Source organism: Dendrobates tinctorius, unplaced genomic scaffold, assembly GCF_039654945.1.
Source record: "Dendrobates tinctorius isolate UK_male_01 unplaced genomic scaffold, ASM3965494v1 ptg000322l, whole genome shotgun sequence".
NCBI lineage: Eukaryota > Metazoa > Chordata > Amphibia > Anura > Dendrobatidae > Dendrobates > Dendrobates tinctorius.
In genome coordinates, this window is record NW_027361989.1 from 861,392 (window position 1) to 981,123 (window position 119,732).

Here is a 119,732-nt window from a genome sequence, read left to right on the forward strand (position 1 = left end):
ACTCTGGGTCGTTTGACTCCAGCTACCTTTGTTATTCCGAATGACCAGTTGAATACTCAGAGCATACCTAAACACACGTTGTACAAAAGAGCTGCTGACAATACACCTCGCCTCTCTGGGAGACCACATATAGTGCAGATGAGTGTGGCCAATAAAATTGTCAGCTCTATTTTTATTTATCCTATGATTACTTAAATGTGGGATAAATTAGTTAGAGCTACAGATTACTTAGATGACCAAATATGGGATATATTGGATATATTGAACACCACCGTTGCTGTCCAAAATCAGCTCATCATAGCCACTAATCAGCATACCATAGTATTAGATTATTTAACTGCAGCGCAAGGAGGTATGTGTCAAGTCATCGGACCCGCTTGCTGTCATTATATAGATCCCAACAGCATTATAAAGTTAAAATTGAAAATAGAGGATGTTCAAAAACTTAGAGATCAGTACAATAAAGACAATGATCGTACTAAGGATAGTTGGTGGTCAGATACATTCTCCTTTCTTAATCCAGCTAATTGGTTTAAGGGTATTGGAGGCTGGATAGCTGGGATTATACTAAGTCTATTACGTATTGTTGTTTGTATCTTCGTAATATATGTGCTATTGAAACTTGTTTTTTGGTGTATCTCTGTATGCAAGAAAAGATGTAGAAATAGATAAGGAAGTTTGACTGTAAACAACAAGAATTTAATTATTATTCCTTTGAGTCCTAGATTGACATCTCATTTCTGGCATGAAGGAGCGTACTCTTGCAGTGATGGACGTGGCTTCAGTATCTGGGGGATGGAGAAGGTAGAAGACCTGTCTCCCTTGGGCAACCCGTCGGCCTGGGATAGTACCTGGTGAACGAGCCACTATCCGCTGTTGTTGCAGGATCCAGTGTTCCAGACTGTGGAAAATGAAGATGTCAAAGGGGGGAATGATAGGAACTGAAGGAGTTAAATTGAGTTCTGTCTATGTTGCATTCTCTTGTTTAAAACCTTATCTGTTCTTCGAGGAGATGTCTCAGACATCTCCCTTGTGAACCAAGGTCAAATACCTCTGCTTTTTCGCCTAAGTGACTTTCTTTGTAGAAAACAAGTTGTGAAATCATTTGTACTGCGCATGTCTTTAAATGTTTAAATTCTTTACTATAAAAGACGGAAGCCTAACTGATAAGCCAGAGGCGTCTTGGCAGGCATCCCGAGTGGTATTATACAGCCCGTGTCTGTGTTATCCTTCTCGACGGAGCAATTGATTAGAGACATATGGTGCTTCACACCTAAGAACATCGGTCCTTCAGATGAAAGAGTAATCTGAGGGATCCCGACAACACATATCTCCAGCAAGTAAGGCCTAGTCTACACATATCTCCAGCAAGTCATGCCTAGTCTACACATATCTCCAGCAAGTCAGGCCTAGTCTATACATATCTCCAGCAAGTCATGCCTAGTCTACACATATCTCCAGCAAGTCAGGCCTAGTCTATACATATCTCCAGCAAGTCATGCCTAGTCTACACATATCACCAGCAAGTCAGGCCTAGTCTACACATATCTCCAGCAAGTCATGCCTGGTCTACACATATCTCCAGCAAGTCATGCCTAGTCTACACATATCACCAGCAAGTCATGCCTAGTCTACACATATCACCAGCAAGTCAGGCCTAGTCTACACATATCTCCAGCGAGTCATGCCTAGTCTAAACATATCTCCAGCAAGTCAGGCCTAGTCTACACATATCTCCAGCAAGTCATGCCTAGTCTACACATATCTCCAGCAAGTCATGCCTAGTCTATACATATCTCCACCAAGTCAGGCCTAGTCTACACATATCTCCAGCAAGTCAGGCCTAGCCTACACATATCTCCAGCAAGTCAGGCCTAGCCTACACATATCTCCAGCAAGTCAGGCCTAGTCTACACATATCTCCAGCAAGTCAGGCCTAGCCTACACATATCTCCAGCAAGTCAGGCCTAGTCTATACATATCTCCAGGAAGTCATGCCTAGTCTACACATATCTCCAGCAAGTCATGCCTAGTCTACACATATCTCCAGCAAGTCATGCCTAGTCTATACATATCTCCACCAAGTCAGGCCTAGTCTACACATATCTCCAGCAAGTCAGGCCTAGCCTACACATATCTCCAGCAAGTCAGGCCTAGCCTACACATATCTCCAGCAAGTCAGGCCTAGTCTACACATATCTCCAGCAAGTCATGCCTAGTCTATACATATCTCCACCAAGTCAGGCCTAGTCTACACATATCTCCAGCAAGTCATGCCTAGTCTACACATATCTCCAGCAAGTCATGCCTAGTCTATACATATCTCCACCAAGTCAGGCCTAGTCTACACATATCTCCAGCAAGTCAGGCCTAGTCTACACATATCTCCAGCAAGTCAGGCCTAGTCTACACATATCTCCAGCAAGTCAGGTCTAGTCTATACATATCTCCAGCAAGTCATGCCTAGTCTACACATGTCTCCAGCAAGTCAGGCCTAGTCTACACATATCTCCAGGGAGTCATGCCTAGTCTACACATATCTCCAGCGAGTCATGCCAAGTCTACACATATCTCCAGCAAGTCAGGCCTAGTCTACACATATCTCCAGCAAGTCAGGCCTGGTCTACACATATCTCCAGCAAGTCAGGCCTAGTCTACACATATCTCCAGCAAGTCAGGCCTAGTCTACACATATCTCCTGGGAGTCATGCCTAGTCTACACATATCTCCAGCGAGTCATGCCTAGTCTACACATATCTCCAGCGAGTCAGGCCTAGTCTACACATATCTCCAGCGAGTCATGCCTAGTCTACACATATCTCCAGCGAGTCATGCCTAGTCTACACATATCTCCAGCAAGTCAGGCCTAGTCTATACATATTTCCAGCAAGTCAGGCCTAGTCTACACATATCTCCAGCAAGTCAGGCCTAGTCTACACATATCTCCAGCGAGTCAGGCCTAGTCTGTACATATCTCCAGCGAGTCATGCCTAGTCTACACATATCTCCAGCGAGTCATGCCTAGTCTACACATCTCCAGCGAGTCATGCCTAGTTTACACATATCTCCAGCAAGTCAGGCCTAGTCTATACATATCTCCAGCGAGTCAGGCCTAGTCTATACATATCTCCAGCGAGTCATGCCTAGTCTACACATCTCCAGCAAGTCATGCCTAGTCTACACATATCTCCAGCAAGTCATGCCTAGTCTACACATATCTCCAGCGAGTCAGGCCTAGCCTATACATATCTCCAGCAAGTCATGCCTAGTCTACACATATCTCCAGCAAGTCAGGCCTAGTCTATACATATCTCCAGCGAGTCATGCCTAGTCTATACATATCTCCAGCAAGTCAGGCCTAGTCTATACATATCTCCAGCGAGTCATGCCTAGTCTACACATATCTCCAGCAAGTCAGGCCTAGTCTATACATATCTCCAGCGAGTCATGCCTAGTCTATACATATCTCCAGCGAGTCAGGCCTAGTCTACACATATCTCCAGCGAGTCAGGCCTAGTCTACACATATCTCCAGCGAGTCAGGCCTAGTCTACACATATCTCCAGCGAGTCATGCCTAGTCTATACATATCTCCAGCAAGTCAGGCCTAGTCTATACATATCTACAGCGAGTCAGGCCTGGTCTATACATATCTCCAGCGAGTCATGCCTGGTCTATACATATCTCCAGGAAATCAGGCCTAGTCTACACATATCTCCAGGAAGTCAGGCCTAGTCTTATTTACCCACCAAGTCCTGTGAATAGCAGACACATTCGTCTACCCAGAGGAGGTGAAGTCATGCCTCAGCCCCGTGACAGACATCCACATAGGAGACGTGACGTGTGCAGCTTAGCTGCCGAGGATCAGAAGAAAAAGAAAAGCGCTCGGTGGGTGAAACCGGCGCAGGATGATTTACTCTCAGTACAAGTAAGAACCCGGACTTGTGATCTTACAGGAACGGCTCAGCTGCCGGAAACATCAAGGCTGACGTGGTGGTGGATTAGAGAAGAAGTGGATGGTGAACGCCACCAGCGTCTATATGTCCTGAAGCCACGTTCTGGAGCCACACACAACCTTCAGGGCATCCTCACAGTGAGCCGTCACAGCTCCACCGCTCTGCCCAGGAAATCTTATTTGTAAAATTCTAGAACTCCTAGAAAATAACAATAAACTGACAACTGGGCGTTACCAGCAAAGGGCGAGGCCCTACACTGGACAATATCATTCAGGAGCGACGATGGCTGCTCTGTGCGCACAGGACCTGTGATGAGGTCACAGGAGGGGAGGAGTCAGGGGTCACATAATCAGGGGCCTCAGTGTGTGCAGGACTCTGCTGTGCTGGTTGTCATGGTGCTGGATGACGGGAAGTTTCTGTGTGGGGTCAGGAGGGGTTTACAGGGTGGATGTAGCAGAGGCGTGTGTGTACGAGGTGTACGGAGGGGAGCCGTGTGTGTACAAGGTGTACGGAGCGGAGCCGTGTGTGTACGAGGTGTACGGAGCGGAGCCGTGTGTGTACGAGGTGTACGGAGCGGAGCCCTGTGTGTACGAGGTGTACGGAGCGGAGCCGTGTGTGTACGAGGTGTACGGAGCGGAGCCATGTGTGTACGAGGTGTACGGAGCGGAGCCATGTGTGTACGAGGTGTACGGAGCGGAGCCGTGTGTGTACGAGGTGTACGGAGCGGAGCCATGTGTGTACGAGGTGTACGGAGCGGAGCCGTGTGTGTACGAGGTGTACGGAGCGGAGCCATGTGTGTACGAGGTGTACGGAGCGGAGCCATGTGTGTACAAGGTGTACGGAGCGGAGCCGTGTGTGTACAAGGTGTACGGAGCGGAGCCGTGTGTGTACGAGGTGTACGGAGCGGAGCCGTGTGTGTACGAGGTGTACGGAGCGGAGCCGTGTGTGTACGAGGTGTACGGAGCGGAGCCGTGTGTGTACGAGGTGTACGGAGCGGAGCCGTGTGTGTACGAGGTGTACGGAGAGGAGCCATGTGTGTACAAGGTGTACGGAGCGGAGCCGTGTGTGTACAAGGTGTACGGAGCCGAGCCGTGTGTGTACGAGGTGTACGGAGCGGAGCCCTGTGTGTACGAGGTGTACGGAGCGGAGCCGTGTGTGTACGAGGTGTACGGAGCGGAGCCATGTGTGTACGAGGTGTACGGAGCGGAGCCGTGTGTGTACGAGGTGTGCGGAGCGGAGCCGTGTGTGTACGAGGTGTACGGAGCGGAGCCTTGTGTGTACGAGGTGTACGGAGCGGAGCCGTGTATACGAGGTGTGCGGAGCGGAGCCGTGTGTGTACGAGGTGTACGGAGCGGAGCCATGTGTGTACGAGGTGTACGGAGCGGAGCCGTGTGTACGAGGTGTACGGAGCGGAGCCGTGTGTGTATGAGGTGTACGGAGCGGAGCCATGTGTGTACGAGGTGTACGGAGCGGAGCCATGTGTGTACGAGGTGTACGGAGCGGAGCCGTGTGTGTACGAGGTGTACGGAGCGGAGCCGTGTGTGTACGAGGTGTACGGAGCGGAGCCGTGTGTGTACGAGGTGTACGGAGCGGAGCCGCGTGTGTACGAGATGTACAGAGCGGAGCCGTGTGTACGAGGTGTACAGAGCAGAGCCGTGTGTGTACGAGGTGTACGGAGCGGAGCCGCGTGTGTATGAGGTGTACGGAGCGGAGCCGTGTGTGTACGAGGTGTACGGAGCGGAGCAGTGTGTGTACGAGGTGTACGGAGCGGAGCCGTGTGTGTACGAGATGTACGGAGCGGAGCCGTGTGTGTGCGAGGTGTACAGAGCAGAGCCGTGTGTGTACGAGGTGTACGGAGCGGAGCCCTGTGTGTACGAGGTGTACGGAGCAGAGCCGTGTGTGTACGAGGTGTACGGAGCGGAGCCGCGTGTGTACGAGATGTACAGAGCGGAGCCGTGTGTACGAGGTGTACAGAGCAGAGCCGTGTGTGTACGAGGTGTACGGAGCGGAGCCGCGTGTGTACGAGGTGTACGGAGCGGAGCCGTGTGTGTACGAGGTGTACGGAGCGGAGCCGTGTGTGTGCGAGGTGTACAGAGCAGAGCCGTGTGTGTACGAGGTGTACGGAGCGGAGCCGTGTGTGTACGAGGTGTACGGAGCGGAGCCGTGTGTGTACGAGATGTACGGAGCGGAGCCGTGTGTGTACGAGGTGTACGGAGCGGAGCCCTGTGTGTGCGAGGTGTACTGAGCAGAGCCGTGTGTGTACGAGGTGTACGGAGCGGAGCCGCGTGTGTACGAGATGTACAGAGCGGAGCCGTGTGTACGAGGTGTGCAGAGCAGAGCCGTGTGTGTACGAGGTGTACGGAGCGGAGCCGCGTGTGTACGAGGTGTACGGAGCGGAGCCGTGTGTGTACGAGGTGTACGGAGCGGAGCCATGTGTGTGCGAGGTGTACAGAGCAGAGCCGTGTGTGTACGAGGTGTACGGAGCGGAGCCGCGTTTGTACGAGGTGTACGGAGCGGAGCCGTGTGTGTACGAGGTGTACGGAGCGGAGCAGCGTGTGTACGAGGTGTACGGAGCGGAGCCGTGTGTGTACGAGGTGTACGGAGCGGAGCCGCGTGTGTACGAGGTGTACGGAGCGGAGCCGTGTGTGTGCGAGGTGTACGGAGCGGAGCCGTGTGTACGAGGTGTACGGAGCGGAGCCGTGTGTGTACGAGGTTTACGGAGCGGAGCCGCGTGTGTACGAGGTGTACGGAGCGGAGCCGTGTGTACGAGGTGTACGGAGCGGAGCCGTGTGTGTACGAGGTTTACGGAGCGGAGCCGCGTGTGTACGAGGTGTACGGAGCGGAGCCGTGTGTGTACGAGGTGTACGGAGCGGAGCCGCGTGTGTACGAGGTGTACGGAGCGGAGCCGTGTGTGTGCGAGGTGTACGGAGCGGAGCCGTGTGTACGAGGTGTACGGAGCGGAGCCGTGTGTATGAGGTGTACGGAGCAGAGCCGTGTGTGTACGAGGTGTACGGAGCGGAGCCGCGTGTGTACGAGGTGTACGGAGCGGAGCCGTGTGTGTACGAGGTGTACGGAGCGGAGCCGCGTGTGTACGAGGTGTACGGAGCGGAGCCGTGTGTGTGCGAGGTGTACGGAGCGGAGCCGTGTGTACGAGGTGTACGGAGCGGAGCCGTGTGTACGAGGTGTACGGAGCGGAGCCGTGTGTGTACGAGGTGTACGGAGCGGAGCCGTGTGTGTGCGAGGTGTACGGAGCGGAGCCGCGTGTGTACGAGGTGTACGGAGCGGAGCCGTGTGTGTATGAGGTGTACGGAGCGGAGCCGCGTGTGTACGAGGTGTACGGAGCGGAGCCGCGTGTGTACGGAGCGGAGCCGCGTGTGTACGAGGTGTACGGAGCGGAGCCGCGCGTGTACGAGGTGTACGGAGCGGAGCCGTGTGTGTACGAGGTGTACGGAGCGGAGCCGCGTGTGTACGAGGTGTACGGAGCGGAGCCATGTGTACGAGGTGTACGGAGCGGAGCCGTGTGTGTACGAGGTGTACGGAGCGGAGCCATGTGTGTGCGAGGTGTACGGAGCGGAGCCGTGTGTGTACGAGGTGTACGGAGCGGAGCCGCGTGTGTACGAGGTGTACGGAGCGGAGCCGTGTGTACAAGGTGTACGGAGCGGAGCCGCGTGTGTACGAGGTGTACGGAGCGGAGCCATGTGTGTATGAGGTGTACGGAGCGGAGCCACGTGTGTACGAGGTGTACGGAGCGGAGCCGCGTGTGTACGAGGTGTACGGAGCGGAGCCAAGTGTGTATGAGGTGTACGGAGCAGAGCCGCGTGTGTACGAGGTGTACGGAGCGGAGCCGCGTGTGTACGAGGTGTACGGAGCGGAGCCGCGTGTGTACGAGGTGTACGGAGCGGAGCCGTGTGTGTACGAGGTGTACGGAGCGGAGCCGCGTGTGTACGAGGTGTACGGAGCGGAGCAGTGTGTGTACGAGGTGTACGGAGCGGAGCCGTGTGTGTACGAGGTGTACGGAGCGGAGCCGTGTGTGTACGAGGTGTACGGAGCGGAGCCGCGTGTGTACGAGATGTACAGAGCGGAGCCGTGTGTACGAGGTGTGCAGAGCAGAGCCGTGTGTGTACGAGGTGTACGGAGCGGAGCCGCGTGTGTACGAGGTGTACGGAGCGGAGCCGTGTGTGTACGAGGTGTACGGAGCGGAGCCATGTGTGTGCGAGGTGTACGGAGCAGAGCCGTGTGTGTACGAGGTGTACGGAGCGGAGCCGCGTTTGTACGAGGTGTACGGAGCGGAGCCGTGTGTGTACGAGGTGTACGGAGCGGAGCAGCGTGTGTACGAGGTGTACGGAGCGGAGCCGTGTGTGTACGAGGTGTACGGAGCGGAGCCGCGTGTGTACGAGGTGTACGGAGCGGAGCCGCGTGTGTGCGAGGTGTACGGAGCGGAGCCGTGTGTACGAGGTGTACGGAGCGGAGCCGTGTGTGTACGAGGTTTACGGAGCGGAGCCGCGTGTGTACGAGGTGTACGGAGCGGAGCCGTGTGTGTACGAGGTGTACGGAGCGGAGCCGCGTGTGTACGAGGTGTACGGAGCGGAGCCGTGTGTGTGCGAGGTGTACGGAGCGGAGCCGTGTGTACGAGGTGTACGGAGCGGAGCCGTGTGTATGAGGTGTACGGAGCAGAGCCGTGTGTGTACGAGGTGTACGGAGCGGAGCCGCGTGTGTACGAGGTGTACGGAGCGGAGCCGTGTGTGTACGAGGTGTACGGAGCGGAGCCGCGTGTGTACGAGGTGTACGGAGCGGAGCCGTGTGTGTGCGAGGTGTACGGAGCGGAGCCGTGTGTACGAGGTGTACGGAGCGGAGCCGTGTGTACGAGGTGTACGGAGCGGAGCCGTGTGTGTACGAGGTGTACGGAGCGGAGCCGTGTGTGTGCGAGGTGTACGGAGCGGAGCCGCGTGTGTACGAGGTGTACGGAGCGGAGCCGTGTGTGTATGAGGTGTACGGAGCGGAGCCGCGTGTGTACGAGGTGTACGGAGCGGAGCCGCGTGTGTACGGAGCGGAGCCGCGTGTGTACGAGGTGTACGGAGCGGAGCCGCGCGTGTACGAGGTGTACGGAGCGGAGCCGTGTGTGTACGAGGTGTACGGAGCGGAGCCGCGTGTGTACGAGGTGTACGGAGCGGAGCCATGTGTACGAGGTGTACGGAGCGGAGCCGTGTGTGTACGAGGTGTACGGAGCGGAGCCATGTGTGTGCGAGGTGTACGGAGCGGAGCCGTGTGTGTACGAGGTGTACGGAGCGGAGCCGCGTGTGTACGAGGTGTACGGAGCGGAGCCGTGTGTACAAGGTGTACGGAGCGGAGCCGCGTGTGTACGAGGTGTACGGAGCGGAGCCATGTGTGTATGAGGTGTACGGAGCGGAGCCACGTGTGTACGAGGTGTACGGAGCGGAGCCGCGTGTGTACGAGGTGTACGGAGCGGAGCCGAGTGTGTATGAGGTGTACGGAGCAGAGCCGCGTGTGTACGAGGTGTACGGAGCGGAGCCGCGTGTGTACGAGGTGTACGGAGCGGAGCCGCGTGTGTACGAGGTGTACGGAGCGGAGCCGTGTGTGTACGAGGTGTACGGAGCGGAGCCGCGTGTGTACGAGGTGTACGGAGCGGAGCCGTGTGTACGAGGTGTACGGAGCGGAGCCGTGTGTGTACGAGGTGTACGGAGCGGAGCCATGTGTGTGCGAGGTGTACAGAGCAGAGCCGTGTGTGTACGAGGTGTACGGAGCGGAGCCGCGTGTGTACGAGGTGTACGGAGCGGAGCCGTGTGTACAAGGTGTCCGGAGCGGAGCCGCGTGTGTACGAGGTGTACGGAGCGGAGCCACGTGTGTACGAGGTGTACGGAGCGGAGTCGCGTGTGTACGAGGTGTACGGAGCGGAGCCGTGTGTAAGAGGTGTACGGAGCGGAGCCGCGTGTGTACGAGGTGTACGGAGCGGAGCCACGTGTGTACGAGGTGTACGGAGCGGAGCCGCGTGTGTACGAGGTGTACTGAGCGGAGCCGCGTGTGTACGAGGTGTACGGAGAGGAGCAGCGTGTGTACGAGGTGTACGGAGCGGAGCCGCGTGTGTACGAGGTGTACGGAGCGGAGCCGCGTGTGTACGAGGTGTACGGAGCGGAGCCGTGTGTGTGCGAGGTGTACGGAGCGGAGCCGTGTGTACGAGGTTTTACGGAGCGGAGCCGCGTGTGTACGAGGTGTACGGAGCGGAGCCGCGTGTGTACGAGGTGTACGAAGCGGAGCCGTGTGTGTACGAGGTGTACGGAGCGGAGCCGCGTGTACGAGGTGTACGGAGCGGAGCCGTGTGTAAGAGGTGTACGGAGCGGAGCCGTGTGTGTACGAGGTGTACGGAGCGGAGCCGCGTGTGTACGAGGTGTACGGAGCGGAGCCGTGTGTGTACGAGGTGTACGGAGCGGAGCCGCGTGTGTACGAGGTGTACGGAGCGGAGCCGTGTGTGTGCGAGGTGTACGGAGCGGAGCCGTGTGTACGAGGTGTACGGAGCGGAGCCGCGTGTGTACGAGGTGTACGGAGCGGAGCCGTGTGTGTGCAAGGTGTACGGAGCGGAGCCGTGTGTACGAGGTGTACGGAGCGGAGCCGTGTGTATGAGGTGTACGGAGCGGAGCCGCGTGTGTACGAGGTGTACGGAGCGGAGCCGCGTGTGTACGAGGTGTACGGAGCGGAGCCGTGTGTGTACGAGGTGTACGGAGCGGAGCCGCGTGTGTACGAGGTGTACGGAGCGGAGCCGTGTGTGTGCGAGGTGTACGGAGCGGAGCCGTGTGTACGAGGTGTACGGAGCGGAGCCGTGTGTATGAGGTGTACGGAGCGGAGCCGTGTGTGTACGAGGTGTACGGAGCGGAGCTGCGTGTGTACGAGGTGTACGGAGCGGAGCCGTGTGTGTACGAGGTGTACGGAGCGGAGCCGCGTGTGTACGAGGTGTACGGAGCGGAGCCGTGTGTGTGCGAGGTGTACGGAGCGGAGCCGTGTGTACGAGGTGTACGGAGCGGAGCCGTGTGTATGAGGTGTACGGAGCGGAGCCGTGTGTGTACGAGGTGTACGGAGCGGAGCCGTGTGTGTACGAGGTGTACGGAGCGGAGCCGTGTGTGTACGAGTTGTACGGAGCGGAGCCGCGTGTGTACGAGGTGTACGGAGCGGAGCCGCGCGTATACGAGGTGTACGGAGCGGAGCCGCGTGTGTACGAGGTGTACGGAGCGGAGCCGCGCGAGTACGAGGTGTACGGAGCGGAGCCGTGTGTGTACGAGGCGTACGGAGCGGAGCCCTGTGTGTACGAGGCGTACGGAGCGGAGACGTGTGTGTACGAGGTGTACGGAGCGGAACCCTGTGTGTACGAGGTGTACGGAGCGGAGCCGTGTGTGTACAGGGTGTACGGAGCGGAGCCGTGTGTGTACGAGGTGTACGGAGCGGAGCCGTGTGTGTACGGGGTGTACGGAGCAGAGCCGTGTGTGTACGAGGTGTACGGAGCGGAGCCGCGTGTGTACGAGGTGTACGGAGCGGAGCCGTGTGTGTGCAAGGTGTACGGAGCGGAGCCGTGTGTACGAGGTGTACGGAGCGGAGCCGTGTGTATGAGGTGTACGGAGCGGAGCCGCGTGTGTACGAGGTGTACGGAGCGGAGCCGCGTGTGTACGAGGTGTACGGAGCGGAGCCGTGTGTGTACGAGGTGTACGGAGCGGAGCCGCGTGTGTACGAGGTGTACGGAGCGGAGCCGTGTGTGTGCGAGGTGTACGGAGCGGAGCCGTGTGTACGAGGTGTACGGAGCGGAGCCGTGTGTATGAGGTGTACGGAGCGGAGCCGTGTGTGTACGAGGTGTACGGAGCGGAGCTGCGTGTGTACGAGGTGTACGGAGCGGAGCCGTGTGTGTACGAGGTGTACGGAGCGGAGCCGCGTGTGTACGAGGTGTACGGAGCGGAGCCGTGTGTGTGCGAGGTGTACGGAGCGGAGCCGTGTGTACGAGGTGTACGGAGCGGAGCCGTGTGTATGAGGTGTACGGAGCGGAGCCGTGTGTGTACGAGGTGTACGGAGCGGAGCCGTGTGTGTACGAGGTGTACGGAGCGGAGCCGTGTGTGTACGAGTTGTACGGAGCGGAGCCGCGTGTGTACGAGGTGTACGGAGCGGAGCCGCGCGTATACGAGGTGTACGGAGCGGAGCCGCGTGTGTACGAGGTGTACGGAGCGGAGCCGCGCGAGTACGAGGTGTACGGAGCGGAGCCGTGTGTGTACGAGGCGTACGGAGCGGAGCCCTGTGTGTACGAGGCGTACGGAGCGGAGACGTGTGTGTACGAGGTGTACGGAGCGGAACCCTGTGTGTACGAGGTGTACGGAGCGGAGCCGTGTGTGTACAGGGTGTACGGAGCGGAGCCGTGTGTGTACGAGGTGTACGGAGCGGAGCCGTGTGTGTACGGGGTGTACGGAGCAGAGCCGTGTGTGTACGAGGTGTACGGAGCCGAGCCGTGTGTGTACGAGGTGTACGGAGCCGAGCCCTGTGTGTACGAGGTGTACGGAGCGGAGCCGCGTGTGTACGAGGTGTACGGAGCGGAGCCGCGTGTGTACGAGGTGTACGGAGCGGAGCCGCGTGTGTAAGAGGTGTACGGAGCGGAGCCGCGTGTGTACGAGGTGTACGGAGCGGAGCCGCGTGTGTACGAGGTGTACGGAGCGGAGCCGCGTGTGTACGAGGTGTACGGAGCGGAGCCGCGTGTGTACGGAGCGGAGCCGCGTGTGTACGAGGTGTACGGAGCGGAGCCGCATGTGCACGAGGTGTACGGAGCGGAGCCGCGTGTGCACAAGGTGTACGGTGCGGAGCCGTGTGTGCACGAGGTGTACGGAGCGGAGCCGCGTGTGTACGAGGTGTACGGAGCGGAGCCGCGTGTGTACGAGGTGTACGGAGCGGAGCCGCGTGTGTACGAGGTGTACGGAGCGGAGCCTTGTGTGTACGAGGTGTACGGGGCGGGGCCGTGTGTGTACGAGGTGTACGGAGCGGAGCCGTGTGTGTACGAGGTGTACGGAGCGGAGCCGTGTGTGTACGAGGTGTATGGAGCGGAGCCGTGTGTGTACGGAGCAGAGCCGTGTGTGTACGAGGTGTACGGAGCGGAGCCGTGTGTGTACAGGGTGTACGGAGCGGAGCCGTGTGTGTACGAGGTGTACGGAGCGGAGCCGTGTGTGTACGAGGTGTACGGAGCGGAGCCGTGTGTGTACGAGGTGTACGGAGCGGAACCCTGTGTGTACGAGGTGTACGGAGCGGAGCCGTGTGTGTACGGGGTGTACGGAGCGGAGCCACGTGTGTACGAGGTGTACGGAGCGGAGCCGCGTGTGTACGAGGTGTACGGAGCGGAGCCGCGTGTGTACGAGGTGTACTGAGCGGAGCCGCGTGTGTACGAGGTGTACTGAGCGGAGCCGCGTGTGTACGAGGTGTACGGAGAGGAGCAGCGTGTGTACGAGGTGTACGGAGCGGAGCCGTGTGTGTACGAGGTGTACGGAGGGGAGCCGTGTGTGTACAAGGTGTACGGAGCGGAGCCGTGTGTGTACGAGGTGTACGGAGCGGAGCCATGTGTGTACGAGGTGTACGGAGCGGAGCCCTGTGTGTACGAGGTGTACGGAGCGGAGCCTTGTGTGTACGAGGTGTACGGAGCGGAGCCATGTGTGTACGAGGTGTACGGAGCGGAGCCATGTGTGTACGAGGTGTACGGAGCGGAGCCGTGTGTGTACGAGGTGTACGGAGCGGAGCCATGTGTGTACGAGGTGTACGGAGCGGAGCCGTGTGTGTACGAGGTGTACGGAGCGGAGCCATGTGTGTACGAGGTGTACGGAGCGGAGCCATGTGTGTACAAGGTGTACGGAGCGGAGCCGTGTGTGTACAAGGTGTACGGAGCGGAGCCGTGTGTGTACGAGGTGTACGGAGCGGAGCCGTGTGTGTACGAGGTGTACGGAGCGGAGCCGTGTGTGTACGAGGTGTACGGAGCGGAGCCGTGTGTGTACGAGGTGTACGGAGCGGAGCCGTGTGTGTACGAGGTGTACGGAGAGGAGCCATGTGTGTACAAGGTGTACGGAGCGGAGCCGTGTGTGTACAAGGTGTACGGAGCCGAGCCGTGTGTGTACGAGGTGTACGGAGCGGAGCCCTGTGTGTACGAGGTGTACGGAGCGGAGCCGTGTGTGTACGAGGTGTACGGAGCGGAGCCATGTGTGTACGAGGTGTACGGAGCGGAGCCGTGTGTGTACGAGGTGTGCGGAGCGGAGCCGTGTGTGTACGAGGTGTACGGAGCGGAGCCTTGTGTGTACGAGGTGTACGGAGCGGAGCCGTGTATACGAGGTGTGCGGAGCGGAGCCGTGTGTGTACGAGGTGTACGGAGCGGAGCCATGTGTGTACGAGGTGTACGGAGCGGAGCCGTGTGTACGAGGTGTACGGAGCGGAGCCGTGTGTGTATGAGGTGTACGGAGCGGAGCCATGTGTGTACGAGGTGTACGGAGCGGAGCCGTGTGTGTACGAGGTGTACGGAGCGGAGCCGTGTGTGTACGAGGTGTACGGAGCGGAGCCGTGTGTGTACGAGGTGTACGGAGCGGAGCCGTGTGTGTACGAGGTGTACGGAGCGGAGCCGCGTGTGTACGAGATGTACAGAGCGGAGCCGTGTGTACGAGGTGTACAGAGCAGAGCCGTGTGTGTACGAGGTGTACGGAGCGGAGCCGCGTGTGTATGAGGTGTACGGAGCGGAGCCGTGTGTGTACGAGGTGTACGGAGCGGAGCCGTGTGTGTACGAGGTGTACGGAGCGGAGCCGTGTGTGTACGAGATGTACGGAGCGGAGCCGTGTGTGTGCGAGGTGTACAGAGCAGAGCCGTGTGTGTACGAGGTGTACGGAGCGGAGCCCTGTGTGTACGAGGTGTACGGAGCAGAGCCGTGTGTGTACGAGGTGTACGGAGCGGAGCCGCGTGTGTACGAGATGTACAGAGCGGAGCCGTGTGTACGAGGTGTACAGAGCAGAGCCGTGTGTGTACGAGGTGTACGGAGCGGAGCCGCGTGTGTACGAGGTGTACGGAGCGGAGCCGTGTGTGTACGAGGTGTACGGAGCGGAGCCGTGTGTGTGCGAGGTGTACAGAGCAGAGCCGTGTGTGTACGAGGTGTACGGAGCGGAGCCGTGTGTGTACGAGGTGTACGGAGCGGAGCCGTGTGTGTACGAGATGTACGGAGCGGAGCCGTGTGTGTACGAGGTGTACGGAGCGGAGCCCTGTGTGTGCGAGGTGTACTGAGCAGAGCCGTGTGTGTACGAGGTGTACGGAGCGGAGCCGCGTGTGTACGAGATGTACAGAGCGGAGCCGTGTGTACGAGGTGTGCAGAGCAGAGCCGTGTGTGTACGAGGTATACGGAGCGGAGCCGCGTGTGTACGAGGTGTACGGAGCGGAGCCGTGTGTGTACGAGGTGTACGGAGCGGAGCCATGTGTGTGCGAGGTGTACAGAGCAGAGCCGTGTGTGTACGAGGTGTACGGAGCGGAGCCGCGTTTGTACGAGGTGTACGGAGCGGAGCCGTGTGTGTACGAGGTGTACGGAGCGGAGCAGCGTGTGTACGAGGTGTACGGAGCGGAGCCGTGTGTGTACGAGGTGTACGGAGCGGAGCCGCGTGTGTACGAGGTGTACGGAGCGGAGCCGTGTGTGTGCGAGGTGTACGGAGCGGAGCCGTGTGTACGAGGTGTACGGAGCGGAGCCGTGTGTGTACGAGGTTTACGGAGCGGAGCCGCATGTGTACGAGGTGTACGGAGCGGAGCCGTGTGTGTACGAGGTGTACGGAGCGGAGCCGCGTGTGTACGAGGTGTACGGAGCGGAGCCGTGTGTGTGCGAGGTGTACGGAGCGGAGCCGTGTGTACGAGGTGTACGGAGCGGAGCCGTGTGTATGAGGTGTACGGAGCAGAGCCGTGTGTGTACGAGGTGTACGGAGCGGAGCCGCGTGTGTACGAGGTGTACGGAGCGGAGCCGTGTGTGTACGAGGTGTACGGAGCGGAGCCGCGTGTGTACGAGGTGTACGGAGCGGAGCCGTGTGTGTGCGAGGTGTACGGAGCGGAGCCGTGTGTACGAGGTGTACGGAGCGGAGCCGTGTGTACGAGGTGTACGGAGCGGAGCCGTGTGTGTACGAGGTGTACGGAGCGGAGCCGTGTGTGTGCGAGGTGTACGGAGCGGAGCCGCGTGTGTACGAGGTGTACGGAGCGGAGCCGTGTGTGTATGAGGTGTACGGAGCGGAGCCGCGTGTGTACGAGGTGTACGGAGCGGAGCCGCGTGTGTACGGAGCGGAGCCGCGTGTGTACGAGGTGTACGGAGCGGAGCCGCGCGTGTACGAGGTGTACGGAGCGGAGCCGTGTGTGTACGAGGTGTACGGAGCGGAGCCGCGTGTGTACGAGGTGTACGGAGCGGAGCCATGTGTACGAGGTGTACGGAGCGGAGCCGTGTGTGTACGAGGTGTACGGAGCGGAGCCATGTGTGTGCGAGGTGTACGGAGCGGAGCCGTGTGTGTACGAGGTGTACGGAGCGGAGCCGCGTGTGTACGAGGTGTACGGAGCGGAGCCGTGTGTACAAGGTGTACGGAGCGGAGCCGCGTGTGTACGAGGTGTACGGAGCGGAGCCATGTGTGTATGAGGTGTACGGAGCGGAGCCACGTGTGTACGAGGTGTACGGAGCGGAGCCGCGTGTGTACGAGGTGTACGGAGCGGAGCCGAGTGTGTATGAGGTGTACGGAGCAGAGCCGCGTGTGTACGAGGTGTACGGAGCGGAGCCGCGTGTGTACGAGGTGTACGGAGCGGAGCTGCGTGTGTACGAGGTGTACGGAGCGGAGCCGTGTGTGTACGAGGTGTACGGAGCGGAGCCGCGTGTGTACGAGGTGTACGGAGCGGAGCCGTGTGTGTGCGAGGTGTACGGAGCGGAGCCGTGTGTACGAGGTGTACGGAGCGGAGCCGTGTGTATGAGGTGTACGGAGCAGAGCCGTGTGTGTACGAGGTGTACGGAGCGGAGCCGCGTGTGTACGAGGTGTACGGAGCGGAGCCGTGTGTGTACGAGGTGTACGGAGCGGAGCCGCGTGTGTACGAGGTGTACGGAGCGGAGCCGTGTGTGTGCGAGGTGTACGGAGCGGAGCCGTGTGTACGAGGTGTACGGAGCGGAGCCGTGTGTACGAGGTGTACGGAGCGGAGCCGTGTGTGTACGAGGTGTACGGAGCGGAGCCGTGTGTGTGCGAGGTGTACGGAGCGGAGCCGCGTGTGTACGAGGTGTACGGAGCGGAGCCGTGTGTGTATGAGGTGTACGGAGCGGAGCCGCGTGTGTACGAGGTGTACGGAGCGGAGCCGCGTGTGTACGGAGCGGAGCCGCGTGTGTACGAGGTGTACGGAGCGGAGCCGCGCGTGTACGAGGTGTACGGAGCGGAGCCGTGTGTGTACGAGGTGTACGGAGCGGAGCCGCGTGTGTACGAGGTGTACGGAGCGGAGCCATGTGTACGAGGTGTACGGAGCGGAGCCGTGTGTGTACGAGGTGTACGGAGCGGAGCCATGTGTGTGCGAGGTGTACGGAGCGGAGCCGTGTGTGTACGAGGTGTACGGAGCGGAGCCGCGTGTGTACGAGGTGTACGGAGCGGAGCCGTGTGTACAAGGTGTACGGAGCGGAGCCGCGTGTGTACGAGGTGTACGGAGCGGAGCCATGTGTGTATGAGGTGTACGGAGCGGAGCCACGTGTGTACGAGGTGTACGGAGCGGAGCCGCGTGTGTACGAGGTGTACGGAGCGGAGCCGAGTGTGTATGAGGTGTACGGAGCAGAGCCGCGTGTGTACGAGGTGTACGGAGCGGAGCCGCGTGTGTACGAGGTGTACGGAGCGGAGCTGCGTGTGTACGAGGTGTACGGAGCGGAGCCGTGTGTGTACGAGGTGTACGGAGCGGAGCCGCGTGTGTACGAGGTGTACGGAGCGGAGCCGTGTGTACGAGGTGTACGGAGCGGAGCCGTGTGTGTACGAGGTGTACGGAGCGGAGCCATGTGTGTGCGAGGTGTACAGAGCAGAGCCGTGTGTGTACGAGGTGTACGGAGCGGAGCCGCGTGTGTACGAGGTGTACGGAGCGGAGCCGTGTGTACAAGGTGTCCGGAGCGGAGCCGCGTGTGTACGAGGTGTACGGAGCGGAGCCACGTGTGTACGAGGTGTACGGAGCGGAGTCGCGTGTGTACGAGGTGTACGGAGCGGAGCCGTGTGTAAGAGGTGTACGGAGCGGAGCCGCGTGTGTACGAGGTGTACGGAGCGGAGCCACGTGTGTACGAGGTGTACGGAGCGGAGCCGCGTGTGTACGAGGTGTACTGAGCGGAGCCGCGTGTGTACGAGGTGTACGGAGAGGAGCAGCGTGTGTACGAGGTGTACGGAGCGGAGCCGCGTGTGTACGAGGTTTTACGGAGCGGAGCCGCGTGTGTACGAGGTGTACGGAGCGGAGCCGCGTGTGTACGAGGTGTACGAAGCGGAGCCGTGTGTGTACGAGGTGTACGGAGCGGAGCCGCGTGTACGAGGTGTACGGAGCGGAGCCGTGTGTATGAGGTGTACGGAGCGGAGCCGTGTGTGTACGAGGTGTACGGAGCGGAGCCGCGTGTGTACGAGGTGTACGGAGCGGAGCCGTGTGTGTACGAGGTGTACGGAGCGGAGCCGCGTGTGTACGAGGTGTACGGAGCGGAGCCGTGTGTGTGCGAGGTGTACGGAGCGGAGCCGTGTGTACGAGGTGTACGGAGCGGAGCCGTGTGTGTGCGAGGTGTACGGAGCGGAGCCGTGTGTACGAGGTGTACGGAGCGGAGCCGTGTGTATGAGGTGTACGGAGCGGAGCCGTGTGTGTACGAGGTGTACGGAGCGGAGCTGCGTGTGTACGAGGTGTACGGAGCGGAGCCGTGTGTGTACGAGGTGTACGGAGCGGAGCCGCGTGTGTACGAGGTGTACGGAGCGGAGCCGTGTGTGTGCGAGGTGTACGGAGCGGAGCCGTGTGTACGAGGTGTACGGAGCGGAGCCGTGTGTATGAGGTGTACGGAGCGGAGCCGTGTGTGTACGAGGTGTACGGAGCGGAGCCGTGTGTGTACGAGGTGTACGGAGCGGAGCCGTGTGTGTACGAGTTGTACGGAGCGGAGCCGCGTGTGTACGAGGTGTACGGAGCGGAGCCGCGCGTATACGAGGTGTACGGAGCGGAGCCGCGTGTGTACGAGGTGTACGGAGCGGAGCCGCGCGAGTACGAGGTGTACGGAGCGGAGCCGTGTGTGTACGAGGCGTACGGAGCGGAGCCCTGTGTGTACGAGGCGTACGGAGCGGAGACGTGTGTGTACGAGGTGTACGGAGCGGAACCCTGTGTGTACGAGGTGTACGGAGCGGAGCCGTGTGTGTACAGGGTGTACGGAGCGGAGCCGTGTGTGTACGAGGTGTACGGAGCGGAGCCGTGTGTGTACGGGGTGTACGGAGCAGAGCCGTGTGTGTACGAGGTGTACGGAGCCGAGCCGTGTGTGTACGAGGTGTACGGAGCCGAGCCCTGTGTGTACGAGGTGTACGGAGCGGAGCCGCGTGTGTACGAGGTGTACGGAGCGGAGCCGCGTGTGTACGAGGTGTACGGAGCGGAGCCGCGTGTGTAAGAGGTGTACGGAGCGGAGCCGCGTGTGTACGAGGTGTACGGAGCGGAGCCGCGTGTGTACGAGGTGTACGGAGCGGAGCCGCGTGTGTACGAGGTGTACGGAGCGGAGCCGCGTGTGTACGGAGCGGAGCCGCGTGTGTACGAGGTGTACGGAGCGGAGCCGCATGTGCACGAGGTGTACGGAGCGGAGCCGCGTGTGCACAAGGTGTACGGTGCGGAGCCGTGTGTGCACGAGGTGTACGGAGCGGAGCCGCGTGTGTACGAGGTGTACGGAGCGGAGCCGCGTGTGTACGAGGTGTACGGAGCGGAGCCGCGTGTGTACGAGGTGTACGGAGCGGAGCCTTGTGTGTACGAGGTGTACGGGGCGGGGCCGTGTGTGTACGAGGTGTACGGAGCGGAGCCGTGTGTGTACGAGGTGTACGGAGCGGAGCCGTGTGTGTACGAGGTGTATGGAGCGGAGCCGTGTGTGTACGGAGCAGAGCCGTGTGTGTACGAGGTGTACGGAGCGGAGCCGTGTGTGTACAGGGTGTACGGAGCGGAGCCGTGTGTGTACGAGGTGTACGGAGCGGAGCCGTGTGTGTACGAGGTGTACGGAGCGGAGCCGTGTGTGTACGAGGTGTACGGAGCGGAACCCTGTGTGTACGAGGTGTACGGAGCGGAGCCGTGTGTGTACGGGGTGTACGGAGCGGAGCCACGTGTGTACGAGGTGTACGGAGCGGAGCCGCGTGTGTACGAGGTGTACGGAGCGGAGCCGCGTGTGTACGAGGTGTACGGAGCGGAGCCGCGTGTGCACGAGGTGTACGGAGCGGAGCCGCGTGTGCACGAGGTGTACGGTGCGGAGCCGTGTGTGCACGAGGTGTACGGAGCGGAGCCGCGTGTGTACGAGGTGTACGGAGCGGAGCCGCGTGTGTACGAGGTGTACGGAGCGGAGCCGCGTGTGTACGAGGTGTACGGAGCGGAGCCTTGTGTGTACGAGGTGTACGGGGCGGGGCCGTGTGTGTACGAGGTGTACGGAGCGGAGCCGTGTGTGTACGAGGTGTACGGAGCGGAGCCGTGTGTGTACGAGGTGTATGGAGCGGAGCCGTGTGTGTACGGAGCAGAGCCGTGTGTGTACGAGGTGTACGGAGCGGAGCCGTGTATGTACGAGGTGTACGGAGCGGAGCCGCGTGTGTACAAGGTGTACGGAGCGGAGCTGCGTGTGTACGAGGTGTACGGAGCAGACCCCTCAGTTGCAGACCCCTCAGTGTACGCTGTATACACCTGTATTCCCCCAGCTTCGGTCGCAGACCCCTCAGTGTGCTCTTTATACACCTGTATACCCCCAGCTTCGGTCGCAGATGCCTCTGTATACGCTGTGTTCACCAGTATACCCCCAGCTTTGGTCGCAGACCCCTGTGCACACTGGATACACCAAGCTTCAGTCACAGACCCCGCGTCTCTCACACTGTATACACCTGTATACCCCCAGCTTCAGTCTCAGAACCCTGTGTTTATGCTGTATACACCCGTATATCCCCAGCTTCGATCACAGACCCCTCTCTTTACGCTGTATACACCCGTATACCCCCAGCTTCGGTCACAGACCCCTGTGTTCACTGTATACACCTGTTTATCCCCAGTTTTGGTCGGAGACCCCTGTGTTCGCTGTATTCATCCATATACCCCCAGCTTCAGACGCAGACCCCTATGTATACTGTATTCACCTGTATACCCCCAGCTTCAGTCACAGACCCCGCGTCTCTCACACTGTATACACCTGTATACCCCCAGCTTCAGTCTCAGAACCCTGTGTGCATGCTGTATACACCCGTATACCCCCAGCCTCGGTCGCAGACCCCTGTGTTCACTGTATACACCTTATACCCCCAGATTCGGTCACAGCTCCCAGTGTTCACTATACACCCGTATTTCCCCAGTTTTGGTCGCAGACCCCTCTGTGTATGCTGTATACACCCGTATACCACCAGGTTCAGTCGCAGACCACTCTGTGTACGCTGTACACACCCGTATACCCCCAGCTTCGGTTGCTGACCCCTGTGTATGCTGTATACACCTTATACCCCCAGATTCGGTCACAGCTCCCTGTGTTCACTATACACCCGTATTTGCCCAGTTTTGGTCGCAGACCCCTGTGTACACTGTATACACCCGTATACCACCAGGTTCAGTCGCAAACCCCTGTGTACACTGTATACACCCGTATACCACCAGGTTGAGTCGCAGACCCCTGTGTACGCTGTATACACCTGTATACCCCCAGCTTTGGTCACGGACCCCCCTGTGTACGCTGTATACACCTGTATACGCCCAGCTTTGGTCACGGACCCCCCTTTGTACGCTGTATACACCCGTATACCCCCAGCTTCGGTCATAGACCCCTCTGTATGCTGTATACACCCGTATATCCCCAGCTTCGATAACAGACCCCTGTGTACGCTGTATACACCCGTATACCCCCAGCTTCGGTCATAGACCCCTCTGTATGCTGTATACACCCGTATATCCCCAGCTTCGATAACAGATCCCTGTGTACACTGTATACACCCGTATACCCCCAGGTTCGGTCGCAGTCCCCTGTGTACTCTGTATACACCCGTATACCCCCAACTTTTGTCACAGACCCCTCTGTGTATGCTGTATACACCCGTATACCCCAATCTTCGGTCACAGACCCCTCTGTGTATGCTGTATACACCCGTATACCCCCAGCTTCGGTCACAGACCCCTGTGTACGCTGTATACACCCGTATACCCCCAGCTTTGGTCACAGACCCCTCTGTGTATGCTGTATACACCCGTATACCCCCAGCTTCGGTCACAGACCCCTCTGTGTATGCTGTATACACCCGTATACCCCCAGCTTCGGTCACAGACCCCTCTGTGTATGCTGTATACACCCGTATACCCCCAGCTTCAGTCACAGACCCCTCAGTGGACGCTGTATACACCCGTATACCCACAGCTTCGGTCGCAGACCCCTCTGTGTATGCTGTATACACCCGTATACCCCCAGCTTCGGTAACAGACCCCGCATCTCTCACACTGTAGAACTGACGCCGGACACACACGGTAAAACTGCGGTCGTCGGTCTCTCATCTCTCGCACTTATACTGATAACATAAGATGGAGTCAGACGAACCCTCCTACAAAACGTGAGAACAAAGTCATTACTACAGGACTGTGTGAGAAAGGGATTTATTCTACAAGAAACGCTGGGGCCACAAATGAGAATAACATAATGTCGTTCATCTTCTCTTTCACCATAGATCTTGGCAGTGAGGGCGACTTCCACTTTGCCGTAATGTGGATTTTAGTGGCCATACATAAGTAGTTTACTAGCTTCTGAAAGCTTTCTGGAAGCCGGGAAGGCCTGGTTCCCAGTAAAAGGGTAGAAGGTTCCAGATCAACCGGTCCACCATACATCTGTGCTATCAGACGCTTCACCTTCTCCCAAAGCCCAGAAACCACCATACAAGACCACCAAATATGTCTCATGTCACCAGATATTCCACAGCCCCTAAAACAGTCTCCCGAGATTTTAGAAAAAATGCTGTGAAATTTTTCCGGTGCATAATAGACTCTGTGCAATAGTTTTAAGGAGGTCTCCACAAGGGAAGTCTGGTGACTACCTCATGATAGGGTGTCACAGCTACGATACCATTCATCAATTGACTGTTCAAACCCCAGATCCTCTTCCCACTGTAACATATACTTCAATTTTTTATCATTTTGTGGAGAATTTATTGCATAGTAGATCAATGAGATCGTTCCCCTGCCCAAAGGGTCATTTAGACATTAATTTTCAAAGCTGGTTGCCCTGAGAGTAGTACCGCTCGGGAGGATCTGCTTTGCAAAGTGGGAGATCTGGTTCAATCGAGATGGAATAAGATTCTGCAGGTGAACAACTGGCTACGTCGATGGTGCCGTCAGCAACGATTTGGATTTATGGATCATGGAGTGAATTACCTTTACGATGGATTACTTGCTAGAGATGGGGTGCACCTTACGAAGACTGGAAAGCATGTATTTGGAAGTCGCCTTGCTACACTTGTAAGGAGAGCTTTAAAATAGAACAACATGGGAAGGGAAGCAAAAGACCAGAAAAAGCCATACACCTGACAAATGCTATTGAGAACTCTGCTATTAGAAGTGGAAAGGAAGAACAAAGACAAAAGAATCTAATTAATAAAAATATTGGAGAAAGAGAAACCAATCACAAACTAAAATGTTTCTATACTAATGCACAAAGCATGGGCAACAAACAAGGAGAATTGGAACTACTAACACAGGAAAAGAAATATGATGTCATTGGAATCACTGAAACTTGGTGGGATGATACACATGATTGGAATACAAGACTAGAAGGATACAACTTATTTCCAAGAAACAGACTTGATAAACGAGGAGGGGGTGTCGCATTGTATGTTAGAAAGGCGTATATCTGCACAGAGATTGAAGCTTCAGAGACTGGGAGTTCTGTGGAAACTGTTTGGGTAAGAATACAAGGACAGAACAATGGAAAGGACACCATTGTAGGCATTTACTACAGGCTGCCTGTGCAAGCTGAAGATATGGATGAACTCTTTATGCATCAAATGGCCAAGTTCTCCAAAAAATATGACATAGTGGTCATGGGAGATTTCAACTATCCAGACATTTGTTGGGAATCTCTCTCAGGCAAAACTAACAGGTCAAGGAAATTCTTATCCTCTCTTGCTGACAACTTTATCTTCCAAAAGGTAGGGGAGAAAACAAGGGGAACTGCTACCTTGGATCTAATCCTTATAAACAGGGAGAAAATGGTTGAGGAGGTAAAAGTGGCTGGGACCCTAGGAGGTAGCGACCATGCTATTTTACAATTTTGGATAACTAAAGGAGGAAGACCTGTGAAGACTCAGACGTCAAGGTTAGATTTCAGAAAGGCAGATTTTAAGGGATTCAGAAAGAGAATTGGAGGGATCCAATGGCTGGATATCCTTAAAGACAAAAATGTCCAGGAAGGATGGGAAATCTTGAAAAATGAAATTCTCAAAGCACAATTGTTAACAATTCCGAAAAGAGGGAAGAATAGGAAGCATTTAAGGAAGCCAGGATGGATGAACACAGAACTTAAGCACATGCTAAAAAGGAAGAAAAAATGTTTATAAAATGGAAAGAGGGAGGCATATCTAAAGAAGAATATAATGCTGTCTGCAGAACCTGCAGGGCACAAATCAGATTATCTAAAGCTGACAATGAATTGAGTCTTGCAAGAGATGTCAAAAGCAATAATAAAGGATTTTGGGGATATGTCAAAAGTAAAAGAAAAGTCAAAGATGCTATAGGATTTTTACAGGATGAAAATGATGAAATGGTAAGACAGGATGTTGAGAAGGCCGAACTTTTAAATTCCTATTTTGCATCTGTTTTCTCTCAGAAAGGAAATGTAACATCAACTGTTCTTCACTGTCCTATTAAGGGAATTAAAGAATCCAGGATATCTATAAACAGAAAGATAGTGAGGAAACACTTAGCTAACCTAAATGAATTCAAGTCTCCAGGTCCAGATGAATTACACCCCAGAGTACTGAAGGAGATAGCAGAAGAAATTTTTGAACCCCTCTCCATAATCTTTGAAAATTCTTGGCGAACAGGAGAAGTGCCAGAAGACTGGAGAAGAGCAAATGTTGTTCCTATCTTCAAAAAGGGGAAGAAGGTGGACCCAGGCAACTATAGGCCGGTGAGTCTGACTTCTATACCAGGAAAGATCTATGAACAAATTATTAAACAACATGTATGTCAGTACCTGGATAAGAATGAAGTGATTAAACAGAGTCAGCATGGGTTTGTAACTAATAAGTCATATCAGACTAACTTAATTTCCTTCTATGACAGAATCACTGATTGGGTGGATCAAGGAAATGCTGTAGATATAGTATATCTTGACTTCAGCAAAGCATTTGACAAAGTATCTCATACAATCCTTATTGAAAAAATGACTAAGTATGGAATGGACAAGGCAACTGTTAGGTGGATTCATAACTGGCTTAGTGATCGGACCCAAAAAGTGGTCGCAAATGGCTGCACATCCAGTTGGAAGAATGTCTCAAGTGGGGTACCACAGGGCTCTGTCCTGGGCCCTGAATTGTTCAACATCTTTATCAATGATTTAGATGAAGGAATTGAGGGTAAACTGATGAAATTTGCTGATGACACAAAGCTAGGAGGGATAGCTAATTCTAGAGAAGAGAGAGAGGATTCAAAAAGATATAAATAAACTGGAGAAGTGGGCAGCAACTAACAGAATGGTTTTTAACAGGGAAAAATGCAAAGTACTACATCTGGGCAATAAAAAAGAAAAAAGCATATACAGAATGGGAGGAATAGGCCCAACCAACAGCACATGTGAAAAAGACTTGGGTATACTAATAGATCACAGACTGAATATGAGTCAACAGTGTGATGCAGCAACAAAAAAGGCAAATGCAATTCTAGGATGTATTAACAGAAGCATACAGTCTAGATCACGTGAAGTCATTATTTCCCTCTACTCCTCTTTGGTCAGACCTCATCTGGAATATTGTGTCCAGTTTTGGGCACCACATTTTAAAAAAGACATCAACAAACTGGAGCAAGTTCAGAAAAGAGCGACCAGAATGGTGACCGGTCTGCAAACCCTGTCTTATGAGGAAAGGTTGCAGGATTTGGGATTGTTTAGTTTGCAAAAGAGAAGACTGAGAAGAGACTTAATAGCTGTCTACAAATATCTAAAGGGCTGTCACATTGTAGAAGGATCAACTTTATTCTCATTTGCACAAGGAAAGACTAGAAGCAATGGGAGGAAACTGAATGGGAAGAGACACAGATTAGATATTAGAAAAAACTTTTTGACAGTTAGAGTAATCAATGAGTGGAACAAGCTGCCACGAGAAGTGGTGAGTTCTCCTTCAATGGATGTCTTCAAACAGAGGCTGGACAGACATCTGACTGGGATGATTTAGCGAATCCTGCTTTGAGCAGGGGGTTGGACCAGATGGTCCAGGAGGTCCCTTAAAAACTCTACGATTCTATGATTCTATGAAATCCCTAGCTAGAGGTTCAAATTTTTGAACAAATTCCTGTCTGTCAAGTAAGATATTAAATGGGGAACACAAATGTTTAAGTATATGAATACCTTTTAGCTTCCACCAAGAAAAAATTTGTGGTTCAAGGCCAGGCAGGAACATGGGGTTTTGTAATATAGCTGTCAGGGGAGAAGGGCTTGATTGTAAGTTATATTTAAACCGGACTTTTCTCCAAAGAAGCAACGAGTGGACTGTAAAAGGAGCCACATTCATTAACCCCCGTGGAAGTCGGTCTGTGGTCCACATTAGGCCTGATAAAGAGAATGGTTTGGAGAGAAATGATTCCAGAATAACCCATCTCGGACTATTGGGATAAGAACACGCACTTATTAATGGAGCAATCTGTGCCGACTTGTAATAAAGTGTAAAACTAGGGAGGGATAAACCCCCTTCTTTTCTGTGATGGAACATAAGTTTTTGCACAATTCTGGGTTGTTTTCCGAGCCAAAGAAACTTAGACATCATAGAGTGTGAATGAGTGAACGTTCTGGCTGGTACCATAATTGGGAGGGACCTAAATAGATATAAGAAGCGAGGCAGTGACACCATTTTTAATGCATGTGTTCTGCCGGGCCAGGATAACTTTGAGGAAGCCCATCTATCCAGGTCCCTCTGGAAGTTTTGGATCAGTGGAGTGTAACTCCACCTAAACAGAGGTGACCTGTTGGCTGTTAAGTTGATACCCAGATATGTTAGATAATGTTCTTTGTGTATAAACCCAAAATGGGAGGCTATATTAGTTTGCTCTTAGGAAAATTTACAAATAATGCTTCTGGATTTATCAATGTTAATCTTTAACCCTGAGATCTTCTCAAATTCGTGAAGGAGAGAAAACAAGTGAGGGAGTGTAGTGTGGGGACTTATTAATGTTAGCAGGAGATCATCCGCAAAGAGGCTGACTTTATATTGGTCTCCCATATTCTCAGGGCCCAGGATATTCTGATCTCTCCTTATTGCTTCCACATTGGGTTCCATTGCAAGTGCAAAAAGATCCGGAGATAGAGGACAGCCCTGCCTGGTACCCTCTGAATATTAATTGGAGTGGGATGTGGTGACGGGAGTTTTACATAAGCGATAGGGCTATCATATAACAATTGGAGGCACTTTATAAGATTAGGGGAGAATCCGACTTCCGATAGAACAGTAAAGAGATATGTCCAGGACGCCGAATCGAAAGCCCTCTCAGTATCTAACGCGAGCAGGAGAAGTCGCTTTCGCTGTAGGTTAGTTGTATGAATAATATTTAACGCTCTCCTAATATTATCTGGGGCCTGTCACGCTGGTATAAAACCAACCTGACCCCGATGGATGAGGTGAGGGAGGATTTTATTGGTCCTGTTAGTCACAATGGATGTAAAGATTTTGAAGTCAATGTATAAGAGGGATGTAGGTCTATAATTTGTTGTGAGATGATCTTTCTTAGGATTAGGGATTACGGTTACATGCGCCACGTAGAGCTCAGGGGGCAGCTGTGAGCCATTTAGTAGTGAATTACAGAGGTTTTTATATGTGGTGTCAGCACATCGCTGCATTTTTTATAATATATTGCTGTAAGACCATCCGGCCCCGGGGCCTTTCCTCTTTTTAGTTTTTTGATTGTTGAAACTATTTCCTCCTCAGAGATGTGTAAATGGAGTTGTTGTGCCGCGGACTCAGTCAGGTTAGGTAGATGTAGTGTGTGAAGGAATGACTCCAGTAGTGAGGGGGGGGGGATTGTGGGGGCGAATACAAACTCTGGGAGTATTCATTATAAGTGCTATACATGACATCGGGGTGGGCTGAGGTCTGACCCTTAGGGTCTTTTATAGAGGAGATTATATGCAGTGACTCTCTCATTCTGAGCTTACGAGCGGCATCTTATTAGGCTTATTGGCATGGTGATAAAACGCGGCTTTACTCCAAGTTAGCGCCTCTCCGTTCTGGTGGTGAGAATGGCGTCTAATTGTCATTTCATATCTTGTATTTGTGTAGATAAGTATAGGGGTGAAGAGCGCTGATTGGCCAATTCTCACTCCTGCAGTTTCTCCTCCAGTCTGGGCTGTAATTCAGACCTTTCTTCTTCCTGTCGGCCGATAACTTAATCACAGAACCGGGAATAGATTTTCTGTGCGCGAGTCACATTGCTCCAAGTGAGGCCTCCTCCGCTGTGTGAGTTTAGGGGAAATTTGTTATATCTTCTCTTATAGCGGTTACATTAGAGATTTGGGCATTTTAGCTCCTGGTGTGGAGTCGATAGCACAATCATATGCCGCCATATAGTAGACGGCCGGTAACTGGTGAGAATTCCCTCATGTGTGGGGTCTATTTCCCTCCAGAGAAATCACACGTTACATTCCACACATAACACTGTGTAGAGAAGGCGGCGCGGGGTAATTGTGCCAGTAGTGAGGGGCGAATAATGGCGGGAATGTCACTGACTGAGGAGAAGGCTCCATGGAGGTCTGCACTCCGGAGATCATGTGTCCCCTGACTCCTCCCCTCCTGTGACCTCATCACAGGTCCTGTGCACAGAGCAGCCATATATGTGGAGTGCGGCTCTGCAGGTTAGTGATGGGCAGTCCGGCTCTTCTGCCTCCTTTCCCCACTTTTCTCCCTCCTGTCCCTTCACTATAAAGCCTGGGCCTCATTATACAGCTGTACAGGGGTCTAGTGAAGGCTTTTTAGCCCTTTCCTCAGTCTGTAGCTCCTGGGAACAGACCCTCACTCCTGTCCCTTCACTATAAAGCCTGGGCCTCATTATACAGCTGTACAGGGGTCTAGTGAAGGCTTTTTAGCCCTTTCCTCAGACTGTAGCTCCTAGGCACAGGCCCTCACTCCTGTCCCTTCACTATAAAGCCTGGGCCTCATTATACAGCTGTACAGGGGTCTAGTGAAGGCTTTTTAGCCCTTTCCTCAGTCTGTAGCTCCTGGGAACAGACCCTCACTCCTGTCCCTTCACTATAAAGCCTGGGCCTCATTATACAGCTGTACAGGGGTCTAGTGAAGGCTTTTTACCCCTTTCCTCAGACTGTAGCTCCTGGGCACAGGCCCTCACTCCTGTCCCTTCACTATAAAGCCTGGGCCTCATTATACAGCTGTACAGGGGTCTAGTGAAGGCTTTTTAGCCCTTTCCTCAGACTGTAGCTCCTGGGAACAGGCCCTCACTCCTGTCCCTTCACTATAAAGCCTGGGCCTCATTATACAGCTGTACAGGGGTCTAGTGAAGGCTTTTTAGCCATTTCCTCAGACTGTAGCTCCTGGGCACAGGCCCTCACTCCTGTCCCTTCACTATAAAGCCTGGGCCTCATTATACAGCTGTACAGGAGTCTAGTGAAGGCTTTTTAGCCCTTTCCCCAGACTGTAGCTCCTGGGAACAGGCCCTCACTCCTGTCCCTTCACTATAAAGCCTGGGCCTCATTATACAGCTGTACAGGGGTCTAGTGAAGGCTTTTTAGCCCTTTCCTCAGACTGTAGCTCCTGGGAACAGGCCCTCACTCCTGTCCCTTCACTATAAAGCCTGGGCCTCATTATACAGCTGTACAGGGGTCTAGTGAAGGCTTTTTAGCCATTTCCTCAGACTGTAGCTCCTGGGCACAGGCCCTCACTCCGGTCCCTTCACTATAAAGCCTGGGCCTCATTATACAGCTGTACAGGAGTCTAGTGAAGGCTTTTTAGCCCTTTCCCCAGACTGTAGCTCCTGGGAACAGGCCCTCACTCCTGTCCCTTCACTATAAAGCCTGGGCCTCATTATACAGCTGTACAGGGGTCTAGTGAATGCTTTTTAGCCCTTTCCTCAGACTGTAACTCCTGGGAACAGGCCCTCACTCCTGTCCCTTCACTATAAAGCCCTGGCCTCATTATACAGCTGTACAGGGGTCTAGTGAAGGCTTTTTAGCCCTTTCCTCAGACTGTAGCTCCTGGGAACAGGCGCTCACTCCTGTCCCTTCACTATAAAGCCTGGGCCTCATTATACAGCTGTACAGGGGTCTAGTGAAGGCTTTTTAGCCATTTCCTCAGACTGTAGCTCCTGGGCACAGGCCCTCACTCCTGTCCCTTCACTATAAAGCCTGGGCCTCATTATACAGCTGTACAGGAGTCTAGTGAAGGCTTTTTAGCCCTTTCCCCAGACTGTAGCTCCTGGGAACAGGCCCTCACTCCTGTCCCTTCACTATAAAGCCTGGGCCTCATTATACAGCTGTACAGGGGTCTAGTGAATGCTTTTTAGCCCTTTCCTCAGACTGTAACTCCTGGGAACAGGCCCTCACTCCTGTCCCTTCACTATAAAGCCCTGGCCTCATTATACAGCTGTACAGGGGTCTAGTGAAGGCTTTTTAGCCCTTTCCTCAGACTGTAGCTCCTGGGAACAGGCTTTCACTCCTGTCCCTTCACTATAAAGCCTGGGCCTCATTATACAGCTGTACAGGGGTCTAGTGAAGGCTTTTTAGCCCTTTCCTCAGACTGTAGCTCCTGGGAACAGGCGCTCACTCCTGTCCCTTCACTATAAAGCCTGGGCCTCATTATACAGCTGTACAGGGGTCTAGTGAAGACTTTTTAGCCATTTCCTCAGACTGTAGCTCCTGGGCACAGGCCCTCACTCCTGTCCCTTCACTATAAAGCCTGGGCCTCATTATACAGCTGCACAGGAGTCTAGTGAAGGCTTTTTAGCCCTTTCCTCAGACTGTAGCTCCTGGGAACAGGCCCTCACTCCTGTCCCTTCACTATAAAGCCTGGTCCTCATTATACAGCTGTACAGGGGTCTAGTGAAGGCTTTTTAGCCATTTCCTCAGACTGTAGCTCCTGGGAACAGGCGCTCACTCCTGTCCCTTCACTATAAAGCCTGGGCCTCATTATACAGCTGTACAGGGGTCTAGTGAAGGCTTTTTAGCCATTTCCTCAGACTGTAGCTCCTGGGCACAGGCCCTCACTCCTGTCCCTTCACTATAAAGCCTGGGCCTCATTATACAGCTGTACAGGAGTCTAGTGAAGGCTTTTTAGCCCTTTCCCCAGACTGTAGCTCCTGGGAACAGGCCCTCACTCCTGTCCCTTCACTATAAAGCCTGGGCCTCATTATACAGCTGTACAGGAGTCTAGTGAAGGCTTTTTAGCCCTTTCCTCAGACTGTAGCTCCTGGGAACAGGCCCTCACTCCTGTCCCTTCACTATAAAGCCTGGGCCTCATTATACAGCTGTACAGGGGTCTAGTGAAGGCTTTTTAGCCCTTTCTTCAGACTGTAGCTCCTGGGCACAGGCCCTCACTCCTGTCCCTTCACTATAAAGCCTGGGCCTCATTATACAGCTGTACAGGGGTCTAGTGAATGCTTTTTAGCCCTCTCCTCAGACTGTAGCTCCTGGAAACAGGCCCTCATTCCTGTCCCTTCACTATAAAGCCTGGGTCTCATTATACAGCTGTACAGGGGTCTAGTGAAGGCTTTTTAGCCCTCTCCTCAGACTGTAGCTCCTGGGAACAGGCCCTCATTCCTGTCCCTTCACTATAAAGCCTGGACCTCATTATACAGCTGTACAGGGGTCTAGTGAAGGCTTTTTAGCCCTCTCCTCAGACTGTAGCTCCTGGGAACAGGCCCTCACTCCTGTCCCTTCACTATAATGCCTGGGCTTCATTATACAGCTGTACAGGGGTCTAGTGAAGGCTTTTTAGCCCTCTCCTCAGACTGTAGCTCCTGGGAACAGGCCCTCACTCCTGTCCCTTCCCTATAAAGCCTGAGCCTCATTATACAGCTGTACAGGGGTCTAGTGAAGGCTTTTTAGCCCTCTCCTCAGACTGTAGCTCCTGGGAACAGGCCCTCATTCCTGTCCCTTCCCTATAAAGCCTGAGCCTCATTATACAGCTGTACAGGGGTCTAGTGAAGGCTTTTTAGCCCTTTCCTCAGACTGTAGCTCCTGGGAACAGGCGCTCACTCCTGTCCCTTCACTATAAAGCCTGGGCCTCATTATACAGCTGTACAGGGGTCTAGTGAAGGCTTTTTAGCCATTTCCTCAGACTGTAGCTCCTGGGAACAGGCCCTCACTCCTGTCCCTTCACTATAAAGCATGGGCCTCATTATACAGCTGTACAGGGGTCTAGTGAAGGCTTTTTAGCCCTTTCCTCAGACTGTAGCTCCTGGGAACAGGCCCTCACTCCTGTCCCTTCACTATAAAGCCTGGTCCTCATTATACAGCTGTACAGGGGTCTAGTGAAGGCTTTTTAGCCATTTCCTCAGACTGTAGCTCCTGGGAACAGGCGCTGACTCCTGTCTAGAGTTGAGCGATACCGTCCGATACTTCAAAGTATCGGATCGGAATGGATCGGCCGATCTTAAAAAAAAGTATCGGTATCGCCGATTCCGATACCGGAAGTCCCATTCAAGTCTATGGGACTTCCGGTATCGGAATAAGAAAAACCCTGTTTTTGCCTTGTACAGCCTCTCTGGGGTCTGTACGGGCCTTTCGGGGGGCTGTGCCGGCCTGCCAGGGGGTCTGTGCAGGCTCCGGTGGTCTGTGCCGGCCTGCCGGGGGGCTGTGCAGGCTTCGGGGGTCTGTGCAGGCATCGTCCGATGGGACTACAAGTCCCATCAGGCAATGCCTGCTACCATGACAGTGATTGACACATTAGCCAATGATGGGACAGTAGTAGTCCCATCATCCGGCTAATGTGTTGAATGTAAAAAAAAAAAAAAAAAAAAAAAAAAAATTACATACTACATACATGCTACATTCATACTACATACTACATACATGCTACATTCATACTACATATATACTACATGCAACATACATACTACATATATACTACATGCATGCAACATGCATACTACATATATACTACATGCAACATACATACTACATATATACTACATGCATGCAACATGCATACTACATATATACTACATGCTACATACATACTACATATATGCTACATACATACTACATATATACTACATGCATGCTACATACATACTGCATGCTACATACATACTACATGCTACATACATACCACATATATACTACATACATACTACATGCATGCTACATACATACCACATACATACTACATACATACTACATGCATACTACATGCATGCTACATGCATGCTACATGCTACATACATAACACATATATACTACATGCATGCTACATACATACTACATGCTACATACATACCACATATATACTACATACATACTACATACATACTACATGCTACATACATACCACATACATACCACATACATACTACATGCATGATACATACATACTACATATATACTACATGCATGCTACATACATACTACATGCTACATACATACTACATATATACTACATACATACTACATATATACTACATACATACTACATGCATGCTACATACATACTACATGCTACATACATACCACATACATACTACATACATACTACATGCTACATACATACTACATATATACTACATGCATGCTACATACATACTACATGCTACATACATACTACATATATACTACATGCATGCTACATACATACTACATGCTACATACATACTGCATGCTACATGCATGCTACATACATACTACATACATACTACATGCTACATACATACCACATATATACTACATACATACTACATACAATACATTCATACAATACATACATAGACATACAGTACATATAACATAGAGTAACATACTTACCAATACTTGTCACATTGTTCCCCGAAGCCATTGTCTTTTACGGAATAAATATTAACATAACAAACCACAAAAATACTCACCCACGATCCGAAGCAGTCCACGAGTGTGTCCCACGACGATCTTGGGTAGAGAACTGCAGCATCAGCTGATGCTGCCGTTCTCTACGGGCTGCAGGAATCCAATGACGGAAGGTAGGTATCCTTCCGCACTGTATTCCTCCGCCACTTAAAAAAAAAAAAGTCCCTAGTCTCACTTTATGCCATTGCTGTGTGGGAACTGATGCTGCAGTTCTCTACCCAAGATCGTCGTGGGACACACTCGTGGACTGCTTCGGATCGTGGGTGAGTATTTTTGTGGTTTGTTATGTTAATATTTATTCCGTAAAAGACAATGGCTTCGGGGAACAATGTGACAAGTATTGGTAAGTATGTTACTCTATGTTATATGTACTGTATGTCTATGTATGTATTGTATGAATGTATTGTATGTAGTATGTATGTAGTATATATGTGGTATGTATGTAGCATGTAGTATGTATGTAGTATATATGTAGCATGCATGTAGCATGCAGTATGTATGTAGCATGCATGTAGTATATATGTAGTATGTATGTAGCATGTAGTATGTATGTAGTATGTATGTGGTATGTATGTAGCATGTAGTATGTATGTAGCATGCATGTAGTATGTATGTAGTATATATGTAGTATGTATGTAGCATATAGTATGTATGTAGCATGCATGTAGTATATATGTAGTATGTATGTAGCATGTAGTATGTATGTAGCATGCATGTAGTATGTATGTAGTATGTATGTGGTATGTATGTGGTATGTATGTAGCATGTAGTATGTATGTAGCATGCATGTAATATATATGTGTTATGTATGTAGCATGTAGCATGCATGTAGCATGCATGTAGTATGTATGTAGTATGTATGTAGTATGTATGTGGTATGTATGTAGCATGCATGTAGTATGTATATAGTATATATGTGGTATGTATATAGCATGTAGTATGTATGTAGCATGCAGTATGTATGTAGCATGCATGTAGTATATATGTAGTATGTATGTAGCATGTAGTATATATGTAGCATGCATGTAGTATGTATGTAGTATGTATGTAGTATTTTTTTTTTTTTTTTTTTAACATTTAACACATTAGCCGGATGATGGGACTACTACTGTCCCATCATTGGCTAATGTGTCAATCACTGTCATGGTAGCAGGCATCGCCAGATGGGACTTATAGTCCCATCGGACGATGCTTGCACAGACCCCCGGACATCAGCACAGCCCCCCGGCAGGCCGGCACAGCCCCCCGGCAGGCCGGTACAGACCCCCACAGGGTGCACAGACCACCGGCAGGCCGGCACAGCCCCCCGGCAGGCCGGTACAGACCCCCACAGGGTGCACAGACCACCGGCAGGCCGGCACAGCCCCCCGGCAGGCCGGTACAGACCCCGGGCAGTCCACACAGCCCCCCGGCAGGCCGGCAGAGACCCCCGGAAGGCCCGAAATGACGGCGCATCATGATGCGCACACACCGCGCATCATGATGATGTCATTTCGGCTGTCAATCAACTTTGAACTTCAACTTCCGATTCCGATGCCGACTTCCGATATTGAAAAAATATCGGAAGTCGGTATCGGAATTCCGATACAGCAAGTATCGGCCGATACCCGATACTTGCGGTATCGGAATGCTCAACACTACTCCTGTCCCTTCACTTTAAAGCCTGGGCCTCATTATACAGCTGTACAGGGGTCTAGTGAAGGCTTTTTAGCCATTTCCTCAGACTGTAGCTCCTGGGCACAGGCCCTCACTCCTGTCCCTTCACTATAAAGCCTGGGCCTCATTATACAGCTGTACAGGAGTCTAGTGAAGGCTTTTTAGCCCTTTCCCCAGACTGTAGCTCCTGGGAACAGGCCCTCACTCCTGTCCCTTCACTATAAAGCCTGGGCCTCATTATACAGCTGTACAGGGGTCTAGTGAATGCTTTTTAGCCCTTTCCTCAGACTGTAACTCCTGGGAACAGGCCCTCACTCCTGTCCCTTCACTATAAAGCCATGGCCTCATTATACAGCTGTACAGGGGTCTAGTGAAGGCTTTTTAGCCCTTTCCTCAGACTGTAGCTCCTGGGAACAGGCTCTCACTCCTGTCCCTTCACTATAAAGCCTGGGCCTCATTATACAGCTGTACAGGGGTCTAGTGAAGGCTTTTTAGAACTTTCCTCAGACTGTAGCTCCTGGGAACAGGCGCTCACTCCTGTCCCTTCACTATAAAGCCTGGGCCTCATTATACAGCTGTACAGGGGTCTAGTGAAGGCTTTTTAGCCATTTCCTCAGACTGTAGCTCCTGGGCACAGGCCCTCACTCCTGTCCCTTCACTATAAAGCCTGGGTCTCATTATACAGCTGTACAGGGGTCTAGTGAAGGCTTTTTAGCCATTTCCTCAGACTGTAGCTCCTGGGAACAGGCGCTCACTCCTGTCCCTTCACTATAAAGCCTGGGCCTCATTATACAGCTGTACAGGGGTCTAGTGAAGGCTTTTTAGCCATTTCCTCAGACTGTAGCTCCTGGGCACAGGCCCTCACTCCTGTCCCTTCACTATAAAGCCTGGGCCTCATTATACAGCTGTACAGGAGTCTAGTGAAGGCTTTTTAGCCCTTTCCCCAGACTGTAGCTCCTGGGAACAGGCCCTCACTCCTGTCCCTTCGCTATAAAGCCTGGGCCTCATTATACAGCTGTACAGGGGTGTAATGAAGGCTTTTTAGCCCTTTCCTCAGACTAGCTCCTGGGAACAGGCCCTCACTCCTGTCCCTTCACTATAAAGCCTGGGCCTCATTATACAGCTGTACAGGGGTCTAGTGAAGGCTTTTTAGCCATATCCTCAGACTGTAACTCCTGGGAACAGGCCCTCACTCCTGTCCCTTCACTTTAAAGCCCGGGCCTCATTATACAGCTGTACAGGGGTCTAGTGAAGGCTTTTTAGCCCTTTCCTCAGACTGTAGCTCCTGGGAACAGGACCTCACTCCTGTCCCTTCACTATAAAGCCTGGGCCTCATTATACAGCTGTACAGGGGTCTAGTGAAGGATTTTTAGCCCTCTCCTCAGTCTAGCTCCTGGGAACAGGCACTCACTTCTGTCCCCTCACTATAAAGCCCGGGCCTCATTATACAGCTGTACAGGGGTCTAGTGAAGGCTTTTTAGCCATATCCTCAGACTGTAGCTACTGGGAACAGACCCTCACTCCTGTCCCTTCACTATAAAACCTGGGCCTCATTATACAGCTGTACAGGGGTCTAGTGAAGGCTTTTTAGCCCTTTCCTCAGACTGTAGCTCCTGGGAACAGGCCCTCACTCCTGTCCCTTCACTATAAAGTCTGGGCCTCATTATACAGCTGTACAGAGGTCTAGTGAAATCTTTTTAGCCCTTTCCTCATTCTGTAGATCCTGGTCACCATGTGATCTCACCATAACCCTAACAAGCTAATTAAGGTGTGAAATCTTGGTCAAAATTATCTCATTACACAAATCTCCCAGGGTGCTCAAAGTTTTGCATCGCCCCTTTTTCCTTTTTGAAATTATGAAATTGTAATAAATGTCTCTCTCTCTATATATAATTTTTTATTATTATTTTTGCCTAAAATACAAAGGCCATGTGTCATCTTAGAGGTTCGGCCTTTTAGAGATCATTTCATCTTCATCTTACTACTGCTCACAATAACGGTCATTTTGACCAGGGGCGCCCACACTTTTACATGCCGCTGTCAATGCTTCGTCCCGCTGGTGCTCAATATTTAATAGGGTCTTACTATTAAACTTAATGAAAAGTTCGGTGAATTCCTTTGAGCTGTTATTACTAGAGATGAGCGAATATCGTCGGAGAAGTTGTTATTGGCTGATATCACTTAGCGAATAGCTGCATCGGGACCCCGGATCCCTGGAGCGCTCCCGATAATCAGCTGCATGTGTCGCCCTCCATGCAGGTGCTGTGACTATCACACAGCGCGACACACGCAGCTGATTATCGGGAGCGCTCCAGCACACTGAGTCCTGCACACACTGAGGCCCCTGGTCATGTGACCCCTGACTCCTCCCCTCCTGTGACCTCATCACAGGTCCTGTACACAGAGCAGTCATATATGTGGCGGACACTCCTGGACCTTCTGCTTTCTGGGCCGGTTCCTCCTGTGAGTCCTATTAACCCTTTCACTCGCTGTATTCTCCTTTCTGACAGGACAATATCTGGATCCTGATAGTGTGACAGGAATTTAAGCAATGTGGAAGGAAAAAATGACAATTGTACTTTATTTCCTCACAAAAATGTGACTTTAGCCCCAAAATTGTCAGCGTAACAAATCCTTATTTTCCCCACTGTAGTTTGTAGACTCCATATACAGATCCCTTAAGTGTGAAAAGAGCTGAATTCCCCACTTAAGTTATTGCATTTTGGAAATTGCCCCCACTGGGAATTTATCTCCAGGTAAAGGCACAATTGTGTCTCCATGGGGGTTGTGCTCACAGCCCAACATCGTGTGGCCTCCAAAGAAATGCCACCCCGCACCATTACTGACCACTGCCAAACCAGTCATGCTGAAGGATGTTGCAGGCAGCAGATCGCTCTCCACGGCGTCTCCAGACTCTGTCACGGCTGTCACATGTGCTCAGTGTGAACCTGCTTTCATCTGTGAAGAGCACAGGGCGCCTGTGGTGAATTTTCCAATCCTGGTGTTCTGTGGCAAATGCCAAGCGTCCTGTACGGTGTTGGGCTGTGAGCACAACCCCCATCTGTGGATGTCAGGCCCTCAGACCATCCTCATGGAGTCAGTTTCTAACAATTTGTGCAGACACATGAACATTTGTGGCCTGCTGAAGATCATTTTGCAGGGCTCTGGCAGTGCTCCTCCTGTTCCTCCTTGCACAAAGGTGGAGGTAGCGGTCCTGCTGCTGGGTTGTTGCCCTTACACGGCCCCCTCCACATCTCCTGGTGTACTGGCCTGTCTCCTGGTTTCACCTCCAGCCTCTGGACACTACGCTGACAGACACAGCAAACCTTGCTACAGCTCGCATTGATGTGCCATCCTGGATGAGCTGCACTACCTGAGCCACTTGTGTGTGTTGTAGAGTCCGTCTCATGTTACCACAAGTATGAAAGCACAACCAACATTCAAAAGTGACCAAAACATCAGCCAGAAAGCATTGGTACCGATATGTGGTCTGTGGTCCCCACCTGCAGAACCACTCCTTTATTGAGGGTGTCTTGATAATTGCCAATAATTTCCATCTGTTGTCTATTCCATTTGCACAACAGCATGTGAAATTGATTGTCAATCAGTGTTGCTTCCTAAGTGGACAGTTTGATTTCACAGAAGTTTGATTTACTTGGAGTTATATTCTGTTGTTTAAGTGTTCCCTTTATTTTTTTGAACAGTGTATATATAGAGATTTTTTTTTCTTTACGTTGGAGGGCCCAATTCCAGCTATTGCTGTGGGATCTGTGATTTCTATCTACTCCACTGTGTACAGGATAATAGAGTATAATAAAGTAGCTATGGATGTGACGTAACTAACATTGTGCAGTGACTCTGCTTTCCATATAGTGATGGATATTTCTTGTTGCTGAAACTGTGATATTTTTTCCACTTTAAACCTTTTTTAAACCCCTCTGATCAGTGCGATCACACAACATACAAGCCTCTGATGGCTCCGGTGATGCCCTGTACTACTGTAGTGCCGTGTATCATCACTGCCTGTCAGTGTAATACTAACGGCCCCATACACATGAGATCAGAGTTGGCTGAACGGTCATTTGGCAGACGGCGATCTCTCCCGACTCCCCCATACACACAAATATTCCAGCTTTCCTGTGGTCTGTATGAGAGAGTCGCCTCCAGACTCCTCTAGCGGAGGATTATCTACAGGAAGAGGAAACTGATTATCCTCTGAAATTCAGGATGCCGGATCCTTCTCTGCCCTGACATCATCTGTCGGGAGGCCCCCAAATACATTATATGGTCGGCCAATCCCCCCGAAATCAGAGCTTTCATGGAACTTTAGTCTAATGTGTATGGGGGCGTTATAAGGTAACTTATTGGACGCTGCCTCTGGCCCGGCCTAATAGACCTTCATACATTGCAGCCCAGACCCCATTATTAGGCATGTAAGTATCGCAGTAACTAGGCCGCCCCATACTATCGAGTACTTGGGGGGCATTCAGCCAAACTCTGTCACACCTTCTTAGATGCCATGTTTGCTTTTCAGGGTTTTTGTTGATGCCTCATCTGTGCCGTCCCTGCGGTGTACATCTATGTTCTGGGGCCCAAAAAGATTCATTTCTTTTTAATAAATGTTTCACGTTAAAATTTATAAAATGTGTCTTCTGCTTTTTACATATTTTTTTCTTCTTACAAGAATAGTTGGAGCCAATTTTTCTTTAGAAACATTTTAATATCGGCTTTTTCTGGTGTTTTTCTTGTAATATAGGAAAGTCTAAGGCCAGAAATAAACCCCATAAATCACTGTACATGGAGACTTTGGGATCAGATCATTTCTGTCCGTTGTGATTGTGGAAACAAAAAATCTTTTCTAAAAGCCTCAAACTTCTGTGTGTGACTCAGAGCTGAGATCTAACGTGATAGAAGATTCCAGTGCGGGGAAGACGGGAAACCTTCATATAGACGGCTGGTGGGGATGGAGTCAGTGACCGACTCTGGCCAAATCTGTCTCTAGAGCCGCAGTAGAAGATGAAGATGTCGTCCTCACCATGAAGGAGTTATTTCTCATGTCGCGTGTAATGAATATCTCCTGCAGTATTGCTAATGCCGATTCCAGTGTCGGTAATGAGAGGAGAATTAGCGTTATGGAAGATGAGTCTATGAGGAACGTGTTCAGCTGCCGACTCCGAGGAGGAAACTGCTTGTTGTCTGTGGCCTAAATATATAGGTTTTATTAGTAGATGTCAGGGAAGAAATCTAAACCCTGTAAGATAATAAATCTCCTCATATGTTTCCCTTATTATCTCCAGTAATTGTATTATTACACAGGATTCTTATGATGTTACATCGGATCATCTTCTTCTCATTCAGGATTCTACAATATCGGATCCTCTCAGTGAAGATCTTCTACAAAAGAGAATTTTCCTGATTTACCCATCAAGGATGGATATGGACAGAGACAAGATGACGGAGAGGATGTTACACCTCACCCTAGAGATCCTCTTCCATCTCACTGGAGAGGTGAGAGATTCTGATGACGTCATGGATCGCCCTCACCCAGGGAGGCGGGGTACTCGGTACCGGGCCCGTTGATCTCAATGGGAGTTGTCACTGTAGCTGTGACCCGGTCCGTGGCCCTGGGCGTCCATTGTAAAAGGGGGATGATTGCAAGTACTTGTGGATAATGATTAAAGTTTATAAGTGGATGATTCGTGATGCCACCTGTGGTGTTCGGCAATGAAGATTTTAAGCCGACGTTGCAGACAGATCCTCTGGGACAGATGGTGTGGTGCAGCAATGATGTTGTGGCCCTCCACAGGTAGGGCTGCAGTCCCAGGGCAGAGTAGACATAGAGACAGTGAAAAGAGGGAGATGGTGCGGTGTTAAGCACAGAGATGTACCAGTGCTGAGTGTGTTGGTGCAGGAATAAGTGGAGGACACCAGGGCATGTAGTTCCAAAGCTTTACTCACAGTCTGCTGTACGTACAGGTGCCCGCATCCATGCCGTGTCCTCCAGGTCAGGAGCTCAGCCAACATCCAGGCAAGATGAAGTACTCCATTCCAACACTCCGCCAACATATGTCTTTCCTGAACGTCTCCCTTATAGCGCCTATTTGAAGTACTCCTAGTACTGAGTTACACTGGAGTTCCTCCTGTCAGATGTTCCTATGAACTCTACTTGTACGGCAGACAGCTGTAGCCTGCTTCGGGGACTAATTGCTACTAAGTCCCGGCTCACTCACGTTGCTGTTGTGCCCCCAAGTCTTGTGTGGGAATAAAGTGGTGACAACTTCTATTCCTCCGGTGTCTGCTGCAGGACCATTAGTATCCATACAACCTCAGGGACCGGACCCCGGCCATTCGCTTAGAACTTGAGGAAGGCCTCTGCTCTAACCCTAGTCCTTAGTTCTCTTCTTCTCCTTACGTTCCGAACAAAACTATCTTTCCTATGGAGAATTAGGCTTTCTGAATATCTCTTTCCTGTGCCAGCAGACACAGGTCACTGAGGTCTGCTGCAGCACTTCCTTCAATCCATCCCACTCACAGGATCTTATCTCACAGACTACTTAGTCAGACCGCTGATGCCTGGTTCGTCACCTGTATTCAAATCTTTATTCAAATTTTACACATCCTTATCAAAGTGCTACCATAAGTCTAAATTCTGTAAAATATTCACTCCTAATCAGATACCTAGATATTACTACCAGCTAAACTCTATATAAAATCTGTTCTATTGCTATCAACATTTTTATTAAAGACCACTATAAAGTTCTATAACTATACTCTATTGCTATTAATATTTTTAAGGCACATCATATAATACTTCACATTAAGACGTCAATAATTCTTGCACTTGTTGGACACCGCTCCCAGCCGGGATTTCTTGCAGTGTCCTTTGGGTGGGAGCCATGCTCCAAGATGAGGTAGTTCTTATCTATAAAAGACTTATGTAAAACCAAGAGAGGGCACCTTAAGAGGCTCAACTATTTACAAGGACAGTTTGTGGATCACTCATTGTCCATGATCTCTGCAGTTCAATAAGAAATGCTGCCAACGCAACTAAGCAAAAAGAAAACTGAAGAAAACATGATAACAAAAAGGCACAACGGTGCTAATACCCTCCTGGGTAACAGTTAGTTATCGTGGACATGTTCCTTAATGTGGGTCTCCTCCTTGGGTGGTGGAAGCAGGTTTCTTGGGCTGCTTCCAGGGGAAAACTTCAGGTTTTCCTCTTCCTGTTGATGATCTACAAATTGCAGGTATTCCTGCTCCCAAGGAGTTAAGGTGGTGGCTGGAGCTGCCTGTGTAGATGGGGTGGCAGCTGATGGAACCATTGCCTGGGGTACAGCAGGGGTGGCAACTTGTACCAATGTGTGTTGTTCCTCAGCTTCAGGTGATATCTCCGCTGCTCTGCTTTTTGGTCTGACAGCTGGTGAAACTTGAGTGCTGCCGCTTAAGACCTGAGCAAGCACTGGACCATTTTGGTCCACAGGTACAGTTCCCAGCACCAGGATCATGGCAGGGGCAGTGATCATACCTGGTGCCTCCTGGTGATGTTCTGGCTCCGGTGCAGGTACCGGGTGGTGAACGGTGGCAGCTGCAACCTCCGGAGCTGCTTGGTGAGCGGGTGACAGCTGGATCTGAGCGGGCACAGGACTGGTGCCTGCCGATGCCTCCGGTAGGGACCTGCGCGGCCACGCCGGGTCCGGGCGGGGACACAGCCCTTGCCCCACAGGCTGCTCTGGGACTCTCATGTATCTCCTCCTGGCAGGCCGCATCCAGTGGCAGTATCGACTTGGAGGTTGTGGCGGGTCCTGCAACTGGTATCGCAGCGGCCATGGGCTCCGCAGGTGCTGTCTCGGAGAGAGTTGTTTTTCTACACCGTTTTCTCTTGGCCTCCATCCTTCTTCCATCATGGTGTCCTGGCATTCTCTCTCCTTCCTGGGCTCCTTTCCCACCATGGGGCTTCACTCCTCCTTCTGGGGGCGGCATCTTCTTCCTACTCCTCCATAACAGGCCAGTATACGAACCCCTCTGGGAGTGGGCCATGTTGCTGTAGCATAGAAGTTTAGGCAGGGGAGGCCCAGAACAGTTTGCGCTCTTTTCTTAGGACCACCCATGTTGTTCGTGTTCCAAGCAGGGAGCCACCAAAGGTGCTTTGCTACACTACTATGTTGTGTGGGATGCAGGTGTTGGAGCGTGGTCAGGTGTCTCCACCTTACCTGGATGGTGGGGCACCACACCTCAGGAGGAGGTGCAGTACCTCTGTGACGACTGAACCCTCAGGGGCACCACAGTCACATTGCATCATTCTTATCTATGGGAATAACAGATGGACAGAACTGGAGAGGTGAGGACTCTGGAAATGTCTTTAGTGAGATTTATTAATGTGTCTCTCCATAACCAGGATTACACAGTGGTGAAGAAGACCTCTAGTGATCGCTGTCAGGACCCTGTGTCTGAGGGATGGGGAAGTCTCCTGAGCCCAATCACGGGGACTCCACCTCACCCCCTGATCCATGAGGACATCAATGACCAGAAGATCCTAGATCTCACCTACAAGATGATTGAGCTGCTGACTGGAGAGGTGACACTGCTGGGAATGCTGGGACATTATACAGTAATGCTATGAAGGGATCGGGGGATGATGGTATCATTGTATGTGTCAGGTTCCTATAAGGTGTCAGGATGTCGCTATCTATTTCTCCATGGAGGAGTGGGAGTATTTAGAAGGACACAGAGATCTATACAAGAACGTCATAATGGAGGTTCCCCAGCCCCTCACATCACCAGGTAATAGACAGGACTAAATACACACGGCCTATAATTATCTGTATGTAGAGAATGAATTCAGTCCCTGTATGTGTTTCCTCCAGATCTCTCCAGTAAGAGGACAACACCAGAGAGATGTCCCCGACCTCTTCTTCCACAGGACTGTAACCAAGAAGATCCCAGTGCTCCTCAGGATCATCAGGTAGATGGAGAGAAGGTGTCAGGAGATCTCCCCTATGATGTGTAGACGGCTGTGAAGGTCTTGTTCTCAGTTGTTTTATCCACCAGTATTATATGTTTTATACTTGTGTAATGAGAGCGGTGGAGATGGCAGGATTAGAGCTGATCATAGATGGGACTTCTCCATCTGTCTGTGACTCTTACAATATTTGTTTCAGGGTGAAGATCTGACCCATATTAATACTACAGAGACATATGTGAGGGGTGATGAGCGGTGTAAAGAGGAGATTCCCACATATGACTACCCAGGTGAGTAGTAACCACTGAATGCAGAGAAGTCACAGATTCCTCTCAGTCACCGGCTGTGGCTGCTTTATCGGTGGTGTAGTCCGGACGTATTACCATGACCACCATTTTGCCTCTAGACCACAACATTCTCCTCCACCCAAAACTGTTGAAATGACTTTGGGCAGTGAAAGCCCTTTTCTATAGAACTTACAACCTGGAGGATCCACCTACTCCCTGGTATTAGTGTGAGGGTGATCCCTTAAAGCGAGATCTATATGATTGCTTGTATCTGACCCAATATAGGCCGAGTGCGCGCTTAAAGAGTCACACCGAACACAGAGTTAGGCCGGATTCACACTACCTTGTGTGATACGAGAAACTCGCACGAATCTCTCGTAATCAACATCCGGTGCTACCGCTGGTACTCAGGACCGGAGATGCGGCTGCATAGAAATCAGCAGACTTAATCTTCTGCTCAGGATCCATAGTAGCTCCAATGATCCACCATAAATGAGAGCAACTCTGGTTTACTGTTGTTTAATTTGCATTTGTAGTTTTCAGTTAATGAGATTCTCGTGCTCTGGGGCGGGGCTGTGGGTGGGGCTGTGGGTGGGGCTTTATGTGGTGCTCTGATTACATATTCATCTGTATTGGCTTATGACAGGTCGCTGACCCCTCACTGACCTGCCCCCATTATTACATAATGCATATAATAGCATTGATATTATTGGTGATAATTACTATAATATTGTGGCTATTGTGATGCTTAGAAAAAAATTACATCTAGCAAAATGACACCAGCAGCGCCTGTCCAGTAGCCTCTATCTCTTACTTATAGATGCTACTGCGCAGGCGCCGCCATTTTACTTTTGAATGTAAAATATGCTGGACTAATTAGCGGTTGCCATGTCACATTTCGAGAGCCCCTAATGTGCCTAAACAGTGGAAACCGCCAACAAGGGACCCCATTTTAGAAACTAGACCCCTTAGGAAACTTATATAGATGTGTATGGAGCACGCTGAAACCACTGGTGCTTCACAGAAGTTTATAACGTAGAGCCGTGGAAATAAAAAATACAATTTTTCACAAATCTTTTCATCTCCATATTTTGCATTTTCATAAGGGTAAGAGGAGAAATTGCTCCATGCAATTTCTCCTGAACACGTAGATACCCCATATGTGGGAGAATACTACTGTTTGGGAGCATGGCAAAGCTTGGAAGGGAGGGAGACACCATATTGGAGAGCAGATTTTGCTGGAATTGTTTGTGGGTGACATGTCACATTGTCAGAGACAATGACGTGTCTAAACATTGAAGTGACCCCATTTTGGAAACTAAACCCCCCAAGGAACTTATCTAGATGTGTGGTGAGCACTGTGAAGCCCCAAGTGCTTCACAGAAGTTAGTTACATAGAGTTGTGAAAATAAAAAATCATATTTTTTGGACAAAAAATGAACTTTTCGACCTCAAATGTTTTTTCCAAAATGGTAACAGTAGAAATTGGACCCAAAAAGTTGTTTTGCAATTTGTCCTGAGTATGCTGACACCCCATATGTGGGGGTAATCCACTGTTTGGGCGCATGGCAGAGCTCGGAAGGGAAGGAGCGCCGTATTGGAGAGCAGATTTTGCTGGAATTGTTTGTGGGTGACATGTCACATTGTCAGAGCCCCTGAGGTGCCAGAACAGCATAAGCCCCCAAAAGTGACTGCATTTTACCAAATACTTCCCTGAATGAATTCTTCTAGTGGTGCAGTGAGCATACTGACCCCACAGCTGTTCCATAGAAAATTATACCATTGGGCAGTGAAGAAAAAATAATTACATTTTTACCACTAAAATGTTTTTAACCCCAGATTTTACATTGGAAAATACGTAGATAGGTAAATGGTCACTACACCCAGAGATGAATTACCTCCTGAAGTGACCCCATTTTGGAAATGACACCCCTCTGGGAATTCATCTATGGATATAGTGACCATTTTCACTACATGGATGATTTCCAGAAACACGTAGAAGTTTCAGAGCAAAAATTGCAGCAATGTCATGGTAGTGCCCAATATATTGTGCCCAGCTCGTGTCTCTGGAGACCTCCCCCCACCTACCCCCGGAAATTGTTAAGTCAGCTCCACTCAAATGTGTCTGTCACTAAATAAACCAAATGCTTGAATGTCAAAACAGTTCAAAAACGTGGTTCTGTGTGGAGGATTGTAAAGCCGTCATGGAGGCATAAGGCTGGCAGTGATGGGCATTGTGGGTAATAATAGCGGGGATCATGCCTCATTCCTCTCTAGGAACATACACGACATCTTCTCTGGGGTTCTTTCTTGTCTCAGTTACTGGGATGAGTGCAATAAAATGTCGCTCAGTGAGTCTTCTGACATCTTCACATTCTAAAGGATTGGCGGGGAAAGAATTATCAAAAACAAAATTTTCAGTGACCTTTTCCTGATAATCAAGGAAAGTGTCTGCATTTCCGGCTTTTTTGTATAACACAAAAGAATTATATGTGGTCACCTGAAACAAATACATGACTAACTTTTTATACCAGAGATATGATTTGTCTGATACCTGGTATGGCTGTAGAACCTGATCTGCAAGGTCCACACCCCCATATATTTGTGGTAGTCAATGACAGACACAGGTTTTGGAGTAGTGGATCCCTGTTGGTCTGAAGTGGCACTTGTGGCATCTGTGTGGATCGAGCTCAGGATAAAAATATCTTTTTTATCCTTATACTTAATGGCAAGCAGCTGTCCATTGCGGAAAGCCCCTGACTGCCCCTTTCAGAACTTTTTGCTGACCATTGATTGTGGAAACCCCTGATGGTTTTTGCGAATGGTCCCACAAGCCCCTAATGTTCAACCAGACTTTTTAATAGGGGTATGCTGGTGTAATAGTTATCAACATACAGAATGTAGCCTTCTTGTAAAAATGGAGTTATCCGCTCCCAAACGATTTTTCCAGATGTCCACAGATAAGTAGGGCATCCTGGTGGGTTTAGTTGGCTATCATTCCCCTCATAAATACGAAAAGCTTTCATAATAGGTCCTAGGAAGAATGGAAGAAAACATAGGGGTGGCTTGAACAGGGCGGTTGGACCAATAGGACCGAATGCTCGTTTTTTTAACAAGCCACATAGCGAATGTAAGTCCTAAAAATGTTTTCATTTCTAGGACATTAGTTGGTGTCCATAAATTTGACCTAGCATAATAGGATCGTGGATTCTGGCTGATAAATTGGGACACATATAAATTTGTAGGACAATATGCTCTAGCAAGCGATCTGTCATAAACAAATTAAAAAAAATAATTGGTCCAAAATGTTCCACCTCCACATTTATACCAGGAATGGCATTAAAATTAGGGATGAATGGAGTAGCCGAATCTGAAGCCTCCCATCTGGGAAATGCTACATCAAGAGGCAAAGCCCCTTGGACATTGGTGTGCGCCAATTCACGAGCACTAGGGACAGCGCTAGTACTGGGCATTGTTCCCTGAGTTGGAGACATTTCTCCAGAAGCGCTATTTGTCCTTCTTGTTGTACTGGTCCTTGTGTGTGAGGATGGACCAGAATCACTGCTCATTTCTGAGCTATCACTGTCGCTGTTACTAAAGCCCTCGAAATCCACATCGCCATCTGACACTGCACTTTCTTCACTGTCAGAACATAAAAGTGCATAAGCCTCCTCTGCACTATAATACTGACGGGACATTTTATTTGTTTTTATTTTTTTTTTTTCTGGAAATAGAAAACTCTGACGTGACCAAATTATTTGGGAGACAATTGAGAAAAGCCTAATTCTTTAGCCTAACCCTAACTTTAGAATAAACCCTAACTTTAGCCTAACAGTAACCCTAACAGTAACCCTAACTTTAGCCCCAACACTAACCCTATCTATAGCATTAACTGTAACCTGCCTTATCTGTTTTCCCATTAACAAATGATGGACCTGAGTGGGGACTTGTTTTTGTGAGATGAGAATTGGTATTACTTTCGACTACATAACATTGATTGGTTTCTTTTTATTCGATATTTGGGGGGCAGAATGAACAAACAGTTGAACACCACAAACTACTGGCTCATCCAACACGGTTTTCTATTAGACTGTGAACTGTCATTGTCTTGGTAAATAATTAAAGTTTTTTACATAGCTTGCAATTTTTATGGACAGTTTAAGTAGAAATGTTCAAAAATATAAAACTCAAGGATATTTTATTAAAAAAAATTGTTTTTTTATCTTAGCAGATGACTATAACAGGAGATCAGATGGACAGTTGACATCTTCAATTTTTAAATCTGATAATCTTGAGATCCTACAAGATACAACTGAAGTGATTGCTGTTACTCCAGATATATCATCATCTATTTACAGCAAAGATCTGTCATCTGGTCCTATGAAACAGGTCCCATCTCCTGACTCATTACTGATTACTAAGGGAAATCAAGGTCACAAAAAAAGCAGTAAAAAACAAACTTCTCCTAAAGTAAATAAGTCATTTTCATGTTCAGAATGTGGGAAATGTTTTAACAAGAAATCTCTTTTTGTTACTCACCAGAGAATTCACACAGGGGAGAAGCCTTTCTGCTGTTCAAAATGTGGGAAATGTTTTAACAGTAAATCAGAATGTGTTAAGCACCAGAGAATCCACACAGGAGAGAAGCCTTTTTCATGTTCTGAATGTGGGAAATGTTTTAGCCAGAAAGTGATTCTTGTTAGACATCAGAGCAGTCACACGGGGGAGAAGCCTTTTTCCTGTTCAGAATGTGGGAAATGTTATAGTCAGAAAGCGATTCTTGTTAGACATCAGAGCAGTCACACAGGGGAGAAGCCTTTTTCCTGTTCAGAATGTGGGATATGTTTTAGCCGGAAAGCGATTCTTGTTAGACATCAGAGCATTCACACGGGGGAGAAGCCTTTTTCCTGTTCAGAATGTGGGAAATGTTTTAACCGGAAATCAGATTTGTTTAATCACCATAGAACTCACACGGGGGAGAAGCCTTTTTCCTGTTCAGAATGTGGGAAATGTTTTAACAAGAAAGAGCATCTTATTACTCACCAGAGAACTCACACAGGGGAGAAGCCTTTTTCCTGTTCAGAATGTGGGAAATGTTTTAATAATAAATCAGATTGTGTTAAGCACCAGAGACTCCACACAGGATTTAAGCCTTTTTCCTGTTCAGAGTGTGAGAAATGTTTTAACCGCAAATCACAATTGGTTAATCACCAGAGAACTCACACAGGGGAGAAGCCTTTTTCCTGTTCAGAATGTGGGAAATGTTTTAACCGGAAATCACAATTGGTTAATCACCAAAGAACTCATACAGGGGAGAAACCTTTTTCATGTTCAGAATGTGGGAAAACTTTTAACCAGAAATGTCATCTTTTTAGTCACCAGAGAATTCACACAGGAGAGAGGCCTTTTTCCTGTTCAAAATGTGGGAAATGTTTTATCAATAAATCAGAATTGGCTAGGCACCAAAGAAGTCACACAGGGGAGAAACCTTATTCATGTTCAGAATGTGGGAAATGTTTTAACCAGAAAACGCTTCTTGTAAGACATCAGAGCAGTCACACAGAGGAGAAGCCTTTTTCATTTTCTTAAGATAGGAAATATTTTACTTGGCAATCAAGTGTTAATAAACATCAGAGACGTCACATAGGGGAGAAGCCTTTTTTATGTTCATAATGTTGGAATAGATTTAACCAAAATTGAATCTTCTTAAATGGGCTGTCTCTTGTCATTCCTCATGTTTGCTGACAAAATGATAAAACTAAACTTTATTAATTCCAAATGTAAAACTGTACCCATAATTCACCCCCTGAAGGTTAGTTAATAGGTGACTAATAGAAAAAACATGTACCCCACAGTTCAGTATATAGGGTGAGGTGACGTATACACACTCACTCTCCAAGCCTCTCATTTCTATGGGTTTCATCGTCCTCTCCAAAGGCGACTCATAAGGAGACTATTTAATATTGACCTATATTCAAGCGAGACTAGACAAAAAACTAAAATCATGTATCATGTTATCTGAAAAAGTCAGAAAACTAGCCCCATATTGGCAGATCCCAGACCTCAAACTATATACTGTGTAAGTTTATAAGCCCCTCCAGTGTCCGGAATAGATAGTATGTGACAATACAGTATAATTCTTGTGTTTTCCTCCTATAGGGACTGCCCTAGTTTGGTAATGTAACTGCTGATAATTAGTAGTGCAGACAAATTGTCCTAGACTAAACTCAGTCTTCAGACGGCCCAATATGTACCACTCAGGGAAAACTTACCTGCTCCAAAGATCATTAGCAGCTTCTAACTAATGGCCATGCTGCGGTCTGTCAGGGAATGAGTGCAATATCGGTATAAAGACTAGGGATATGTGCAGTCATAATGTCTGGGGGATCTGTGCCATTATTTAGTATGAATATGGAAATTATCTCTGAAAGGTAAGTGTTCCCTGAGCAGTATATACTGTATTTTCACATACTATCTATTCCTGACACTGGAGGGGCTTATAAACTTACAAAGTATATAGTTTGAAGCTGGAGTCTGCCAATATGTGGCTAGTTTTCTGACTGTTTCAGATAACATGATACATGATTTTAGGGTTTTCTTCGTCTAGTCTCGCTTGAATATAGTTCAATATTAAATAGTCTCCTGATGAATGAATCCAATGAATATTCATTTCTCATAAGTAGCGGCACACATGACCACTGGCAGCAGCAGGATGCCGGTGGCTGACTCTGCACACTACTGAAGAGCAATGAGTACTCACTGCGATCTCCGATGAACAGTCCTGGCGAGTACTGCGGCAGCTGTGCTCTGCTTGTGAGCAGCGTATGATGTCCCTGCCATGTGCTGCTTACAAGCATATAGCAGTTACTGACACTGGAGCAGGACGCTGTGAGGGAGCGCCGGGTAGGTAAGTGTAATTTTTTTTAATGTTTTCTGATGGTGCCATGCATACCAGGATGGGGGAGGAGGCCCTGCATACCAGGACGAGATGGGGGCCCTGCATACCAGGATAGGGATGGGGGGGGTTGTGTATCGGATGGGGGTGAGGGGACCATATATACCAGGATAGGGGATATTAAGTACAGAATTGACCACATTTTTTGCATTAATTTATTTTCCTAATTTCCTGCTCTAAAACCAAGTGTGTCTTATAGTCCAAAAAATACGGTATATACATCTTTTTTTTTTCTCAGTGAACTCGTTCCTCATGTTTGGCCTCTTTAAAATAAAAACACACATACTCCGCTGGCGTGCCGGCTCCACTTCAGTGGTGTTGAGACTCACTGTCCCGGGGCCTATGTGAGGTTCTCACATCACACGAGCCCTGCACCCAATCAGCGGCAGCTTCACTGTTCCTTCCTTCGGACGTATTGAACATGAACATGAAGCCAGGGCTGCGGCTGCTCTCTGACGGCCTCATGATGCTTGATTTGTCCGAAGGTGGGGACAGTGACGTCAGCGCTGATTGGGCACAGGGCTCACATGACGTAAAAACCTCAAAAGAGACCAAAGAACGCAAGTGCCGACACCACTGAGACGGTGCCAGCATGGGAGGTTTGTGTAAGTGTTTTTATTCTAACAGGACCAAACATGAGGAATGAGAAGGGGTTGTCCAACTAGTTGTCAACCTTTTTATCAAAAATCCCACAAAGGGAAAAGTCATTATATAGGTATTATTATAGCTAGAGTGAATTTAGACTTTTCAGACCATTTTACATCTTTCGTATAATCTATTACTGATGACGGATCTTTTAAATAACCTGGTATTCTGGGAATGAATGGCTGTAGATAATCTACCCATCGTCTTAAATTCTCATTCAAGGAAGACATGCTCGATATAATGGGACGCAGGGGTGTAGGAAATTCTAATTTATGGGTTTTTGGAAGCCCATGAAATATTGGTGTTTTTCCTCTATGGTTAGATTATTTCTTTTGAGTGATACATTCTGTTTATTTTTTTGGAGAAAGTTCTATCAAATCTCTTTCAATTAAAGACTGAAAAGTTGAAATACATTCTACCTTGGAATCTTTTCGGTAAAATAAGAAAAAAGCAATCACCAGCTTATCCCAAAGAGATGACCTGGTGATTAAGAAATCCGATAAAGCCGGCTGCATTGTCCTTATGGATAAGAAACTTTATGGAAAATGGGTTTATGATTTCCTGGATTCAATTTGACCCTACAGAATCGTGCAGAAAAACCCTGGGTAAACTGGTTGAAGATGGAGAGAAAATGGGGGTGTTCTTTAATAAAATAAGTTGCAATATTATACCTGATAATCCGATAACACCAATATTCCATGGGATTCCATAAATTAGATTTCCTACACCCTGCGTCCCATTATATCGAGCATGTCTTCCTTGAATAAGAATTTAAGCCGATGGGTAGATTTTTATCTACAGCCATTCATTCCCAGAAGCCCAGGTTATAAAAGATCCGTCATCAGTAATCGATTATATGAAAGATGTAAAATGGTCTGAAAAGTCTAAATGCCTGACATGTGGTGAACCTGTTCTCATCTATTCCACAGAACTTAGCACTGCTGTGTTCCATAACCTACAAAAATACAGCGGATACACGGATGAAACAAAGAACATTATTCTCCGCAGCACTGAATATCTGTTACAGCATAACTTTATGTTCAATGAGGAATATTACTTCCAAATCAAAGGTTGCCCAATGGGCTCGTGCTTCTCTCCATCTTTAGCGGTACTTTTTGTATCGTGGTGGGAAGAAAACATTATTTTTACCGACAAAAATCCATTCAAAAATGACCTTGAGCTATATGTGAGATATCTAGATGATGTTCTATTAATATGGGTCGGGCAAGTGGAGAAAATCCCACATTTTGTATCCTATATCCATGCCAATGATGTAAATGTAAAATTTACATATACCGAACCACAGGGTAAAATCAGTCTCTTGGATTTGTTTCTTATGGGAGATGTAAAACAACAAAAAGTCAGATATCGGCACTATAGAAAATCAGTGGGAACACCACCCTTAGAGCGGACAGCTGCCACCCTGCACACACTGCGAATTCATCCCTTATGGGGACTAAATAGAATCTATAGAAACCGCTCTGACATCACACTATGCCATGAGCAAGCAGAGACAGCGACATCGAGACTGATGGGGACACAGGAAGAAACAAACTGATACAGCAATAAAAAAGAAACACTCGAGATGACGGTACAAATAGTAATAACAAAGTAATAACAAAATGAAAAATAAAACCATTTTTAGTTCTCCATATAGTGGCCAATTTCAGGAAATAATAACATTGTACATAGATATGTCCCTATATTATTCCAAGGTCAGGACTTATATAAAATCCTGAAAAATGGATTAGTATGTGTGCCGAGAAAAGGGCGATCAGTAGGTGCTGCTCTTTCCCCAAGTCTATACAGGCCTCCAAAAAGTGATAAAGAACCTTGGCTAAGCTGCAGAGGTTTATTAAATGTGCATGTCCCAAATGCGCCGTGTGTCAGTATACCCTGCAAACGCCAAAGATTGATGCCGCCAATGAGATCAGAAGATTCATCAATTGTAGCACAAACCATGCCGTGTATTGTATATTCTGCAAAGAACGTAAAATGAAATCCATGGGCCGCACAATGCGTAAATTACAGAAAAGGACACAGAACATTTTACTAACATCAGAGATAAGAAGGCCTCCTACTCAGGAGCCGGAAACACTGTGCAGAGAGACAGAAGGGGGAACAACCAATGTTTCACTCTATGGGATAGAAAGAGTGGAGAATCCTATCAGAGGCGGTGAGTGGAAGAAAAACTCCTCCGAAGAGAACGACTTTGGATCATCAGACCTGACACAAAATGCCCCAATGGTATGAGTGATAGAAATGACACTATATTAAATTCCGGTGGTTTGATTATGGAGGTTTTTGGTTTTTTTTTCCTTGGGATCTAGCTTGCTGATTATGCAAATTATTCTCAAAATGTGATTGATTGCTAACATGTGTGTTCATTGATCAGCGGTTGGTTACCATTTGTTTTTAGATCATGTATCATAAGGAATCTGTATCTCAGTGAATAAGGGCTTTTGCCAGAAACGCGTTGAGATGTATCCCCAACCTGTATGAGCTTTTAAAATATGTGAAATAAATTTGAGGATTTTATAAATTTTTGGGACTTGCCAAAATTTTTTTTTTTTTAAATTCATTTATTAAATATCAGGGTACAAAGAATGTACAACATACACAATGGCATATGATAACAGGCATTATACAAAGCACACATATCTCCATCCATAGTAAAATATAATACAAAGAGATTGCAGACTCTTATAGATAAACAAGGTAATGTGTACTTTTCCTTCCAAGCATATGTAAAGGATAACCGTTTATGTATTTCCCTACATGTACATCAATCCAATTTCACAAACCTTGTCATATCATGCAACAATAAGAACTAACTAAAAATTCCTAAACTACAACTACCGCTACATCAACTAATATCTACTATTTCCGCAGCCTGGTTTCTATATCATATTGTGTCGCCTGTGATGTCTCAGTCTTGCAACGTGAGGTGAGAGGAATTCCACCTCTCCCAGATCTCTTCACACTTACCCGGGCATCCCCTGTTTTGGTATAGCGTGCGCTCATATGGAACAATTGAATTTACCAACTTGATCCAAAACCTAAGGGAAGGACATGAGCCCCCCATCCACCTCAGTGCCAGCACCTTCCGTGTCATAAACAGCATCTCGCGCAAGAAGACCCCAGCATAGCGATCCCAAATCTCCTCCTCCCACACCCCAAACAAGCAGACCAATGGCTCTAGAGGGACAGGGGCCTGCACCAGGGACGTCAGTAGTGTAGTCACCTCTTTCCAGTAGTGTAGAATAATGGGACACTGCCACACCATATGGATAAAATCAGCATCTGGCGAGTGACATTGCAAACATTCTGATGATTGAAGCCGACCCATCCTAAAAAGTCGCAACGGAGTCAAATATGATTGATTTATTATATACAGCTGTATCATTCTGTTATTGATAGATGGTGATACTCCAATCGGAGACTCCAGAATCTCCTCCCACTCCTCTCTTTGCGCATCAGGGATGAGTCGTTCCCACTTCATCTCTATAGAGCTTATGGCCGATTCTGCCCCTACTGACAGCATATATGTGTACAAGGAGGAGATGAGACCCTGGGGACCCTGCGAAATAAGGATTCCTATCAGAGGTAAAGATGAAATAGTGCGGTCCATACCCCCATCCCTCATGTGTGATTGAAGAGCCGATCTCAGCTGCAGATAGCGAAAAAACTGAGACCTCGGAATATCATGCGTGGCTTGTAATTGTTCAAAAGACTTTACGGTCCCTTGGTCATACAAGTCTCCTACTGAAGAAATGCCACACTGAGCCCAAAAAACGGCGGACGGGTGATTCAGCAGCTCCAGAAAATAGCTATTACTCCACAGGGGCATTTCAGCTACAACATCTTTAAACCCTGTTACCTTCTTAATTTGCCTCCATATTAATCGTGTCAGCCGGAGCAGGGGTAATAGACGCGGAGCACTGTTTTTTTCCAACTCAAGGAAACCTAATGGGCAATCCGCTTGTGCAGCGTGAAGTAGGTGGCTTTCAGAATTAGGGAGGCAATTACCCGGCATCCATTTATTTAATGCTTTAGCCTGCCCAGCTAATTAGTACAGGAAAAAAATCTGGCAGTGCCGCCCCACCTCCCTTTCTTGGTCTTTGTAAAGTGGACAATTTAAGTTTGGGCCTAGTTTTCCCCCAAATAAAGGACGTGACCAGAGAATTAAGATTAACAAAAAAGGACTTGGGCACCGCTACCGCACTGTGCTGGAGCGAGTAGGCAAATTTAGGGAGTAATATCATTTTACTCAGGTTAATGCGTCCAGCCACAGATAATGGGAGCCTACTCCAAATTTAGCTTTAACTAGGTCCAGCAGCGGGTGGACATTAAGTTGTAGATCAAGCATACTATTATTAGAAATGTGGATACCCAGATATTTAAAACTAGATACAATAGGCAGCGAGGAGAGAGCCTCTAGCTGGGGAATCGGAGCATGGGAAAGGGGTAACAGGGCAGACTTCTCCCAATTTATATGTAAGCCTGAATATTTACTAAATTTATCTATAAGGGATATCACCTGCGGTAAAGTTTCTTCCACATTATTCAAGAATATCACCATATCATCAGCATATAGGCCTATGGTATCTACCCTGCCTGCTATATCTATACCTCGGATATTAGGGAAGGACCTTATACGTATTGCTAGTGCCTCAATCACAAGGGCGAAGAGAGCCGGGGAAAGAGGGCAACCCTGACGGGTTCCGCTATGCAACGCGAAAGACTCAGATATAGAATTATTTATTATAATACAGGCCTTAGGTTTCATGTATAATATTTTGATCCATGTTATAAATTTATTGCCAAAGCGATACCTTTGCAAACATGCAGAGAGGAAAGGCCATTCAAGAGAGTCAAAAGCCTTGGCAGCATCTAACGATGCCAATGCCCATCTGTTGTCTGGCACCAGGGAGCTATATTGGACTATTGACTGGACTCTTCTGATGTTGATAGAAGTACTTTTGCCAGGCATAAAGCCCATTTGATCTGGATGTATGAGATTCAATATAATGGAATTCAGCCTGGTAGCTAGAATCTTGGTAAAAATTTTATAGTGCACATTCACTAATGAAATGGGACGATAGGATCCACATTCTAAAGGGTCCTTCCCCTCCTTCCGAAGCACTATGATATTAGCCCCGTAAAAGGACTCAGGCATAGAATTCCCCTCCCATATTCCCCGAAATACCTTTACAAGGAGTGGCGTCAATATATCCCGGTACTTCCTATATAGTTCAATAGGTAACCCATCAGGTCCAGGGGCCTTCCCAGAAGCCATGTCTGTCATAGCGTTATCTATCTCCTCTGCAGTAAACTCAGTGTCCACAAGGGCCCGCTGTTCCGAATTTAATGTGGGGAATGATATATCTGACAAATAGTCTAAGCACCCCAAAGTGTCAAAGTCACTTTTAGATTCATATAGTGACCTGTAGTAATCCTGAAAACAGCCAAGAATATCCTCGGTCGAAAACACCAATGTACCGTCCACCCTACGAATTTGCAATATCATATTAGAGGTGTTATGTTGGCGCACCAGGTAGGCCAAAAATGTACCCGCCTGGTTCCCCAGTTCAAAATAGGATTGACGAGTAAAGAATAATTTACGCTTAGATTTAGTGTCCACGTGCTGAGTATATAACCTCTGGGCAGCCAGCCACTCAATCCTGTTCCCGCTAGTTTGGTTAGATACATACGCTGCCTCTGCGTCTTTCAGACGTTGCTCCACCTCATCATCCTTCCTTGCGGTTACCCGCTTAATATAAGAGATCGTGGAGGACAAACAGCCCCTCAGGTATGCCTTAAGGGCATCCCAGAATAAATTAATATCTTGGGGTTCCGGGGGGGACGCGATGAAGCAATTCAACTGATCAATTGTTCTGTCAGGAGACCCCATCAGTTTTAACCAGAAAGGATTAAACTTCCAAGCTATCCCACTGTTTACTTGCCCATATTTGAGTTTAAGGATGACCTGACTATGGTCTGAGATCCCCCTACTTCCATGCTCTATATCAGCCACCCGCATTGCCAGACCGCCAGAACCAAATATATAGTCTATGCGTGATAGAGAGCATTTAGTGGATGAGTGACAAGTGTATTCCCTTAACTCAGGGTGACGCACCCTCCACAAATCCAACCACCCACCACCCCCCATAAATGATGAAAATGGGGTTGTAGTCGTTGGAGAAGACCCCCCAGTCGCTTCATCATCCAGCCTAAATTTATCAAGGTGGTTGTTCATGACCATATTAAAGTCGCCCATACAAATAACATCTGCGTCTGGGTAGTTAAGGGAAAAACTCATTGCCTTCTGCAGGATGGATATACGAGCCGGAGGGGGGTTATAAATACATAAGACCACATATTTCCTGGTGTTTATCAATGCATGGACAGAAATAAAACCACCCTCAGGATCCCTCCGAGTCTCCCTCGCTTCCCATCTGACGTCTTTATGTACCAACAGTGAGACCCCTCTCGAGTAGCTGGTATGGAATGTATGGGCAGACCATTGTACCCAGGGCTTCTGCACTCACCGCGCTGTATCCCTAGTCAGGTGCGTCTCCACCAAGACCACAATGTGAGGGTGATAATGTCTGACCTGTGAGAAGACCTTGATCTTTTTTCGAGGAGTTTTTATTTCCCTCACATTCCATGTCATACATATTAACTCCGACTCCATATTTTACTCCTCTGAACATGGTGCATAGTATTACCCGGGCAAAGTTTAGAGACATCACCTAGAGACTGAAATTGTTGTTGACTGCAATTATAACCTAAAAAATACCAAAAACCACTACGGAAAAAAAAACAAAACAAAGTGAATAAACAACAAACAACGTAGGAGCAGAGTCCTGTACTCACATCACAAAACAAACAAGGGGATACCATCACTGAGCCCTGTGTCCGGTATTGTTGGTAACCTGGACGCCTTCGAGTAAAGCTCCAATCAGCCGATTAATAGAGAAAAAAAAATACCAACTAGCAATAGATGCATTAGGATTCTTTTTCAGCAGACCCTCCATGGGATCGCAGCCACTCCGCCGCCTTTGCCGGGTCTGTAAAAAACAGAGTAGAGCCCCGGTGAACCACCCAGAGCCGGGCCGGGTAAATCATCGAGTACACAACATTCCTCTCCCGTAGATGTCTTTTGACCTCCGTAAACTGCGCCCGTTGTTTCTGGAGTTCCGCAGAGAAATCCGGGAAAATCGAGATCGTGGCATTGTTGAACTTGATAGGACTCTTTTTCCGCGCCAGACGTAGAGCCACGTCTCTATCCCTGCAGTTGAGGATGCGCGCCAGAAAGGGTCTAGGTGGGGCTCCCGGAGGAAGAGGCCTAGTAGGGACTCTGTGAGCCCTTTCCACCACAAAGATTGAGGAGAATTCGTCGCCCAAAGTGGTTTTAAGCCAGTCTTCTAGGAATTGCTCCCGGTGTTGTCCTTCCGATCGCTCCGGGAGGCCAATAATTCGGATGTTGTTCCGACGCATTCTATTCTCCAGGTCATCTGCTTTTTGCCTCCACACATTCATGGAGCCTGCCACTTTCGTTAGTTTAGCTTCCATGGGTGTGATGGTGTCTTCAACTGGGATACCCACGTCTCCACCTCCGTAATGCGGCCCTTCATGGCTTGCATATCTTGTCGGAGGCATCCCACCTCGGTGCATACATCCTCTATCTTCCCAGACCGAGATGTCCTGGTCAAGGAGATGGCCTGCAAGAGTTGCTCGGACGCCTGTTTAAGGGTTAATTCCTCCTCCTCACTCTCTTCCCCACCTTTAGAGGGGCGGCTCTTACGCTGAGCTTGTGAGGGACTATTTTTAATAGATCTTGAGCCCTCAGCATGGTCTATTCTGGCATATTCCTTTAGCCTTTCAGCCGTTGTTCCAGACCCCTTGGAACGACTCATTTTAGTAGCAATAGGGCACAGCCGGGTATTAGAAACAGTGCACTCTGGAGTCTTCTGAATCAGAGTTACAGACAGGGTATAATGATCAGATGATGGCTGCAGGGTCCCAGGAGCAGCACAGACCCGCAGCGTCTCACAGGGAGGTAATGTCCAGCCCCAGGAGGCAGGCAAGGGCCCCCACAGCCCAGGGAATGACCCTCAGGACCCCACAGGGACAACAGTTAGAGAGGGATCCAAATCCCTATAGTTATGGCGCTGGCTGGGCAGGCGATATAGTAAAGAGGGGGACGCGGGGCCCAATTTTTCAGGGCACACACCGCTTGTCCCTCACAACTGGTCAGATTGTCCGCTCACCGTCCTCCGGCATCCTCAGCGCTGCAGCGATGGAGCCCGGCGCCGCATCTCTCACAGGCAGAGCGCGCGCCTCCAAGATGACCGGCGCCCTGTGCAGGCCCCGCCGGCCGCCCAAGTGCACAGAGCCGCAGGCACTGAAGAATCCAGCCCCGCTCTCCCGCGGGGGTCCAGGAGCGGCCCCGAGTCCAGAGGGGTCAGAAGACAGGCAAGTGTGCTGCCGAAGCAGGGGTCCGCTGGCCGGATATTATCAGGATAACAGGAGCTTCCACAAAGCGCGTCCTCACTCCGTCGCTTACATAGCCACGCCCCTGCCAAAACATCTTTCTTATGATAAGTCGCAAGTCACGACTATTGGCTGGAGACCCACTACATTGCAAGACGAACTGAATAATAATATAGGACACAGTGAGACTAATTTTTTTGTTTTACCTTGTTGTTAATGACTTTATTTAAATTTAATAAAAAGTTTATGGAAAAAAAAGTTCTATGCCTCCAGGAGACTCATTTACTATGGGAAAAGGTGGAGGTGTTGAAGAGGAGGTGGATTGGGAGAGCATATCATTCCACGTATTCTTCATATGCTAGAGGGGTCTCGCCATTAATAGGAGCGTCTACGCCATGTGAAGAAATTGAAAGCCATGTTGATAGTGAAGGACAGTATATTTTTGTTATTTGTAGAATCTATGGGCAATCACTATGTATAGTAGCTATGTACATACCACCGCCATGTAGCGGGACAAAGCTATGTGAGGTTATGGAATTATATAAGCGGGGTACGGGATTACCATTACTTATTATTGGTGATGTCAATAATGTTATAGATGAGGGGCGGGATAGACCTAAACAGAGTGCAGGTAAAAGCATTAGGAAACTGACGGTACTTGGGAATTATATTACAGAGATTGGAATGATGGACCTGTGGAGGGTGAGGAATGAGAACGCGGTGTGCTACTCTTGTTATTCGGCGACACATGGGTCTCTCTCACGAATAGATATGGCACTGGGACATGAACTAATGACACAACTGGTCTGTGGTGTGGAATACCTCCCAAGGGTGATTCCAGACCATAAGCCTCTAGAATTGTCCATTAGATGGGTAGGGGGGAAGAATGGGAAGGGAGGTGGGTGGAAGCTGAACCCAGTGTGGCTGGAATATATTGATATGAATACTATAAAGGAAGAATTGGAGGAGTATTGGCGGATTAATGAAGGGAGTGCTGATAGTCGGGTGGTGTGGGACGCTATGAAAGCGGTCCTAAGGGGTCTCTTGTTTCGAGACATTTCCAGGTGTAGGTCGAAATCTCAGCTAGAAGACAGGAAAATAATAGAAACTTTGGAGAGGGTGGAGAGGGATATGGTACTGGACCCGTCAGCAGAAAATCAGAGTAGGCTAAGGGGTGCACAGGAAGAGGTTAATAAGGTGTATCTGAGGAAAGCAGAGAGGAGGAGGGCCTTCCAGAAAATGCAATTTTATGATGAAGGTGAAAAAGTGGGGCCTCTGTTGTCAGTGGCGGTAGCGGCGCAGAGGGAATCGTCTTATGTATATAAATTGAAGACTGATGAGGGAAGGGAGGTGGGGGACACAGAGTATTTTGGAGGAATTTAGACGATTCTATAATCAGTTATATTCTTCGGGATTGGGGGATTCATTTGGGGACATAGAGGGTTTTCTTCAGGAAGCAGGGCTCCCGAGGATTAAAGACAGTGATAGGGGGAGACTGGAGCTGCCCATAACAAAAGAAGAGATAGAAATGGCTGTTACATCTATGGCTAATAATAGGGCCCTGGGGGCAGATGATATCCGAGTGAAATCTACAAACAATTAATTGAGATGGTGACACTCAGACTGCAAAAGGTTTTTGAAGAGGCTCTTCGGGAGGGTGAATTACTGGCGTCCATGAGGGAGGCGGTGGTGGTGGTCATTCCGAAATAGGGAAGAGATCCGGGGTTGGCAGAATCTTATAGGCCCATCTCGTTGCTGACGGTGGATGTAATGATTTTGGCTAGCCGTTTGGCGAGTGTGGTTAAGGATCTTGTCCATCCGGACCAATCCGGTTTTATGCCAAATAAGTCTACGGCGATTAATTTGCGTAGAATTTTTCTGAACTTGCAGCTCCCGTCGGACAATAGGGGCAGTAGGGTTGTGGTATCATTGGACATGTGTAAAGCGTTTGATAGTGTTGAGTGACAGTATCTTTGGAGGGTGTTGGAACGCTTTGGTTTTGGGCCAACCTTTATTTCATGGATACGGTTGCTATATACTTTTCCGACCGCTAGGGTCAGAGTTAATGGGCAAATGTCTGGGAGTTTTTCGCTTCATAGGGGGACTAGGCAGGGGTGTCCACCAGTGGCGGGCTGGGCCGGGTGGCAGGGAGGAATTTTCCCCCCGGGCCGGTTAATTGGCAGAAGGACAGGGCCACAGTGCTTGTTGTGTACATAATAGTACTGTCGGCATCATCAGAGGACTGGAGACAGGAGGAGGAGAGCGGCCGCCGCACTAGCAGCTGCAGACACAGGGGGGCCAGGCGGGCTGCCTGCCACACAGACATAGCATAGGCATAGGTTAGCATTAGCTGAGACAGGGTTGCTGGGCGGGTGGCCGGGCACTACTGCAGCCACACACACATAGGCTATGTGTGTGCGGCGCCCCGCCCACTCGCCCTCCCTCCATGTGTCTGCTAAATGCTATGTGACATTATCATAGCATTAGCAGACACGGGGGGGCGGGCCGCCGCACACACATAGCACATTAACTGACACAGGGGGGGTGGGCAGGACACGGCAGCACACATAGGTTGCATCATTCATTATAGTACTGTGTAGCAGTACAGAGACATGGGGAGGGGCACTCAGTCACTGCACACAGAGTCAGACTGTCACTGCAGGCTGACTGAGACAGTGAGACAGCACAGACGTGGCCGAGGTTCAGAGAGAGGCGGGTGGGTGGGTCATGTGTACAGCGTGCTACGTAAGCACGTCTCTGAACCGTCCGCAGCCATATCTGGGAGAAGAGGCAGAGATCAGCCGCCATTGCTCACACAGTGAGAGCCTCAGCCCTCAGCCAGGCCTCAAACTGTCCACTCGTGACTCGCTCCACTGAGTGCACTACTGATCGTGTGTCCTCCAGCCCAGGCAGGCTCCTCCAGCACAGCAAGTATGGGAAAATGTGTTTTATCCACATTCACAGACATCTAAAATGTTAATGTGACTGTGACTGATGTGTCCCTCTAAGGCCTGTTTCACACGTCAGTTTTTTCTTGTCAGTTACAATCCGCCAAAATGGCGGAAAGCGGATCCGTTCGTAACTGATGCAAACGGACGGCAGCGGACCGTTTTTTTTACTGATCCGTTGGCTGAAGAATTTTTAAGGAACCGCAGTTTGGGGAAGAGAAAGAGAGAGAAAGAGAGAGGGAGAATTTTTCCGTGCGCCAGAAAGTATCTCAGGGTTAAATTGCCGGCTGAGTTCATGCCTCCGGGCATGCGCAATACAAAAATGCGGATCATTCAGCCAAAAAAACGTTACATGCTCCGTCTGGGCATGTCGGCGGACGGTAAAAAAATGGCGGATCCGCAAAAAAACGGATTCAACGGATGGCCATCCCCATCCGTCAAGATCCGCCAGTAATGCAAGTCAATGGGAAAAAAAACTGATCCGCCAAATCAGACAAGGTGATTTTCTGGATTTGTTTTCTCATTTTGACTCTCATAGTTGTGGTCTACCTATGATGTCAATTACAGGCCTCTGTCATCTTTTTAAGTGGGAGAACTTGCACAATTGGTGGCTGACTAAATACTTTTTTCCCCACTGTATGATACGTATAGGACAGTGAGGACCTTCATACAATATATAGGGGGCAGTGGGGACATCATATTGTATATAGGGGCTATGTAGCCATTTTACTATATATAGGGAGCTCTGGGGTCCTCAATGTATTATAAAGGGCTTTGGGGAAAATCATATTGTTTATTGAGGGCTGTAGGACTATCACTCTGTCTATACAGAGCTGTGTGGGTACTCAAAGGACATTATTTATTATAAAAGGAGACATTATTAGTTTTGATAGGGGCACTCAGGTCCCATTATTTATTTTTGTTGGGGGGGGCATTATTAACTTTAAGTGGACACTCAAGAGTATTTGTTGCTGGAAGGGGGCACTTGGGATATTATATAGAATTTTTTGGGGAGGGAGTAATCCTAATGATGCCATAATTTTTTAAATATTGGGGTCAGTGCTCCACACCGCAAGTGCACGCAGAGTGGGGAGTTTTTGTAGGTTGGAAATAGATGGCTACGTCGCTTTAAATGTGTTTTTATTGTAATCTGTGCAGACAAGCTGTGGCTGGAGAAGTGGTAATGGAGGTCTGGGCCAGATGGAAAAGACTGGAAAAGTGAACAACCCGAATCAGAAAGAACGTCATGTGTAAGTTAAACTGTACTGTAATCACGTGTATGTTCTGTGGGACTGGTATCTACCAATATACAGTTACTGTAAGGTGGTAAGATTGCTCTTTTTAGTAGTGTTTTTATTTTTTTTATTTAGTAACAGGTTAATGTGTTTCAGTCATTATGTAGTAGAAGGTGTATGGTGGTATCATTGGTCTTTGTATAGAGTGTTTTGTTATGTAGAGATAATGGTCATATTATTATGTATTCTCTGTGTATTGGTGATGATAGTGGACATTGTGCAGCCGTATTGTTTGGTCTTTTGTAGTAGTCATTTTGATAATATTGGTCTTTGCATTGTGTGTTGTTGGCTAGCAACAGTGATATACTGTAATTACAGATGCTATTTTATATGGATATAGGGCGGTCATATGGGGAAACATGCACTTTGGGGCTTGGACCCCTGGTCTTTTAGGACCCTAGCAACACCCCTGCGTACTGTGTGTTTACATGTCCGTGTTTCCGGAGTTGTATGTTTGAAGGTAAGCTCAGTTATGGTACCATATCTAAGCAGTAAGCTTGGTTCTGGTACTGTATCGATGTAGTAATCTAGATTCTGGTACCATATGTATGCCGTAAGCTTGGTATTGTTCCCGTATTTATGTAGTAGACTTAATAATCTCGGTTCAGCTCCCATATCTCTGGAGTAAGCTCTGTTCTGCTCCCATATCTCTGTAGTAAGCTCATTTCTGCTCCCATATCTCTGGAGTAAGCTCGGATCTGCTCCCATATCTCTGTAGTAAGATCATTTCTACTCGCTTATCTCTGTAGTAAGCTCGGATCTGCTCCCATATCTCTGTAGTAAGATCATTTCTGCTCCCATATCTCTGTAGTAAGCTCGGATCTGCTCCCATAGCTCTGTAGTAAGCTCAGTTCTACTCGCTTATCTCTGTAGTATGCTCGGTTCTGCTCCCATATCTCTGGAGTAAGCTCATTTCTGCTCCCATATCTCTGTAGTAAGCTCGGATCTGCTCCCATAGCTCTGTAGTATGCTCAGTTCTACTCGCTTATCTCTGTAGTATGCTCGGTTCTGCTCCCATATCTCTGTAGTAAGCTCATTTCTGCTCCCATATCTCTGTAGTAAGCTCTGTTCTGCTCCCATATCTCTGTAGTAAGCTCATTTCTGCTCCCATATCTCTGTAGTAAGCTCTGTTCTGCTCCCATATCTCTGTAGTAAGCTCATTTCTGCTCCCATATCTCTGTAGTAAGCTCTGTTCTGCTCCCATATCTCTGTAGTAAGCTCATTTCTGCTCCCATATCTCTGGAGTAAGCTCGGTTCTGCTCCCATATCTCTGTAGTAAGCTCATTTCTGCTCCCATATCTCTGTAGTAAGCTCTGTTCTGCTCCCATATCTCTGTAGTAAGCTCATTTCTGCTCCCATATCTCTGTAGTAAGCTCTGTTCTGCTCCCATATCTCTGTAGTAAGCTCATTTCTGCTCCCATATCTCTGTAGTAAGCTCTGTTCTGCTCCCATATCTCTGTAGTAAGCTCATTTCTGCTCCCATATCTCTGTAGTAAGCTCTGTTCTGCTCCCATATCTCTGTAGTAAGCTCATTTCTGCTCCCATATCTCTGGAGTAAGCTCTGTTCTGCTCCCATATCTCTGTAATTAGAACTGCAAGGAAAAAAAGCGCAATAGGGTCTTATCTGAGAAAATCAAGATATCAAATAGTAGTATATACTCACCGTATACAGGAGAGTAACAGGCATAAAGAAATGCGGTCAGCTTGCTGCACATCCAAATGACCACGCTGTGGCCATAAATCTTCAGATTCACTAATAGGACTTTTATGGATCAAAACGTGCGCTGCCAGACCATCAATCCTCACAGGTGGTATATTTAATATATTTATTTCCCAACGCGTTTCGAGGTCATAAAACCTCTTCCTCAGGGGATGACATGTAGTAAGCTCTGTTCTGCTCCCATATCTCTGTAGTAAGCTCGGATCTGCTCCCATATCTCTGTAGTAAGATCATTTCTGCTCCCATATCTCTGTAGTAAGCTCGGATCTGCTCCCATATCTCTGTAGTAAGCTCAGTTCTACTCACTTATCTCTGTAGTATGCTCGGTTCTGCTCCCATATCTCTGTAGTATGCTCGGTTCTGCTCCCATATCTCTGTAGTAAGCTCATTTCTGCTCCCATATCTCTGTAGTAAGCTCGGATCTGCTCCCATATCTCTGGAGTAAGCTCTGTTCTGCTCCCATATCTCTGTAGTAAGCTCATTTCTGCTCCCATATCTCTGTAGTAAGCTCGGATCTGCTCCCATAGCTCTGTAGTAAGCTCAGTTCTACTCGCTTATCTCTGTAGTATGCTCGGTTCTGCTCCCATATCTCTGTAGTAAGCTCATTTCTGCTCCCATATCTCTGTCTAAGCTCGGATCTGCTCCCATAGCTCTGTAGTAAGCTCAGTTCTCGCTTATCTCTGTAGTAAGCTCATTTCTGCTCCCATATCTCTGTAGTAAGCTCGGATCTGCTCCCATAGCTCTGTAGTAAGCTCAGTTCTACTCGCTTATCTCTGTAGTATGCTCGGTTCTGCTCCCATATCTCTGTAGTAAGCTTGGCTCTGCTCCCATATCTCTGTAGTAAGCTTGGCTCTGCTCCCTTATTGCTGTAGTAAGCTCGTTTCAGTTCCCTTATCTAAGTAGTATTCTTGGTTCCGTTCTTGTGTCTATGTAGTTAGCTTGCTTCTGTTACTGTATCTATGTAGGCAGTAAGCTTGGTTCTACTCCCATATCTATGCAGCAAGCTTTGTTCTGTTCGCATATCTATGTACCAGCCTGTCTTTAAAGCTTGTCATTGCTGCTGCTTTAATGCAGCGACCAGAGATAAGCAGGACAGAGGTGGGCCACCACAACTCGAGGGTCACTGCCTTGTGATTGCCCCCGAGGCTGAAAAGTGCCAGCCAGCCCCTGGTGTCCGCTGTCCCCGCTACTTTTTGCATTGGCAGTGGAGCCCCTGGAGCAGACAATTAGGAGGATGGCTTCGGTTAAAGGGTTCAGATATGGCTTGGTAGAAGAAAAAGTATCACTGTATGCAGATGATGTGTTGCTTTATTTGGAGGATTCCGGAGAGTCGTTGTTGAGAGCAATGGAAATTATTAAAACATTTGGGTCTATATCGGGATTAGAAATTAACTGGGAAAAATCCACTGTCATGGCTGTAGATGATTGTGTTGTTGATTTGCCAGTGTCGGGGGAGGGTAGTAGGTTGGCAGTGGTGTGACAGTTTAAATACCTGGGCATTCAGGTGACACTTCTGATTTCGAGCTATGCAGATTTGAATCTGATTCCACTGCTGAGTAAGTTTGGGAGTAAAGTAGGGGTGTGGTGTAAACTGTATCTTTCAGTAGTGGGAAGAATTAATCTGATTAAGATGATTTTGATGCCCCAACTGCTATACGCCTTGCACAATGCCCCTATCTGGTTCCCTAAGCGGTGGTTTCGTGCTATTTACTCTATATTTAGGGATCTTGTGTGGGAAAATAGCAGCCAAGGATCAGACTGGAGATATTACAGAGGCCCAAGGATGGAGGGGGACTGGCGCTTCCGAACCCTTGGATTTATTACTTAGCTGCTCAGGGCCAACAGATGAGGGGGTGGAGGGATGTGTCTGGGGCTGGTTCAATACAAAGGGTCTTGGTCCAGGTGACGGGGAGGGATCCCTTGGTTCAGGGGTTGGAGGCAGGAAGGTTTAGGAAGTTGGGTTTGATGTATCCTACTTTAGCGCTGATACATAAAGTCTGGGAGGCAATTAAAAAGATTAGGGGTTTGGAACACTTGACAAATTTTTCCCCGATATGGCAAAATGAGACTCTACCAGAATTTGTTAAAATGGGAGAATTTAAAAATTGCACGAGACTGGGAATACAGTACATGGTTCAGGTGCAGGACGCGCAGAGACTGGTGCCGTTTGGAAAGTTCCAGGAAGATTATGGGCTACGGGAGGTCTGCAGATTTCAATATGGGCAGTGTAGGCATGCTTATGGTACGCAGAGTAGGACGATGAATATGGAGATTCACAAGGATATATTGATTATGTCTGTGCAGAGGGGGGAACAAAAGGGGTAGTGTCGGGCATTTATAAGGATCTAATGCATACTTTTTTAAATAATTATCCTATTAGAGCACAGGGGAAATGGGAGGAGTTGGGTAGGATAGAGGAAGATAAATGGGAAGTGATTATGGAATATATACCCCAATTATCGCTGAGTGAACCGGGCAGACTCTCGCAGATATATGTACTCCATAGAGTATATAGGACTCCTGGATGGCTGTATAGAGCGGGTCTGAGACAGACTTCTGAGTGTCCTCGGTGCCGAATGGAGGGGGCTGGAGTTCTCTATATGTTATGGCAGTGTCCAAATCTGAACCCATATTGGACGGCGGTGCGTAATGCCATAGGAGGCGCGTATGGTTGTAGGATTGAGAGGGATCCTGTGGTGTGTATACTGGGATATGTGGAGGAGGTCCAGGTACATAATAAATATAAGGTGGCTCTAGCTAGATTATTATATATTGCGCAAAAACTGATCGCCAGACACTGGATAAATGAAGATCCGCCGACACTGAGGGAATTTTTCAGACAATCTGACTATATTGTGAATACGGAAAAAAACATTTACATTAAGAGAAAAGGCAAAAGAACATCTGAGACACTGTGGACACCTTGGGTGGAGAGAAGATGACCCTGAACTTAGGTTACACCATGCATTATTTGCTGCTCTTGTATGTAATGGGGGGAGGGGAAAGGAATTTCTGAAACTAATGTCCATTGTTAATGCTGTTCTCATTGCGATTTTTGTTCTTTTGTTTTGTACCTTAAATTTGGTTAAATAAAAATTTATCTGATTTAAAAAAAACTATATGGGCCCACTCACCCTGACAGTGCATTTGTTTGGAGGTCTGGGCAGGTCAGCATCTCTGCCTCTTTGCTGTGTTTTAAATTATATTTTGCACAAATTATATTTACCCAAATTATATTTTCTTGTCTTAACTCTATACTATTTAACATTAGAAGCTGTGTATTTTTGTAGTTATTTGTATGTATACATGATTGATTACCACTTCTGTCTGTAAAAACAATCCCCTTTAACCCCTTTGTGACATCGGGTGTAAATGTACACTGATGTCGGACTCCGTCCTTTTGATGTGGGCACCGGCGCTGAGCCTACATCTTTTCTCGCACATGATGGGCCAGAAATCCCGCACATCGGTGACCCTGTCACATGAGCGCGGGTCACCGATGAGTTGGCATGACAACCAGAAGTCTCCAGCCGACCTCTATGGTTGTCACTGCCGGATCCTATGAGCGCTGCCCAGTGGTTGGCGCTCATAGCAAGTGAGCAACTCTGCTACATAAAGGTGATCTGATCATTGCCTGTATGTAGCAGAGCCGATCGGGTTATAGCAGCTTCTAGCCTCACATTGAGACTATTGAAGCATGCCTGTGAAGACATGGGGTGGTCAGCGGGTGCTGCGGTCCGCTGGCTGAAACCACATGAATCAGGGATCGTCCCACCGAGCACCGGCTCTCCCTTTAACATGGGCATCACGCTACTCAGACAACACACAGTGAGGGTAAAACAGTGTGGCAATGCTTTACTGAACCACACAACAGGCAGATAACACAAAGAACAGTCCCAGCAACATACCCAACAGAGTGCACATTACAGAGTCTCACTCTTCCGCTGATTCGCTCCCAGGGTCGCTACCCCACCTGTGGCACACACAGAGAGGAGGTAACGACAAGTGTAGGAAGATGACAATCCATTCAGTCCATACAAGGTACAAGGCCAGTTGATCCGAGGATCACAACCTGGCTTCTCCAAACGTATCCATGGTTCAACGATAGTCAATGGAGCAGATCTGTATTCTTCCAACCGAGGCTGAAGACCCCTAGGTTGTTTCCTGTAGAATGATAGATCCGTGTCCCTCGTGATGTAAAAACTATGAAGTATATAGTTTGAAGTCTGGGATCTGCCAATATGTGGCTAGTTTTCTGTTTTGGAAAACATGATACACGATTTTAATTTTTTTTTGTCCAGTCTCGCTTGAATATAGATCAATATTAAATAGTCACCTGATGACGCCTTTGGTGATCACAATGAAACACGTAGAAATAAGAGGCTTGGAGAGTGAGTGTGTATACATCACCTCACCCTATATACTGAAATGTGGGGTATATGTTTTTTTCTCTTAGTCACCTACTGACTAATATTCAGGGGGTGAATTATGGGTATAGTTTTACATTTGGAATTAATAAAATTTTGTTTTATCCCTTTGTCAGCAAACATGAGGAATGACAAGAGACAGCCCATTTAAAAAAATTCAAGTTTGGTTAAAACTATTCCAACATTATGAACATAAAAAAGGCTTCTCCCCTATGTGACGTTTCTGATGTTTATTAACAGCTGATTTCCAAGTAAAATATTTCCCACATTAAGAAAATAAAAAAGGCTTCTCCCCTGTGTGACTTCTCTGATGTCTAACAAGAAATGCTTTCCGGTTAAAATATTTCCCAGATTATGAACAGGAAAAAGGCTTCTCCCCTGTGTGTTATTTGGTGTGGAACAAGACTCCCTTTCTGGTTAAAAATTGTTACACGTTCTGAACATGAAAAAGGTTTCTCCCCTTGGGTGAGTTCTCTGGTGCCTAACACACTCTGATTTAGTGCAAAAGCATTTCCCACATTCTGAACATGAAAAAGGCTTCTCCCCTGTGTGAATTTTCTGGTGTCTAACAAAATATGATTTATGTGCAAAACATTTCCCACATTCTGAACAGCAAAAAGGCTTCTCCCCTGTGTGAGTTTTATGGTGATTAACCAAATCTGATTTCTGGATAAAACATTTCCCACATTCTGAACAGGAAAAAGGCTTCTCCCCTGTGTGAGTGCTATGGTGGTAAACCAATTGTGATTTCCAGTTAAAACATTTCCCACATTCTGAACAGGAAAAAGGCTTCTCCCCTGTGTGAGTTCTCTGGTGTCTAACAAAAAGTGATTTATGTGCAAAACATTTCCCACATTCTGAACAGGAAAAAGGCTTCTCCCCTGTGTGAGTTCTATGGTGAGTAACAAGCAGTGATTTACGTGCAAAATATTTCCCACATTCTGAACAGGAAAAACGCTTCCCCCCTATGTGAGTTCTATGGTGATTAACCAAATCTGATTTCTGGTTAAAACATTTCCCACATTCTGAACATGAAAAAGGCTTCTCCCCTGTGTGAGTTCTCTGGTGTTTAACAAAGTGTGATTTATGTGCATAACATTTCCCACATTCTGAACAGCAAAAAGGCTTCTCTCCTGTGTGAGTTCTCTGGTGAGTAACAAAATTTGATTTCTGTATAAAACATTTCCCACATTCTGAACAGGAAAAAGGCTTCTCCCCTGTGTGAGTTCTATGGTGATTAACCAAATCTGATTTCTGGTTAAAACATTTCCCACATTCTGAACAGGAAAAACGCTTCACCCCTGTGTGAGTTCTATGGTGACTATCCAAATCTGATTTCTGGTTAAAACATTTCCCACATTCTGAACATGAAAAAGGCTTCTCCACTGTGTGAATTTTCTGGTGTCTAACAAAATGTGATTTATGTGCAAAACATTTCCCACATTCTGAACAGCAAAAAGGCTTCTCCCCTGTGTGAGTTTTATGGTGATTAACCAAAACAGATTTCAGGTTAAAACATTTCCCACATTCTGAACAGGAAAAAGGCTTCTCCCCTGTGTGAGTTCTATGGTGATAAACCAATTGTGATTTCCTGTTAAAACATTTCCCACATTCTGAACAGGAAAAAGGCTTCTCCCCTGTGTGAATTCTCTGGTGTCTAACAAAATGTGATTTATGTGCAAAACATTTCCCACATTCTGAACAGCAAAAAGGCTTCTCCCCTGTGTGAGTTTTATGGTGATTAACCAAATCTGATTTCTGGTTAAAACATTTCCCACATTCTGAACAGGAAAAACGCTTCTCCCCTGTGTGAGTTCTATGGTGATTAACCAAATCTGATTTCTGGTTAAAACATTTCCCACATTCTGAACAGGAAAAAGGCTTCTGCCCTGTGTGAGTTCTATGGTGATTAACCAAATTTGATTTCTGGTTAAAACATTTCCCACATTCTGAACAGGAAAAAGGCTTCTCCCCTGTGTGAGTTCTCTGGTGAGTAACAAAATGCGATTTCCATGTAAAACATTTCCCACATTCTGAACATGAGAATGACTTCTTTGCTTTAGGAACAGTTTGTTTTTTAATGCCTCTTTTGTGACTTTGATTTTCCATAGTAGTCAGTAATGAATCAGAAGATGGGACCTGTTTCATAGGATCAGATGACAGATCTTTGCTGTGAATAGATGATGATATATCAGGAGTAATGGCATTCACTTCAGTTGTATCTTGTAGGATCTCAAGATTATCAGATTTAAAAATTGAAGATGTCAGCTGTCCCTCTGATCTCCTGGTACAGTCATCTGCTAAGATAAAAAACAATTATTTATTTATGAAATATCCTTGAGTTTTATATTTTTGAACATTTCTACTTAGCTTGCCATTTTTATGGACAGTTTATGTAAAGAACTTTAATTATTTGCCAAGACAATGACAATTCACAGTCTAATAGAAAACCTTGTTGGATGAGCCAGTAGTGTGCGGTGTTCAACTGTTGGTTCATTCTGCCTCCCAAATATCAAATAAAAAGAAACCAATCAATGTTATGTAGGTGAAAATAATACCAATTCTCATCTCACAAAAAAACAAGTCCCCACTCAGGTCCATCATCTGTCAATGGAAAAACAGAGGTTCCCGCACTATTAGTGGCTCAAAGGCTGTTGAAAAGCAACAAGGTTTCCATAAACCAATCCAGCAAAATCCGCTCTCACTTCTGAGTCTTGCAGTGTGCGCAAACAACATTTAGGATCCCTGTATTTAGCAATATTATAGTGAGAGGAACCCACTTAATTTGTGGTGTGTGTCTCCTGGAGCACAATCTGGGCACTATGTGTTGGGTAATAAAATGGCAAATGTGTAATTTTCACTCTCCAACATCCACTACGTGTTAATTTCCAGAAAGTTGCTGTGGAGTCAAAATATTCACTCCTCCTAGACATGTGGTCAAAATTGTTGGTACCCCTCGTTTACTGACAGATAAACCCACAATGGTCACAGAAATAACTTGAATCCTACAAAAGTAATAATAAATCAAAAATCTATGAAAATTAACAAATGAAAGTCTGACATTGCTTTTCAGCCATGCTTCCACAGAATTTAAAAAAGTAAAACTCATGAAATAGGCCTGGACAGAAATGATGGCACCCTTAACTAAAATATTTTGTTGCACAACCTTTTGAGGCAATCATGGCAATCAAACGATTTCTGTAACTGTCAATGAGACTTCTGCTCCTCTCGACATGTATTTTGGCCCACTCTTCAAGAGCAACTGCCCCAGTTGTCTCGTGTTTGTAGGTTGCCTTTTACAGACGGCATGTTTCAGCTCTTTTCAAAGATGCTCATTAGGATTTAGGTCAGGGCTCATAAATGGCCACTTCAGAATAGTCCAATATTTTCCTCTTTGCCATTCTTGCGTCTTTTTAGCCCAGTATTGTGTGTCATTATCCTGCTGCTAGATCCATGATCTGCGACTGAGATCAAGCTTTCTGACATTGGGCAGCACATTTCTCTCTAGAATCCCTTGATAGTCTTGAGATTTCATTGTACCCTGCACAGATTCTAGACACCCTGTGCCAGATAGAGCAAAGCAGCCCCAGAACGTAACAGAGCCTCCTCCATGTTTCACAGCAGGGACAGTGTTCTTTTTGTGATATGCTTCATTTTTCCATCTGAGAACATAGAGCTGATGTGCCTTGCCAGAAAGTTCCATTTTTATCTCATCTGTCTATAGGAAATTCTCCCAGAAGATTTGTAGCTTGTCAACATGTAGTTTGGCAAATTCCAGTCTGTTTTTTTATGATTTTTTTTTCAACAATGGTGTCCTCCTTGGTCATCTCCCATGAAGACGACTTTGGCTCATACGACAGATGGTGGGATCTGACACTGATGTTCCTTCAGCTTGAAGTTCACCTTTAATCTGTTTAGAAATTTTTCTGGGCTCTGTTACCATTCGTATTATCTGTCTCTTTGGTTTGTCATCAATTTTCCTCATATGGTCATGTCCATGGAGGGTGGCTACAGTCCAATGGATATTAAATTTCTGAATAATATGTGCAACTTTAGTCACAGGAACATGAAGCTGCTTGGAGATGGTCTTATAACTTTTACCTGTAACATGTTTGTGTATAATTTTCTTTCTAATCTTCTGAGACAACTCTTTCCTTCGCTTTCTCTGGTCCATGTTGAGTGTGATACGCACCATGTCACCACACAGCACAGGGAGTATCTGTAGCCTCTATACAGGCCACTCACGGATTCCAGGATTGTAGACACCTGTGATGCAAATTAGTGGACACACTGCGATTTACACATTCTGTAGAAGCATGGCTGAAAAGCAATGTCTATGTATGATCTGTTTTGAGTTCTCCTTCCCCTTTCCTTCCCTCTTTCCTCGTTCCTTCCCCCCCTCCCTGCCCTTCCTTCTCCGTCCCTCCCTACACTTTAAATTTAAAAACTCAATAAACTGTTGGAAAAGAAAAGCAATGTCTGACTTTCATTTGTTCATTTTCATAGATTTTTTATTTATTATTACTTTTGTCAGATTTAAGTTATTTCTGTGACCATTGTGGGTTTTTCTGTCATTAAACGAGGGGTACCAACAATTTTGACCCCGTGTGTAGAGATTATAACCTTCAGTGAATTAATTAATAACATGGAATCACTTTATGGGGATTTCTACTATTCTGGTTTTCTGTCATTTAGTTATATTAGGGCTTCTGCATATGGTGTGTCCAATCTCATCTGGGATCTGTTCCTGCTGTCCAGCTGGAGTAATCTGCTCCCTTCTTCAGCCAATTGGAAAGTACCACACCCTACTAAAGCGCAAAGCACATGGCCGGAATCTGCCAGATACAGCGCTGTTCTCCTCTGGTTCAGTCCTCTGTGCTCAGCTTCCGGCTTGTGTGTTTGTCTCCTGCTGTGACCGTGGCCCGTTTACTGACTACTCTTGTGTCTTCTGATTCTGTCCTTCTGGTTCTGACCCAGCTACCTGACTATTCTGCTTGCCATCTAACACCACAGAATAGCAGGTAACAACATGGTACAAGCCTAGGGGTCCCAGTGTAAGTCCAGATTCATGTAACAGCCTTAAAGGGCGATGAGCAAGGCAATCCTTGGGATATGGAAAGTAGAGAAGAAAGTGCCAAGCAGGTTCATGGTGGACATCTAACACCACAGAATAGCCATCTAACACCACAGAATAGCAGGTAACACCATGGTCCAAGCCAAGGGGTCCCTGTGTAAGTCCAGATTCCATGTGAGGGTGTTAAAGGGCGATGAGCAAGGCAATCCTTGGGATATGGAAAGCAGAGGAGATAGAGCCAAGCATGTTCATGGGGGACATCTTTTGAGCTGCCAGGTGACCACGAACAATGCTCCCAATACATTGTGTCTGCAAACTATTCCAGCTAGATCTGCATTCAAATAGCTAAATGGCGCTCCTTCCCTTCTGAACACTGCCATGTGCCCAGACAGTAGTGTACAACCGTATGTAGGGTATAGTGCGAAGCTGGAAAATAATTTGTAAGATCCATTTGTTTTCTATTATCCTTTGTGAATAATTTATCACCACATAAAGTGACACACGTCAGATATTAATAATGGGGCCTGATAAAGAACACAAATCTGGCTGCAGGAAGAGGTTAAATCAGAGGATTTTGGACACTACTGTAATCAAACACTGTGACTATAGACAATAACATCTACTGAAATGATCAAACTCCACAGTCTCCATCAGTAATAAATGAGCAGCTAGTGGTGAAACCTCTCTGGGGTAATTAGAGTATGGGGCTCGGTGACGTCACAATCTAAACTATCGTAAGCTCCAATATTTTCTGTCAGATGAGTTTCATGGAGAAATATTACACATTTATAGAGAACTGTGTATAATAGTGCAGAGCGGAGACGTCTTAAAGGGAACCTGTCAGCCGGATTGTGCTCAGTAACCTACAGACACTGTCAGGTCGGCGCCGTTATACTGATTACAATGATACCTGGTGATGAAATGCGTCTTGTGGTTGTTGTGTAATCTGTATTTGTAGTTTTCAGTTAATGACATTCTCTTGCTCTGGGTCGGTGCTCTGGGGCGGGGCTGTGGGCGGGGCTTTATGTGGTGCTCTGATTACATATTCATCTGTATTGGCCTATGACAGGTCGCTGACCCCTCACTGACCTGCCCCCATTATTACATAATGCATATAATAGCATTGATATTATTGGTGATAATGCCCATAATATTGTGGCTATTGTGAGGCTAAGAAAAAAAATTACATCCAGCAAAATGTCACCGGCGATGGCTGCGCCTGCACAGTAGCATCTATAAGTAAGAGATAGAGGCTACTGGACAAGCGCCGCTGGTGACATTTTACTGGATGTAATTTTTTTTCTAAGCCTCACAATAGCCACAGTATTATAGGCATTATCTATATATATATTTACCTTAAATTGTCTGTCATCCACTTCCGTCTGGATGTCCTCAAATCCCACAATCCACCGCGCCGCACCGGAAGTACGCCAACCGCCATATTGGAATACCAAAGTGATGGGTATTCCAATATGGCACCTGCTGGTGATACCAGGCCCTTCCACAGTACCACCAGTGGGATACCGCCGGGACCCTCCCGCCACCACCGGACCCGCCGCTGCCTGCACACCCACCTCTGTCACAGCCGGCAGGAAAGACCGCAGCTTGCGGCCTGTGCTGGAGATGGGGTGCGGGCGCCCTCTGGTGACGCCGCACCCCATCTCCTGCACAGGCCGCAAGCCACTGTCTTTCTTGCCAGCTGGCCGCTGCTAGAACCCCCCGCCGCTGCCTGCCCACCATGTACATACACACACACGTACTCACATACACACATATACACACATGTACTCACACACACAACTCCAGCACAGGCCACAAACCACCCTCTTTTCTGCTGGCTGTGACTGCACGGAGGTGGGTGCCCAGGCAGCTGCGGGACACACACACCCATATGTACACACACACCCACATGTACACACACACACACTTCCCTCTCGATGCGATAACATCGGGCACACCTCTAGTCAACAATAACATCAATGCTATTATATGCATTATGTAATAATGGGGGCAGGTCAGTGAGGGGTCAGCGACCTGTCATAAGCCAATACAGATGAATATGTAATCAGAGTATAACATAAAGCCCCGCCCACAACCCCACCCACAGCCCCGCCCCAGAGCACGAGAATCTCATTAACTGAAAACTACAAATACAGATTACACAACAGTAAACCAGAGTTGCCCTCATTTATGGTGGATCATTGGAGCTACTATGGATCCTGACCAGAAGATTAGAGAAAATAATATTGCTCCCCATTTCAGGAGAGATTGTGCAGTAATCTGAATTCCTTAGGATGGAAAACAATGTAATGTATGACGTGGAGTGAATCCATGAAACCAGGGCTGGAGCCAACACATCTCCTGCAGGCGGGAATAAATGTATATTACAGCCCTCAGCCACGCACAGCTTAGAGATCTATCATGGCACAGGTGGAATGTTTGTCCTGGAGATTATCACAATCCTCCTGGAAGTTAGTTGGTTTTAATACAAATTGAAAAGTCAGGATAAAGGGAAACTCTGCTGTTATTCTACAGAAATTCACACTTAGCCTAAATGTGCAGTGAGGTTATGTTCACACGTTGCGGAACTCCCGTGGAAGTTACCGCGAGAATTCCGGAATTCCATTCCGTGGGAAATTTAAATTCCCGCAATTTTCCGGCGGAAAAACTAGCGTTTTGCAAGCATAATTAGCTTGCAGAATGCTAGCATTTTCCAAGCGATCTGTAGCATCGCTTGGAGAACTGATTGACAGGTTGGTCACACTTGTCTAACATAGTGTTTGACGAGTGTGACCAACGTTTTACTATTGAGGCTGCCTATGCGGCATCAATAGTAAAAGATCTAATGTTAAAAATAGTAAGTAAAAAAATTAATAAAAAATCAGGCCATATTCACCTTCCGGCGTCCCGCGCAGCATCCCCAGGCCTCCGCGATCCTCCGGCAGGTCCCGTTCCCAGTGATGCATTGCGGCAATGACCTTTGAGGTCGCGGTCTCGTGAGATCGCTACATGATCGCGACACGTGACGTCAGCAAAGGCATCGCAATGCATTACTGGGAACGGGAGCTGCCGCGTGTATTGCTGAGTCCTGGGGACGCTGCGCGGGACGCCGGAAGGTGAATATAACCCGACGATTTTTTCATTTTAATTCTATTTTTTACAAGGATATGGTACCCAGAGCCTGGAGGACAGTCTCCTCTCCTCCGGACCGTGGGTAACATCTGCAAATGTTCTGCTTACTTTTCGCATGGTGGGCACAGCCACATGCGGAAAGTAAGCAGAACAATGCATTCCTATGTGGGAGGAATCGCCGCGATTCCGCAAATTAATGAGCATGCTGCGGATTTTACCGCGAAGCGATTCCGCCGCGGGAAAACCCGTAGCATTAGCACAGCATTGCAGAATCCTATAGGATTGCATGGGATGCTGTTTTTTCGTGGCAAAATCGCACGGTAAAAACCACCGCGAAAAAAACGCGATGTGTGAACGCAGCCTTACTGTTGTTAATCATAAAAGGAAAGATTGGCCAGAAAGACTGGACCTGGTCTTGTAGGGACCATGAGACATTCCGCAGCACAGAAGGGAGAGAAGATTCATCCGATAAGATCTCAGGGATCTAGGAAGCCAACAGCATCATTACCCTCCACTTTCTCTTACAGGCCCAGCATAAGATTTTTCTTCAAGTGATTTTCTATCTTGTCAGCACATTCTACGTACGCTGTCATTTGGCTTTATAGTTACAGATCTGGGCAGGTAACGGTCAGCGTCTCCTAATGTGAAGGAGAGAATGGCTAATTCCTGTCTCTTTGTCTTGAGAATAAACTTCAGTTGTGTGCAAGCCTTTACTGAGAAAAGAGAAGACATGTAAGGCCGGGATCACACTACTGTGTGTGATGCGAGAAACTCGCACGAGTCTCTCGCATCAACAGCCATGTATTTCTATGCAGCCGCAGCTCCAGTCCTGAGTACAGGCAGCAGCGCCGGATGTTGATGTGAGAGACTCATGTGTTTCTTGTATCACACGGTAGTTTGATTCCGGCCTAACTCTGTATTCGGTGTGACTCTTTAAGCGCGCACTCGGCCTATATTGGGTCAGGTACAAGTAATCATATAGATATCGCTTTAAGGGATCACCTTCACACTAATCCCAGGGGGTAGGAGGATCCTCCAGGTGGTAAGTTCTATAGAAAAGGGCTTTCAATGCCCAAAGTCATTTGAACTGTTTTGGGTGGAGGAGAATGCTGTGGTCTAGAGTCAAAATGGTAACATGGTAATACGGCTGGACTACACCACCGATAAAGCAGCCACAGCCGGTGACTGAGAATAATCTGTGACTTCTCTGCATTCAGTGGTTACTACTCACCTGGGTAGTCATATGTGGGAATCTCCTCTTTACACCACTCATCATCTCTCACATATGTCTCTGTAGTATTAATATGGGTCAGATCTTCACCCTGAAACAAATATTGTAAAAGTCACCGACAGATGGAGAAGTCCCATCTATGATCAGCTCTAATCCTGCCATCTCCACCGTTCTCATTACACAAGTATAAAACATATAATACTGGTGGATAAAACAAGACTGAGCACAAGACCTTCACAGCCGTCTACACATCATAGGGGAGATCTCCTGACACCTTCTCTCCATCTACCTGATGATCCTGAGGAACATTGGGATCTTCTTGGTTACAGTCCTGTGGAAGAAGAGGACGGGGACATCTCTCTGGTGTTGTCCTCTTACTGGATAGATCTGGAGGAAACACATACAGGGACTGAATTCATTCTCTACATACAGATAATTATAGGCCGTGTGTATTTAGTCCTGTCTATTACCTGGTGATGTGAGGGACTGGGGAACCTCCATTATGACGTTCTTGTACAGATCTCTGTGTCCTTCTAAATACTCCCACTCCTCCATGGAGAAATAGACAGCGACATCCTGACACCTTATAGGAACCTGACACATACAATGATACCGTCATCCCCCGATCCCTTCATAGTGTTACTGTATAATGTCGGTCTGTCATTCCAAGGATGTCATTCTAAGGATAACATCTGAAATATGCCTGAAAATGACTCCCTGCTATAGATACTTCATTATTATTATTACTATGCTTCACTATTACTATCACTCTGACAATACTGTTAACGTATAATGTCCCAGCATTCCCAGCAGTGTCACCTCTCCAGTCAGCAGCTCCATCATCTTGTAAATGAGTTCTAGGATCTTCTGGTCATTGACGTCCTCATGGATCAGGGGGTGAGGTGGAGGTCCCGTGATTGGGCTCAGGGGTCTTCCCCATCCCTCAGACACAGGGTCCTGACAGCGATCACTAGAGGTCTTCTTCACCACTGTGTAATCCTGGTTATGGAGAGACACATTAATAAATCTCACTACAGACATTTCCAGAGTCCTCACCTCTCCAGTTCTGTCCATCTGTTATTCCCATAGATAAGAATGATGTAATGTGACGTCATCAGAATCTCTCACCTCTCCAGTGAGACGGAAGAGGATCTCTAGGGTGAGGTGTAACATCCTCTCCGCCATCTTGTCTCTGTCCATATCCATCCTTGATGGGTAAATCAGGAAAATTCTCTTTTGTAGAAGATCTTCACTGAGAGGATCCGATATTGTAGAGACCTGAATGAGAAGAAGATGAGCCGATGTAACATCATAAGAATCCTGTGTAATAATACAATGACAGCAGCAATCTGCAGAGTCGGAAGATATGACTCTGCCAAATATATATATACATTCACATATCTATCTATATATATAATTTCACCAAAGAAAGTAAGGACTGCAGCACTCACTGATCCATTTTGAAAGTCCGTAGTTTATTTGTAGCAAAAGTGTAAAACTTCATGGCCAGGGGGCTGAAGAAAGGAGTGAGCAAACTCTGACGACGGCCTAACAGCGCTTCCACGGGTCAGCTATATATAATCGTCTAATTCTGTCTGTCTGTAACGGAAATCCCGCGTCGCTGTTTGGTCGCGCCTGGGGACATTACTGAAGGTGGAGGAAGATGGCACCCGCAGCAGTCCTCCACAGAAACTTCAGCGATGTGCCCTGCCTTAACTTGAGCAGAGGAGGGCGAAAACCCCCCGGTCAGCAAGGGGCAACACTAAGGCAGGACGCAGATGCTGTTCAGAAGGAAATCTCCACACCGCCCGAACACCGGGTAGCGGTGACGTCACCACAGAGTAAGTAGATGGCGCGTGCAGCAGGAAGAGACGGAACCTTCACCAGCGGTGTGCCCATGGATAACAAGGTCAGATGAGGGTCCAGCCCCCCAGGTCTGCAAGGGGCAATCTCAAAGTCGATCCCAGAAGCCTTTCCAAAGCAATTTTCTACACCACCCGTTAAATATATATTTGGCAGAGTCATATATCCCGACTCTGCAGATTGCATGCTGTCGTAGTAGGCCCAGACCAGATGGTATGGAGATGAATGAGGGAGACCAAAGTTCAAAAATAGACTTTCCTTCACTTAACAAGAACTTGATGAGAAGTATACACATCAGATGGCAGGTGCAACACTTTACGAATGCTTCTTCTGCATTATGCAGTCAGGAACTTTCCGGTTCCATGCGGCGGTACATAACCTTTACTATAAGCCACAATAGTGCAGCAAACCTGAGCTAATGACCTCTTCCTGCTCTGTGTCTCCGCTATGCTCCCTGCCTGGAATCCGAATTCTTACTGCCATTATATCTTTGCTTTCCTTCAGAACGTACTATCCGATGTCTCCCTCCTGGCACACAACACCATATCAATTCAGGAGGACGGCAATCAGATAGACCAAAGGCCTGGATTTCTCACTTTCTGACTCATCACAAGGAAATTGTTCTCCTGTGTGGCCATGTAGCTCAGTATGAGGTCTCCCACACAGTATGACGGCCCCACAGCACCTCACACAGTATTATGGCGAGAGATGAGCGAATATTTCAATGTTCGATTCACGATCTCTGAATTTGCAATATTTGCTGATTTAATCGCAGAATATAGCCAAACATGCACAACACAAAAGCCGGTGTTTCCCAAGCTGTGTGGCAGTGTGGTAAACACCGGTGTAGCCCTTCTGATAGGCGGTAAAATCATCCCTGCCGGTCACAGAGCCGCGGTTCCCACGCTGTCAGAACACAGCATGACTGCTCAGTTGTGATCGGAGGTAAAAAGTTTACCTCCGGTCACTGGTGTCAGCTGTAATCCTGCCATCTCCACCGTTCTCATTACACAAGTATAAAACATATAATACTGGGGGATAAAACAAGACTGAGCACAAGACCTTCACAGCCGTCTACACATCATAGGGGAGATCTCCTGACACCTTCTCTACATCTACCTGATGATCCTGAGGAACATTGGGATCTTCTTGGTTACAGTCCTGTGGAAGAAGAGGACGGGGACATCTCTCTGGTGTTGTCCTCTTACTGGATAGATCTGGAGGAAACACATACAGGGACTGAATTCATTCTCTACATACAGATAATTATAGGCCGTGTGTATTTAGTCCTGTCTATTACCTGGAGATGTGAGGGGCTGGGGAACCTCCATTATGACGTTCTTGTACAGATCTCTGTGTCCTTCTAAATACTCCCACTCCTCCATGGAGAAATAGACAGCGACATCCTGACACCTTATAGGAACCTGACACATACAATGATACCGTCATCCCCCGATCTCTTCATAGTGTTACTGTATAATGTCGGTCTGTCATTCCAAGGATGTCGTTCTAAGGATAACATCTGAAATATGCCTGAAAATGACTCCCTGCTATAGATGCTTCATTATTATTATTACTATGCTTCACTATTACTATCACTCTGACAATCGATCTGCTTCATCCACAGGTATGTGTTCTGGCTGCAAAACCATCATCACCCATCTTTCCTGAACCCCAATCACCCCTGTATCTGTCTGCTATCACTGGTATGTGTTATGGCTGCAATACTATCTCCCTTTGCATTTCCTCTTGTGACTTCTAATTAATCATCTCCTGTGTCTGCATCCAGTCCCCCTACTGCTCCTCACTTTCTGATCACACCTGGGCCCTTTCAGGTGCTGTTAAGTTAGTATAAATTCAGACTAAAGCTCCCGTCACACATAGCGACGCACCAGCGATCCCGACAACGATATGACCTTGTCAGGATCGCTGGTGTGTTGCTATATGATCGCTGGTGAGCTGCCAAACAGGCAGATCTCATCAGCTATCAGGACCAGCGACACGGGGGTAACAAGCATGCGCGTCGCTTAGTTACCCGCTGTGTACCATGGAAACCAGCGTGCTGGCGCTGGGAGCTGGTATCCAAGGTACACAGCGGGTAACTAAGCGACACGCGCGCTTGTTACCAGCGGTTTACCTTGGATACCAGCTCCAGTTCGCTGATCGATCGTCTCCCGCTGCCACACGCAGTGATGCGTGCTGGCCAGCGGGAGACCAACGATCAAAAAAAATGTCCAGGGCATTCGAGCACGATCAGCGATACCCGGCGGGGGGGCGGTCGCTGATACGTCACACACAGCGAGATCGCTGATGAGATCGCTGTTGCGTCACAAAACTTGTGACACAGCAGCGACCTCGCTAGCGATCTCGCTGTGTGTGACGGGGGCTTAAGAGGTCAGCCTGACCTCGGTCTGTTATTCCAAGGATGTCTTCTAAGGATAACATCTGAAATGAGCCTGAAGTGACCAGAAGGTACGACTAACCGCTGCGTTTACATGTTCTAAATTTCTTTTGCCTTCTAAATTACTCTCACCATGCTGACATACGCACAAACAGTTTTGGCTCCACTACTCCTCACTCTCTTTCGCTATCCGCAAACCCCAGCACCCGCTAACCAAATAATAATCTCTTCTTCCCTCTTGCCTCCCCACCTGACCTCCTCTGCTGACCTGCTCCTCGATCTCAGAGCTCTCCTAATAAAATACAAAACAAGCCACCCACCCTCCTTCTCCCACATGCTCTCCCTCTTTCTGCTTCTCCTCACTGCTGGCGACATATCTTCCAACCCTGGACCCCAACAGCCCATACCTCCAATTATTACCCCTTTCTATCGTTCCCAAATCAACACAAACACCAGAAATCTTTCCCACCTCAAATCCGTGCCCTTGACACCCACCACCCTGCTCCCACTCTCTGGATCACTCTGGAATGCCCGCTCCGTCTGCAATAAACTCCATGTGATTCACGACCTCTTTACCTCTCATAATTTTTCCTTACTTGACCTCACCGAAGAATGGCTGACACCCTCTGACACAGCCTCCCCTGCTGCGCTGTGTTACGGCAGCTTCCACTTCACCCACACTCCTCGCCCTGGCAACAGACATGCGGGAGGAGTGGGCCTTCTCCTTTTTCCAACTGCACCTTCAACCCAATCCCACCTCTACCCTCCCTTATCGTCCCCTCTTTTGAAGTCCACTCTCCCTCCAACCTCCAAGTGGCCGTCATATACCGACCTCCAGGCCCGACCACTGCCTTCATTAACCAATTCTCCACCTGGCTCCTTCACTTTCTCTCTGCTGACATTTCCACCATCATCATGGGTGACTTCAACATCCCCAATGACACCCACCATTCAGCAGCCTCCAAACTCCTGTCCCTTACTTCATCTTTTGGACTTACTCAGTGGTCCTCCTCAGCCACCCACACAGACGGACATACATACATTAGACCTGGTGTTCACCCGCCTCTGCTCTTTCTAACTTCACCACCTCCCCTCTCCCTCTATCTGACCACCATCTACGCACTTTCTCATCCCTGTCCTCCTCCTGTCACCCATGTCCAGCAGCATGCGCACCCCCGCAGAAACCTCACATCTAGACACTCGCACACACTCTGACTCTATTTTACCACTGTCCTCCATATCTTTACTCCATGACACTGACAATGCCACTACTTTCTATAATGCCACTCTTGCATCAGCCATCGACTCGATCGCCCCTATCATGCATAACAGAGTGCGACGAATCAATAGACAACCCTGGCACAATAACACCACTAAAAAGCTTTGGCAAGCATCCAGAATTGCTGAACGGCGCTGGAAGAAAACGCATTCGCAAGACGACTTCACTGCACTCAAACAAGCAACACTCGCATTCAAATCTGCCCTCACGTCTGCTAAACAGGCCTTCTTTACATCCCTTGTATCTTCCTTATCCCACAACCCCAAACAGTTGTTGAATACTTTTAACTCCCTCCTCCGCCCACCACTGCCCCCTCCAACCTCCCTCATCTCTGCCGAGGACTTTGCCGCACACTTCAGAAACAAGATAGACCAAACATGGCAAGTCTTTATTGCTCAACCACCACAACCCTTTTGCACACCAGACCAATGCCCAAACCCCATAACCTCCTTATCTAACATCACTGAAGGGGAGCTTGCTCATCTTCTCTCCAAATCACACCTCACCACTTGTGCACTTGACCCTATTGCCATCTCACCTCCTCCCCAACCTCACCACCACACTTATCCCATCCCTAACCCACCTCTTCAACCTATCACTAACTTCTGGTACCTTCCCTTCCGCTTTCAAACATGCCACAATCACGCCTATCCTTAAAAAGCCAACCCTCGATCCAACAGCCACGTCCAGCTATCGCCCAATATCGCTGCTCCCATTCACTTCTAAACTCCTGGAGCAGCATGTCCACGCTGAACTTTCCTTCCACCTCTCATCTAACTTGCTCTTTGACAATCTAAAATCTGGCTTCCGCCACCATCATTCCACTGAGACAGCCAGCCCTGACCAAAATTACCAACGACCTACTTACAGCCAAAGCTAACGGACAATACTCTATACTCCTCCTTCTAGATCTGTCCTCTGCTTTCGACACATTTGACCACTGCCTCCTACTACAGATCCTCTCCTCCTTCAGCATCAAAGACCTCGCCCTATCCTGGAATTCCTCATACCTTTCCAACCGCACATTCAGCGTCTCCCACTCCCACACTACCTCCTCATCCCACCCTCTCTCTGTTCGAGTACCCCAAGGCTCTGTTCTAGGACCCCTACTCTTCTCAATCTATACACTTGGCCTGGGGCAACTCAAAGTCCCACGGATTCCAGTACCACCTTTATGCCGATGATACTCAGATCTACCTCTCTGGCCCAGACATCACCTCTCTGCTCTCCAGAATCCCGGAGTGTCTATCACCTATATCCTCCTTCTCCTCTCGCTTCCTCAAACTCAACGTGGACAAATCTGAACTAATCATCTTTCCCCCATCTCACAGATCTTCCTTACCCGACCTTTCCATAACAATTGACATCACGCTTTCCCCCCTACTGGAGGTCCGCTGCCTTAGAATAACCCTTGACTCTACCCTTTTCTTCAAACCAAAAAAAACTCACATTCAAACTCTCTCCATCTCCTTTCGCCTCCAGCTCAAATATTTCCAGAATCCGTCCCTTCCTGAACCCTCAATCTACTAAACTACTTGTGCATGCCCTCATCATCTCCCGCCTTGACTACTGCAACATCCTTTTCTGTGGCTTCCCTGCTAACACCCTTGCACCTCTCCAGTCCATCCTTAACTCTGCGCCTGACTAATTCATCTCTCTCCTCGCTACTCCTCCGCTTCTCCCCTCTGCAAATCTCTTCACTGGCTCCCATTCCCTCAGCGTATCCAATTCAAATTACTAATACTGACCTACAAGGCCATCTATAACCTGTCTCCGCCATACATCTCTGATCTAATCTCCCGATACCTTCCATCACGTAATCTCTGGTCCTCCCAAGACCTCCTTCTCTCCTCCACACTTATTCGCTCCTCACCCAACCGCCTCCAAGACTTCTCCTGAATAGCCCCCATCCTCTGGAATTCCCTGCCACAACACGTCCGGCTATCATCCACACTCGGATCCTTCAGACGGAACCTGACAACCCACCTCTTCAGGAAAGCCTACAGCTTGCAATGATCCCCACTGCCTCCTCACCACTACCGGAGATATCACCTCACCATCACTGGAGCTGCTGCAACCCCCCCAACCTACTGACTCCTTCACCACCATCCTGTTGCATGTAAGCCCGAAAGGACAGGGTCCTTTCCCCTCTGTATCAGTTGGTCATTGATAGTTTGCTTACTGTAAATGATATCTGTAATTTGTATGGAACCCCTTCTCATGTACAGCACCATGGAACCAATGGTACTTTATAAATAAATAATAATAATGTTCCAGCATTCCCAGCAGTGTCACCTCTCCAGTCAGCAGCTCAATCATCTTGTAGATGAGGTCTAGGTTCTTCTGGTGATTGATGTCCTCATGGATCAGGGGGTGAGGTGCAGGCCCCATGATTGGGCTCAGGGGTCTTCCACATCCCTCAGACACAGGGTCCTGACAGCGATCACTAGAGGTCTTCTTCACCACTGTGTAATCCTGGTAATGGAGAGAAACATTAATAAATCACTAGACATTTCCAGAGTCCTCACCTCTCCAGTTCTGTCCATCTGTTATTCCCATAGATAAGAATGATGTAATTGTCACGTGGACCCGTCCTGTGTGACATGGCTCGCAGGCCGGTAACTAAAACAAGACAAGGGGGAGGGAAACAGTTTCAACGGTGGGCCCTGCGAAAGGGAAAGGGGGACGTGGAGACCTCCTGCACTCCCCTGAGTCAGTGTCCCTAAAGTTCCCTATACCGGTTCCGCACCGGGCACCGATCAGGAACCTGTCGCCCCAGCACACCCTACACCTATAAGTTGCTAGGGAGCTGGGTGGTGCAGGCACTGCCCCCCCCGCTGTACTAATACACACTAAGGAAAAACACAAACAGGGAAACACCACTTAGCTTTACTCTGGTGCACTTGTTCCTGGCAACAGAGTCCACCACCAGCATGCAGCTCTCCTACTGAATCGCTGCCTCCAAGCTCTGTCAGAGCTAAGGAAATCCCCTATAACTCCTTTCACACCAGGGCTAAGACAGTGTTGCCAGGACCTCGCTCTAAATCCTTCCTCCACCAAGGATGGTTGAAATGAACACTATCACCAACACTGATTGCAACACCTGTGACTCTTTTATAGCAGAGCCAGCAATCACCTGCATTATAATCATGTGCACTTAACTAAAGAAACTAGACTGCAATGACGCTCACCACCACCGGGGGCAAAAACCAAACTTAAGGACAGCTTAGGGAAAAAAAAAGGTTACCAGTGCTTTTATATATCCTGATCCAGCATGGATCATGACAGTAATGTTACGTCATCAGAATCTCTCACCTCTCCAGTGAGACGGAAGAGGATCTCTAGGGTTAGGTGTAACATCCTCTCCGCCATCTTGTCTCTGTCCATATCCATCCTTAATGGGTAAATCAGGAAAATTCTCTTTTGTAGAAGATCTTCACTGAGAGGATCCAATATTGTAGAGACCTGAATGAGAAGAAGATGATCCGATGTAACATCATAAGAATCCTGTGTAATAATACAATTACTGGAGATAATAAGGGAAACATATGAGGAGATTTATTATCTTACAGGGTTTAGTTTTCTTCCCTGACATCTACTAATAAAACCTATATATTTAGGCCCCAGACAACAAGCAGTTTCCTCCTCGGAGTCGGCAGCTGAACACGTTCCTCATAGACTCATCTTCCATAACGCTAATTCTCGTCTCATTACCGACACTGGAATCGGCATTAGCAATACTGCAGGAGATATTCATTACACGCGACATGAGAAATAACTCCTTCATGATGAGGACGACATCTTCATCTTCTACTGCGGCTCTAGAGACAGATGTGGCCAGAGTCGGTCACTGCCTCCATCCCCACCGGCCGTCTATATGAAGGTTTCCCGTCTTCCCCGCACTGGAATCTTCTATCACGTTAGATCTCAGCTCTGAGTCACACACAGAAGTTTGAGGCTTTTATAGAAGATTTTTTGTTTCCACAATCACAACGGCCAGAAATAATCTGATCCCAAAGTCTCCATGTACAGTGATTTATGGGGATTATTTCTGGCCTTAGGCTTTCCTATATTACAAGAAAAACTCCAGAAACAGCCAATATTAAAATGTTTCTAAAGAAAATTGGAGCCAACAATTCTTGTAAAAATAAAAAAATATGCAAAAAGCAGAAGACACATTTTATAATTTTTAACATGTTAAACATTTATTAAATAGGAATGAATCTTTTTGGACCCCAGAACATAGATGTACACCACAGGGACGGCACAGATGAGGCTTCAACAAAACCACTTGCTGCTGTGAAAAGCAAACATGGCATCTAAGAAGGTGTGACAGAGTTTGGCTGAATGCCCCCCGCCCCCAAGTACTCGATAGTATGGGGCGGCCTAGTTACTCCGATACTTACATGCCTAATAATGGGGTCTGGGCTGCAATGTATGAAAGGTCTATTAGGCCGGGCCAGAGGCAGCATCCAATAAGTTACCTTATAACGCCCCCATACACATTAGACTAAAGTTCCATGAAAGCACTGATTTCGGGGGGTTTGGCCGACCATATAATGTATTTGGGGGCCTCCCGACAGATGATGTCAGGGCAGAGAAGGATCTGGCATCCTGAATTTCAGAGGATAATCCGTCTGTTCATCCTGTAGATAATCCTCTGCTAGAGGAGTCTGGAGGCGACTCTCTCATACAGACCACAGGAAAGCTGGAATATTTGTGTGTATGGGGGAGTCGGGAGAGATCGCCGTCTGCCAAATGACCGTTCAGCCAACTCTGATCTCATGTGTGTGGGGCCGTTAGTATTACACTGACAGGCAGTGATGATACACGGCAATACAGTAGTACAGGGCATCACCGGAGCCATCAGAGGCTTGTATGTTGTATGATCGCACTGATCAGAGGGGTTTAAAAAAGGTTTAAAGTGGAAAAAAAATCACAGTTTCAGCAACAAGAAATATCCATCACTATATGGAAAGCAGAGTCACTGCACAATGTTAGTAACGTCACGTCCATAACTACTTTATTATACTCTATTATCCTGTACACAGTGGAGTAGATAGAAATCACAGATCACACAGCAATAGCTGGAATTGGATCCTCCAACGTAAAGAAAAAAAATCTATCTCTCTATATACACTGTTCAAAAAAATAAAGGGAACACTTAAACAACAGAATATAACTCCAAGTAAATCAAACTTCTGTGAAATCAAACTGTCCACTTAGGAAGCAACACTGATTGACAATCAATTTCACATGCTGTTGTGCAAATGGAATAGACAACAGATGGAAATTATTGGCAATTATCAAGACACCCTCAATAAAGGAGTGGTTCTGCAGGTGGGGACCACAGACCACATCTCAGTACCAATGCTTTCTGGCTGTTGTTTCGGTCACTTTTGAATGTTGGTTGTGCTTTCACACTCGTGGTAACATGAGACGGACTCTAAAACCCACACAAGTGGCTCAGGTAGTGCAGCTCATCCAGGATGGCACATCAATGTGAGCTGTGGCAAGAAAGTTTGCTGTGTCTGTCAGCGTAGTGTCCAGAGGCTGGAGGTGATACCAGGAGATGTGGAGGGGGCTGTAGGAGGGCAACAACCCAGCAGCAGGACTGCTACCTCCACCTTTGTGCAAGTAGGAACAGGAGGAGCACTGCCAGAGACCTGCAAAATGATCTTCAGCAGGCCACAAATGTTCATGTGTCTGCACAAATGGTTAAAAACTGACTCCATTAGGATGGTCTGAGGGCCTGACGTCCACAGATGGGGGTTGTGCTCACAGCCCAACACCGTACAGGACACTTGGCATTTGCCACAGAACACCAGGATTGGCAAATTCACCACTGGCGCCCTGTGCTCTTCACAGATGGAAGCAGGTTCACACTGAGCACATGTGACAGCCGTGACAGAGTCTGGAGACGCCGTGGAGAGCGATCTGCTGCCTGTAACATCCTTCAGCATGACCGGTTTGGCAGTGGTCAGTAATGGTGCGGGGTGGCATTCTTTGGAGGCCACACGATGTTGGGCTGTGAGCACAACCCCCATGGAGACACAATTGTGCCTTTACCTGGAGATAAATTCCCAGTGGGGGCAATTTCCAAAATGCAATAACTTAAGTGGGGAATTCAGCTCTTTTCACACTTAAGGGATCTGTATATGGAGTCTACAGACTACAGTGGGGAAATAAGGATTTGTTACGCTGACAATTTTGGGGTAAAGTCACATTTTTGTGAGGAAATAAAGTAAAATTGTCATTTTTTCCTTCCACATTGCTTAAATTCCTGTCACACTGTCCGAATTCAGATATTGTCCTGTCAGAAAGGAGAATACAGAGAGCGAAAGGGTTAATAGGACTCACAGGAGGAACCGGCCCAGAAAGCAGAAGATCCAGGAGTGTCCACCACATATATGACTGCTCTGTGCCCACCGGACCTGTGATGAGGTCACAGGAGGGGAGGAGTCAGGGGTCACATGATCAGGGGCCTCAGTGTGTGCAGGACTCAGTGTGCTGGAGCGCTCCCGATAATCAGCTGCATGTGTCGCGCTGTGTGATAGTCACAGCACCTGCATGGAGGGCGACACATGCAGCTGATTATCGGGAGCGCTCCAGGGATCCGGGGTCCCGATGCAGCTATTCGGTAAGTGATATTAGCCAATAACAACTTCTCCGACGATATTCGCTCATCTCTAGTAATAACAGCTCAAAGAAATTCACCAAACTTTTCATTAAGTTTAATAGCAAGACCCTATTAAATATTGAGCACCAGCGGGACGAAGCATTGACAGCGGCATGTAAAAGTGTGGGCGCCCCTGGTCAAAATGACTGTTATTGTGAGCAGCAGTAAGATGAAGATGAAATGATCTCTAAAAGGCCGAACCTCTAAGATGACACATGGCCTTTGTATTTTAGACAAAAATAATAATAAAAATATATATATAGACTTTTTTACAATTTCATAATTGCAAAAAGGAAAAAGGGGCGATGCAAAACTTTGGGCACCCTGGGAGATTTGTGTACTGAGATAATTTTGACCAAGATTTCACACCTTAATTAGCTTGTTAGGGTTATGGTGAGATCACATGGTGACTAGGAGCTACAGTCTGAGGAAAGGGCTAAAAAGCCTTCACTAGACCCCTGTACAGCTGTATAATGAGGCCCAGGCTTTATAGTGAAGGAACAGGAGTGAGCGCCTGTTCCCAGGAGCTACAGTCTGAGGAAAGGGCTAAAAAGCCTTCACTAGACCCCTGTACAGCTGTATAATGAGGCCCAGGCTTTATAGTGAAGGGACAGGAGTCAGGGCCTGTTCCCAGGAGCTACAGTCTGAGGAAAGAGCTAAAAAGCCTTCACTAGACCCCTGTACAGCTGTATAATGAGGCCCAGGCTTTATAGTGAAGGGACAGGAGTGAGGGCCTGTTCCCAGGAGCTACAGTCTGAAGAATGGGCTAAAAAGCCTTCACTAGACCCATGTACAGCTGTATAATGAGACCCAGGCTTTATAGTGAAGGGACAGGAGTCAGGGCCTGTTCCCAGGAGCTACAGTCTGAGGAAAGGGCTAAAAAGCCTTCACTAGACCCCTGTACAGCTGTATAATGAGGCCCAGGCTTTATAGTGAAGGGACAGGAGTGAGGGACTGTTCCCAGGAGCTACAGTCTGAGGAAAGGGCTAAAAAGCCTTCAATAGACCCCTGTACAGCTGTATAATGAGGCCCAGGCTTTATAGTGAAGGGACAGGAGTCAGGGCCTGTTCCCAGGAGCTACAGTCTGAGGAAAGGGCTAAAAAGCCTTCACTAGACCCCTGTACAGCTGTATTATGAGGCCCAGGCTTTATAGTGAAGGGACAGGAGTGAGGGACTGTTCCCAGGAGCTACAGTCTGAGGAAAGGGCTAAAAAGCCTTCACTACACCCCTGTACAGCTGTATAATGAGGCCCAGGCTTTATAGTGAAGGGACAGGAGTGAGGGCCTGTTCCCAGGAGCTACAGTCTGAGGAAAGGGCTAAAAAGCCTTCACTAGACCCCTGTACAGCTGTATAATGAGGCCCAGGCTTTATAGTGAAGGGACAGGAGTGAGGGTCTGTTCCCAGGAGCTACAGTCTGAGGAAAGGGCTAAAAAGCCTTCACTAGACCCCTGTACAGCTGTATAATGAGGCCCAGGCTTTATAGTGAAGGGACAGGAGTCAGGGCCTGTTCCCAGGAGCTGCAGTCTGAGGAAAGGGCTAAAAAGCCTTCACTAGACCCCTGTACAGCTGTATAATGAGGCCCAGGCTTTATAGTGAAGGGACAGGAGTGAGGGACTGTTCCCAGGAGCTACAGTCTGAGGAAAGGGCTAAAAAGCCTTCACTACACCCCTGTACAGCTGTATAATGAGGCCCAGGCTTTATAGTGAAGGGACAGGAGTGAGGGCCTGTTCCCAGGAGCTACAATCTGAGGAAAGGGCTAAAAAGCCTTCACTAGACCCCTGTACAGCTGTATAATGAGGCCCAGGCTTTATAGTGAAGGGACAGGAGTGAGGGTCTGTTCCCAGGAGCTACAGTCTGAGGAAAGGGCTAAAAAGCCTTCACTAGACCCCTGTACAGCTGTATAATGAGGCCCAGGCTTTATAGTGAAGGGACAGGAGTCAGGGCCTGTTCCCAGGAGCTACAGTCTGAGGAAAGGGCTAAAAAGCCTTCACTAGACCCCTGTACAGCTGTATAATGAGGCCCAGGCTTTATAGTGAAGGGACAGGAGTCAGGGCCTGTTCCCAGGAGCTGCAGTCTGAGGAAAGGGCTAAAAAGCCTTCACTAGACCCCTGTACAGCTGTATAATGAGGCCCAGGCTTTATAGTGAAGGGACAGGAGTCAGGGCCTGTTCCCAGGAGCTACAGTCTGAGGAAAGGGCTAAAAAGCCTTCACTAGACCCCTGTACAGCTGTATAATGAGGCCCAGGCTTTATAGTGAAGGGACAGGAGTGAGGGCCTGTTCCCAGGAGCTACAGTCTGAGGAAAGGGCTAAAAAGCCTTCACTAGACCCCTGTACAGCTGTATAATGAGGCCCAGGCTTTATAGTGAAGGGACAGGAGTCAGGGCCTGTTCCCAGGAGCTACAGTCTGAGGAAAGGGCTAAAAAGCCTTCACTATACCCCTGTACAGCTGTATAATGAGGCCCAGGCTTTATAGTGAAGGGACAGGAGTGAGGGACTGTTCCCAGGAGCTACAGTCTGAGGAAAGGGCTAAAAAGCCTTCACTACACCCCTGTACAGCTGTATAATGAGGCCCAGGCTTTATAGTGAAGGGACAGGAGTGAGGGCCTGTTCCCAGGAGCTACAGTCTGAGGAAAGGGCTAAAAAGCCTTCACTAGACCCCTGTACAGCTGTATAATGAGGCCCAGGCTTTATAGTGAAGGGACAGGAGTGAGGGTCTGTTCCCAGGAGCTACAGTCTGAGGAAAGGGCTAAAAAGCCTTCACTAGACCCCTGTACAGCTGTATAATGAGGCCCAGGCTTTATAGTGAAGGGACAGGAGTCAGGGCCTGTTCCCAGGAGCTACAGTCTGAGGAAAGGGCTAAAAAGCCTTCACTAGACCCCTGTACAGCTGTATAATGAGGCCCAGGCTTTATAGTGAAGGGACAGGAGTCAGGGCCTGTTCCCAGGAGCTACAGTCTGAGGAAAGGGCTAAAAAGCCTTCTCTAGACCCCTGTACAGCTGTATAATGAGGCACAGGCTTTATAGTGAAGGGACAGGAGTGAGGGCCTGATCCCAGGAGCTACAGACTGAGGAAAGGGCTAAAAAGCCTTCACTAGACCCCTGTACAGCTGTATAATGAGGCCCAGGCTTTATAGTGAAGGGACAGGAGTGAGTGCCTGTGCCCAGGAGCTACAGTCTGAGGAAAGGGCTAAAAAGCCTTCACTAGACCCCTGTACAGCTGTATAATGAGGCCCAGGCTTTATAGTGAAGGGACAGGAGTGAGAAAAGTGGGGAAAGGAGGCAGAAGAGCCGGACTGCCCATCACTAACCTGCAGAGCCGCACTCCACATATATGGCTGCTCTGTGCACAGGACCTGTGATGAGGTCACAGGAGGGGAGGAGTCAGGGGTCACATGATCTCCGGAGTGCAGACCTCCATGGAGCCTTCTCCTCAGTCAGTGACATTCCCGCCATTATTCTCCCCTCACTACTGGCACAATTACCCCGCGCCGCCTTCTCTACACAGTGTTATGTGTGGAATGTAACGTGTGATATCTCTGGAGGGAAATAGACCCCACACATGAGGGAATTCTCCCCAGTTACCGGCCGTCTACTATATGGCGGCATATGATTGTGCTATCGACTCCACACCAGGAGCTAAAATGCCCAAATCTCTAATGTAACCGCTATAAGAGAAGATATAACAAATTTCCCCTAAACTCACACAGCGGAGGAGGCCTCACTTGGAGCAATGTGACTCGCGCACAGAAAATCTATTCCCGGTTCTGTGATAAGTTATCGGCCGACAGGAAGAAGAAAGGTCTGAATTACAGCCCAGACTGGAGGAGAAACTGCAGGAGTGAGAATTGGCCAATCAGCGCTCTTCACCCCTATACTTATCTACACAAATACAAGATATGAAATGACAATTAGACGCCATTCTCACCACCAGAACGGAGAGGCGCTAACTTGGAGTAAAGCCGCGTTTTATCACCATGCCAATAAGCCTAATAAGATGCCGCTCGTAAGCTCAGAATGAGAGAGTCACTGCATATAATCTCCTCTATAAAAGACCCTAAGGGTCAGACCTCAGCCCACCCCGATGTCATGTATAGCACTTATAATGAATACTCCCAGAGTTTGTATTCGCCCCCACAATCACCCCCCCTCACTACTGGAGTCATTCCTTCACACACTACATCTACCTAACCTGACTGAGTCCGCGGCACAACAACTCCATTTACACATCTCTGAGGAGGAAATAGTTTCAACAACCAAAAAACTAAAAAGAGGAAAGGCCCCGGGGCCGGATGGTCTTACAGCAATATATTATAAAAAATGCAGCGATGTGCTGACACCACATATAAAAACCTCTGTAATTCACTACTAAATGGCTCACAGCTGCCCCCTGAGCTCTACGTGGCGCATGTAACCGTAATCCCTAATCCTAAGAAAGATCATCTCACCACAAATTATAGACCTATATCCCTCTTATACATTGACTTCAAAATCTTTACATCCATTGTGACAGGATCAATAAAATCCTCCCTCACCTCATCCATCGGGGTCAGGTTGGTTTTATACCAGCGCGACAGGCCCCAGATAATATTAGGAGAGCGTTAAATATTATTCATACAACTAACCTACAGCGAAAGCGACTTCTCCTGCTTGCATTAGATACTGAGAGGGCTTTCGATTCGGCGTCCTGGACATATCTCTTTACGGTTCTATCGGAAGTCGGATTCTCCCCTAATCTTATAAAGTGCCTCCAATTGTTATATGATAGCCCTATCGCTTATGTAAAACTCCCGTCACCACATCCCCCTCCAATTAATATTCAGAGGGTACCAGGCAGGGCTGTCCTCTATCTCCGGATCTTTTTGCACTTGCAATGGAACCCATTGTGGAAGCAATAAGGAGAGATCAGAATATCCTGGGCCCTGAGAATATGGGAGACCAATATAAAGTCAGCCTCTTTGCGGATGATCTCCTGCTAACATTAATAAGTCCCCACACTACACTCCCTCACTTGTTTTCCCTCCTTCACGAATTTGAGAAGATCTCAGGGTTAAAGATTAACATTGATAAATCCGAAGCATTATTTGTAAATTTTCCTAAGAGCAAACTAATATAGCCTCCCATTTTGGGTTTATACACAAAGAACATTATCTAACATATCTGGGTATCAACTTAACAACCAACAGGTCACCTCTGTTTAGGAGGAATTACACTCCACAGATCCAAAACTTCCAGAGAGACCTCGATAGATGGGCTTCCTCAAAGTTATCCTGGCTCGGCAGAATACAGGCATTAAAAATGGTGTCACTGCCTCACTTCTTATATCTATTTAGGTCCCTCCCAATTATGGTACCAGCCAGAACGTTCCCTCAGTTACACTCTATGATGTCTAAGTTTCTTTGGCTCGGAAAACAACCCAGAATTGTGCAAAAACTTATGTTCGGTCACAGAAAAGAAGGGGGTTTATCCCTCCCTAATTTTACACTTTATTACAAGTCGGCACAGATTGCTCCATTAATAAGTGCGTGTTCATATCCCAATAGTCCGAGATGGGTTATTCTGGAATCATTTCTCTCCAAACCATTCTCTTTATCAGGCCTAATGTGGACCACAGACCGACTTCCACGGGGGTTAATGAATGTGGCTCCTTTTACAGTCCACTCGTTGCTTCTTTGGAGGAAAGTTTAAATATAACTTACAATCAAGCCCTTCTCCCCTGACAGCTATATTACAAAACCCCATGTTCCCGCCAGGCCTTGAGCCACAAATTTTTTCTTGGAGGAAGCTGAAAGGTATTCATATACTTCAACATTTGTGTTCCCCATTTAATATCTTACTTGACAGACAGGAATTTGTTCAAATATTTGAACCTCCAGTTAGGGAGGTAATGCGACCGAATCAGATCTTTCCACTTTGCAAAGCAGATCCTCCCGAGCGGTACTACACTCAGGGCGAGTTTTGAAAATAAATGTCTAAATGACCCTTTGGGCAGGGGAACGATCTCTCATTGATCTACTGTGCTATAAATTCCCCACAAGATGATAAAAAATTTGAAGTATATGTTACAGTGGGAGGAGGATCTGGGGTTTGAACAGTCAATTGATGAATGGTATCGTAGCTGTGACACCCTATCATGAGGCAGTCACCAGACTTCCCTTGTGGAGACCTCCTTAAAACTATTGCACAGAGTCTATTATGTACAGGAAAAAATTCACAGCATTTTTCCTAAAATCTTGGGAGACTGTATTAGGGGCTGTGGAATATCTGGTGACATGAGACATATTTGGTGGTCTTGTATGGTGGTTTCTGGGCTTTGGGAGAAGGTGAAGCATCTGATAGCACAGATGTATGGTGGACCGGTTGATCTGGAACCTTCTACCCTTTTACTGGGAACCAGGCCTTCCCGGCTTCCAGAACGCTTTCAGAAGCTAGTAAACTGCTTATGTATGGCCACTAAAATCCACATTGCAGCAAAGTGGAAGTCGCCCTCACTGTCAATATCTATGGTGAAAGAGAAGATGAGCGACATTATGTTATTCTCATTTGTGGCCCCAGCGTTTCTTGTAGAATAAATCCCTTTCTCACACAGTCCTGTAGTAATGACTTTGTTCTCACGTTTTGTAGGAGGGTTCGTCTGACTCCATCTTATGTTATCAGTATAAGTGCGAGAGATGAGAGACCGACGACCGCAGTTTTACCGTGTGTGTCCGGCATCAGTTCTACAGTGTGAGAGATGCAGGGTCTGTGACCGAAGCTGGGGGTATACGGGTGTATACAGCATACACAGAGGGGTCTGTGACCGAAGCTGGGGGTATACGGGTGTATACAGCGTACACAGAGGAGTCTGTGACCGAAGCTGGGGGTATACGGGTGTATACAGCATACACAGAGGGGTCTGTGACCGAAGCTGGGGGTATACGGATGTATACAGCGTACACGGGGGGGTCTGTGACCGAAGCTGGGGGTATAAGGGTGTATACAGCATACACACAGGGGTCTGTTATCGAAGCTGGGGGTATACAGGTGTATACAGTGTACACAGGGGTCTGCGACCGAAACGGGGGGTATGCGGGTGTATACAGCGTACACAGAGGGGTCTGCGACCGAAGCTGGGGGTATACAGGTGAATACAGTATGCACAGGGGTCTGCGACCAAAACTGTGGATAAACAGGTGTATACAGTGAACACAGGGGTCTGTGACCGAAGCTTGGGCTATACGGGTGTATACAGTGTGAGAGACGCGGGGTCTGTGACTGAAGCTTGGGGTATACAGGTGTATACAGAGGGGTCCACACAAACACGGCTCCGCTCCGTACACCTTGTTCACACACGGCTCCGCTCCGCACACCTCGTACACACACGGCTCCGCTCCGTACACCTCGTACACACACGGCTCCGCTCCGTACACCTCGTACACACACGCCTCCGCTCCGTACACCTCGTACACACACGTCTCCGCTCCGTACACCTCGTACACACACGGCTCCGCCCCGTACACCTCGTACACACACGGCTCCGCTCCGTACACCTCGTACACACACGGCTCCACTCCGTACACCTCGTACACACGGCTCCGCTCCGTACACCTCGTTCACACGCGGCTCTGCTCCGTACACCTCGTACACACAGGGCTCCGCTCCGTACACCATGTACACACACGGCTCCGTACACCTCGTACACACACGGCTCCGCTCCGTACACCTCGTACACACACGGCTCCGCCCCGTACACCTCGTACACACAGGGCTCCGCTCCGTACACCTCGTACACACACGGCTCCGCTCCGTACACCTCGTACACACACGGCTCCACTCCGTACACCTCGTACACACGGCTCCGCTCCGTACACCTCGTTCACACGCGGCTCTGCTCCGTACACCTCGTACACACACGGCTCCGCTCCGTACACCATGTACACACACGGCTCCGCTCCGTACACCATGTACACACACGGCTCCGTACACCTCGTACACACACGGCTCCGCTCCGTACACCTCGTACACACACGGCTCCGCTCCGTACACCTCGTACACACCGTACACACACGGCTCCGCTCCGTACACCTCGTACACACGCGGCTCCGCTCCGTACACCTCGTACACACACGGCTCCGCTCCGTGCACCTCGTACACACACGGCTCTGCTACATCCACCCTGTAAACTCCTCCTGACCCCACACAGAAACTTCCCCTCATCCAGCACCATGACAACCAGCACAGCAGAGTCCTGCACACACTGAGGCCCCTGATCATGTGACCCCTGACTCCTCCCCTCCTGTGACCTCATCACAGGTCCTGTGCGCACAGAGCAGCTGTAGAAATCTCCGGCCTCGGGGGTCTCACCAGACTTCGCTCTTTTCTTGCAGGGGCCGCAGTGGATTTCATCCTGGATCCATAGAGCTGAATAGAGGAGCGATGTTCCTTCACTCTGATGGGAATTGATGGTGACGTTGATGAGTCTATGAGGAACGTGTTCAGCTGCCGACTCCGAGGAGGAAACTGCTTGTTGTCTGTGGCCTAAATATATAGGTTTTATTAGTAGATGTCAGGGAAGAAAACTAAACCCTGTAAGATAATAAATCTCCTCATATGTTTCCCTTATTATCTCCAGTAATTGTATTATTACACAGGATTCTTATGATGTTACATCGGCTCATCTTCTTCTCATTCAGGTCTCTACAATATCGGATCCTCTCAGTGAAGATCTTCTACAGAAGAGAATTTTCCTGATTTACCCATCAAGGATGGATATGGACAGAGACAAGATGGCGGAGAGGATGTTACACCTCACCCTAGAGATCCTCTTCCGTCTCACTGGAGAGGTGAGAGATTCTGATGACGTCACATTACATCATTCTTATCTATGGGAATAACAGATGGACAGAACTGGAGAGGTGAGGACTCTGGAAATGTCTGTAGTGAGATTTATTAATGTGTCTCTCCATAACCAGGATTACACAGTGGTGAAGAAGACCTCTAGTGATCGCTGTCAGGACCCTGTGTCTGAGGGATGGGGAAGACCCCTGAGCCCAATCACGGGGCCTCCACCTCACCCCCTGATCCATGAGGACATCAATGACCAGAATATTCTAGAACTCATCTACAAGATGATTGAGCTGCTGACTGGAGAGGTGACACTGCTGGGAATGCTGGGACATTATGCAGTAACACTATGAAGGGATCGGGGGATGACGGTATCATTGTATGTGTCAGGTTCCTATAAGGTGTCAGGATGTCGCCGTCTATTTCTCCATGGAGGAGTGGGAGTATTTAGAAGGACACAGAGATCTGTACAAGAACGTCATAATGGAGGTTCCCCAGCCCCTCACATCACCAGGTAATAGACAGGACTAAATACACACGGCCTATAATTATCTGTATGTAGAGAATGAATTCAGTCCCTGTATGTGTTTCCTCCAGATCTATCCAGTAAGAGGACAACACCAGAGAGATGTCCCCGTCCTCTTCTTCCACAGGACTGTAACCAAGAAGATCCCAGTGCTCCTCAGGATCATCAGGTAGATGGAGAGAAGGTGTCAGGAGATCTCCCCTATGATGTGTAGACGGCTGTGAAGGTCTTGTGCTCAGTCTTGTTTTATCCACCAGTATTATATGTTTTATACTTGTGTAATGAGAACGTTGGAGATGGCAGGATTAGAGCTGATCATAGATGGGACTTCTCCATCTGTCGGTGACTCTTACAATATTTGTTTCAGGGTGAAGATCTGACCCATACTAATACTACAGAGACATATGTGAGGGGTGATGAGCGGTGTAAAGAGGAGATTCCCACATATAACTACCCAGGTGAGTAGTAACCACTGAATGCAGAGACGTCACAGATTCCTCTCAGTCACCGGCTGTGGCTGCTTTATCGGTGGTGTAGTCCGGCCGTATTACCATGATCACCATTTTGCCTCTAGACCACAACATTCTCCTCCACCCAAAACTGTTCAAATGACTTTGATACAGGAAAGATATATAACTTTGTACCGTGTTAGCCAGTAGATAAAAGAATATTTAGAATTGAGAGTCCTCAGTGGTTGATACCTTTTAATGGCTAACTGAAAAGGTGGTAGCACATTGCAAGCTTTCGAGACTCCTCAGGTCTCTTCATCAGGCTAGACTAATGCAACATCTGAAAAATCACATATTTATACACAAAACAGCACAAAAATAACGCAACAGACAAGACAAGTAACATTTAGCAGAATTGTCATAAATATTGGAACAGTTTATAGATTAGGAGTGTGAAGGTTTTATTGCCCTCTGATTGGGATCTGGTTCTGTGTTGTGTGATGACCCCAGAAGGTCTGAAGAGCAAATTCCTTAATTGATGTAAAAAGACATAAATCCATGCGACACATTCATTCCTGCACTGAGTGTGTCAAAAGTTGTCATAAATTTATACTCCCAGACCCTCCTGTCTCTCTGAGAGTTGAAGTTACCTTTTAATACAAGTAATTTAATGTCCATCATGCTATGACCGGGGATACAAAAATGTTTTGCCACAGGTAGATCCCTTCTTTTTTCTCTTATTGTGTGGCAATGAGAATTCATCCTTGTTCTCAGTGTTTGCCCAGTCTCCCCACATACAGACCCCCCAGATGGACATTTAGTACAAATAATTAAGTACACCCCATTAGATGTGATGCAGCTGAGAGTACCTGGGATCTTGTAGTCCTGATGTGAGTTGGGGATCTTTATCTTGTCCGTGGTCATTATAAATGGACAGGTTTTACATTTTTTCTGGTTGCAAGGAAAGGTTCCTGCAGCTGTTGGAGAGGACAGGGAGCTTCTGACAATGATGCTTCTTAGATTAGGGGGCTGCCTAAAACACAGTAGTGGGGGGTCTGGAAACATGGATTGTAATCGGGCATCGTTTTGTAGTAAAGGTTGTAATTCCCGTGCCGCTCCCTTTAGCACCTCCAGATTTGGGTTGTAGGTGACCACTAGAGGCTCCTGGTTATTTTCTTCTTTAGCTTTGTAATGTGGCAGGTGATTCCTTGACATTCTGGTGGCTCTTGTAATTTGGTTTTCTATTGTTCTTGGATGGTAGCCCTGACTCAAAAAGGACTTTCTGAGGCGACCGAGGTGTTTGTCTCTATCCATGGGGTTGGAACATGCGTTATATGTTATATATTGTTAACGTATGATATTCTGATCACGCTCAGTAATGCAATACAATGAGTGCGTGGAAAACACTGGACTGCACTCCGATGACACAATGGAGAAGAGTTTGTTCTCCATCTTTTCCTCAGTGTTCTCTGAATCTCTCATCCTAGACAATCGGACCACACTGTGCTGACACTCGGGTCAGATCCTGATCCAAGTGTCAGCTGTACAGTATAATTGGCCGATTCTCTCAGATCAGAGGATATATATGGCCGTCTGCATTGGCCCTTAGAAATCCATGTAGCCGCACACTCCGGTCCGAGTGCCGGTGGCAGTGCTGGGTGTTGTTTCTCGCATCACACACCCTAGTGTGACCCCGGCCTTAGAATGATTCTTGTACTCAGCGTTTGCAGGGTGCTGTAGCCTTGTGTTTGTATCTAGGGTATGTGCACACAGTTTTTTTTCAGGGGGCAGAGCTGCTTCAGGAAAGTGTCTCCGGTCTTTTACCTGAAGGCGCCATGTCTTTTGTGCCACCGGCGTCTTTTCTCGATAGTTTCTATTATAGTTGCAGGTGACAGAATGTGCTACTTCTATTAATGGCCTCAGTTTCCAAGCACTGAAGCAGATAAAAGATGTAACAGACGGAGCGGGTACAGCAATGTGGTTTTCCATTGCCGTGCACTAAGTTCATGTTTAGCGGCAGGTTTGTGGCGCTTCTTCAATCCGCCTGACAAAGATGTGTGCACATCCCCTTACCTTGGTTCTGCAGCCACAAAATACAGGCATCCCAGCATGAAAACCATCTGTCCAGTCTCTGCTGCTTCTATAAGGAAGGCAAGGCAGCGATAAACTGGTTAATGAGTCACTACACATGGGCCGGTGATGGGTGCGGCCCCCAGACGGGAACTTTAGTGATTTTCACGTATGAAAAAAACTAAATGAATGAAAATCTTCTCCTATACATTACAGTGTTAATCCGCGCAGAGTGTGCACTGGGGCGATCTATGTGGGGTCTGTGATCGGCGCAGGTTCAGAGACTTGTGGAGGGGATTGTGTCTGTGACAACAATTAAAAATGAAAATGTCTGATTTTTATTTGGGGAGACACAGTCTGCAAGAACATGAGCCTGTGAGCAGCACCATAGACTATAATGGAAGAGAACTAATGAAAACCACAGAGAGAACATGGACGTGAGAAACGGCTGTCTGACTGAGACTTTCCTGTCATTCCTGTGCTCCAGCATGTCCACGACCACCGACCAGCCATATACACGTCAGTCAGTGTCCTCTACGGCCTGTTCACACAGGAGGACGCACTTCTCTGTGCACACAGCGACTGGTAATATGTTCTGTGCACGTAGACTGTCCTGTTCTCAGGAGCGCATGTCCTGTTTACCCCGAGCAATGTGCCACCAAGAACCTGGATTTTTAAGCCGTGACTAATAATCATTTTTCCTTCCATCAGGTGATTACTGAGCTATTGAAATGAGCCGATAATCAGGAAGCCGCGCTCTTACAATCCCACATTTCATGATTATTGGCTCATCTAAAGTGGCCATAATTCAGTGGCTGTCAGCTCTGCAGGTCCACAACACTAAACGTTGTGATTGTAGGCCGCTGACCTGTATTAGACTATCTAGAGAGCAAGATTACAGAGGGTACAAGACGTGGGCCTGTGGTCTTACAAATGCCAGGGCTGAATTTCACTCCCAGTCCGGCCCTGGCTACATGGAAAATAAAGACACAGCCAGAATAAAGCCTTTTATTAGCAATAAAACTAAACAGTTTTCCTTTTCTATTTAAAAATAACAAACACAGTTATACTCACCTAACGCCTATTTCCACCGAAGACCTCATTCTGTAATAAAAATAAAATACAACAATATACCATACCTGTCTGTCGCTCTGTCCCACGCCGTAATCCATGTCTGGGGGATAATTCGTTTTCAACCTGGACGGTGCCAAGATGCAACCATGCAGGCAGAGAACCACTGGTGAATGAGCTGCTGCAAGCACAACATCATTAACCAGAAGTGACATCATCGAGGTTTCCAGCCAGGCTGAACTGCAGTGACCTCACGACTGTGGGAAATAGCCAGTGATGAGGTCACCACAGTTCAAGCTAATTCTCTGTGTTATTGTTAAATAAAAAATGAAAACTGTGTTTTGTTTTATTTCTAATATAAGACTTTATTCTGGCTGTGTCTTTACCATATAACTATAGGATTAGTAATGGATAGGTGTCTTATAGACACCTCTCCATTACTAAGCCGTGGACTTGATGTCACCAGACAATACAAGGGTGACATCAACCCCACAAATATGAACTCCATTTGCCACCACTACAGGGAAAGTGGGAAGAGCCGGGAAAAGCACCAGATTTGGCGCATCTAATAGATGTGCCTTTTCTGGGCAGCTGCGGGCTGTTATTTTTAGGCTGGCCCCTTACAAGCCTGAGAATACCATCCCCCAGTTGTCAGCTTTAGCAAGGTTTGTTGTCAAAAATGGGGGGACCCCATGCAGTTTTTTAAATGTGAGGAATACTCCCATCATCCGCTCCTGCTGTCACTGTTCTTAGCAGCAGGTGTAGGTTGATGGGAATAATAGTCCCAAAAGCCGCCACCTGCTGTCATCATTCTGACTTTAATATAACTCTCATCATTCTCCCTGCCGACAGAGCAGAGGAGAATGATGAGAGCGTCTTCAGCACCTGCCGCCGGTGAACAGCGCTTACTGTAGCGCTTCTTCCCTTCCGACCGTCCATGTGGTACTGATGCTGCACACAGTTGTCACACATGTACCACAAGTATTACACACATGGACATCTCCGGTACCGAAAATATCTGGACGTGTGAAACCGGCCTTATACACAGTTCTCTTTAAATGCCTAATATTTCTTCTTGAAACTCATCTGACAGAAAATATTATTGGAGCTTAGGATAGTATAGATTGTGAAGTCTCCGAGACCCATACGCTAATTACCCCAGAGAGGTTTCACCACTAGCTGCTCATTTATTACTGATGGAGACTGTGGAGTTTGATCATTTCAGTAGTTCCTAATCAGGCCCCATTATTAATATCTGACGTGTGTCACTTTATGTGGTGGTAAGTTTGGAATTCTTCACAAAGGATAATAGGAAACAAATGGATCTTACAAATTATTTTCCAGCTTCGCACTAATCCCTACATACAATTGTACACTACTGTCTGGGCACATGGAAGTCTTCAGAAGGGAAGGAGCGCCATTTAGCTATTTAGCTCCCCTGATGAAGCCGCATGGGTTGCGGCGATACGCGTGGGGTATGATCCTGGGTGTAGCACCCACTTGGTTATAGCTGTATTTTCACTGCGACCTTATCATTGGTTGCTCTGGAGTAATTTTTGTGTGGTACAATTGAATATTGGATTGTGGGCATTGGCCATATTGCTGTTGGCTTATTATGGCCTGTGTGCCCTAACCAGTGAATATTTAGGGACACATGCATGGAATTATTTCATGCAGTGATTGTGCAATATTAGGGCCCTTGGTCTCCATGAGCAGGTTTATGGGGTGGTTGTTGTGATTTATTGCAGTGAGGTTGGACCACATGGTTGATATACAGGTTATTACAGCATAATCTATAATTGTGATATGCCATACTTCACTGTTATATATTGTGGGATGCTTCATATGTTTTTATTATGTTTTTAATTGTATTGCTGCATCAATAAAACATTGTTTTTGTACTGGTTCAGTGTGCGCTATTTGCAGTGGTTCTTTTTCTTCTCTTCTCATGTTTATTATTCCACTGTTGCTGCACCTAAACCTTCATTTATATATTTGTGATTGGTACAGTTGGTGCGCCCCATTTTTGTTATATATATTTAGCTATTTGAATGCAGATCTAGCAGGAATAGTTTACAGACACAATGTATTGGGAGCTCTGTTCATGGTCACCTGGCAGCTCAAAAGATGTCCACCATGAACATGCTTGGCTCTATCTTCTCTACTCTCCATATCCCAAGGATTGCCTTGCTCATCGCCCTATAACACCCTTACATGGAATCTGGACTTACACAGGGACCCCTAGGCTTGGACCATGGTGTTACCTGCTATTCTGTGGTGTTAGATGGCAAGAAGAATAGTCAGGTAGCTGGGTCAGAACCAGAAGGACAGAACACAGAATCAGAAGACACAAGAGTAGTCAGTAAACGGGCCACGGTCACAGCAGGAAACAAATACACAAGCCGCAAGCTGAGCACAGAGGACTGAACCAGAGGAGAACAGCGCTGTATCTGGCAGATTCCGGCCATGTGCTTTGAGCTTTAGTAGGGTGTGGTACTTTCCAATTGGCTGAAGTAGGGACCAGATTACTCCAGCTGGACAGCAGGAACAGATCCCAGATGAGATTGGACACACCATATGCAGAAGCCCTAATATAACTAAATGACAGAAACCAGAATAGTAGAAATCCCCATAAAGTGATTCCATTTTATAAATTAATTCACTGAGGGTTATAATCCTTAGGAGGAGTGAATATTTTGACTCCACAGCCACTTTCTGGAAATTAACACGCAGTGGATGTTGGAGAGTGAAAATTACACATTTGCCATTTTATTACCCAGCACATAGTGCCCAGATTGTGCTCCAGGAGACACACACCACAAATTAAGTGGGTTCTTCTCACTGTAGTATTGCTAAATACAGGGATCCTAAATGTTGTTTGCGCACACTGCAAGACTCCGAAGTGAGAGCGGATTTTGCCGGATTGGTTTATGGAAACCTTGTTGCTTTTCAGCAGCCTTTGAGCCACTAATAGTGCGGGAACCTCTGTTTTTCCATTGACAGATGATGGACCTGAGTGGGGACTTGTTTTTTGTGAGATGAGAATTGGTATTATTTTCGCCTACATAACATTGATTAGTTTCTTTATATTTGACATTTGGGAGGCAGAATGAACCAACAGTTGAACACCGCACACTACTGGCTCATCCAACAAGGTTTTCTATTAGACTGTGAACTGTCATTGTTTTGTAAATTTAAGTTTTTGTTACATAAACTGTCCATAAAAATATCAAGTGAAGTAGAAATGTTCAAAAATATAAAACTCAAGGATATTTTATTAAAAAGTACTATTTTATTATGTTAGCAGATGACTGTACCAGGAGATCAGAGGGACAGCTGACATCTTCAGTTTTTAAATCTGATGATCTTAATATCCTACAAGATACAAATGAAGTGATTGCTATTACTCCAGATATACCATCATCCATTCACAGCCAAGATCTGTCATCTGATCCTATGAAACAGGTCCCATCTTCTGATTCATTACTGACTACTAAGGAAAATCAAAGTCACAAAAGAGGCATTAAAAAACAAACTGCTACTAACGCAAATCAGTCATTTTCCTGTTCAGAATGTGGAAAATATTTTACATCTAAATCACATTTTGTATACCACCAGAGAATTCACACAGGGGAGAAGCCTTTTTCCTGTTCAGAATGTGGGAAATGTTTTAATCGTAACTCAAAATTGGTTAGGCACCAGGGGACTCACACAGGGGAGAAGCCTTTTTCCTGTTCAGAGTGTGAGAAATATTTTAATCAGAAATCAGACCTTGTTGTTCACCAGAGAATTCACACAGGGGAGAAGCCTTTTTCATGTTCAGAATGTAGGAAATGTTTTAAACAGAAATCAGAGCTTGATAGTCACCAGAGAATTCACACGGGGGAGAAGCCTTTTTCATGTTCAGAATGTAGGAAATGTTTTAAACAGAAATCAGACCTTGTTGTTCACCAGAGAATTCACACAGGGGAGAAGCCTTTTTCATGTTTAGAATGTTTGAAATGTTTTAATCGTAACTCAACATTGGTTAGGCACCAGAGGACTCACACAGGGGAGAAGCCTTTTTCATGTTCAGAATGTGGGAAATGTTTTAGCCAGAAAGCGCTTCTTGATCGCCATCAGAGCAGTCACACAGGGGAGAAGCCTTTTTTATTTTCTTAATGTGGTAAATATTTTACTTGGAAATCAACTGTTAATAAACATCAGCGATGTCACATATGGGAGAACCCTTTTTTGTTCAGAATGTTGGAATCGCTTTAACCAAACCTGGATCTTCTTAAAGGGATTATCTCTTGTTATTCCTCATGTTTGCTGACAAAAGGATAAAATTAAACTTTATTACTTCCAAATGTAAATCTATACCCATAATTCACCCCCTGAAGGTTAGTCAGAAGGTTACTAATAGAAAAAACAAATATCCCACATCTCAGTATATAGGGTGAGGTGACATATGCACACTCACTCTCCAAGCCTCTCTTTTCTACGGGTTTCATCCTCACCAAAGGCGACTCATCAGGAGACTATTTAATATTGACCTATATTCAAGTGAGACCAGACAAAAAAAAACTAAAATCATGTATCATGTTATCCGAAACAGCCAGAAAACTAGCCCCATATTGGCAGATCCCAGACCTCAAACTATATACTGTGTAAGTTTATAAGCCCCTCCAGTGTCAGGAATAGATAGTATGTGACAATACAGTATAATTCTTGTTTTTCTCCTATAGGGACTGCCTTAGTTTGGTATTGTAACTGCTGTTAATTAGTAGTGCAGACAAATTGTCCTAGACTAAACTCAGTCTTCAGACGGCCCAATATGTACCACTCAGGGAAAACTTACCTGCTCCAAAGATCATTAGCAGCTTCTAACTAATGGCCATGCTGCGGTCTGTCAAGAAATGAGTGCAATATTATTATTTTTATTATTAGTATTTATTTATATAGCACCATTGATTCCATGGTGCTGTACATGAGAAGAGGTTACATACAAATTACAGATATCACTTACAGTAAACAAACAATCACAGACTGATATAGAGGGGAGAGGACCCTGCCCTTTCGAGCTTACATTCTACAGGATGGGGAAGGCGGCAGTAGGTTGGGGGGTTGCAGCAGCTCCAGTGATGGTGAGGTGGTAGCTCCAGTAGTGGTGAGGGGGCAGCGGGGATCATTGCAGGCTGTAGGCTTTCCTGAAGAGATGGGTTTTCAGGTTCCGTCTGAAGGATCCGAGTGTGGTTGATAGCTGGACGTGTTGGGGCAAAGAATTCCAGAGGATGGGGACAATTCGGGAGAAGTTTTGGAGGCGGTTGGGTGAGGAGCGAATAAGTGTGGAGGAGAGAAGGAGGTCTTGGGAGTAGAGATGAGCGACATAGCCTTTTTTCGGGTCACCCGACTTTCTCAAAAGTCGAGTCGAACGAAATCGGCCGAATATCGGGAAAAGTCGAAGGTCCGACTGAAACACGAAACCCAGTGCAAGTCAATGGGGAAGAAAAGTCGGCTGGGAGTGGAGGACTGTAAACACAACTAAAATGCCCATTGCAATACCAACGCCATCAATTCTTATTACTTAAGCTTGTCAACTTTAATTTACTTTATAATAATAGTTACCCATTAAAAACTGGGGGTTGGACTTCCGGTTCCGGCGCTCTGATGTGAGGACGCAGGAGACAGAGCTCCGTGCAATCCTCAGCTACAAAGACCGACACAGAACACCCCACGGCCGCGAGAGACAGTGGAAAGCGAGAGGCAGGGAGCAGGAGATATCGGTATATGGAGCGGTACCTTCTCCGGAGTGGCGGCAAGCACTTAAAGCAAGGAGCTGCAGAGGGAGACCACACAGCACGGGACCATAAAATGGCGGCAGACGCGGGATACAGCGGTCTGCAGGAAGGTGAGCAGAGCCTGGTGGAGGAGGAAGGGGAGAGGCAGAACGAAAAGTCGGCAGCCCAGCAGCGCAGCCAGATAACACATGCAGATAGACTATGACCGTTTGGCTGGGGCAGTGGCAACGCACCTGGCAGACAGGATAAAAGAGTCCCTGGAGGCTATGGTGGGGGCTGCGCTATCCTCCATTAAAGAACAGGTCACACAGCAGGGAACCAGGATGGCAGAGGTGGAACAAAGAATATCAGCTGCAGAGGACGAGGTGATAACATTAAAGGAGCAGTTGAAGGAGATGTCGGAGGGCTCCCAGGCTATAAAAGACAAACTGGAGGATTTGGAAAATCGATCCAGGAGAAGCAATTTAAGGCTGGTGGGGCTGCCGGAATCTATAAGCATGCGACAATTGGATAACATTTGTGAAATAGAGCTCCCCAAGGTGCTGGGTCTGACACATAATTGCAGAGTGGAAAGAGCGCACAGAGTGGGACCTGTAAGAGAGAATCCAGGCATGTGGAGAACGAGCGGGAAGGAAGACAATGCGGGGGCGACTGGAACAGCCAGACCGCACCAAGTCATAATAAAATACCTGGAATATAAGGACAAAGAAGAGTTGCTGCGAGCATTTAGAGGAAGGAGGATCCCATTGTTTTTACAAGGACATAAAGTATTGATATTTGGAGACTATTCGGCAGAGGTCACCCGGAAAAGGAAGACCTTCAGCAAGATCTGCACTACACTGTACCGCAAAGGTATAAAGTTCCAGTTGCTCTACCCTGCCCTACTGAGAGTGACAAGACAAGATGGATCCTTTTTTGTGACAAAGGACTTGAAAGAGGCGGAGAGATGGATGGAGGAGGCGGAGGAAAGTGACCAGACAAGAGAATCTTCGGGGAGGAGGGGTGGTCGATGCGGGGAAAGTGAGGGGGAGGTTCGAGAAGAGGGCCGGAACGAATGGAGGGAGAGGAGAGAGGAGGGGAAGGAGCTCCATACGAGGAATCCCAAGGAAAGAAGATCGCCGCCACGCAAATCTGGAGACCGGGGCAGGGGAGCGCCTTGAGAGAGACTCTAAGGAGAAGATATATCATTTTGGACCGAACTGGGGGACCTATGGGAGGGGGGAATGACGGAAAGTAGAGGTGGACATTTTTTTTTTCCTTTTCTTACATCTTCTCTTTGATTCTCCCCTCCTCTTTGGTCTCTATGGATCCCGGGATCCTGCATACTCTGGGGGGTAGAGGAGCTTTGGCGTTCATGGGGGTCCGGGCTTCTCTTCCAAATCTCTCTATTGGGTGCTGGGAGGACCATATCGTTAGGAAGGAGAGGGAGATTGGGTTCAGAGGCACCAAACAAGGTGTATGGGAAAGGAGGGAAGGGGTATTGTATGTTGACAAGATTATTGACCAAGAAGGCCTTGCCTTGATATAGTGGGGAGCAGAAGAATGGGGGATAGGCTATGGGTAATTACTAATCAGTGAGCTGAGAGGGAGTTGCGGAGCCAGGAGCATCACAGAAAAAATGGAAGTGAAGAGACGATTGACTGTAAAGGGGGGGACAGTTGAGGGGTTGTTAGTTGATAATAGATTTAGGATGAGCAGATGGGTTCAGGGAAAGCAACGTTATAGGCGCACTGAACGCTTGGAGGGGTCACAACACCACACATATGAAATACCACATGTCGACGTGAAATACTTGAGAAATTGGGACAATGGTTAGAATAGTGACATGGAATGTGAAAGGACTGAAGTCACCACATAAACGCATGATGATATTGAGGCAACTCAAAAGACTGAAAGTCGATATAGCATTACTACAGGAGACACACCTACCCCAGGGGGATTTCTTCCGTATGCAGAAACTATGGGTGGGAAAAGTAGTTGGGTCAGGCTTCCTGGGACGAAAGGCAGGGGTGATGATTCTAATTAACAAAAATTTTAATCACACGATAGTGTCTCAGATCAATGATGAAGAAGGGAGGTATATTCACATTAAGCTTACCAGTCCATAGAGGAGAGTTTGATATATATATAACATATACGCCCCTAACAATGAACAAACTTCATTTTTTAACTTTATCACTACTGAATTGGGAAAAGACACAGAACTCAAACGGATAGTCGGAGGGGACTTTAATGCAGTGGTTTCAAGGGGGGAAGATAAGAGATATAGTAGAGACGACGGCAGACCGATCAGGGAGGTAAAAGGATTAATGGTCAAGCTTTTGGAGGACACAAATTTAAAAGATAGTTGGAGAATGCTTCACCCAAATGACCGGGAATATTCTCACTACTCGCATCCACACGAAGCGTGGTCCAGGATTGATTACATTTTGGTAGACCAATTTCTGATGCATAGGGTAAGGGATGTGGCTATTGGAGATATGGTGATATCGGATCACAGCCCTGTGCTTCTAGAAATCACTGATACAACACTGAGGGGGACGGACTACTTGTGGAGGTTTCCGTCGTTTCTACTTAGAGACAAGGAATTTGCCAAAACACTGAACGAATGGTGGGAAGACTATAGCAGAACCAATAGTGAACATGAGGCGGATATAATGTTGTTTTGGGAAGCAGCAAAAACAGTTAAGGGGAAGATTGATGGGACATGTAGCTAAACTTAGGAAACATACCCACAAACAATACCAGGCTGCAAGTGAGGCCCTCAGAGAGAAGTACACATGGTATCTAGAAAACAAGACACAAGAGTCAAAAGAGGAGTGGAAAGCAGCAAGACAGGAATTTCAATCTTGGGCGGGGAAAAGGGAGGATCTGATACGATCACAACAGGAAGTTGATTTACACAAATTTGGCAATAAGGCAGGGAGACTATTGGCCAATCTGGCAAAAGGTCGACGACCAATGACTTTGATAACTAACATGACTAGACCTGACGGGAGCAAATCGACAAGCCCACAAGAGATTACTGAGATTCTGGGGGATTACTATGCAAAATTATATAGTAAGGGGGAAGAGACGGTTGGCAGGGAAAATGACTGGTTGAAAAACATAAAACTCACGCAAATTAATACGGAAGAGCTGTCTAGATTGAACGCAGAAATAACATTAGAAGAAGTACAGACGGCAATAGGAGATCTGAACGTACACAAGGCACCGGGACCTGACGGGTTTAATGGGGAATTTTATAAAGTAATGAGAGAGCAGGTAGCACCGATCCTGACTAGAATGTATAACAAAATAATGAGAGGAAGTGGAATTTCGGGACACATTAACACTGCGTACATAAAATTGATACCCAAGGGGGACAGAAATCTAGACAACCCAGCAAACTATAGGCCAATCTCATTAATAAACCAAGATCTCAAAATCTTGGCCAAATTGATGGCCAATAGATTGGCGGAGATACTACCAAATTTAATATCACCGGCACAATCGGGGTTCGTTAAGGGGAGGGCAGCGGTGACGAATGTGCGGAGGGCTATGCTGGTAATGGATGCCATTAGACATAGGGATCTTTGAAAGGAGGAGTGTCCAGCCATGGTCACACTTGATGCTGAAAAAGCGTTTGATAGCGTGGGGTGGACATGGCTGGAGATGGTACTAGATAACATGGGGATAAGGGGAGCCTTTCGTACATTCATAGGGGTATTGTATGCGAATCCTCAGGCGAGGGTGGCGACGCCCGGGTTCCTGTCAAGATCTTTCCCATTGAGCAAGGGGACTAGACAGGGATGTCCACTGTCACCCCTCCTGTTTAATCTGGCCATTGAGACATTGTCTAGACTGTTAAATGAAGGAGATTGTTTCGAAGGTATTAGGGTCGGGAAGGAACAATTGTGTTCAGCCCTATTTGCGGATGATATCATACTATTTATGAACAACCCTCAGAGGGATCTCCCAAAAGTGATAAAACAGATAGAGGAGTTTGGGGGCTTATCAGGCTTTAAATTGAACAGAGCAAAGTGTGAAATTTTGTTTCTGTGTGAGCAAAAGATGCAATTGATGGTTGCCGATGGAACAAGAGATGGCATCTCTGGGATACCGATAGCACGGTCTCACCTTAAATATTTGGGAATACAGATGGGACGTACAACAGCGTCGATATACGAATTGAACTACAAACCTTTGATAAAGAAAATAGAACGGGAACTAAGGATGTGGGAGGGGCTACCGCTATCATTGCTAGGTAGAAATCATCTTTTGAAGATGATGAGTTTTCCAAAGTTACTCTACCCAATGCAGACAATCCCCATGTTATTGAAGCATACAGACATAAATAGACTGAATAAAGCATTCTCGACATTCTTGTAGAGGGGGAAAAGACCAAGAATCAAAACGGAAAAATTAATGCAATCTTTGGAAAAAGGAGGCATCAAAATGCCAAATATTAGAGGGTATAACTTGGCATGCCTGATGAGACACGCCATAGACTGGTTAAGGAAGACAAACGGGCACTCAGACATACGTTTAGAGAGTGAGTTTTGTAAACCCTGGAATTTAGGGGCATTACTTCACACGTCATTGGCTAACATACCGAAGAAAATCAAACACTCACTGGTATGTAGAGATACGGTGATGGCTTGGAAAGCAGTGAGGAAAAAATTCGGTTTGTCCTGGAGAATCTCCAAACATCTCAATATATGGAAATTCCCAGATTTCCCAGAGGGAAGGGACAATAAATTATTTTCAGAATGGAGGAATAAGGGGATAGAAGGGGTGACGGATCTATTACATGAAACGGAAAATAGATGGCTGACATACCAGGAAATCGTGACAAAATATGGGCTATCCACATTCCAAATCCTTCAATACAAACAGATAGAAAAAGGGTTAATGTTACAATTGAGGGATGTTAGTATGGAAGAGGTGACGAATGACATGGACCGAATTATTATGAAAGATCGACATGAGAACACTATTTCAGCTTTATATAAAGCTATGAGGGAGGTTTTGATTCCAATATGCCCAGAACAAATCTGGAGAGCATGGGCAAGACAATTAGAGGACGTCGAAGTAGGGGACAAGATCTTGCAGGGGTGGATGACGATGAGGAAGGAGGTGATTAATGAAGGGTGGAGGGATACACAATTTCGGTTGATGCATAGAGCAATCTATGGTTTTAACATCCCAAATACACAACAGATAAACAGAGTGATCCAATGTCCCAAATGTAAATGGTCAAAAACGGACCTGTTTCATGGGATCTGGCAATGCCCAGAGAGCCAGAAATTCTGGAAAAGATTGCAAACATTTATACAAAAAGTGGGGAGTGTGGAAGTCGAACTGGATCCATTGCTGTGGATCTTCCATTATAGGAACAAGGGGCAAATAATAGCAGGAGGGGGGGACCAGAGGCCCAAATTACCAAAATTGTTCCATGGAGTGGCTATGATAGGCAAAAGGGCTTTATTGTCCAAATGGCTTGAAGGAAGTGTGCCGTCAGAGGAAGAGGTGTTGAGGCAGATTAAATCATTACTCAGAATCGAACAGCTGGAGGCGGAAAGGAATAAGGAGGGCCTGACGGGTAAATTTTTCAAAAAATGGAGGAATTTCATAGTACAACAGTGCGGTGAAGAGGAAATAAGGAAAATAGTAACTCCCTTTAAGTATACAGAATGGTATATATTGGAAGATATCCATGGCACTTTGGGGAAATTGAAGGTGATTAATGAAGGTGAGGTGTAAGATCCGGGTTGGGACGGGGGGATAAAACACGTGGTGCTATATCACAGAGGTGGTGATTATAATCTGTGTTTTCCAAGTGGTCTAGGCATATAGTGTGTGCGAAGTTGCGAGGGGGGGTTACCGAAAATGTACGATGACTAGGGTTAGCTTAAGGGAGGGTTGGATGGGAGGAGGATAGGCTAAGTTATTGTCTGTTTATTGGAAATACGTTTTAATATATGAAACGGTGCATTGTTTATGAAAATTTGAAATAAAGTTTGTGTTTAAAAAAAAAACTGGGGGTTATTTGGCTAAAGTTGTGGGGGGGCAGGGCTGGCTCCAGGTTTTCGTGGGCCCCAGGCCAAAAAGTCCCAGTGGGCCCCTTTAACACATACCACAATTCATGATGCTCCGATACGGCAGAGAAATATAGGTATAGTACAATGACAAATAGTTCACTTCTTACATTACATGAGTGGTATCTATTTTAAATTCTACAATATCTCAAAAACTGGACAGTATATTCCTCCATACAGTATTATTGCCACCACATAGTGCACTATACAGAATAATGATCCCCATATATTGCTCCATAAATAATTTATCCCATATAATGTTCCATACAGTATATGATGAGCTCCACATAATGCTTCAGTATATGCTGGACCCCCATGGATGATGCTCCAGTGTATGATGGGCCTATACTGTATAATGCTCCATATAAAATGGGCCCCATATGATGCTCCAGTGTATAATGGGCCCCGTATATGATGCTCCAGTGTATGATGGGCCCCATTTATAATGCTCCCGTGTATAATGGGCCCCTATATGATGCTCCAGTGTATGATAGGCCCCATTTATAATGCTCCAGTGTATGATGGTCCCCATGGATGATGCTCCAGTGTATGATGGGCCTATATAATGCTCCATATATAATGGGCCCCATATGATGCTCCAGTGTATATTGGGCCCCATTTATAATGCTCCAGTGTATGATGAGCCCCATATAATGCTCCAAATATACTGGTCCCCATATGTAATGCTTCATATAATGGGCTCCATGTGATTCCCCATAAATAATGAACCCCATATGATGCTCTAGTATATGATGGGCCCCATATACACTGTGTGCAGAATTATTAGGCAAATGAGTATTTTGATTACATCATCCTTTTTATACATGTTGTCCTACACCAAGCTGTATAGGCTTGAAAGCCAACTGTCAATTATGTAAATCAGGTGATTGCATCTCTGTAATGAGGGGTGTGATCTAATGACATCAACACCCTAGATAAGGTGTGCTTAATTATTAGGCAACTTCCTTTCCTTTTGCAAAATGGGTCAGAAGAGAGATTTGACGGACTATGAAAGTCAAAAATTGTAAGATGTCTTGCAGAGGGATGCAGCAGTCTTGAAATTGCCAAACTTTTGAAGCGTGATCACCAGACAATCAAGCGTTTCATGGCAAATAGCCAACAGGGTCGCAAGAAACGTGTTGATAAAAAAAAGGCTCAAAATAACTGCCCATGAATTGAGGAAAATCAAGCGTAAAGCTGCCAAGTTGCCATTTGCCACCAGTTTTGCCATATTTCAGAGCTGCAACGTTGCTGGAGTATCAAAAAGCTCAAGGTGTGCCATACTCAGGGACATGGCCAAGGTAAGGAAGGCTGAAAAACAACCACCTTTGAACAAGAAACATAAGATAAAACGTCAAGACTAGGCCAAGGAATATGTAAAGACTGATTTTTCTAAGGTTTTATGGACTGATAAAATGAGAGTGAATCTTGATGGGCCAGATGGATGGGCC

The 119,732-nt window shown here is 47.8% G+C and overlaps 3 protein-coding genes and 1 long non-coding RNA gene across 4 annotated transcripts; 3 read left to right on the top strand and 1 right to left on the bottom strand.

Moving 5' to 3' along the window:
- Window positions 1-3,798: 3,798 nt before the first annotated feature.
- On the top strand, window positions 3,799-44,890 carry LOC141074054 (uncharacterized). Its single transcript, XM_073561572.1, has 4 exons — window positions 3,799-4,092; window positions 41,451-41,600; window positions 44,488-44,667; window positions 44,750-44,890. Exons 1-4 carry the CDS (start codon window positions 3,799-3,801, stop codon window positions 44,888-44,890), a joined length of 765 nt encoding a protein of 254 aa, XP_073417673.1.
- A 375-nt stretch (window positions 44,891-45,265) lies between these two features.
- On the top strand, window positions 45,266-110,770 carry LOC141074009 (uncharacterized). Its single transcript, XM_073561525.1, has 3 exons — window positions 45,266-45,341; window positions 49,567-50,863; window positions 110,015-110,770. Exons 2-3 carry the CDS (start codon window positions 49,719-49,721, stop codon window positions 110,580-110,582), a joined length of 1,713 nt encoding a protein of 570 aa, XP_073417626.1. The 5' UTR covers window positions 45,266-45,341; window positions 49,567-49,718; the 3' UTR covers window positions 110,583-110,770.
- LOC141074007 (uncharacterized) lies at window positions 71,230-81,650 on the bottom strand. Its single transcript, XM_073561523.1, has 3 exons — window positions 81,554-81,650; window positions 81,265-81,355; window positions 71,230-74,124 (listed from the first exon to the last, which is right to left on the bottom strand). The coding sequence occupies exon 3, from the start codon at window positions 73,973-73,975 to the stop codon at window positions 72,245-72,247; it is 1,731 nt and encodes a 576-aa protein (XP_073417624.1). The 5' UTR covers window positions 73,976-74,124; window positions 81,265-81,355; window positions 81,554-81,650; the 3' UTR covers window positions 71,230-72,244.
- Window positions 103,195-108,327, top strand: LOC141074012 (uncharacterized). The gene is made up of 2 exons (XR_012227117.1): window positions 103,195-103,289; window positions 105,707-108,327. It is a non-coding gene; the product is annotated as an uncharacterized lncRNA (long non-coding RNA).
- Window positions 110,771-119,732: the final 8,962 nt, after the last annotated feature.

Bases quoted from the DNA above. Each gene is read 5' to 3' on its own strand.
- LOC141074054 (XM_073561572.1), top strand. From the start codon at position 3,799: ATGCCTCAGCCCCGTGACAGACATCCACATAGGAGACGTGACGTGTGC. The intron at 41,601-44,487 runs GTGAGAGATTCT...CTCCATAACCAG, and splicing joins TCTTCCATCTCACTGGAGAG to GATTACACAGTGGTGAAGAA. The intron at 44,668-44,749 runs GTGACACTGCTG...TGTATGTGTCAG, and splicing joins TTGAGCTGCTGACTGGAGAG to GTTCCTATAAGGTGTCAGGA.
- LOC141074009 (XM_073561525.1), top strand. From the start codon at position 49,719: ATGAAACAGGTCCCATCTCCTGACTCATTACTGATTACTAAGGGAAAT. The intron at 50,864-110,014 runs GAAAACGCTTCT...ATATTTTACATC, and splicing joins TGTGGGAAATGTTTTAACCA to TAAATCACATTTTGTATACC.
- LOC141074007 (XM_073561523.1), bottom strand. From the start codon at position 73,975: ATGAAACAGGTCCCATCTTCTGATTCATTACTGACTACTATGGAAAAT.